This window comes from Myotis myotis, unplaced genomic scaffold (assembly GCF_014108235.1).
Source record: "Myotis myotis isolate mMyoMyo1 unplaced genomic scaffold, mMyoMyo1.p scaffold_m19_p_3, whole genome shotgun sequence".
NCBI lineage: Eukaryota > Metazoa > Chordata > Mammalia > Chiroptera > Vespertilionidae > Myotis > Myotis myotis.
Window position 1 is genome coordinate 21,115,557 of NW_023416335.1, and position 111,278 is coordinate 21,226,834.

The window sequence follows — 111,278 nt, forward strand, 5'->3', positions numbered from 1 at the left end:
TGGAAGCAATAATATTTCATCTTGCTTTTTGCTAAAGAGATTTTGAGAACTATGTTTGTGTGCCATTATGTTATAAAGTGTGGCACCTCACTGGCAATTTAGAAATGAAAACTGTAGTAAATGGGTTCTGAACCTTTAGCTCCTAATTTTCTTAAAAGGTGTGCGGGGGGTCAGGGGGTCATAGAAACTGGTCATTCCCTCAGAAGTGGAGAATGAAGCCTGAGAGACCTGTTCCTGGGACACCCAATCAAAAGTCCCCAAGAGGCCTTTGGGGAGAATAGTAGGCCATGACCGATCATGGGATCTTCCTGAGCCTGTGGTCCCATTGTACTTTCAATTCTGATGAAACACCTTTAAAAACACCAGAGAAGTGCTGTTATAAAGAATAACCTTAGGCAGAATTGTGCAGTGAGTCTATATTCATTTTCTTCTGCCGTGTAACAAATTACCACAAATTTAGCAGCTTAGGACAATAAATATTTATTATCTCACAATGTTCATGTGTTAGGGATCTGGGTGTGGGTTAGCTGGGTCTTCTGTTCAGGCTCTCACCAGGATGAAATGGAGATATCAGCCAGGGCCGCAGTCCCATTTGAGGTTCAGAGTCCTCTTTCCACTCACACGGTTGTTGGCAGAGTCCACTCCTTGCAGTTGTAGAACTCATGGTGGCTACTTCCTGAAGTGCAGCAGGATTGTCCCTGTGACTTCTTCTGTCTCAGACCTCTGACCTTCTTTTAAAGGGCGCACCTCATTAGGTCTGGTTCCCCCAGCATTATCTTCCTTTTTATTAATTTAAGTCAACTGATAGGGACCTTAATTACATCTTAGAAATTCCTTTGCCTCTGGCATATAACATAATCACAGAAGTAACATCCCATCACCTTTGCTATATCATGTGTGTTGGAATCAAATTACAGGTTCCACCCACATTCAAGGGTAGGGGATTATCTAAGGACATGGTTTACTGGGGGTCTTCTCAGAATTCTTCCTACTACACAATCCAAGAGAATAGTCCTTCCATGAGGGGTGACTGGTGTGGATGATAATCTAATGAGATAAGAACTCTTAATTAAGGAATTCATAAGTGTCTCTCACTGAAGTGGGTTGAATAATGTCCTCCCCAAAATGTGTCCACCTGGACCTTGTTTAGAATAAGGGTCTTTGAAGATATAATCTAAGATAAGGATCTTGAGATGAGATCATCTGGATTAGGATAGGCCCCAAAGTCAAAGATGCATGTCCTGTAAGAGACAGAAAAGGAAAAGACACAGAGGAGCACAGGGGGAAAGTGAAGACAGAGGTACGTGATGTATGTAAGTCAAGGAATGCCAAGAATTGCCAGTGCCACCCGAAGCTAGGAAAGAGGCAGGCAAAGGTGCTCCTTCAGAGCCGCCAGAAGGATCCAGCCTTGTTGATACCTTGATTTTAGACTCCGGCTTCCGAAACTAGGAGAGAATAAATTTCTGTTGTTTGAAGCTACTAAAGTTGTGGTAATTTTTACGGCAGTCTTGGGAAACTAACACACTTACTGATCATTGCCTCCTTACAAATCAATGTCCAAGAGATGGACTTGGTGGTCACAGGTGTAGCACAAACTCAGATACTACAGAGATACCATTCCCACAGATCAGAGGTACCTAAGAGCAGGGGTCCTCACACTACGGCCTGCGGGCCACATGCAAATACAAATATTGTATTTGTTCCCGTTTTGGTTTTTTACTTCAAAATAAGATATGTGCAGTGTGCATAGGAATTTGTTCATAGTTTTTTTTTAAACTATAGTCTGGCCCTCCAACGGTCTGAGGGACAGTGAATTGGCCCCCTGTTTAAAAAGTTTGAAGACCCCTGCCTAAGAGGAACCACAGCAAGGCAGCTTTGTAACTGCACCTAATTCATCACAGAATGTAAGCAGATGCCCATTTATTCATAACCTCTTTTATTATATCCTCACTGATGTATTTGTTTAATGCAGCTGTTGTGTTGTTATTTTTTTTTTAAGGCTAAAATAACTGTGGCTTAAACAAGGTAAAAGTTTATTTTTCTTTCATTTAAGAATCTTAAAAATAGCAGTCCAGGGTTATAATGCTACACCGTTGGACACCCAGGCTCTCTGGTTTTTCTGCCATTTGATGGCAGATGGTTCCCATCTTATGACCCAAAGTGACTACTTCCATTCTTACCATCATACCTGCATTCCAGTCATCAGGAAGGGACGTGAGGAACCGTACACTTCAACTGGCTAGAACTTAGCCACATAGTCACATCCAGCTGCAAGCAAGGCTGCAGTGTATCTATGGTGAGGCCATGTGCCTAACTAAAACTTAGGTGACCTATTACTAAAGAATGAAGGGAAGAATGGAGAACGGGTTGCAACTTCTGCCCACAGGAGACAACAAACACCGGTCTGATTTATCAGTGGTCTTTCCAATCTGGGGCCCAGGGATATGGGAGAAAAAGCCTAAAAATGGAAATTCAGGAATGGGAGCACTCCCACCACCCTTCTAGCTGAGTATAGCATGAAACAGAGCTTTGGAAATGTGGAAAACATCAGGCATAAGATGGGCATGAAAAGGCTACGTATTACAGTGTTCCTCCTTCCTCCCATCCCCTGTTGTGGGTTGAATTGTGTCCCTATAAGATATGTTGAAGTCCTAACCCCCAGAACTGGTTAATGTGACCTCATTTGGAAACTAGAGGCCCGGTGCACAATATTTGTGCATGGTGGTGGGGGGGGGTTTCCTCATCCCAGGCTGCACCCTCTCGCAATCCGGGACTCCTCAGGAGATGTGTGACTGCTGGTTTAGGCCTAATCCTTGCAGGCAGTTGGACATCCCTCTCACAATCCGGGACTGCTGGCTCCTAACCACTTGCCTGTCTGCCTGCCTCATCACCCCTAACCACTCACCTGCCTGCCTGATTGCCCCTAACCCCTCTGCTGCCTGCCTGCCTGATTGCCCCTAACCACTAGCCTACCTGCCTGATCGCCCCTAACTGCTCTCCTGCCTGCCTGATCACCTCTAACTACCTCTGCCTCTGCCTCAGCCTCCGCCACTGCAGCTTCATCCGGAAGGACATCCAGAATGACATCCAGAAGGTTGTTCGGCTATCTGGTCTAATTAGCATATTAGCCTTTTGTTATTATAGATAAGGTTTTTATAGATGTAATCATGTTAAAATTAAGTCTTACTGAGTTAAGTTGGGCCCTGATCTAATATCTGGTGTTCTTAGAAGAAGAGGTAAATTTGGACACAGACACATAGGGGAAGAAGGCCATGTGAAGATGGGGGCAGAAGTTGGAATGATGCAGCTACAAGTCAAGCAACCAAGGATAGCCACAAGAGGCAAAGAGAGATTCCTCCCCTAGAGCCTTCAGAAAGCATGATCCAACCAACACTTTGATTTTGGACTTCTAGCTTCTAGAACTGTGAGAGAATACATTTCTGTTTGTGGTAATTGTTTATGGCAGTCCTAGCAAACGAATACATTATCTTCCTTTTTCTGGTTCCTTAGGGCCCCCTTCTCATGAACCCTGACTCTGTCCCATAAAGCATCTGGAAGTGCCCTCTGTCTCAAAACCTTCTGTCCATCCTTTAAAATTTAGCTCATTGTAAGTGCTGCAAGGGCAATGATAGGGTGAGCCAAACCAGGACCAAAATGTCAGGCACAAGCCAGACCAGGGTCTGAACGTGAGAAGAGGGCCAGAGGGGGGGATGTTCAGTGACATGGATATGGAGCTAGTAGAATTGGTCTGAGGTGGGGAGAAACCTGCAGAAGAAAGATAAAGTAGGGTGTGCCCACAGTGACCAAGGACAAGTGGGTCCAAGATCCAGGCTGTCGATAGAAGCAGGACCATACAAGGATCAAAACCAGGACACCTGGAACTAGTCCCAGCTTCATACTCTAATGACACCACTTACACTGGAGAAGCCCTTTCGGTTTCCAAACCATTTTTGCATACAGTCATTTGTTCTTCAAAACCAGTCTGCATGAGCTGAGTAGAGCACTAATAAAATCTCCACTTGATTCACTGGCAAACAACATGTCAGATGCGAAGTAAATTGCTCAGCATCACATAACTGATTATAGCAGCGTGTGTAGAGAGAAGAAAATAAACTTTGGAGTCTGGTAGACTGCATTAGAATCAATACACGCAAGCTATTTGATTTCTATGAAACTCTGTGGTTTTTTTGAGACTATTTTTTATTTGTGTCACTAACATAACATTTGTAGTGACACCAAATAAAACAGTTATATTTATTTGTGCTCAATAAATTATCATCTCTTTCCTCCTCCCTTTTTCCCCCCAGGTTTTTTAAAAATAATTCTTTATTGTTTCCTCCTCCCTTTCTTACTTGTTTTCCAGCTCTGAATTCTGTGCTCTTTATACTACCAACCACAGTGTTGCATTTAAATCTTGGTTTCTCACAAGTCACCTCTCTAGAAGTCAGTCTCTTCATCCATTTTATCAAAAGATTGGTCTAAATCATTTATGTGGTCTCTTCCCGTTGGGATAGGCAGGGGCCTTATGTTTTCAACAGACCAGGATTTCAAAGACAGCATCTGTTGTCCCTCACATCGCCATCAGGGGGCGCCTAGCACTGCTTATGCCTTGGGTGGAACAGATACTGAAGGTGCTAAGTAAGCTCTGCCTAGGACTTCACAGAACTTGAGGAGAGCCAACCATCCCAGAAACGCTCATTCCCCTTCTGAAGACAAGACAGGAGAGAAAGGGTTATTCTCCATTTATTTTATAGATGAGGGAAGCATTTTGATTTTCCTTAATCGCCTAACAGGATGAGCTAATGAAAGGTCAGATGGCCTTATGGAGTTTCTGCTAATCAAACTGAGTTGTGCATTATGCTTCAACCACTCACTAATTAGCCTAAAGCTGACTACATCCAGGGCTTTATGCCTGGAGTGGGGGGAGCATTAGCAATACTCTCCATTGGAGGCACCCACTTCCCCTCTGGACACAAACACAGACATAACCCACCAGAGGCCTGAGAGGAAGCCTGGATCTTTGGTTTTCAGGAAGGAAACATAAAGAAGCACTATTTCCATGGCGTTCGCCTGTGCCCCCAGGACAAGAGGAAGAAGCTGCTCCTGCTCTATGAAGGGTTGAGGAATAACGTTGGTGTGGAATTGTAGCCTGCTGACTGCTCATGAGGACCACAGTCTGAACTTACCTTCGTTCCCCAGAAGAATTTACCATGGGGGGAGCCTGAGAAAAGTCTCTCGGCTTCTCCCATGCCCTAATTCTTCCTGCTCCTTAGCAGTTCCTCTGGAAAATCCAGTCACTCCTCACTCCCTCTCTTCCAACTCAGCCCCCTTCTCCCTGTCATTTCTGCCCCATGCCCAGCTCCTGCTAACAGACTCTGGCAAGACCAGCAATTCCATGGGCTCTTTCATTCTCAATGGTCTGTAAGTCTTCACAGCTGTAGGTTCAGAGGATGGTTGTTTGTCTTCCACAGTTCAAGTGCTCAGGCCTCATGCTAACAATTGCAGCCTGCTCCCCATCCAAGGATGTAAATCTCTCTCAGCCTGACACCTGGTCACAAGTTGCTGGAGAAACAGCCAGAGAGGTTGCCTCTCCACCTGTCAGATTCACTGGTGACAATTCCCAGATGGAGTCCACAGCTCCAGTGCAAGTCTAAACACTCCAAAGGAGTCTGACAGCTGGCACACGGGTATCTGTCAAGCAAGACTCAAGCAGTATGAGTTCCTGGATAATGTTCAAGAATAGTTCTACAAACCAGAATCCTTCTCCATTCCCTCCCTCTTCCCCCTGACAAATCACCCTTCTCCCCTGCCTAGGACTGACTGGGCAACTTTCTTCAGTGATGCTGAGAAAATATTCAGAGATAGAAGAGGCGGCCCTCTTATCCCCAGGCTAAAGCTAGACTTCCTTCTCCACTAAGGGTTCAAAAGTTGAGTCCTTGCCCAGAAACCTTCCACACCTCAGACAGCAGAGATCTCACATTGGCCTGGGTTGAAAAGGAGAAAGCCATCTTTGGTATGCAAACATCCTAAGAAATAAAACCTGGGCTCCTGGAGAAAAGAGAACAGCCGAGGCCAGGTCCAATTCACAGGGAACACCCATATGTGGACATCCACCGAGCTTATCCTCAGGGCAGATCAAAGTTTTATAACTCTGGAGCTCCTGAACCTAGCCAATGCATTGTACACTGCTGTCATTCAGCACATTAAACTTGTTTATGATTTACAGTTTATCCTGTATATCAGTCCAGACAATGGCCTCTGTTCAATGGGGTTTAAATAAGAAGTCACAAAAAGATCCAGTGATTTCCATAAAAATGTGCTTTCCATAGAAAACTGCCTGATAAGATTCATAAAAATTGGAATAAGGAAAACAATGATCAACTGGCTCAAACTTGTAACTCCAGTTTTACTTCCAGAGGATACTATAGATTTCTGCAGCCCAGGAAAGGGAGTGGGGAGGTGGAGGTTAGGAAAAGAATGGGAAATGTCAGAATATATTTATAGCCCAAGACATATGCCCAACACAAACAGTGCTCCGTACCTCCAGAAATGAACACGTACAGTGCAGATATAAATAAAACTGGTTCCTGCTGGCACCGGGATCGTAGGAAGCCACCACCGGCTTATAGCATGGGAGCTGACATATGCTCCATGTGCCCTGATCCTGAGCCCAGCAAACGCAATCCCGAAGACACTTTGCTCAAGTCCTGTGGGTAACATGGCTTTGCTACTCACTTGAACTGGATTCCAGGAGTTTTGGAAAGGGTGGGGAGGCAGGAGTATCAGCGGCTCAAGCTTGCTCCCCTTTATCCAAGCAGATGTTTTATTTTCATTTCACGAGGGTTAGGAAGAAAGGAACAAGGATTAGTCCTAATTTATTGCCGCTGTCGAAAGCCAGCGCTCAGAAGTAAGTGGATTATGGAAAGAAAACAAATGGAGAGAAGCGAAGGCAATGGATGAACTGCATTCAATAATATTTATTAAGTTGATTTAAAAATGTAAAGAAGGGATCCATTCTAATGGTTCACCTTCTATGAACCCTGGAGTCCCCCCAAACCCTGAAGAAGTCCTTCTGACACTGTTGTGAGGTAGATCGGAGCTATTCTGTGTCTAAAGTGAGGGAGGCTGGTGCTTAGAGAGCCCTGGTGAGGAAGCCAGGGACAAAAATCCCAAACCTTGACCTTTTTTAGCTTCCTGCTCTCAGCCTGGGCTGCCAAGCCTAGAGGACACTGAGTGGTTCATCAGGTGGGGACAGGGGGGGGGGGAATAGAATGAGGGGTACTCTCTCTGCCCTAAGCACATGCACACAAGTGAGCAAGGTGCCCAGCCAAAGCCAGCCCGACCGCTCCAAGGGCAACTGGGCACAGGCAGCCCGACCCTCTAGCTGCTGAGGTATTGGTGAAGTTCAGGAATGGGATTTAAAAATCTTCTCTCAGAAAGAAAGAGAGGGGGTGGCAAAACGCCCGCTTGGTAAGGCTTCTCCTCCCAGTCCGTCCCCACCTCCTCATCCGTGGCCCAGTCATCAGGTTCTGGAGGGCAGAGTTTTCCAGCTGGGAAACTCCACGGGGGCTCGTTCTAAACAGAGGCCAGAGCTTTCCAAAGGTTCTGGATCAACGATCAACGGAGCTCTTGTTTCTTGTCCTTCAAGGCCTAAGAAATTCCCCAGGAAGCCCTGGAAAAAATGAAGACAGCAAATCTTGGGGTGGGTGGGGCACAGGGTGGGGACAGGGGACCCAGGCGGTCAGCTACCCTGAAAACCCCTAATTATACAAAAGCCTCGGCCCCACGCAGCCACAAGCCTATGGGACTCAGCCCAGCCCTGTCTCTACCAGCTGGAAGAACTCACGCTGTGGCTTCCTCACTCCCCTCAGACCCTTCAGACCCTCAGTGCATTCTCACCTTCGTGGCTATCAACCCTTCAAAGAAACCAGAACTGGGGCAAAGGACTTGGGGGGAGGGCCTCCAATGGTCTCTGCAAGCCAAAGCCAGCCCGAGTGGTGACAAGAAATCCGGGCGGCTGTGGAACGGGCTAGAAACCCAAAACTTAAACTGACCTTGCGGGCCGGAGGCCTGGGGGACAGCAGCACTTCCCTGGCGCACACGTGGGGCGCTGGGGTGAAGAACAACCCCGCGGCCCCCCTTCGTTTCAATCCTACGCTCGAGTGGATCGGATGAGGGAAAAGAATGGACTTCGGTTTTCATTTTGGTTCCCTAATCTATGTCTTCCCTTCTTTCCATGCAGAGTCCCTCCCCAGCCCCACCTTCTCCTCTCGAACCCCAGACTCAAAACATGGACCAGAGGAGACACCGAGTGTTTCCCGATCCCGAGCTGTCAGCCCCTTGGCCGCGTTACCTACTCGTTGAGCGGTGGGCACGGCCGGGACTCGGAAGGGCGGGCCGGGGCCGCAGGGGTCCAGGAAGGGGCGCCGGCAGCGGGGCGCTCCTCCCGCCGGCCGCGGCGCAGCAAGCGGCGGAAGACGCAGCGAAAGTCGGGGCTGCGGCAGTAGATGAGCGGGTTGAAGGCAGAGTTGGCGTAGCCCAGCCAGTTAAGGGCCAGGAAAGCCTGGTCGGGAACCAGGGAGGGGCCCCCAAGGGCGCGCACCACGTTGGCCACAAAGAAGGGCAACCAGCAGAGAGTGAAGGTACCCATGATGAGGCCCAAGGTGCGCAGGGCCCGGTGTTCCGGGAGAGGCAGGAGGCGCGCCGGCCGCCGGCTGCCGGAGGGCCCCGCTGCGGGCGGAGCGCACGGCCCCGCCTGGGCTGGGACCCGACAGCGCGGTGCAGCCGACGGGGACTCCTCTGGCGGGAAGCGTCCCAGCTCCCGACGCAGCAAGTGCAGCTGGCGCGTCGCCACGACGAAAACTCGCGCGTAGACGAAGAGCATCACCAGCAACGGAAGGTAGAAGGAGACGGAGGAGGAGAGCAGCGTGTAGGTCATGTTGGCGGCGAAGGCGCAGCAGCGCGGGTTGGAGTGGCAACGCTGCGCCTCGGCGTCGGCCCCCACGCGCCACCATTTGCTCATGATGGGCGCAAAGGACACCGCCGCGGACACGACCCATACCAACACCACCGCGGCGCGGGCCCGGCGTTTGGTGACCAGCGCGCTGTAGCGCAGCGGGTTGGTCACGGCCAGGTATCTGTCCACCGCCAGGGCGCACAGGGTTTCGATGCTGGCGGTCACGCACAGCACGTCCACCGAGGTCCACAGCTCGCAACCGGTGGCGCCCAGGGGCCAGTGGCCGGTCAGCGCCAAGGTGGCCCCCGGCGGTACTACCAGGAGTCCCACGACCAGGTCGGCTGCGGCCAGAGAAGTCACGAACACGTTGGTCATGGTCTGGAGCCTCGGCGTCCGGGCGATGGCCACGATGACCAACAGGTTGCCTCCCACGGTGGCTAGCACCGCCAGCGCCAACAGCGCCCCCGCCAACGCCGCTGCCCACGGCACCCCTGACAGCCCACTCGTGTTGGCAGAATTGGGCGCCAGGGTGGGGGCATCTGGCCACGAGGCCAGAGAACTGTTCGCGTCAGGCCGCGGAGCCATTCCCACGTCGCGCGTGGGGCGGGAGGGAAAGAGGTAAGGGGGCTCCCGGCTCACGCGACTCAGGGGAGGGGGCAGTGGGGCGTGGGAGAGATCTCCTTGGCCTGGGCCATCTTCCCTGGTTGACGGAGAGAAAGCTCAGCCCCCCCACACACCCCCACACTGGGTGCCACCGCTGGGGGGTGGGGGGAGTGGCGGCTCTTAAAGGGGCAGCGGCCAACAGTGTCAACACTCGGTGTCGGGAGGGGACTTGGAGGGTAGGGAGGGAAACGAGGTGGAAGCCCGACTTTTCCTTTAGCCAAATCCGGAGCACGGAGGCCCTGACTTCTCTGCCACTACGTGCCCACTCCTGCCACGACCAGTTGCACACTCAGCAAGCACAGCACCGGTCAGCACTGGTTTCCTGGCCTCCCCGCTTACCGTGGCAGAGGAAAGGTAACCCTTTCCGCCCACAGTAGCCCCTCGGCTACTCGGGAGCCCTCCTCTAAGATATTGTAAGTTAAGTAATAGAGGGCAGCCAGTATCCTCGCTTCTCCCAGGAGGCCATTTCAGTGAGATTTGCCCCCTTTCCCTTCTATTTCCCTTACCCTCCCTGTCTCTCCCGTTTTCTGTTCTGGCTTCCTCACCCCCGACCCCCTCAGCTGCTGGGACGTTTGACATTTTTCAGGGGTCTTTATCATTGCCCACTCATTTGAATTTCAATTTGGCCTCCATAGCCTGGGATGTTGAGAGTTTCGATTTCTCCAACTTCCCCATTACACATTGCCCTTTCCACACACCTTTCCACCTTGAAATTTTCTAGATGGGCCCTTTTTTCTTAAAATTCTGTTGAAAAGACATGTTAAAAGTGAATGAATGGGTTTGAGGTTGAGGCTGATCCACATCACCCCCAACTATCCACAAATCTTCCATCACCACCCTCCTTCCTGATGGAAAAGTGTTCACGCCACTTCCTTGAAGATTTATTCATGAACTTTTTTAATTTTTTTATTTATTGATTTCAGAGAGGAAGAGAGAGGGAGAGACAGAAATATCAATGATGACAGAGAATCATTGACCGGCTGCCTCCTGCACGACTCCTATTGGGGATCGAGCCTACATCCTGGGCATGTGCCCTTGGCATGAATCGAACCTGGAACCCTCTAGTTCGCAGGCCGACGCTCTATCCACTGAGCTAACTGGCTAGGGCTATTCATGAACTTTTAATTAAAAACTAGAAGAGGTTGAATTGAGGAATTCACGCGTTGCGTCTCCAAGTGTGTGGAACCAGAGGCCTGGTATTGTAATGCAGCTCCAAGTCTCTTCATACCTCTTACCAGAGGTTCCCTTCACCTAAGGGAGCCCAAAGCCTAATTCCCTTCCCCTAACCTCACCCAGACTTAGAGCTGGTTCTGCCAGCCAAGCTATTCCAATCTCCAAGCCAGTTCCTCTGAAATTGGGTGTGGGGAGATGAGACTGGAAAATAAACTCCTGGATTCAGGTTCAAGGGCAGGAAGATATGATACCTTAATGAAGTCCTATCAGAACCTGATCCTTGAGCTGTCTTGCTTCCTCCCCTGAAACAATGAGACAAAAAGGGGAAAAATATCATGGAAAATGCCTCCAGGGCCATGCCCTAGCATGTCTCTTTTGAACCGCTCTATATTTCAAAAGAACACTGTATAGTCACTGGTTTAAGCAATCCCTCTGGGAGGCTGAACCAGGGGTTGGGAGGTTAAAAGACTGGAGGGGAAGTGAGGACCTAAAATTATCCTTGAGGAAAAAGAACCAGTTTCATCTCCCAGGGACCCAGCAGCTCACCCATGAGCAGGGTTTGTCAGTGGCTCCCAAGCAAAGGCCTTCCATGGCCATGCAGTACTCCAAGCAGACCTTGGGATCCATGGAAATGCCTAGCGAGTGGAGGTAAAGAGGCCCAGCCCCATCCCCTGCCCCAGGTCATGCCCCACTTGGCCTGAGTCTTGGCTGTGACGTCCTGCTGGTCATCAAGGCCAAGGCGGTCACTCCCAAGTGGGTTTTGCAACACCTCAGAGTGTTGCCAGTTATTTCAAAGGGGTGTCATGAGATTCTTAAAGAGTAATCTCTAAAACAAATACACGCCATTCAGCAATTTTTTTCCAGGACAATAGAATTGGCTGGGGAAGGGAAGGAGGGTGCCAGGAAGTCAAGCAGCTTTAAAGGATGCCTTTGCTTTAGGGGGTGACCTTGTTATTCTGAAGAAGTGTGTACAAATGTTTACATTTAAAACACACACACAAGTTTTCCCTAACCACATGAGTGTGCCTGAGTTAGGGGAATGGTTAGGCGGTTCACCATAGGAGACCATGAGAAGAGGAATTTCAGGCCTCTGTTATTGGAGGCCCTTAGGAGCCAGCAGGGCAATGCTGAAGCACCTGGCAGCCCACTTCCTCCTCTTCTGTCTGTGTGTGGAGGTGGGGGTTGTGGGGGTGGGGGGGAGCATTCCTTCTGAATTCTCAGTCTAGTCTTAACCCAGGCTATGCTGCTAACAGGGTGAAAGGTTCCTCCTTTTGCGACTTTGGTCTTTTTTCTAATTTAATCTTTTGAGTAGGTAATTGTTCTTTCTTTTCTACACTAATAATAGTAAAACACACCCACTGTTCTGCACCTTGCTTATTTTAACTTTAACACTCTATATCTGTGACCCTTTCATACCAAAACCAAAAAAAAAGCTTCTGGTGGACATCTAGTTTACTCCCGATCTTTACTAGTAGATGGTATTGCGGTGAATAACTGGTTCGTCATTTCACATGTGTGTGAACTAACTTTGTAGACTAAATTCCTAGAAACAGTATCACTATATTATAAGGCACCTACTTTTGCAAATTTAAGAAATATTGCCAAATTACCCTTCCCAGGCAAAATACCTATTTACACTCTTTTTTTTAAAAGCTATATTTTATTGATTTTTTAAAGAGAGGAAGGGAGAGGAATAGAGAGAAACATCAATGAGAGAGAGAACATTGATCAACTGCTTCCTGCATACCCCCTACTGGGGATGTTCCCGCAACCAAGGTACATGCCCTTGACTGGAATCGAACCTGGGACCCTTCAGTCTGCAGGCCAACGCTCTATCCACTGAGCCAAACCGGTCAGGGCTATTTACACTCTTGCTATCATTTTTGATGGCCAGCCTGGGTTTGGAAACAAGTGACCTGCTGCTTTGGAAAGTCGTCCTAATGACTGGCCCCAGGGATATGCTGCTGCCTGGTCTGTAGAGGTCATCCAACTCTGGACAGAAGCATGTGTTCCCCAGAGGGAGCTTTACCCTGGCCATGGGCCCCCTAATAACCTTTGTTCTGTGCCCTTGGAAGCAGACAGTGAGGGCCTCTGAATCTACTGAGTTCAGGTCTCCAGGCTGCTCTTTATGTGTTGGGGGCTCCAAAGATGCAAGTTGTGTGATGATCAGTGACTTAGAATGTGTGGTCTGCAGAACCAACAGCCACCTGATGGGCAGAAGTTCCAAGAGCAGGGAAGTTGTAGCTTGTGGTTGGTCCTATGCCCCTCACCATGGACTGCATGGATGTGTGCACATCTGTGTGTGTTATGTAACAGGGTAGGAAGAAACCCAGGGGACTGCAGCCTTGTACATGACATGTGTTGGAGGTGTTACAGTCTATAATTCGTAACCTTCCCCCTCTGGCTTTAAAGTTCTTACAAATGAGCGAAAACTAGGCGGAAGTACCTCCACACCCCTTTACCCTGTCTGTTTTCTTCATATCCCACTGTGGAGTTTTTGTTCTAGTCTCTGAATAACTATCAAAATCCTTGACTATTGGAGTAGCTGCTCCTCAGGGGCTGGGAAAGGTCTACCTGAAGACAGAGACAAGACTTTCTTGGGGTTCAGTAAGGCATCCTCTCCCTCAGAGTTAGGGGAAAGGTGAAACCAGTGGGAGAGGAAGAGAGTTGGAGAGGGTGCCCACCAACCTGCAGATCAGCTTCTCCCATTGCCTTCCCGAGTCACCCAGGAATGTTGCTGTGGCTGGTTCTTTGCAGGCTTTTTCTTTGGGAGAAGGAGGCAGCTTTGATCCATAGGCTCTCCCTCCACTCTTCTCTGGGAAGGAGAGCTCAGGCACCTGGGAGTTTGTCGGGCTCAGAAAGAGACTGGTTGTCCTAATGAACACGCTCTGGCCCCTTCTTTCCCATCAGCCCTCATCTTCTCCCTAGGAAGCAAGTGCTGAGGAAAGGGTGGCTGGCACTTGGAAGGAAAGAGAGCAGAACAATGAGGATGGTTTCTCCTCCAACAGGGAAACCAATGCCTTGCATGACTAGACCCTTACAATTAAGACAGGAATGAGGAGCTTTCATGGCCAGAAAGAGGAAGGAAGCCAAGCCCCACAAGCCCTTTTGGACGGTTAAAAATCCACCAGGAAATAAGGGGGCAGTCAAGGTCCAGATGCCAGTGGTGGGGAGAAGGGAAAATTTTCCTATTTTGAAGAAGTCATGGATGGATGGGGCAAATGCTACTTTTTTTTTTTTTTTTTTTTTTGCTTTTTTAACTTCACGAGGAGACCAAGAATTTGTTTTTAGTCAGGAGAGCACTGTCATCCCCTTTCATGATAAATGGGAAACAGGAGGAGAAGGAGACATCCTCAGGCCTGCCATTCAGCCCGAGGCACCACGCTCCCGTGGCCCTTGCTGGTGGGTTGCCAGCCTCTCAGTCACCACTGGACATACTTTCCCCTGTGCCAGTCCCCACATGAGGCATGCTGATGGAGAGGGCACTAGGACCCAGCCCCAGTCCCCAGGGTAGGGGACTGCCAGCCACATAGAGGAAACTGGGTTTCACTTTGTTCCCCCAAAGAACTCCTGCCAGTGCCAAGGCAGGCAGCTTTGGTCATAGATGCTGGGTGGGGTAGCTTTATCCAATGATGGAGATGGGAAAAGAAGCAAAGAAGGACATCTCTTGGGGACACCAAGGTGACTTTTTAAAAATTTTTATTATTGAAAGTATTACATATGTCCCCTCCCCCCTCCCTCATTGACTCCGTTTAGCCGCCCCCCCCCCCCCCCCCCCCCCCCCGGCCCCAGGCATTCACCACCCTGTTGTCTGTGTCCATGGGTCATGCATATATGCGGACAAGCTCTTTGGTTGATCTCTAAGGTGACAGCTTTGAGGAGAGTCCCCCATGACCAGACAGGAGCTTTCCCACTACTAGTAAAATAGTTGCAATTTAACCCTCTGTCTCCCCAATCCTGGGTCACCCATCCTGCCTCTCTCATGCCTGATCTTGTCCCCAGCAGTCCTGGGCTCCCGTGAAAATGTTGCTTCACAGATGCTCTGTGATATATTGGTGGCAGCAGGATGCTGGGATGATCCTGGCTCTTTCTCAGATCATGTTGTTAAGATTTAGTGATCACAAAGCAGACAGGGTGATGAAGCTGGGAAGAGACGCCAATTCCCTGGAGCCTTCAACCCAAAGATGTTCCCCTCTGGCCTTAACTGGCAGCCTGTTCTTCCTTCTCTGCTGGAGAGGGATTTGGGAGTGTAGGGTAGTGAGGTGGAGATACAGGGAGGGCTGGAGAGGGAAATCAAGTCATTAACATTAACCTCCTCTGCTTCCGGGAGGAGATGAAAGGGTTAATCCAGTAATGAAGGAGGGTGTAGAAGAAGAATGGGTGAAGGAAGGGTAGACTTTTGAGCTGTGACAAGTCAGGGTGTGGCTGGGTTCCCCCAGAGCAGGAAGGATGGCTTGATTATAAGGGCACAGTTTATCTGCAAGCCCAAAGTAAGGAGGTCCTGAAAAGGGTGGGGAGCAGGGAGGCAAGGAGGAAAAGAATGTAAACAGTGTTGGGAATATCAGCTCTCTCCTGGGAAGCAGAGGGAGTGGAATCAGCCCTGAATTTCTAAAAAGCTCTTCTTTTAATAAGAAAATAAATAAATAAAAATAACAAGGTCTTCTCTTTTGGGCATCTAGATCCCATTAAAATATTCCACAGGATGCCATGGACACTCAAGGCCAAAGGCTCCTATGGCTCCCAGGCCCTATCAGGACCACAGAGTACCAAGAAGAAATGGCATTATGAAGGCAGAGTCTTGTCTGGTGGGGGGATGGGGGACGAAGGGAAGGGGGCGGGGGGGGGGGGCAGCATAAGCCTCCTCCATGCCTTCATCCCCAGCAGGAGGCTCAGTGGATAGAGTGTCAACCCGAGGGTCAAGGGCACATACCTCTTTGCAGGCTTGATCCCCGGCTTGGGTTTGTGTGCCGGAGGCAACCAATTGATGTGTCTCACTCACATCAATGTTTCTCTCTCTCTCTCTCTCTCTCTCTCTCTCTCTCTCTCTCTCTCTCTCTCTCCCCTCCCTTCCACTCTCTAAAAATCAATGGAAGCCCTAGCTGGTTTGGCTCAGTGGCTAAGTGTTGGCCTGCAGAGTGAAGGGTCCCAAGTTCAATTCCAGTCAAGGGCACATGCCTGAGTTGTGGGCTCGATCCCCAGTTGGGGGCGTGCAGGAGGCAGCCGATCCTTGATTCTCTCTCATCATTGACATTTCTATCTCTCTCTCCCTCTCCCTTCCTCTCTGAAATCAATAAAAACTATATTTAATAAATAAATAAAAAATCAATGGAAAAATACCCTTGGGTGAGAATTAACAACAACAACAAAAAGGAGAAGGAGTTGCTAATGAACCAATTGGAATCTGTTTCATGTGGTCAAGGTTAGGGTCTTAGGCACCAGCTGAGAGCCGCTTTGGATGGCCATACTTGTACACACTCGAAGCTGAGACACACTGATGTACACACCCAGCAAGGCAGAAACTCAGATGGGAGCACTCTCACATATAGTCACACACACAGGTGGGCATAAGTGTAACAGCCACACAACACATAAATGGGCTGATAAGAACATCCCACCATCAATCACACAGACTCAGAGATGCATCCCCGCAAATCGACAAACTCCGAACTCAGATGTACCCCTCTCTCCCTAAGAGAGTCATCACATTCATATGCATAGACATGCATACCCAGCCCCAGACCACCCACTCAGAGATGCAAGCCCACACCCCCGCACCGAAGCCCAGTGAGTGCCCCATTTGGGCACGCTCCATGTGTTGAGCTGGAAATGAAACGCTAAACCGCCTGGCTGCAAAAAGCATGGAGCGGAACCAGGTCAGAGGCCGGCACTGCTGGCTGCATCTCTCACCACTCATCTCTCAGTGGTGGTGCTAATGGCACAGAACTTCAGGTCCTGAGTCCGTCGTGGGAAAGTCCTTTTAAAGCATGAAAGGCAGAGCAGCCTAAATTAAACGCAGCATCAGCCCCGTTTGCTCAGAGGGAATAAGTCACTGGCCAGTGAGTTCCCCATGTTCACTGTCATTTATCCCAGGGAAACTCCTCTAGCAAGTCCTTTTTTTGGAAGAAGACGGCTGAGAAAGAATGCCTGCCCTATTGCATCAATTACTCATTCATCAGTCAGCACTCATTGCACACAATCATGTGCACGGCACCAGGCCAGGTGCTGGGCCATAGCAAGAGTCATTGGGCATGATTGCTACCTTCAAACAGATTCCACTCTAGAAGGCAAGACTTCAACACAGTAAAATCACGGCCAGCCCTAGCCAGTTTGCCTCAATGGATAAAGCATCGGCCTGCGGACCGAAGGGTCCCGGGTTCCATTCTGGCCAAGGGCACGTACCTCCATTGCAGGCTCCTCCCTGGCCCAGGCCCTGGTCAGGGCCCATGCAGGAGGCAACCAATTGATGTGTTTCTCTCACACTGATATTTATTTTCCTCTCTCTTCCACTCTCAAAAAATCAATGGAAAAATATCCTCAGGTGAGGATTAAAGAAAAACCACTCCCAGATGACAAGGACAGAGGAGGGAAGTGAGCATCCCTGACAGCCGGGTTCTGAAGAAGAAGAAATCACTTCCAACTGAGGTCGAAGTTGAGTGTTAACCAGTGATTAGGACTTGGAAAGGCATAGAAAAGAAAAAAATGGCCTCCCAGATGGTAGGATTGGCATACACAAAAGTGTAGGGATGCCAGATTGGTGCGGCTCCTTTAAGCTGCCTGGCCTGTCTTGTTTAACATGCCAGGCACCTCGGAAAAGGGGCCACTGGCACTTACCCACCATTCGTAGCCTCAGTCCTGGATGCTTTACCTTCATTAATGCAAACTCACAGGCTTGATACTCATTATATTTGCCCCTCACTTCTCATTTGGACGTTGATAATACCTCCTCATTCCGGAGGATAGCTCTTCCACCACAGACTTCCTTGCACAACACCCTCTTTCCCCACTTGACTTGCCCCTAGTCAGGACCCTCATCCACTATCACCTCCTCCAAGGGGAGCTCTCTCACCTGGTTCAACAGCCTAACTCAGCCGTGGGCAAACTACGGCCCGCAGGCCGGATCCGGCCCGTTTGAAATGAATAAAACTAAAAAAAAAAAGACCGTACCCTTTTATGTTATGATGTTTACTTTGAATTTATATTAGTTCACACAAACACTCCATCCATGCTTTTGTTCCGGCCCTCCGGTCCAGTTTAAGAACCCATTGCGGCCCTCGAGTCAAAAAGTTTGCCCACCCCTGGCCTAACTGGACTGTGTGGAGCGTCTCTGGAGACATTGGAGGGAAGTTTTCCCTCCAACAGCTTCCAAGAGGCTGTAGAACACCAGAAAGAACAATGGATCAAGAAGTGTGGTTACAAAACAAACTCATAGCCCTGACCGGTTTGGCTCAGTGGATAGAGTGTCGGCCTGGGGAGTCGGGGGGTCCCGGGTTCGATTCCGGTCAAGGGCATGTACTACCTGGGTTGCGGGCACATGCCCAGTGGGGAGTGTGCAGGAGGCAGCTGATCGATGTTTCTCTCTCATCAATGTTTCTGACTCTCTGTCCCTCTCCCTTCCTCTCTGTAAAAAATCAATAAAATATTTAAAAAAAAAACAAAAAAAACCCAAACTCATAGACACAGACAATAGGATGATGGTTGCCAGAGGGAAGAGGGGGTAGGAGTGGGAGAGGGCAAAGGCGGTCAAATACATATAGTGAAGGAAGGAAACTGGATGGCGAGCACACAATGGAATATACAGATAATCCTATATAATAAAAGCCTAATATGCAAACGTATGACCGAACGGTGGAACAACCAGCAAAATGACTGGTCACTATGAGGCGCACTGACCACCAGGGGGCAGATGCTCAATGCAGGAGCCACCCCCCAGCCCACAGGCCCCAGGCCAGCCAAGGCGGGTGCCAGCGGGGGGGCCCCCCCAATAGCCCTGCCAGTCATCCTGCAGAGGGAGGCAACCAGCAGCGGTGGCAGGGGCAGGGGCAGGGCCAGCAAGCGGGCAGCACCAGGTCAGCCAAGGCGAGTGTCAGCGGGGCCCCTCCCCATCACCCCTCCGGTCTCCCTGCAGATTAGCCCTGATGGCCAGCCAGGCCTAGGGACCCTACCTGTGCACAAATTTTGTGCACCAGGCCTCTAGTGTATTATAAAATTGTACCTGAAACTTACCTAACGTTATTAACCAGTTACTCCAATAAATTTAATTTTCTAAAAAGAAATGCTCTTGCCCTAGCTCAGCGGTTCTCACCCTGTGGGTCGTGACCCCTTTGGTGGTCGAACGACCCTTTCACAGGGGCAGCCTAAGACCATCCTGCATATCAGATATTTACATGACGATTCATAACAGTAGCAACATTACAGTTATGAAGTAGCAACGAAAATAATTTTATGGTTGGGTCACAACATGAGGAACTGTATTTAAAGGGCCAGAAGGTTGAGATCCACTGCCCTAGCTGGTTTGGGTCAGTGGATAGAGCGTCAGCCTGCGGAATGAAGGGTCTCCCGTTCAATTCCAGTCTAGGGTACATGACCAAGTTGAGGGCTCAATCACCAGTGGGGGTCATGCAGGAGGCAGCCGACCAATGATTTTTTCTCATCATTGATGTTTCTATCTCTCTCTCCCTCTCCCTTCCTCTCTGAAATCAATAAAAAAATATATTTTAAAAAAGGATGTTTAAATCATTTTTTAAAAATGCTCTTAGGACCATTGTCAGGCATGCTGTTTTAAGGATGATGTAGCATATGATTTAAGGGAGATAGAAAGATGTTTTCCTCCAAGAAAAGAAATTATCCTTGCCCTGGCCAGTGTTTCTCAGTGGTTAGAGCACCAGTCCACACATCAAAGGGTCTGAGGTTCAATTCCTGGTCAAGGGCACATACCCGGGTTGCAGGTTCATGCCCCACCTCTGGTTGGGGTGCATATGAGAGGCAACCAATCGATGTGTCTCTCACATCTATGTTGTTTTTTTTCTCTCTCTCTCTCTCACCTCCCCCTCCTTTCCACTCTGTCTCTGAAAAGCAATGGGAAAAGTGTCCTTGGGTGAGGATTAACAAAAAAATTATCCTTAAAATTCCACAATTATACATTCGTGGCTTTTCCTGAAATTTTTATTTCGTATTCAAGTGAAAGGACCTCTGAAATGGAATGTCTCCGTCGATTACACCTTAGGATGGATGAATTCACAAGACCTTTCCTGAGAAGAGTTTGCCCAAGGCAGACAGAGTGTGAGGACACTAGACGCTTTTGGGAGAATAGGAGATATTTCTTTCTGCACAGCCGGAGTATGGGCAGTGTTTGGGGGCATGAGCCCTTCCATAAAGGAGATGGATGGTCCCTTTGAGCAGCTTGTCTGGGGTGATGTCTCATGATCAGTATCACCACTGAAGTGCAATGAATTGGACCAGAATTCTTGCATGAAACCTTAAAACAAAGGACATTTTTGGTAAAATTGGGGGGTGGGGGGACTTTAGGTGTCTTGAAAGCTAGGCTGACCGGTCAGCACTGTGCTTACATTCTGAATTAACATAATGGCCTCTGGAGAGTCGGAGCTGTGAGGAGCTGAGAGGTCATCTCGCCCAGGGCTCTACTTCTGTAGATTGAAGCTAAGAGCCGAGGGATTTGCCTGAGATCTTAGCAACGTGCCAGTCTCCGTGCTCTTGGCTACCGGATGTCTCCCTTTCTGTCAGACCGGTCTTCGGAACCAGGAAGCTGGATATTGAAAATACATCTTTCCTGTGTCTTGGCGTATCTGAGTTCATTAAAACATGTTCTTTAAAGCTTTAGCACCCCCCTATGAAATAGTAGATGTGGCAACGGTCGTCAAAAGCTACAGAAACCATTAGGCGAAAGCTAAAAGAGAGTTTTATGATGAGTGGAGCAGGCTGACAACACCCAAACCGCACTGATCAATTTTAATGTCACCAGAAGAGAGACAGCCGGACTCTACATGCCTCCCAAAGTAATGCAATGAAAGTGCTTGCACCTTGACTAAGAGAAAACAAAAGACTCAAATTACTAAAAGGAGAAGTAAAAGAAAGGACATAATTACCAACTTTACAGAGATAAAAAGGATTATACAGGGGTGGGCTATAAGGGGTCCATGGGGGAAAAAGAGGACGGACATAGGTAAAACTTTCAACAATAAAGATTTTTTTAAAGGAATGTAAAAAAATAATATAAACTATTCTACACCAACCAAATGGATAATCTACAATACCTGGGCAAATCCCTAGAAATACAAATTTCTACCTAAACTGACTCAAAAAGAAACAGAAAATTGTAATAGATCTATAACAAGTAAAGAAATTAAATCAGTAATCAAAACCTCCCAACAAAGAAAAAACCCACATGGCTCCACTGGTGAATTCTACCAAACTTTAAAGAAGAATTCAGCCTGCCCTAGCCGGTTTGGCTCAGTGGGTAGAGTGTCTTCCTGCAGACTGAAGGTTCCCGGGTTAGATTCCAGTCAAGGGCGCTTACCTCCATTGCAGGCTCATCCCCGGCCCAGGCCCTAGTCAGGGCTCATGCAGGAGGCAACCAATCAATGTGTTTCTCTCACATCAATATTTCTCTCTGTCTTTCCCTCTCTCTTCCACTCTCCCTAAAACCAATGGGAAAATATCCTCAGGTGAGGATTTTTTTTAAAAAAGAAAAAGAATAATTAATCCCCATTCTTCTCAAACTCTTCAAAAAACTCATCCTATGAGGCCAGCATTACCTTGATATTAATGCCAGATAAAAATACTACCAGGAAAGAAACTATAGATTAATGTCCCTTGTGACTATAGATGCAAAAAATCCTCAACAAAATAGTAGCAAACCGAATTCAGCAGCATATTAAAAGGATTATACAGTATGTCCAAGTGATATTTGTCCTAGGAATGCAACATATGAAATCAATGTAATGTGTGATATTAATAGAATGAAGGGGAGAAACCACATGATCATCTCAACTGATGCAGAAAACATTTAATGTTTAAAACATCCAATACCTTTTCATAATAAAAAGGCAACAAGCTAGATATAGAAGGGAACTTCCTCAACATGATAAAGGCTTTGTCTGAAAAACATCATCCTCAATGGCAAAAGACTGAAAGCTTTCCCCCTAAGATCAAGAACAAGACAAGAATGCCCACTTTTGCCACTTCTAGTCAACATATTAGAAGTTCTAGACAGAACAATTAGATTTTAAAAAGAAGAAGAAGAAATAAAAGGTATCCTAGGTGGAAAAGCAAAACTATCTCTAAAACCCTAAAGCATTCACAGAAAAATTATTAGTGCTAATAAACAAATTCAGCAAAGTTGTAGGATACAAAATAAAAAAACAGTTGTGTTTCTTTATACTGCCACCAAACAATCAGAAAAGGAAACTGAGAAAATAATTCCACTTACAATAGCCTCATACAAGAATCAACCAATGAGTGCATAAATAAGTAGACAACAAATCGATGTTTATCTCTCTCTCTCTCTCTCTCTCTCTCTCTTCCCTCCTCTCTATCTAAAATAAATAAAATAAAAAGAAATTATAGTATATATATTCAATGGATTATTATTCAGTCATAAAAATGAAATCTTGTCATTTGCTACATGAATAGACTTCAAAGGCATTATGCTAAGTGAAATGTCAGACAGAGAAAGACAAATACCTATGATCTTTCATATATATATATATATATATATATATATATATATATATAATTGAATTTTTTTAAAAAACAACAACAAAAAAAACATGTTTACAGATGCAGAGAATAGATTTGTGATTGCCAGAGGCGGGAGTGGGGGTGAAAGAAATGAGTAAAAGGGGTCAAAATCTTTTTAATTTTTTTTTAATTAAGCTAGGGTATACAGAATACCAAATACAGAATTGGTAACATCTATGAAAAAGTATTAATAAAAATAAGTGGAAGGAAGCATTAAAAAAGGAAAGAAAACAAAAGTCTCAGTTGTTATGTTGTTACAACTGAGCTAAATGGAAAAGACCTTTTTTTTACAGCTCAACAACCTTCTTGCCCAGAGGCAGGAGGTGAGGAGAACAGCCGGCTGCTCCAGGCTGGGCAGACCGAAAGCAGGGTCCCTGGGGAAACAGAGAGAGAGGAGGACCTTCCCTCACGGCTGGAAAGGCCGGCGGTCAGGCCAGCTTTCCGCTGCTGCCCCACAGAAAGCAAGCATGCCCACTGAATCCTGTCCCAGTCCCCCCACAGCAGCAGTCTGTCAGTTTTACACCTTTTCACTTCTAAAGCTGTCCTCTGTTTATGACCTATTCACCGTCTATATAAACTTAGCGCAGAGGCCAGCTCACACACTGTGGCAAGCTCAGGGTCAAGTTCAGTTCTGTAAGCCCAGCACCTTGCTATATGCTTAGGAAAATAAAAGATAGTTGAGATGTGCTTTCTGCCTCTCCAGGAAATTACAGTACAGAACATCAAAATGTTTTTTAATGTTCATACCTCGGAAAAAAAATGTTCTGTATGGATCATATGTGTGTATAAAAAAAACACCTAAATTTTTGTCTGTCCATTTAGAAGTGATTAACACTTACTGCTTATGACATACCATGCACTATTCTCAATGGTCTATATATATTAATACTTCATTACAAGACAGCTACAAACATTAAGATCTTGTAATAATGAGATACAAACATATTCTAAAATGATTTATTTATCAATAATTCGAAAGTTATTTTTGTATCTGCTAACACAATATTACAACTAACATGGTCTGGAAGTGAGAGTTTTAAATGTCATACAAATCGTAGTGGCCTCAAACTATTTGAGGCTACCTTTTTTTTCAAGCTTCAATGTCTTATTTATTTATTTATTTATTTATTTTTATATTTTATTGATTTTTTACAGAGAGGAAGGGAGAGAGATAGAGAGTTAGAAACATCGATGAGAAACATCGATCAGCTGCCTCCTGCACGCCCCGCACTGGGGATGTGCCTGCAACCCAGGTACATGCCCTTGACCGGAATCAAACCTGGGACCTCTCAGTCCGCAGGCCGACGCTCTATCCACTGAGCCAAACCGGTTTCGGCGTCTTATTTATTTATTGTTGACACTATTACAGATGTTCTCTCCCCACCGTTTCCCACCTCTACCCAGCACCCCCCATGTCTTTTTTAATTTTCAACTTTTTTGAGATAATTTTTTAAATTTAAATTCTTTATTGTTTAAAATATTACATAAATCTCCTTTTTCCTCCATTGACCTCTCCCAGGTCACCCCCAACCCCCAGCGCATGCCCTCACTCCCCCCCTCCCCCCATCTGTGTCCATTGGTTATGCTCATATGCATGCATACAAGTCCTTTGGTCGATCTCTTACCCCCTCACCCCCTGCCTTCCTTCATAAGTTGGACAGTCTGTTCCATGCTTCTATGACTCTGGTTCTATTTTTGTTCATCAGTTTATGTTGTTCATTATATTCCACAAATGAGTGAGATCATATGATATTTATCTTTCTCTGACTGGCTTATTTCACTTAGCATAATGCTCTCCAGTTCCATCCATGCTACTGCAAATGGTAAGAATTCCTTCTTTTTTACAGCAGCGTAGTATTCCATTGTGTAGCTGTACCACAGTTTTCTAGTCCACTCATCTGCAGATGGGCACTTAGGTTGTTTCCAAATCTTAGCTATTGTAAATTGTGCTGCTATGAACATAAGGGTGCATATATCCTTTTTGATTGGTGTTTCTGTTTTCTTGGAATATATTCCTAGAATTGGGATTACTGGGTCAAATGGAAGTTCCACTTTTAACTTTCTGAGGAAACGCCATACTGTTTTCCACAGAGGCTACTTTTTAAAGGCCCGCTGTACACCTTTAGGGAAGCTCATCATTAAGGCTAGAGGCTGTAAAACCGTATTGCAAGTGCTCTTCTTAATCACTGTTGACTTTTTTGTCCAGCTTTACGCCAGCTGTGATTAGCTTATGGTGGGTTTTACCTTGCAATGTGGCCGATGAAGGGCTTGTGCTAGGTATGGAAGAAGTGCAAGATCAGCTATGTAGAGGGAGCAGAGAGGAAGGGCATTTAGTTCTGCTGACAGGGGCGGGGTAAGGGAAGGCTTTCTTTGTGAAGTGATGCATTCTAGGCAGAGGGAACAGCCTGGAACAGCATGAGCTGAGATCCAGAAGCTTTAAGCAGGAGGTGGCTTCGGAGAACTATTTGCTCAGTGTTGCTGAATGTAAAGATGGTAAAGACGGTCTTAAGAACTTTTTTTAAAAGTGGGGGGGTGGCTGTTGAGTTGTTCTGGGCTTGACAAGAACAACCTTAAAGAAACAAATTAACCTGCGATATGCGGCTCCTGCCCACAAGAACACCTGTTTGTCCATGTGGAAGAGCATCTGAGGGGTGGCAGGAAGCTCAAGCCCCAGATGCTCACCGGCCCAATCCCTCCCTCCTATCAGCTAGGATTCTCTGCACAGGTACGTCATTGACGGAAATTCAAGCAGCTCAGTGGCGACCAGCCAGCCATTTCCAAAGAGACTCTTAGTAACGTGGAGCTGAACCCAGTAATGCAAATCCGCTCAAGGTGCGGCCCAGCTGAGTGGGTGTGCTTGGAGGATGCCAGCCTCTGACACCAGTGGAAGACGAGGAGCCAACAGGTCATGGTAGAAAAGGTAAAGGGAGATTTCCATTTCAAATCTGCTTTGCGAACAGCGACGGATGGCCTTACCTTCTTGAAGGAAAAGGAAAAGGAATCAAGGCGCTGAGGTCAGGAAATGTGCGCCCAAAAGGAACTCAAGGCTCACGGTGCCATGCTGGAAACCACTGGTGCCTGCAGGGAGCAGAGGAGATGGGATTGAGCACACAAGAGGATTTCTCCAGTTCTATACCTTCCTAAAGAGCAGGCAGCAAGGACCCATCTGCCTGCCTCAGTGAGCACCGTGGCACATTGGGGAACTGCATTCTGTGAAATGGTAGGACCGGACTCTGCCCTGAACAGCTCCAAGGCTGTTGGTTCCCAGCGTCTCCTTTTGGCACTGCTCTGCCTGCCACAGAATTGCTGGTACACTTCTATTGCACTCTTACACAATACAAAGTGAAACTTCATTGACTCTTTTCATGTGGAACTAAAAAAAGGGGGGGCTTCATTGACAGAGTGAGAAAGAACAGAAATGATTAGGGATTCCTCTCTAGGAGCTCTCGGGTTCACAGACACAGATTTTATTGTCCTTGCTCCTTGGCAGCTAATGCTGAAACAGAATCTTCCAAGCTGGCTGCCCTGGACCGAGTTTTCTAGACCAGAGGCTGGCAAACCACGGCCCACGGGCCAATTCTGGCCCACCATCCATTTTTGTATGGCTTGAGAACTAAGAATAGCTTTTACATTTTTTAAAGTGTTATAAAAAAAAAGAAAAGAAAAGACTTACAGTGGACAATAATGTATGGTACACTTAAAATTTGTTAAGAGGATAGATTTCATGATAATAATAATTTCATATTAATAATAATTTTTAAAAGAACAGTCAAGAAAAGGATGGTTAGTATTTCGCGACACATGAAAATCATATGAAATTCAAATGTAAGTGTTGCTACATAATGTTTGATTGGAAGACAGCCATACTCAGACTTAGGGCTGCTTTCACACCACAGCGGTAGAGGCAAAGGCAGGGCTTGCTCCCTTGTGAGGCTTGGAGGTTCCCAAGACTGACCTGAACCCATGAGACTAACCTGCTAATTTAACCAGGGTTATTTACAGAATGTTAACTCTTTTACAGCTACATTGGTGTTTGTATGCCAAAGTCATTGTAGAACAGGAGGGGACCTGTTTGGGGTTGACTATCCCTGCCATGACTATCCCTGCCAGGGAAATGTAGGTCAATTGGCGGGGCGGGGTGGGGGGGCTCTTAAAAGTCCCTGGCTTCTGTGTAACAAGTCAAATTTGTGCAGGTTTCTTAGGGCCATTGCAACCAAGACCCTCCCCAACCTCCCTCTCCACCCCAAAGGCCCAGGTCTAAATAATCTTTCTCAGTGGTTCTCAACCTTCTGGCCCTTTAAATACAGTTCCTCATGTTGTGACCCAACCATAAAATTATTTTCGTTGCTACTTCATAACTGTAATGTTGCTACTGTTATGAATCGTAATGTAAATATCTGATATGCAGGATGGTCTTAGGCGACCCCTGTGAAAGGGTTGTTCGACCGCCAAAGGGGTCGCGACCCACAGGTTGAGAACCACTGCTCTATCTGAAGTCTTTGAGGCTGCCAGCGGTGCCCCTCCTCTTTCCTTTGCTAAGGGGAGCAGACAAGAGTGAGTCCCACATTAGGAATGCAGCAAGCAGATGGACAGTTGCTACGTTTTGGATTGTTTCCAACCCCCCTTTCCTGTCTGCACCCTTCCCCCCATTTCTCCCAGTGTCCCAAGTACATTTTTTAAAAAGAGAGGGCAAAACACAGAAACTTCCCTCCTGACAGCCCCACTGCCTGTCCCCACTACTTCCCAAATTTCAGGCCAGCAGACAACCTCTGCCTCACTGGGGAGGTCTTCTCCAGGGACCATCCCTCCTCTCTGTTCTCTCAGCTCCCCTGGGGTGAAGGAGGAGGCCTGAGAGTGGAAAGGGAATGGGAAATCAAGGTATGAGCTGCCCACCCCACTTCTGGAGACCTGTGTAAGGGCTGTGAGAAGCTGATAAGTTGAAGGGTGGAAGGGAAGCCACCTTCAATACCAGCAGCTGTTCAGACGTTGGTGGGGAGTCTTCCCTAGGCGCCTCTGGCTAAGCTGCTCAACCTATGGGGGCTGTGGAGGTAGCGTGGAGGCACAGACCAGGGACCTTGTAGGGCAACAGGGAGTGAGAGCTGTGGGAGACACAGGCAGAGGGAAGACCTGTGCAGAAGTGGCCCACTCAGCCCCAGGCCATATCAAGCTGGACCATATCCACCCAGGTTCTTGCTTGAGCAATTAGGCATCACTTAGGGTTCATTTCTAACTTGTGCTTCTTTGCTTGGTTTGGCTTACCTTACTTTCCACTCACATCCACCCCCAGATTAGAAAGCAATTCCAGTGTCATGATGCCATTTAAGACCAAAGGCAGTCCCAGTAGCCAGGAAGGCATTCCAGATGGTGTGGCGGGAGTAAGGAATTCCTGGGCTTACAGGGAGCAGGGAGAGTATGCAGACACCATCTGTGATCGCTGGGGAAATATAATAGGACCCATGGAATGGGGGAACCGCATACAACACAGGGTAGGAGGTTGTCTTTTTAGCCGCTCTAGGGTCTGGGGTCCTCTCCAAAGGCTGCAGGAAGGAAGTCCCTCCAATGTCATCCTGCTATGACCTCTTCCACCTCCCAATTTGAAAATGAAGTGCTGCCTCTCTACAAATGCCTCCAGCCTGGAAACCAAAGAGTCACTGGCGCCTGCCTTTCATTCCAATAGCTGTTCCCTTTTCTCCTGGCCCCCACCCAAGCCCTCCACCCCTTAATGAGCCACTGAATACAAGAGGAAATGCCAGCAGGACTGGGGGCCTGGTCACCTCACGGGTTCCAAAGCAGAGCTTGGCTGGGGGAAGGAGGGCTAACTTATGTCATCGCTATTCAAGGGCCTGGGCTCTTCCTGCCCAGCTCTGGGTATTGGGCTCAGCAGCTGGTCCTGGGAAGAGATGAAGCTTCTGGGTTCTTGAACTGGATCCTGAGATGCTGATGCCTTCTGGAGACAAGATGGCGGTGGAAACCAGGAGGCCCTGAGAAAAGTAGGACAAAGACAGAGACTTGAGTTGGGGAGGTGAACACACAATACAGTGTGCAGGTGACGTGTTGTAGAATGGTGCACCTGAAACCTATATAATTTTGTTAACCAGTGTCACCCCAATAAATTCAATAAAAAAGAAAAAAAAGAGTAGGACAAAGGATATTCATCTGATCTGTCTGCAAAATAACCAAATACCCACTAGCTACACCTTCCTGGGCCTTGAGAGATATGCATAAAAGTAGAAGACACAATAATGCCCTCACTAAGCCCCATGTTATTGTAGATTATTGAATACATGCCTTAAAACTAGGAATACAGCCCAGCTGGTGTGGCTCAGTGGTTGAGCATAGACCTATGTATGACCCAGGATGTCATGTTTCGATTCCCCGGTCAGGGCACATGCCTGGGTTGCGGGCTTGATCCCAGTGTGGGGCATGCAAGAGGCAGCTGATCAATAATTCTCTCTCATCATTGATGTTTCTATCTCTCTCTCCCCCTCTACCTTCCTCTCTGAAATCAATAAAAATATATATTTTTTAAAAAGAATCGTGGGATGATTTTATATTTCCCCCAAGACATATTGTGAATATTCTTTAAGTTATTTTGTTAAATAAATTCCTCAGAGGACAAGAGGTTCCTACAGCATGCAGGACTGAGCTAATGGGAATGTGTCCCTTGACCCTACAAATACATAAATGTGGGTAAACCATATCACTATAGATAGATGATAGATAGATAGATAGATAGATAGATAGATAGATAGATAGATAAGACATATACATATACATATACATATACATATACATATACATATACATATACATGGTTAAAAAAAAGGGGGGAAGGGAAAGAGAAATCATCATGTTTTAGAACCAAAGAGGGAACTCACAGGCAGAGAGCTGTCACATGAGCCTGATGTGGCAGTCAGGGAGGGGGTGGGAACTGGGCTCGGGTGCCGGCTGAAACTAAGACCCTTGTGTAAAGCTGCCCAAAATGGACTCAAAAAACCCTTCCCAGCAGAACAGAGAAACAGAAAGCAAGATTTCTGTGTCTCAGAACTCAAGATGGGAGTTAGGGGGGCGGGGGGCAGCAGCGGGAAACTCTTCTATAAGAAATTACCAAATCAAGTTTATGCTGTGTGGACCTAAATTTGTACTACCTGCCCCATGATAATGAAAATTCTAGACCAAGAAATTAACATAAAAGTTTATCTAGGCTCTGTTCAACCCTAGGGCTCCAGCAAAAGCAAATACAAAGTGGCTTTACTTCTAGAACACTGTCACTGAAAATAGAAGAATCCTAGCTGGAAATGAGGACAATAAAAACTAGAAACCACAAAAAACAAAAATGAACCACCTGAAGAATGCTGAGTAGACACATGGAATTGGATAATTGGCATCCCAAATATTAGAAATGACAGAATAATCTGAAAGACACTACAAAACCAAGTATGTTAAAAGTTACTAAAGAGACAACAGAGCCTGGCCGGTTTGGCTCAGTGGATGGAGTGTCGGCCTGCAGACTGAAGGGTCCCGGGTTTGGTTCCGGTCAGGGGCACGTATCTTGGTTGTGGGCACATCCCCAGTAGGGGGTGTGCAGGAGGCAGCTGATCAATGTTTCTCTCTCATTGATGTTTCTAACTCTCTATCCCTCTCCCTTCCTCTTTGTAAAAAGTCAATAAAATATATTTTTTTAAAAAGAGAGACAACAGAATAGAGCCTGGAATGAAAAAATGGGAAATTTTCAGTCCTGCCTCTCAACTTAATCTTGAAACAGACTCTATGCCTCTTCTTTCTCCTATTAAAGTGAGAGTTCACAGAAGGCAAACCAGCAAACAGTATGTTCAGGATCAGGTCTAGCAAACAACTATTAACCAGGAACAAGAAAATACCAGTCTTCCTTCAAATTATGGATGCACCTGCAGAAAGAATTAGAACCTGTATAGAGCGTCGGCCTGCGGACTGAAAGGTCCCAGGTTCGATTCCGGTCAAGGGCATGTACCTGGGTTGCGGGCACATCCCCAGTGGGAGATGTGCAGGAGGCAGCTGATCGATGTTTCTCTCTCATCGATGTTTCTAACTCTCTCTATCTCTCTCCCTTTCTCTCTGTAAAAAAATCAATAAAATATATTTAAAAAAAAAAAAAAAAAAAAAAAAAAGAACCTGTGACTCCCCCATGAGACACCCCAAGAAACCAGCAGCATTTCAGATTCCCCCTCCCAAGCACCACATAAGCCTCTCACTAAAGTCCCTGCTATTCATGAAGGAGTTCAAAGAGGACTGGGAGTTTTCTCTGGGAAGTAGGACTTCCCGTGTCCCCTATGGCCTTCTAGTGTCCCCGTGATCATCATTGCTTCAGCTATCAGCTGAAGAGAAGCCTTCTGAGGTTCCATCTCTACTCTCTCAGGAAAGGGCCGACCAGGGTTTGATCCCCCTTTTCTTTCATTCTGGTCTCCTGTTTTATCTATATACTAGAGGCCTGATGCACGAATTCGTGCACAGGTGGGGTCCCTCGGCCTGGCCTGCGATTGGTGCTGATCAGGGCCAGTCGGCCAGGGGGAGGAACCACGGGAGGTTGGCTGTGGGAGTGCACTGACCACCAGGGGGCAGCTCCTGCATTGAGCATCTGCCCCTGGTGGTCAGTGCATCATCATAGTGACTGACCAGTCATAATGATCACTTAGGCTTCTATATATCCTATATAATAAAACCTTAATAAGCAAATCGACCAAATGGCAGAACAACCGGTTGCTATGACGCTCACTGACCACCAGGGGGCAGATGCTCAATGTAGGAGCTGCCCCCTGGTGGTCAGTGCACTCCCACAGGGGGAGCACTGCTCAGCCAGAAGCCAGGCTCACGGCTGGCGAGCGCAGCGGCGGTGACAGGAGCCCCTCCTGCCTCCACCGCAGTGCTAAGGACCCCTTGGGGGATGTCCGACTGCAGGGAGCGGGCTTAAGCCAGCAGGTGGATATCCCCTGAGGGTTCTCAGACTGTGAGAGGGCACAGGCCAGGCTGAGGGACACCCCACCTCCCCAACGTCCCCACCTCCCTGCCATAGTGCATGTCATGCACCAGGCCTCTTGTATAGATATACTAGTAAAAGCCTAAGCAACCAGCTGACCAGCCAGTAGCTATGATGTGCACTGACCACCAGGGGGCAGACATTCAACGTAGGAGCTTCTGAGCGACAGCAACTTTGCAGAGTGCCCTCTCACACTCTGGGACCCCTCAGGGGATGTCAGATTGCTGCAGGCCGAGGGACCCCACCTGCCAGAGGGACCCCACTCACTCTGCAGATGCCCTTCGAGCCCTGGTGCTGCCAGCCAGGGAGGGACCGTGGGAGGTTGGCTCCAGGGCATGTCCAGCCCATCTTGCCCAGTCCCGCCCCATTGGCCACCTTCTAATTAATTTCCTTTCAATGTGCACGAGTCTGTGCACCAGGCCACTAGTTTTAATATAAGGTCAAATAATTCTTCTGTTCCTTTTTCTTCTTTCAAGATTGTTGTAATTATTCTAGACCCTGTGCTCTTCTATCTAAATCTTAGAATAAGTGTGTCTATGTCTACAAAAATACCTTGCTGGGATTTTGATAGAAATTATATTAAATCTATAAATGAATTTGAAAAGAATTGACATTTCTGCCATGTCGAATCTTCCAATCCATGCCCATAATGTATCTCTCCATTTATTCAGGTGTGGTTTTTTCGTTTGTTTCATCAGCATTTTGTAATTTTCAGCATGCAAACCTTGTGCATGTTTTTGGGGTTTTTTTGTGTGTGGTTTTTTAAAATACATTTTTAGATTTCAGAGAGGAAGGGAGAGGGAGAAAGACAGAAATATCAATGAGAGAATCATTGATTGGCTGCCTCCTGCACTCCCCCTACTGGGGCATCGAGCCCACAACCTGGGCATGTGCCCTTGACTAGAATGGAACCCGGGACCCTTCAGTCCGTAGGCTGACGCTCTATCCCCTGAGCCAAACCAGCTAGGGCTAATTTTGAAAAATTCACTTTAGCAATACATAAGATGGGGTAAATGAAATGCTTCAGGGATCCAAATATAAGTTACTAACCAGGTATTGAATTAGTTTAAAGAAAGAACATTGCAGGAATTTTCAATACCGCTATATCCCCAGTGCCTAGAATATCCCCTGGCAAGAAACTCTCAGTAAAACTTTGAGTGACAGACTGTCAAAAGAACTTATTAAAAAGGAACAAAAGCCCTGACTGGTTTGGCTCAGTGGATAGAGCGTCGGCTTGAGGACTGAGGGTCCCAGGTTCGATTCCAGTCAAGGGCATGTACCTTAGTTGCGGGCACATCCCCGGTGGGAGGTGCACACGAGGCAGCTGATCGATGTTTCTCTCTCATCGATGTTTCTAGCTCTCTATCCCTCTCCCTTCCTCTCTGTAAAAAATCAATAAAATATATATTTAAAAAAAAAAAAAAAAGGAACAAAAATTGCCTGGCCAGTGTGGATCAGCGGTTGAGCATCGACCAATGAACCAGGAGGTCAGGACACATGCCCGGGTTTCACGTTTGATTCCCAGTACCAGGACATGCAGGAGACGGCCAATCAGTGATTCTCTCTCATCAGTGATGTTTCTATCTCTCTCCCTCTCCCTTTCTCTCTCTGAAATCAACAAAAACATTTAAAGAAGAAAAATTTACAAAGCAAAACCTACAGACTTAGTGAGAGGACCACTAGAGGGCACTCCAGCCCAGTAGCTAACAGGTTGACGAACAGCCCCACATGAAGCTCTCATCCCCATGGGAGAATCTTAGGGTTCCCCTAGCACAGTGGTTCTCAACCTTCCTAATGCCGCGACCCTTTAATACAGTTCCTCATGTTGTGGTGACCCCCAACCATGAAATTATTTTCGTTGCTACTTCATAACTGTAATTTTCCTACTGTTATGAATCGTAATGTAAATATCTGATATGCAGGATGTATTTTCATTGTTACAAATTGAACATAATTAAGGCATAGTGATTAATCACAAAAACAATATGTAATTATATATGTGTTTTCCAATGGTCTTAGGCGACCCCTGTGAAAGGGTCGTTCGACCCCCAAAGAGGTCGTGACCCACAGGTTGAGAACCACTGCCCTAGCTCTTCCCACACTCTAGGGTGGTTCAGAAGAGTAAATCCTAGGCCCACCCCCCCCACCCCCTTCACATCACACCCCCATGTCTTTCCTCTTTTGTGTGTATGTTTTCTCATGTGTACAAGTCAACCCTCTGACCCAGAGGGTAGGATTGCAGGCCCTCTATGTGCAGTTCCTACTTGCAGGAATACTTAATAAATGTCACATTTTGTGCCTCAAATAAAGGAAATAGAATGTCACATGCAGAAGTCTAGCCTGGGAATCAGGAGGTGAGTTTCTAGACAATTCTTTACATTCACTGTAAGTTCATCAGGTCCCTAACACTGTGCTATAAGTTTTATAGGTAAACTAGAGGCCCGATGCACAAAATTCATGCAAGAGTAGGCTTTCCTTCCCCCAGCTGCCAGCACCAGCTTCCCTCGGACACCCAGGACACCGGCTTCCCTTGCAGCCTTGGCTTCGTCCAGAAGGTCATCCAGAAGGACGTCTGGTCTAATTAGCATATTACACTTTTATTATTATAGATAGTGTTACTCCATTTTACAGATAACAAAAATTGAATTTCAGAGTGCTTATCAAGAGTCACATAGATCATAAGCAGATTTTGAACCGAGGACATTTTGTCTATAAAACCCATGGAATTAACACTACACCATCAGCTTTGAGTTCAAATATGTGACTATTGAGAGCATTCATGCTTTCTGTGAGATCCGGTAAGGCTAGAAGACTGAATGCTGGGGTTCAGTTGGAGTCAGGGGAGGGGAAAGAGAAGGCAGTTATATTGGAGCCCTTTCTGGGGGGTAGGAGAGGGCAATGTCATCACCCAGAAGAACAGGGTGGGCCCACCCTTGGCAAGAGTCTTCAAGGTTTCTATCTGCTATGGACTGAACCTTTGAGTCCGCCCCAAAATTCACCTGTGATGGTAACTCCCAATAGGATGGCATTTAGAAGTGGGGCCTTTGGGAGGTAATTAAGTTTAGAGGAGGTTGTGAGGGTGGGGCCCCCATGCTAGGGTTGGTGTCCTTATAAGAAAAGGAGATCAGAGCCCTCTCCTTCTGCCACGAGAGGACACAGCAAGAAGGTGGCCCTTTGCAACCCAAGAAGAGGGTCCTCACCAGGAAACAAATCTGCAAGCAACTTGATCTTGAACTTCCCCACCTCCGGAACTGAGAAATCAATGTCTGTTGTATAAGCCGCCAGTCTGTGGGCTTTTGTTATAGCAGCCCAAGCAGATTGACTGACCATCCTTGCCCCCACTGTATCCTTTTCTCTCCTTGGGACGACTCCCCCCACCCCCACTCCCTCTTCTCACATTAAAAGCTGCTCTCAGATAAAGATCCCGTCTAGTTCACAAGCTCCTCAGCTAACTTGAAGCACTCTGAAGTTTGGGAATCACTGGGGTGAGGAAGTATGGGCCTTGGACTAAGTAGGTTATAAAAATATTTAAAGTGGGATTCTGAATATGGGCAGGCTAATTCCCCCGTTCCCCTGCTTCATTTTCCTCTTATGTGAAATGCAGAGAGTAATTCTCGTCTAGATTGTGGTGCGATTTAAGTGATTTTTTTACCATTCAATCCTCTTGCTCATGGTGCAGGCACAGAGCTGGGCCTCGGGAAGTGTTCGTTTCCTTTCTTCCTTGCTTGTAGAGAATGCCAAAGACAGTTTACAGTTAGCAGAACCTTTTCGTTCAAAGAGAAAAGTTAAAATGAGAGAATATCAGGCATCAACTAGTGAGTAGAAGAGGTATTTGGGGTCTGAGGGTGGGGAAGAACATTTGGGGACTGAGGACCTTGATGAGTCACATTAACCATAAGGAGACTGTGGACACAAGTCACAATCCTCACCCAAAGCAAGAAGAAGGCCTCAACACACTACCTGCGCTGGGTGGATCTGCTCAGAACTAGGGTTTGCTTGCGAATGCTTTCACACACACCCTCCCAATTTTTCCTCTAATCCACTGTGCTGGAATCTTCTGTTGCCTCTTAAGATTCACTCTCCACCCTTTTCCAGCCTGCTCTGTGCCCCAGGAAGTTGGACTATAAGGCAGCATCAATGGGCTGCCTTGTCCTTTGTCCTCCAGCTGGATTAGGGCACCAGGGAGCTGGGCAGGAGAGCAGAGGGCGGAAGGTCAGCGGAGCATGAGTTTCTACTTCCTATTCCCTCCCTGTGCCAGCCATATGGTGGCAGCTCCATATGGTGCCTCTCCACAAATTCGTGCTCTTTCCCTCTCTCCCTCCCTCCCTCTCTCCTTTCCTCCCCCCAACCCTGAATCCCAGTAACCACACTCCCCTTGTTCCTTCCGGCCTGGTCTGCCCCAAGTACCAAGGTTTCCCTTGTGGTTTTCCTACCTCTAGCTCACACCTTCATAAATTGTCTCTTTATTAAACCTCCTCAAATTACCTAGTTTGAGTGACACTGACTGACTATCCATGAAGGCAGGTTAGGTCCAAGAAGCTGGCATCCTGCTGGTCCCTGGTGATTACAATGCTACTGTTCTTCAGTTGCCACCAAAGGATCTCTTTGTTGTTTCACTCTACTGGCCAGCACACAATACCTTCTGAGACATCTCAGATGGACACACCCAGGGCCATCTGCAGAAGGGCAACCCCAGGTAAATCACCTCATGGGCACTCCCACCACTCCAGCTCCATTGTGTTGTTCCTGCAATGGGAAGAAGATGATTAGCAAGGAATTAAGCCTAAGAACCTGCTCTTGAGGTTCAAGTAAAGAGTGCAGACCCTACTCTGAGCCAATAAAATTTTTTTATAAGCCCTTGAACCCAGGAGACATATTAAAACATTGACTCCACCATTGGGAACCTTCATGTTAGTTCATATGTCCCATCATCATGGCCCCATGATCTTTAGAGGCACCTGTGATTTTTTGTATGACAAAGGATTCATGTATTTTCTGCCCCAGATCAAGATTCAATCCTATATAATAAAAGGGTAATATGCAAATAGACCGAATGGCAGAACAACCAAACGAACAATCAAAGCGTAATATGCTGATATGCTAAGGCTGCTCAACCGCTCGCTATGACATACACTGACCACCAGGGGGCAGATGCTCCGACCAGTAGGTTAGCTTGCTGCTGGGGTCCAGCCAATCGGGACTGAGCGAGATGGGCCGGACATGCCCTGGAGCCCTCCTGTGGTTCCTCCCTGGCCCAATTGTGCACTGGTGGGGTCCCTCAGCCTGGCCTGCACCCTCTTGCAATCCAGGATCCCTCGGGGGATGTGGGAGAGCTGATTTCAGCCCAATCCCGCAGGCCACTCCCCTTGGGAGGGCACCAGACACAGGGCTCATGACTGGCGAGTGCTGCTGTGGCAGCACAAGCCTCTCCCGATTGGCAGGCACAGTGGGGCTGGGATGAGCAGGAGTGGCAGGTGGGAGCTGCAGGTGGTGTTGGACTGCAGGTTTTGGCCCGATCCCTGCAGGCCACCCAGAGGGACCCCACCTGTGCACGAATTTGTGCACCAGGCCTCTAGTCATTTATAAAAGACATGATAAGGAAAACAGGCAGATTCTCCAAGACTGGAGAGTAACAATATGGTTGAAAAGAAACAGCTCTTATAGTGAGAAACAGACTTGCCATTGAGTTTATGGGAAGCAAAGCAGAATTGAGAGTTATGGTGTCACCACTGATGAGCACCAAAGGGCTGGATGTTGGGAGGCCTAAAGGTACCGAGTGGAGGTATTCATCAGCCAACATCTTGGGTTTGCAAGCAGGGCTATCCAAAAAGACCAAAGAGCAGAGAGAAAAACAAAACAAAACAAACCAATAGCAGAGAGAGAGTACAAGAAGACAAACATGTTGATGGACAGGGACCCCAAAGCCATTCCCCAAGCACAACAGGCCTCTCCAGGCCTGCTTGGGGCACCTTCATTCCAATCATATCAATTAACCTCGCAAAGCATTTCCTGCCAGAAGACCAGGCCTGCATGCCTGTGGGTGGTGGAGAGCGAGACTGCACGCAGTGATACTGCGAGTCCATCTGGAATGGAAACCAGAGCTCCAGAAGAAAGGCTGTGTCTATCTCAGAGGCAGGCAGCAAAGAACATCCCTTATCACACAAGAAAGTACAGGAGCCTCCAAAGGCCACTGGGGCCACGGTGACAGGACTAACAGCTCATGTGAAGGACTCCCAATGTGAAGGGGAACACGGTCGGTCAACATCAATAATATTAGGGAAGGATTAAAACAAACACACACACCAAGTCACTTCTCTCCCACTACCCCCTCTTCCCCCCCCCCCCCCCCCCCGAATCCCTTCCTAGCCTGCAGGGCTTTAGAAGTCAGTCTCTACTTTGGTGTAGCTCAGTGAATCTGAAAGCAATGGCTCCTGCCACTTCCTTCCCAGGCAGCCACTCCTGGGGACCCTCTCGTGGGACTCCTTCCCCACACAGGTCCAGCTCAGCTGTATGAGACACACACCAGAGAGGGCCAGTGCCTGCTTAGGGCTATTCTTAGACTGGGCCTGTGTGCCTGGTCGGCTACCCAGATAAATTCCACTTAAAATGATAAAAATCAGCCCCTTACCCCTCCCTGCCTACAGATCAAGTAGAACAAGATGGGATGGAAACTATTCACTCTGCATCCCCCTCCTTATCTTTCTTCTGGAAAACATTCCTCCACTCATTCTGCTTTTGTTCTTTGGACCTACAGCTACAAGTGCTAAAACAGCCATAAGCTAACAGATTTAGAAGAGCCTTGAAAGAAAGACAGAAATAAGTGATTTTGGCCCTGGGCAACTAAGCACCCAAAAGTATCATCAGTGGCTTCCACACGCCATTGGTGCCACCAGTTATCTGTCTAAAAGGCAACTCTCATCATGTACCTGCCTTATAGGAGCTGATATGTGCTTACGGACTTGATATGAATGAGTCCCTGCTCTATAAAGAGGCAGAAACCACCATAGACTAAAAGGTTGGGCAGGAAACAATTCATCAGTGAGTTTGTCAAAGACATAAAATGTCACTGCTTGAAACCAGTAAGTTTTGGCCAGTGTGGCTCAGTTGGTTGAGCATCTTTCCATGCACTAAAAAGGTCGCAGTTCGATTCCAAGTCAGAGTGTTATAGGGACCTCTCACCGACATGAAAGAGGTGATATCGGACAGGACAGCCCCCTGATCCTTGTCTTCTCATATAAATGAATTTATACAAGAGACCTTGACTGAGTTGTGAAAAGCCAATTTATTAAAGCATGCATTTCTGTTGAAAAAAGCAAAAGCAAAGCAAGCAAACCTATATATCTGACTTATGAAACACAGACAGGCTCTCAGCTAATCTGAAGAGCAAGTTGGGTGGGGGTCTGAGGCGTTATATACCCTCCTGGCTATAGGCTTCAAAATTTCTCTGCTGACTATTTTGGTATAGACTAATTCTCAAGGTTCCTTTTTTTAAAAAAATAAGTTTTTATTGATTTCAGAGAGGAAAGGAGAGGGAGAGAGAGATAGAAACATCAGTGATGAGAGAGGACCATCGATCAGCTGCCTCCTGCACGCCCCCGACTGGGGATCGAGCCCGAAACTCAGGCATGTGCCCTTGACTGGAATCGAACCCGGGACCCTTCAGTCTGCAGGCCAACACTCTATCCACTGAGCCAAACCAGCCAGGGCTCAAGGTTCCTTTTTTAATTTTGTTGTGGTCATCCCAGAATTCATGAAAAGGACCTGGTAACTTTATCTTGCCAAGCCTTGAAACTGCTGGCTTCTCTGCTTAGAAGGCCCTAAAAACTACCCCTTTTTTGTTCTTTCCCCTTTCCCCCTCCCTTTCTGCATTCTCTCATTATGGAGGTTTTTTAACCATTTGTTCTATGTCCTTGGCTGGGGAAGATAATGGCTTGTTAGTTACAAGCTGGCTGCAAATTGCCCACACCGTTTGGCCTTGTTTTAACTTTCCTGTCTCAGATTTCCTATTCCTTCTGCCCGGGAATCCTGTAATAAGGGCACATGCCAAGGTTTTGGGCTCAATCCCTGGTCGGAGTGTGTCAGGGGTAAATTCAGGAGGCAGCCAATTGATTTATCTCTCTCACATCAATGTTTCTCTCTTACTCTCCTTCTCCCTCTCTCTCAAAAATCAATAAAAACATTTTTTAAATTAAAAAAATCTGCCCTAACTGGTTTGGCTCGGTGGATAGAGCATTGGCCTGCGGACTGGAGGGTCCCTGGTTCGATTCCAGTCAAGGGCATGTACCTTGGTTGTGGGCACTTCCCCAGTGGGAGGTGTGCAGGAGGCAGCTGATTGATGTTTCTAACTCTCTATCCCTCTCCCTTCCTATCTGTAAAAAAATCAATAAAATATATATATTTTTTAAAAAAATAAAATAAAAATCCCGTAACATTTTAATTATGAAGAAAAAAATAAATTGCCATTGCTGAGAGTTCTCAGAAATCTTCAGATCCACCCCTCATCTGACAGCAGATTAAATTGAGGCTCAGAAAAAGGAAGGGCCGAAACCGGTTTGGCTCAGTGGATAGAGCATCGGCCTGCGGACTGAAAGGTCCCAGGTTTGATTCCGGTCAAGGGCATGTACCTGGGTTGCGGGCACATCCCCAGTGGGAGATGTGCAGGAGGCGGCCGATCGATGTTTCTCTCCCATCGATGTTTCTAACTCTCTATCTCTCTCCCTTCCTCTCTGTAAAAAAATCAATAAAATATATTTTAAAAAAAAAAAAGAAAAGAAAAAGGAAGGGACTTGTCCAAGACTGAACAGCTACTTAGCAGCACCACACCCTCATCCCAGGCTATTGCGCCTCCTACTGAGTGTGGAGCTTCTGAAGCAGCCCCTTCCCAACCATCTCAGCCACCCAAACATGCCCAGCCAATGAGGCACCAGAGCAAACCCCCTTTCAAAACTGTTCTTCCCAGGGGAGAATGGGCTCCTGGCCTGCAAGGGAAATGAGACTGGGTTCTAGTCCTGCCTCAGGCTTTTCACAGCTGTGTATTCTTGGACAAACCCCTGCTCCTCCCTGGGCCTCAGTTTTTTGTTTTTGTTTATTTTTGAATAAGATGGACCTGGATAGAGTTAAAATTTGGCAATTCCATAGCTTTCTGGGAGGAAAGTTCTGGGAAGACCTTTGGGATTGCTTTCATATCACCTCATTCCAGAGCTGCGCTTATCCAACAGAAATATACTGCAAGCCGTGTATATATATACTAGTATATGTATATAATATTTCTTATAGTCCCACTGAAAAAAAACCACATGAAATTAATTTTAATAATATATTTCACTTAATATAGTCAAAATACTATTTCAACATGTAATCAATATAAAACAAATTATTGAGATATTTTAATTATTTTTTCATACTAAGCCTTTTAAGTCTAGTGTGTATTTTACTGTTGTGAATGTGGACTAGCCATATTTCAAGTGCTGCCCAAGCACACGTGGCCAGTGGCTACCTGACTAGATTTAGCTCAGGAGTGACCTGGGGCCTCACTCTCCTGCGGTCCATTCTAACTCTAAAGCCACCAATTTTCTTTATAAAAAACAACAACACTAAATCATGTCGCTCCCCAGCTTAAAAGATCTCTGGCCCTAGCTGGTTTGGCTCAGCGGATAGAGCATCAGCCTTCGGACTGAAGGGTCCCAGGTTCGATTCCGGTCAAGGGCATGTACCTGGGTTGCAAGGCACATCCCCAGTAGGGGGCATGCAAGAGGCAGCTGAATCGATGTTTCTAACTCTCTATCCCTCTCCCTCTCCCTTCCTCTCTGTAAAAAATCAATAAAATATATATTTTAAAAAAAAGATCTCTGATATTTCAAGCCTTCATAGGGCAAATTCTGAACACCCTGGCAAAATTGAAAAAGACCCTTCACAACCTGGCACCAAATTTCCTTTTAAACGGTTCTCTCCTTTTTCTTTCCAAATTGTGGCCACAGTGGCAGAAACTGTTCTCTCACCCAACAGGCTTTTCCATTCTCCTTGCATTTTTATCTCTCCGCTTAGGGTTCTCCTTGAAGATTCATGCCTTCATTCAAGGAGTGCCTTCTAAATGTCAGGCAGCCTGCGGGCTTTTGGACCCAACTCAAAGAGCTACAGGGAACCTTCTTTGATCAACTCTTACCCCTCCCCCTACTCCAGCCTCCCCCGATTGTCCAATCCCACCCCGCTTCACCTTGTCCTTTAGCCACAGCGCCCAGGTGGGTGATCTGTTCACGTGTCCTTCTCCCACACTCTCCCCAAAGCCTCCTTGGCCGTTTCTCCAACGCCTGCCACAACGTGACTGCTCTATACACCAAGGAGGGGGTGAATGGCCAGTCAGTCCCGACTTTCTCATCTGAGGAACTAAAGCACGAAACTCGGATGGTTGAAGGGAACAGCCGGCCCGAAACCCTCGTGCGAGTCTTCCCCGAGAGGCGCTGGTCGCCTAGGTCCCCCGGCAGAGCGAGGAGACACGCCCCCGACCCAGCGACACACGAACCCATCCCGCCTCTCACCCCCCACGCCCGTCCCCGCCAGCGTGGCCAGGACAGACCCCGGAGCGCAAGGCGCAGGATCCAGGGGTGGTCGGGGGGCACGTGCGCGCAGGGGATGGTCAGCAGGGGGCCTCCCATCTTGGGACGCGGAGGAACCGGCCTGCCAGGAGCCGCTCGGAGGCGGGAGGGGCGGCGGCACAGCCGGAACTACAAATCCCAGGGGCGGTGGAGAGAAAGAGGCGGAAGGGACGGCCCGGGGCGGGGCGGGCGAGGCTGCAGCGGCAGGAGGGCCACGTTCTGGCTGCAGGCACTACGCGCGGAAGACCATGTCCGGGGGCAGCAGCTGCAGCCAGACCCCGAGCCGGGCCATCCCCGCCACTCACCGGGTAGTCCTCAGCGACGGCGTGCAGCTCCCCCCCGGGGACTACAGCACCACCCCCGGCGGCACGCTCTTCAGCACCACCCCGGGAGGTAGGCGCCGGCTCGCGGGGTCCGGGTGCGGGCGGGAGGAGGACGGGCCGAGCGGAGCTGGGGATCGACCACCGCCCATTGGACGGGCGAGCCGACCCCGGGGCGCGGGGACTGGGAAACACGGGTGCGGGGTTTCAGGGAGGCAGCGAGGTGACCACCGGGAGCGAGCGGGTGGCCGCGTCCCGTTGCCTGCTCTCTGGGTGCGTCCTCCGGAGCCGGGACTGCAAACTGCCCCATTAGTTCCCTCCTTCTGGGAGGTGGCTGAGCGCCCCCCACCCAAGCAGATAGGCACGCTTCCAGGATTGCCACTTGCCGAGGCGTGCTGCACCTTGTGGGTGGGTGTTGGGGGCAGTTCTTAGGCGTTGGGATCAGGGTGCCCACGGATCAAGGAGAGGACTGGCCTGGGGTTGGTTTTGGGTGGGTGGGTGGGGGGTTCTCTGTTGGGATAAATGCCTCGTGTAGAGTCCTTTTTCCTTCCCGAGGCACCCCCAGTTTTGCGTCGGGCCAGCACCGTCTGACGGAGGTTCTGGGCTGAGGGTGCTCGCCTGCCCCTGCAGCCTCGCCGCCACCTGTGGCAGATTGCCCACTTACGTGTGTGGGAACCCCGCCGACGGACCCGGGGTACGGGCAGGGCTGTGCAGAAAAACACGTTCCTCCCTCCGGGGGGAGGGGGGACCCGTGTGACCTCCCTGAGAGTGGATGAGGAAGAGGAAGCTGAGTTGGCACGGGTTGGTGCCAGCTTTGGGCTGCCCTCCGGAGCCAGGCATTCCCTCCCAACTCCGGAGCCCCGCCGCGGAGGCGCTGATGAAACCTGCCCGCTTGTTTGCATAATGAAATCCTCCTCGTGGCTCACGTCCCTCCCATCCTCGTGTTGCCCTCACCCCTTTTGCCCTTCCTCCTCCTACACCCACCTCTACTGTTCCTGCCCAAACTACTAGAAAACGGCCACAGATCCTGGCGCTGCGCTGAGACAAGGGTGCGGGTGGGGCGGGGTGCAGCCGCATCTGCCAGCGTTGGGGGCCACATGCTTATTTTTTCAGGCAGCTGTCCCTCCACCAGCGAGGTCTTGGGCTGTTTAATGCAAAACATGCCAAGTTAGAATTGTTAGGGGATCTTAGATGTTCTTGTCCAGCCATGCCGCAACCTTCTGCAGACCGTGGCACCGAGGCCCAAAAGCTTAAGAACACGTGTCCATTGTCCAATGTTACACCGTTTTCCAAGCTGAGCAAGAAATAGCAGCCAGGCATAGTGGGAAAGCTGCTCTCTCTCTCCTTTTAAAAATGACCCCAGCAAAAGTTCCCAGGGACTCTTCCTGCCACTCTTGACTCAAATTCCCTACCCGGCTGGCCTTTATGTAGCCCATGCTGCTCTGCTTTTTCTGTGTCCTGATGTGTCTTTCAGGACCTTTCCCTACCGTTTGGGGGATTTCCTTTAGTGAGGGTGTGAATCTGCTGTTCTGGGTGGACCCCGAGGCAGGCCTGAAGGCTCAGGAGGCCCTTTTTTGCACCCTTCATTGCCAGATGGGGAAAGATCAGATTGGAGGCGATACCCAGCAGTACTGTTTATTGGGAACTTTTCACTTCTGCTTTGGACTGGGAAATGGGTGTTTTTTTGGCAGACCACAGCAAATCCTCCTTTCTTTGAGGGTCTTTAGTTGGGAGAGAGGGGAAGGGGCTTCTGCATCAGAGTGTAACCAGGAGAAAGCTAGCAGTGCCAGGAGCCTATAGACCAGTCTTTCTTGTCTGGGGCGTCCAGTGGGGCAGGCACAGCTCACAGTCCATAACTGGAGACTCCTGGCTTGCCTCTGCCTCAGTTAGCCACGGTGTGAAATCTTCCTCCAAAACACACTCTACCCTAACTCAGCGGTTCTCAACCTGTGGGTCGCGACCCCTTTGGGGGTCGAACCAGGGGTCGCCTAAGACCATCAGAAAACACATATATAATTACATATTGTTTTTGTGATTAATCACTATGCTTTAATTATGTTCAATTTGTAACAATGAAAAATACATCCTGCATGTCAGATATTTACATTACGATTCATAACAGTAGGAAAATTACAGTTATGAAGTAGCAATGAAAATAATTTTATGGTTGGGGGTCACCGCAACATGAGGAACTGTATTAAAGGGCCGCGGCATTAGGAAGGTTGAGAACCACTGCCCTAACCCTTTGCCAGGGCAGAGAAGCTTGAACTAATGAGAAACGGTCATTCTGTTGCATGCTGTTTTTCAGTCTTCTGGGCGCAGTTGAGTTACCTGGGGTCCTCATTTAAATGCAGATTCTGATTCTGTCGGTTCTGGAGTAGGGTCTGAAATTCTGCATTTCTAATTAGCTTCCAGTGATTGCTTTAAATACCACACTAAGCACAATGGTTCCTTATCCATGGTTTCACTCAGCTTGGTTTCAGTTATCCATGTTCCAAAAAGATTTAGTGGAAAAGTCCAGAAATGAACAGTAAGTTTTAAATTGCACCTCATTCTGATCACGATATTTTATGGCATCCATCTCTGTCCACCTGGGGAGTGAATCATCCCTTTGTCCAGCATATGCACGCTGGACATGCTACCCGCCTGTTAGTCACTTAGGGTTTGGTACTATCCGTGGTTTCAGGCATCACTAAAGGTCTTGGAATGTGTCCCCCCCTGGATAAGGGGGGGCTACTGTACTCAGAAATTAGTAGAACATGACTTCCTTCACCTTTTTACACCTTGGGGTCTGGCAAAAAAAAGTGATGCTTCTATCCAGGTGAACTTCTCTTTAAACCAGGGTCTGGAGAGAGGGTCTGCATGGGGGCCTGCACTCATTTCCAGGAGATGCCAGGAGCTATTGAAGTAAGTGTCTAGTAGTCACTCTTGCTGAATATGGTACTGCAGTGTTTGTCCCTGGAGGAAAAGGAGCAGCCGTTGATTTGAGCCATCTTCATTCCAGTGACTCCAATTTACTTTCCAGAGTCATTTATCACCACCATCAACAACACACACACACACACACACACACACACACACACACACACGCTGAGCCACTGATCTGAAGTTAAATGTCTGGAGAACTTAAGAGGAATTTGCTGAAGGGAGTGTCGTTTATGAATATTTGGAGCCCATGGAGTCTTGAAAATCTCCAGAGCACCACAAACCAGCAGAATGTTCGGAATGGGTCAGAAACCTTCCTCTGTTCCACCCCTCCCTAACTCCCCTCCATGTTCCCAGTTCCATGTTAGACATTTGACCCAAAAGCCTACAGGGGGTTGCTTGGGTAGTAGTCATACTTAAGGCCTATACCTGGATAAACTTCATCAGAGGTAAACAGGTAGGGCTACAGGTGTTAATGACATCTTGTTTGGTTAGACAAACTTGTGCCCAGGAAGCTTACCTTGGAGCAGCTCCCAAGTGTTTGGCTATGGAACAGAGTGCGGGGAAGAGGGGTTAGGTCACTGGGCACTGAAGCTAGAGCACCCGTGTCCTGAGGCCTTAGTTACATAGAGGAGACTACATCTCACTATTTTTAAAAATATATATACTTTATTGATTTTAGAGAGAAAGGGAGAGGAAGAGAGAGACAGAAACATCAACAATGAGAGAATCATTGATTGGCTGCCTCCTGCACGACCCCCACGGGGGATGGAGCCAGCAACCCAGGCATGTGCCCCTGGCTGGAATCGAACTTGGGACCCTTCAGGCTGTAGGCCGACGCTCTATCCACTGAGCCAAACCAGCTAGGACTACATCTCACTATTAAGGACAGGTTAAAAGTAGTTGGACATTAAGGCAGCGAGGGAAATACAATGAGCCTCTTTTCTTTTTTAATTTATTTTTTCCATTGATTAAAAAAAATTTTTTTTTAATTCTTTATTATTGAAAGTATTACATGCCTCCCCCCTCCCCCCATTGACCTCTCCCAGCCCGCTTCCACCCCACAGCACAGGATGGGCCTCTTTCCACACTGACCTTAGTTTCCTTTTAAAGCATTTAGAACATTCCACACTATGTCCTCATGAGAGACTTTGACGGGGTCTTAATTGTAGAGCACCCCAAACTCCCTCCGATGCCCACGAACCTCCCTGTCTTTAAGGCACTTACCACACCCAGAATTGAAATTAGTCTGACCTCAAGGGATTGGGCTTCTAGTTGAGGAAGATGAAGACATACTTAAAGTAGAATTATAAGCATCAAAATTGTATCTATAGAGTGAAGCAACTAGACAGACACCCCCAACCCCGTAACCAGTAGAACCTGTATGATACTCAAGTGAGAATTGCCCACTGAGAGTAGTCACCCTGGTAAGCCTCGCATTCTGACAGTGCAGACAGAGCTGTTGGATTTTAATTGCATTCAAAGGTTTACATATTTTTTTCAATATCCTCAAAGGTGGTGGGGCTTATTATTTGTAAGAGGAGTTTGATTTCCTTTTTCCTGGAAGAGCAAAAAGTTTTAGATTACCAAATTCAGTGAAAGGGCCAGCAGGGTGGTACCATCTTTATCAGTTGGTAGTGAGGCATTTACACGTATGGGACTTTATTCAGTGTCGTTCCAGAAGAGAAGTTAGGAAGGAGATTGTATTGAAAAAAGGTTTCCCAGGGTGAAAGTTTTTAATGAAAGTGGTTCGTTTGTACACATAGATTCTTGCATGTTCAGACAAATGAAAAACGTGTTACTTTCTGGTCTTACCTAGATCCATGCCAGTGTTTTTTCTCCATTATGATTCATAATAAATGAATCATGTGTATTTGTTTACGTGTTTGTTCCCTAGGTTGGCCAGGGAGTTCTTTCAGAGCAGTCTTACTCATCTCTGTATCTCCACAAGTGAGTGCCAGGTCTGGTGTTTAGGATGTGAAGAGTTGAGAAGAAGCCTGGAATGAAACTATTCTCAGGCCCTGGCCAGTGTTTGAGCGTTGTCACGTGCACCAAAGGGGCACCGGTTCAATTCCTGATCAGGGCACATACACAGGTTGCCACTTTGGTCCCTGGTCTGGGGACATGCCGGAGGCAACTGATCAATGTTTCTCTCTCACATCAATGTTTTTTTCTCTCTCTCCCTCTCCCTCTCTCAAATCAATAAAAAACATTTTTTAAAAAATGCATTATCAGGGTAACCTAGTTTCTTTACCACCAGGCCCGGGTCTGAGCTGGCTTAATGATAACATTTACAGGGTATAATTGTTTATCTTGGAATGTCCAAGGGGCAGAAACTCTGTGAACTTTCCCACTTATTCCAGTGTTACAGATAATAGTATTACTGATATTACTTTCCTCAGTTATTATTGAGCAAAACGTAGAAGGAAGTGACTTCTTTATACTGAACAAGTTAGTTTTGGGGCCAGGGTCTCAGACAGTGAAATTGATGCTCCTTATTTACATGTTTGCAACCAGCATCACTGACTAGGCAGGAGCTGATGACATCTGCCCATGTCATTTGGGTGCTGAAAGACATGGACAGATGTCATCTCAAAGGGGGCCTTGTAATCCAATGTCTATGCCCATGAAAGTTCATGAGAGGGCTCAGAGACCAGGCCTCGATTATCGCCAGCTGCCCAGAGATACTTGTGTTGATGAGAATGGCCGTATCACTTGGCTGTTGCTGTCTAACAAGCCATCACAAAGCTAGTAATTTCAACAACATTCCCTGAGCATTCCTTGATGATTTTGCCTGCACTCGCTCATGTGGCTGCATACAGTTGGCAGCTGGATTGCCCTTGGCTAGAAGGTCCAAGATGGCCTTACCCACGTATCTGGGGCATTGCTGGGGACACCAGGAAGGCTGGGAGCTGTGTCTCTTCAAGACTCTAACCTGACTTATTTAGTTGGCCGTTTTCAAGACCTCTTAGGGCTCAGGCTTAGAAGTCACATAATATCACTTACGCTGTATTCTGTTGGTCAAGACATAGGGCTAGCCCAGATTCAAAGAGAGGGGAGCCCTAGCCAGTTTGGCTCAGTGGATACAGCATCCGCCTGCAGACTGAGGGGTCCCAGGTTTGATTCTGGCCAAGGGCATGTGCCCAGGTTGCGGGCTTGACCCCCAGTAGGGGGTGCACAGGAGGCAGCCAATCAATGATTCTCTCTCATCGTTCATGTTTCTATCTCTCTCTCTCCCTTCCTCTCTGAAATCAATAAAGATATATTAAAAACAAAGAGAGGAGAAATAACTGCCTTGGAATGAGGGAAACCATGTGTGTGAATAAGGATGGGAGGAGTTATGGGGGCCACATTTTCAGACCATTTTCCCTAAGAGCCAAAGTTCAAAAAATGGTCTTTGAGGGAACTTAACTGGCCAGGAGAGCCAAGGCCAGGGGTAGAAGCAAACCAGAATCACAAGCCTGTGAATCCGCTCTGGGTTTAAGAACAGAGGACACCTTCCAGAAAACATTAAGTCATCGGTCCCATGCCCCATTTCCAAGGCCTTATGTCCAGCTCCACAAAGCAAACCATACAGATGGGGCCATGATGCCAGACCACTGGGCAATGCATTCCACTTTCTGTCGTGCCTGCCCTTACTCACCACTACCTTCTCTTTCCCCTTCAAGTGGCCGGGCTTTGGGGACACTCTTCAGAGGAGCCCACACTTGCTCTGTCCTCCCATTTGAACATCCTTAATTTTTGGCAATAGGAGGGAGTTGAGTTTTTGAGCCCAGCAGTCTAAAAGTGGGTGGGAGTAAGAATACCAGGAGGTACAGGCGAGCTCTGAACTCCCTTTGGTTTCCCGGTAATGCATATAGTGTGGAAGTTAAGAACGAGGTCTCTTGTCTTAAAGAGAGTATGTGTGTGTGAAAACAAATTTTTCTTCTCAGTTCTTCAGAGTAAAAGGGTAAAGCCGGCCTATATTACTTTGCCAGAGCTGCCATAACAAAATACCACAAACTGGATAGCTTAAACAGTAGAAATGTATTTCCTCACTGTTTTGTAGGCTGGACGTCAAGATCAAAGTGCAGGCAGGGTTGGTTTCTCCTGAGGCCCCTGTCCTCAGCTTGCAGACAGCCTCTCTCTTACTGCCTCTTCACATGGTCAAGGTTGTGGCCATGGTTTGTTCCTCTGCGGTGTCTCTCTCCTATTAGGACACCAGCATATTGAACTAGGGCCCCGCCCCAATGGCTTCCTTTTAACCGAATGGCCTTTTGAAAGACCTTATCTCCAAGTACATTGAGGGACTAGAGGTTGGGACTTCAATATGAATTCAGGGGGACACAATTCACACACAAAACATAACCTGTTGGTAATGAAATTCTGGGGTCCCCTCACCCTGCTCTGTGTGGCATTTTGAAGTTTTGGGAGAGTAAATAATTATTTTAGCTTTTTTGTTCTGAAAGTCTTTACAAGCCTTGTTCCTTCTGTTTAATTTTCAAACCAACTGGCCTTATTCCCTTCAAGGGATTTCCTTGGAAGAGAGGGACTAAGCAATGGGCCTTTGCCACTCCATGACCATCCCGAGTTGGTGTTCTTGGAGCTTCTTAAGATTTCGGGCACCCAAGAAACGCCTGGATCTTGGTTCTCTTTGCAGAACTGGTGGGGGCCGAGGTGAAGAAAGATCTTGGACTGGGCACGCTTTGCTTCTCTCACCAAGACTTTCTCCCTGGCAGATCAGCTCTGCTTGCTAAACAGACAGCTCAGCCAGAAACACTGCCCAGACACCTGCGGTTCCTGCCTGGTGGTCATGGTGGTGGGCGATCCCTGGTAGATCCTGGCACGTCTGTGCACTGGCCTCCAGGTTGACCCAGAGCTGGTGAGAGCTGAATTTAAAATTGTCGGGATTATTTTGTCCTCAGACTGCTGGCTTACTTCTGAGCGCAGGCATTCAAACCTCCCCTGACCCTGTTGTGAAATGCTCTCCCTTTCCCTGGAATGGGAACAGCAGTTCTAGGAATTCCTTTCTTCTACTTTTGCTGGGCCTCAAGTCCTGCTCAGGGGAAGAATGCTTCTGCCAGGGGAGGCCCAGGGGGAAGTGAGGGATGAGCTCGGCTCAACTTACAGGAGTCGCATCCAACAGCCTTTGGAACCCGTGCGGGTACTGTGGGGAGAGGGAGGAGGGATGAAGGAAGGCCTGCCTCTCAGGGAACATCCTGTTCTGACCGAACACTCAGAAGTACTGAAGACCCCTGTGATTTTTCCAGTTGCCAGTGTGACTGCCTTGCTAACTTTAAACAGAGGTTTGTGTTTAGGACTGGAGATAGGACAGGCTAGGCCTGCCTCTGGATGTCTGGGTGGCTGTGGGGGGCAGCCTTTCTAAGTCTCAGTTTCCTGTCTGTGAGTTAAGGGTAATGTATCTCCCTCTTTGGGGGACGCATGTCAGGCTGTGAGTGCAGGGTCTGGCCCACAGGCAGGCAGTGATGACTGATGGTGATAGCTGTAGTCACCTTACCTGAAAAGCTTAGCACTCATGTATGCAATACTGTACTGGCTGCAGGGGCCATCAGTAATGCTCCCTGGCCTCCAAGCAGCTTCTAGCCTGCTTGTGTGTGCTCTCCTCATTGATTTTCTTTTCATAGCAGTTGTGTGGTTTTTTCTCACAGATGATTTTTTCTCGTAAAAGGAGTCAAGACACTCATGATCTTCTTTCATCTTCATGATGCTCCTGTGAGGTGTGGATTTTGTTAGTAACCTCCTCTGAGAGCTGAGGAACGAGTCTGCCCTCCTAGTCAAGGGGCTGGTACATGGTGGGCCCAGGTCTGAGTCCAGGCCTCGTGCTGTTTGTACCACTTTAAGCACCTGCCAACAAGGAGATCCTAAAAATAAATGGCAGCGTAACGGAGCTGGAACAGACCCTAGAGATTAGTGATAAAGCCTGGCTCCGGTTCATGCTTTAAAAATAGCTCCATGAGCCTAATCCACAACCCTTGTTTACAGGTGAGGAAACAAGACCCTGGGGGGATGTCTCAATCAGTATATACCTTCAAGCAAACTGTCCTCACCACTGAGAATGTTTGGAGAACATGCCGTTCTTGTATTTGGTGCACTTCTGGAGCTTTAAGTCCCAAAAGACACTGGTTACCAAACATGCCAAAGCCAGCGGTGGTCTTCGAGGCATGTTTCTTTGAGGCATTTTTCTTTGGGCCCAAAAAGGACGGAGGAAGCCTTCCCCTCCCCACAGGTCTCTTTCCAGGGTTGTTTTCTTCTCCCTTGATTGGTCCCAGCTTTGACCGTCTACTGGTCCTCGGTGCGGATGGGACCAAGTAAATGGTGAAATATGTCACCTGAAGCCATACAGGTCATAATAGCTAGGGTTTGTGTCTACCACTGTTCTAATCCACACAGTAACCCCCGAAAGTTGGCACTATCATCATCATCATTATCATCCCCATTCTAGAAGAAGAAACTGAGACGCCAAGAGATTGAGTAATAACTTGCCCAGAGTGGTGAGAGCTAGCAAATAGGAGAGCTGGGTTTCCAACCACCAGGCTGTAGGAAGAGCAGCAAGTATTCATCCTGAGATGCTGCGCCCACCCCCTCTCTCCACAGGGCAAGGAACTCCTGCAGCCACTGAACTTCTATTTCCCCCACACAGGCTTGTACAGCGATTCATTTAAAAAGACTTTCAGTTAGAAAATAGCCTCAGTTCTTCTCTACAGGCAGTTCAAGACCAAACCTTGAACTCTGCCTCCCCCGAACCCCCACCCCCAACAGGATCCCAGCTACACCAGTTTGAAACATGCTTTGAAATGTGGGGAATCCACCTCTGTCCTCCTGCCCTGCTGGGGGGACAAGGTTCTGGGTTCCCCTGCTCTGCACCTCCAGTCTCTCCAGTCTACGTCATCCCCAATCCACCTCCCCTATTGCCCCCTCACTTTGGGGCAGTGCAGAATTGTTGGTTGTTTGGGGTGACATGGATATTTCTCTGGCTCAGGCTGCCTGGAAGTTGGAAGACAGGGCTGATGGGGGGGCTTGGTATCTCTGTCCCCACTGGCACACACAGGATAGATCTCTCCCCTCTCCCTCTGTGGTCCACACACCCACCTCTGTTTTTAGACTTCACACAGTTGACTGCATTCATTTGTTTACACAGTGGTTCTCAACCTTCGGGCCCTTTAAATACAGTTCCTCATGTTATGACCCAACCATAAAATTATTTTCATTGCTACTTCATAACTGTAATGTTGCTACTGTTATGAATTGTAATGTAAATATCTGATATGCAGGATGTCTTAGGTGACCCCTGTGAAAGGGTCTTTCGACCGCTAGAGGGGTCGCTACCCACAGGTTGAGAACCGCTGGTTTACAGGTCTTTCTCTGACTAAATTATGAGTGTCTGAGGTCAAGAAGCTCTTACTATAGCTAACTGTTGCTTGTATCCCTAGCGCCTAGCATGGTGCTGGTACAGAGGGCTTCTGTGGGTAAATAAATGCACTCCTACATTTGGGACGTAGGATTGAACAAAGGTTGGTAATGTGTAGGTGAAGGTTAACGCTTGTCCCTGGGTTGCATAGTCCTCTTCCTTGAATACAGGATGTGGGGGTCAAGTCTAGCATGGCCAGGAGCCAGTACACACCAGCACAGAGAGGTGCAAGAGGAGTGAGTTCACCATGCCACTTCTCCAGCCCGGCAGAGGCCCCCTGGGCTTTTGGGGGAAGTCTACCTATTTTAATCCTCACCAACGATATATTTTTAGTTGATTTTTTTAGAGAGTGGAGAGAGTGAGGAGGGGGAGGAGAGAGAGGAACATCAATGTGAGAGAGATACATCAATTGGTTGCCTCCTGCATGTACCCCAACCAGAAATCAAGCCTGCAACCCAGGTATGTGCCCTTGATTGGGAATCAAACCCAAAGAGTCTGAGGGCCGTCACTCTAACCACCAAGCCAAACAGGCCAGGGCTAATCAAAAAAGTTTTAACTTGACTTACTAGGAAAGGAAATTCAGACCCTATATCCTTATTTGTTTGCTTATTGTCCTTGTATCCTTATTAGAATTTTGTATTTTTAAAAAATGCTCAATGTAAAAGATGTTCGGTTGTTTGTTTTTTTGCTTTAATCCTTATCTTACCCCCCCAGAGGTAGCCAAACACAAACCATATACAGTTAGTTCTGTGACTCTTTTTCATACAATATATTGTGAACAATGTACACTTTTCTTCTTCCAAACAGCAGCTGCACAGGCAGCAATGCACTGTAGGTCTGTCCCATGATTTATTTAATCTGTTCCTTAGTTTAAAAAAAATTAAAGTTGTGTGTGTGTGTGTAATTATACTAGAGGCCCAGTGCACAAAATTCATGCATGGGTAGGGTCCCTAGTGGCTGCCAGCTCACCTCCCTTCCCAACCCCCTGCCACCATGGCCACCACCTCTGCCGCTGGCCCTGCACCCTAGTTGAACTCCTGGTCAAACTCCCTGTTGAGGGGACAATTTACATATTAGGCTTTTATTATATAGGACTAGAGGCCCGGTGCACAAAAATTTGTGCACTCCGGGGGGGGGGGGCCTCAGCCTGGCCTATGCCCTCTTGCAGCCTGGGACCCCTCGGAGGATGTCCACCTGCTGACTTAGGCCCGCTCCCTGGGGGGGTTGGGCCCAAGCTGGCAGTCAGACATCCCTCTGGCAGCTGGCAGCCCTCGGGGGATGTCCACTTACCAGCAGGGAGCAGACCTAAGCTGCAGTCGGACATCCTTAGTGCTGCTGAGGAGGCGAGAGAGGCTCCCACCACCACTGCTGTGCTGGCAGCCATCAGCCTGGCTTGTGGCTGAGCAGAGCTCCCCCTGTGGGAGCGCACTGACCACCAGGGGACAGCTCCTGCATTGAGCATCTGCCCCCTGGTGGTCAGTGTGTGTCATAGTGACCAGTCATTCCCAGTCGTTCTGCTGTTAGGGTCAATTTGCATATTACCCTTTTATTATATGGGGTAGAGGCCTGGTGCAAGGGTGGGGGCTGGCTGGTTTGCCCTGAAGGGTGTCCCGAATCAGGGTGGGGGTCCCGCTGGGGTGCCTGGCTAGCCTGGGTGAGGGGCTGATGGCTGTTTGCAGCTGGTCACACCCCCTTCAGGGTGGGGATCCCCACTGGGGTGCCTGACCAGTCTGGATGAGGGGCTGAGGGCCATTTTCAGGCTGGCCAAGCCCCTCCAGCGATGGACGCTCTCAGCCTCTCCTTTTATTCTTTTTTCTTTTTTTATTCTGGTATTTATTTACCTTCTATAATTGAAACTTTGTAGCCTTGAGAGGAGCTCAGAGCCGGCCAGGGCGGGTGGGAGGGAAGCCTCCTGCTCACTCCAGCTCCATGGCCACGGCCGGCTGAAAGCAGGTATCTGGGGTTTATTTATCTTCTATAATTGAAACTTTGTTGCTTTGAGTGGAGCTCAGAGCTGCCACAGCAGCTTGGCTTCCTCCATCATTGGGGCAAGCAAGCCTCCTGCTTGCTCCAGCTCTGTCGCTGCTGGCTGCCATCTTGGTTGGGTTAATTTGCATATAGTCACTCTGATTGGCTGGTGGGCATGCCTTAAGGCGTAGTGAAGGTATGGTCAATTTGCATGTTTGTCTTTTATTAGTGTAGATTATTCTGTCTACTTTTGTATGTGCTTGATTTTTTTCCAGAATAGAAGTATTTTAAAGTTACTATATGTAAATAGTTTATATATGTAAATAGTTAAAACTCAAAAGTATTAAAAGGCTTCTAACAAAACAGCAACCTCTTGCCTCTCCCACCCCATCTCACCCTTCAGAAACAACTAACAACATTTTTCAGCTTTCATCTATTGACTTGCTTTTTTGATAGATGATAATTTATTGGCATGCATACACCACCCTTTTTCTCCTCCTATTCTCCCAATATAATTATATCACAAAATTTTAAAAACACATATTCATTACTTTTATTGCTATGACTCTATGAGCCAACTAGAAATGGAGTTTCTATTTTTTACAGCTTAAAAACAATTGCTCTAGGGCAGTGGTTCTCAACCTTTCCACTGCCCTACAGCATTCTGGAGACTGGTGGCTCAATCTGGTGGCTAGCTGAGGTTTTTCCCCCTGGGGAACCCCCTCTCCAAATCAGTTTCTGTAGGGCTTTATCGTTACTCATTATCCTGAAGCAGGGGAGGGGATTTGAGGCTCACCATTCAGAAAGTCAGCTTTAGCTTAATTTCCCCTCCCTCCTGGGGTGAGGAGCACATGGCAGCCCTGCATGTTATCAGCCCCCATCCCCTTCCCCATCTGCTTCTAATCCCTGCACCTCCCTGGGGTTCTCTGGGGCAGCCCCAGTTGCTTCACATTATAACCTCCACACCCCACCCCTGCATTTAGGTGTCCCCTTTTCCCTCTCTGTTCGCACCATTTCTCTGCTCACCTTCTGTCTTTATATATTGTGATTTGGGAACAGTTTGAGCCTCACCTGCATCCCAGCTGAAGCCTGTGCTTCTGTTTCTTAGTGTTTTACATGACTTTTGAGAGGAGCAGCAGGAAAACTGCTGCGCTCTGCCATCTTGAAGCCTGTTAGATCCTCAAAAACTCTTGTTTGTAGAAACCTAGTGGAGTTGGGTCATTTTCCCAAATATGGAGAGAGGACGTAGGCCCTCGGCTAAAGAGAGTTGTGTGGAGACCGCCTGGTGTGATATCCACACTCCCCAGAAGACCTCACCTGACAGCGCCCTCCAGCACTGCTGCTCAGGCCTCACAGGGACCCCCTCTGGCATCCCCTCTGGTGTCCATTTCCTGTCCCTAAAGGCAGGCCAAGTCCCCAGCACCAGGAGGCCACAGCAACCTTCCAGCCAAGAGTTCCTATTTTTGACAATATGGAACTGTGTGTGTATTTTGTTTACGTTTTCCTCATCTCTGGGAGGTGTAGGGAATTTCCAGAAGATCACTGTTAACCGAAGCTGTGTAGTGGTGAATCCCATGAAGGGATGGAAGGGAAAAGGCTTTAACAAGCCCAAGCACTTCGTAGGAAACATTCCCACCACATTGATCGGTAGCTTCCGTTCCTCATCCTTCCCAACTAAATCAGAGGTGGCCTTGTGGTCTCTCTCCTTCCCCCCGCTTGGTGCCTTGTCAGCAGGCTTTCTGAACACCAGTGTCTACCCTCCGCAGCTAAAATGCCCTCGGGGTGGGTGTCTTAGATGCTACCTCTGCCATCACTTAGTTTGTAGATTTTATTAGCACAAATGAGGGTTTGGCAAAAGTAGGTTTACGGTTGTGAGTACGTGAAACACAGAGTTCATTCATGTATTATTATTGATGAATTATTGTTTTCCATACAAACAACTGTAAACCTACTTTGCCTCACCCTGTATTAAATTATATCCTGTTATGTATTAAAAGGAAATTTGATACCACCCACTATATATGGAAAACCAGATTCGCTTGCCATTAATAGAAAGTAACTATAAAAAGAAATATAATGACAACAAGACAGTTTAAAATTCTAGCTGGATTCCCCTGGCTGTGGAAGGCTTTGAACCTGAGGCCTGCTCTTGGTTGAGAAGGGAGCAATCGGCAAATGTTAGTGAGCTGTTATATTACTGGTGCTTCTGAGGGGATCAGGAATAACCTCTCACTGTTCACTGTCGTTTGATGGATCAGCTGGGTCTCCCACGAGGACCCTGAGTCCCGTACTTTAGAAAACACCCCTTTTTAAGTATCACAGGATGGGTCCAATATGTTGTTTTAGGATAGTGAATGATTCCATAAGACTTGGTCCCTACCTTAGGGTGACACCTGTGAAAAGAGAACAGAAAGAAAATGAATGGAACTCAGACCATCTACAAACCTTGAAGTGCGGTGGCGCCTCAGAGCAATGGATAAACCGGTGCCAGGGACAGAGCAGGCTGGCACAGGGAGGTGGACTTAACAGGAGACCCTTTTGTGGGCCTTTCCTCTCCACAAAGCCCAGGCAGGGACATTCTCATTTCTACTAGTCGGGGAATGCCTTGTTTTTTTTTGACCACACATTTGTAAAATGGAGTGAAAGATCCTGGATATCCCCTGAGGGTGCTAAAAGGATGGGATTGAAGAGTAAAAAAACACACCTTGTCCACCGTGGGACATGATTGTCCAAGTAATAACGCTGAGCTCCAATGAGGTCAGTGAATTGGTGGGCTTGAGGGAGCGAGCGCAGGGTGTGCCAAGCTCTGAGTGGAGAAAGGACGCAGTCTGGTGGCCAGTGGGCCCCTTCTTCCATCAGAGTGCCCCTCGCAACGGGGAATCAGGGCAGTTTGGTGGCAGCAGAGCCCTAGGCACCTGAATAAGTCTCGTTCCACCTTTTATAGGTCTGTCTTTTTTTAAAACATATTTTTAAAAATTTATTTTGAGAGAGAGGGGGAGGGAGAAGAAGAGAGAGTAAGAAACATCAATCGTCTGCCTCCTGCACACCCCCTACTGGAGCTCAGGCCCACAACACATGCATATGCCCTGGCCAGAATCAAACCAGTATCCCTTCGGTGCACAGGACGCCACACAACCTGGCGATAGGCCAGGCTTTTACAGGAGGACCTGCTGCCTGTGCTGCGGCCATGCCTCAGAGACGTGGAAAAATGAGCAGGCAGGGGGTTCAAAGTGGCTCTACCAGTGTCCCTGTTCCCTTCCAGGTACCAGGATCATCTATGACCGCAAGTTCCTGATGGAGTGTCGGAATTCACCTGTGACCAAAACACCCCCACGGGACCTGCCCACCATTCCGGGGGTCACTAGCCCTATAAGTGACGAGCCCCCCACTGAAGCCAGCCAGAACCACCTGCAGAACAGCCCTGAAGATAAGCCAGCGGGCGGTGAGTGGCCGGGCTTGGCCAGGGTCTTCTTTGGGATGGGCATGTATGTGGCTTGAGAGTCCTTGCCACTAGGGGGAGTTCCAGGGAGGGACTGAGAGTGACTGTCTCACCTGTGGAGCAGCTCAGAGTCCAGAGGGAGTCGGGTAAGGATTGGGGGAATGGTGGGGAGAACTTTCATCAGTACCAACTTTCCCCATGAAAGGGGCCCAAGAACCACAGAAAAGATGATTTGGCCTCATCAGGTAATCTAATCAGTGGCGAGCTTGATTGAGATGGAAGAGGCCCCACATAGCAAATTTCCTAAGTGTGCCCCTTTATATAATTGTTCCTAAAGCTACACCTTGCATCTGCAACACTAGAAACACATCCACGATATTCATGTATAGGAGACGACTTTTCAAAGACATGGTGTACTTGTCCCCCAAGGAAATTACATGTCTATGGGCTCAGAAAGGCATCCAGGATGCCTTCTGTCAGGGTATCATCCACTAGTGGATTCCTGATGAATAGTAGAAACGCAACCAGTTATTTGCAGGTTTGCCATGGGGTCTCTAAGCCCTTCTGATCCCTCCTTCCTTCCCGCCAAGTCATCAGAACAGCCCCCCTGGCAGAGGTGTGTGTGAATGTAATCTTTGTGGCACCGTGACTGGCTCATCAGAGTGTCTGAGCTCTCCCACTATGGGAGGATGCAGTGTAAGCACTTGCAGACAAACCGAGTCAGCCTGGGACTCGTCCGCCCTTCACCCGGAAGGCAGTACACCAGGCCCTACAGGAAGCAGCTGAGACCTCGGGCTGGGCTGGCTCTGCTGACAGCAGCAGAATCCATCTACCAGGAGCCTGCAGGACATGAATCATAATTACCTTGGGAACCCCACAGCCCAAGACAGGAGACAGTTGCCTTGCCTTTCAGGCTTGGAGAGCAGTGGGAGGGTGGGAAGAGACGCAGAGAGCGATGAGGACAGCCCTGGTTAGCGGGGTTTCCTGCAGTGTGTTAAAGGATGGAGAGAAGGAGGAACAGATTCACGTGGCTGGTGGCACGGTGCCTTCTACCCCTACTTTTTGCTTCAAATCAAAGACTGGAAGTTGAGGGTGGAGGTGCAACTCCTGAAGTTTTTCTAAAAAATATTTCTATTGATTTCAGAGAGGAAGGGAGAGGGAGAGAGAGATAGAAACATCAATGATGAGAGAGTCACTGATTGGCTGCCTCCTGCACACCCCACACTGGGGATCGACCCCACAACCTGCGCATGTGCCCTGACTGGGAATTGAACCTTGACCTCCTCCTGGTTCATAGATTAATGCTAAACCACTGAGCCATGCCGGCTGGGCACTCCTGAAATGGTTAAGTCACCACTACGTGAAGGCTGTCCCTTGTCCCCACTTGCATATTCCCTTATATCCCAGTTTCTAGAGCTGCTCTGGCCATAACAAATGCAGGGTTGGCCCAGTGGTGCCCCAGGCAGCAACCTTACCCACAATAATAACCTAGTAGTTTCTCACAGCTGTGATGGGGTGAGATGGTAAGGGAGGGACATCATTTTTCATTTTGCTGAACTGGATGTAAGAAGCCAAGGCTCCTGGTCTTGGACCCACATATTTGTGTTACTGTAACTAGAAGAAGAGGTCAGTTGTTTCTCTGTGGGGCTAGAGCAGGCATCTTACTATGTAGAACCTTGGGCCTTGCCCAGGAGATGCTGAATGAGGCAGTTCTATTAAAAAGAAAATCTGCAGCATGAATGCCTTGGAAATTTTTTTTTTTAATATATTTTTTATTGATTAAGATATTACATATGTGTCCTTGTCCCCACGTTACCCTCTACCCCCCCCCCCCCGCCCCCCCCCGCTCATGCCCTCACCCCCCCCGTTGTCCATGTCCATTGATTAGGCCTATATGCTTGCATATAAGTCCTTTGGTTGATCTTTCCCCCTTACCCCCACCCTCCCCTACCTTCCCTCCAAGTCCTGACAGTCATCAGCTTATGTTGTTCATTATATTCCACAAATGAGTGAGATCATGTGGTATTTATCCGCTCTCCAGTTCCATCCATGCTGTGGCAAATGGTCAGAGTTCCTTTTTCTTCTTCCTCTTCTTAAAGAATACCTTTCAGCATTTCATATAATGCTGGTTTGGTGGTGATGAACTCCTTTAGCTTTTTCTTATCCGTGAAGCTCTTTATCTGACCTTCTATTCTGAATGATAGCTTTGCTGGATAAAGTAATCTTGGTTGCAGGTTCTTGCTATTCATCACTTTGAATATTTCTTGCCACTCTCTTCTGGCCTGCATGGTTTCTGTTGAGAAATCAGCTGACAGTCGTATGGGTACGCCCTTGTAGGTAACTGACTGTCTTTCTCTTGCTGCTTTTAAGATTCTCTCTTTATCTTTTGCTCTTGGCATTTTAATTATGATGTGTCTTGGTGTGGTCCTCTTTGGATTCCTTTTGTTTGGGGTTCTCTGCGCTTCCTGGACTTGTAAGTTCATTTCTTTCACCAGGTAGGGGAAGTTTTCTGTCATTATTTCTTCAAAAAGGTTTTCAATATCTTGCCCTCTCTCTCCTTCTGGTACCCCTATAATTCTGATGTTGGTACGCTTGAAGTTGTCCCAGAGGTTCCTTACACTATCTTCATATTTTTGGAATCTCTTTTCTTTTTTCTTTTTCAGTTGGTTATTTTTTGTTTCTTTGTATTTCAAATCTTTGACTTGATTCTTGGGATCCTCTTTTCTGCTGCTGGATCTCTGTAAATTATTCTTTATTTCAGTCAGTGTATGCTTAATTTCTAGTTGGTCCTTTTTCATGTCCTCCATGGTCTCACTATACTTATTGAGGGATTCATTAAATTTATCGGCAGTTTCCATAAAATTCTTGAAAAACCTTATAAACGTGGCCTTGAACTCTATATCTAATCGTTTGCTTTCCTCCATTTCTGCCATTTGTGACCTGTTTCTTTGTCTCCGCATTTTGGCAGCTTCCCTGTGTTGATAGAGTGGCCCTGCGCGCCAGGTGTCCTGTAGGGCCCAGTAGCTCAGCCTCCCCAGTTACCTGGGGTGGACACTCTTGGTGCACTCTTGGTGCCTTGGTTGTTGTAGACTCACTGGGAGGAATTGACCTCCAGGCCAATTGGCTGTGAGAATCAGCTGTGTCTAAAGTGGGAGAACTTCTGTGCTGAAGACACCCTTCTGGAGCAAGACTTGCTTCAGTGGGGCTTTGGTGCTCACTGAGTCTGCTCCCTGAGTGTGTCCCTTATGGATCTGAGGAGTTGCAATCTGGATGGTCCAGTGGCTCCTGGATCTAAGGAGGTGCTAATTCAGCCTCTGCCTGAGGCCACACAGCAGGAGCCACGAAGAGGCTCAGCTGTGAAGCAATGCAAGCCGCTGCGGGGTATTGGGCCTTCTCTTGGAAGTTCCAGGTCTGCCTGGCTGGGCTGCAGTTAGGTACATTCACATGCAAAAGCCTCTGCCGCAGCCTGGGTGGGGCGGGGTCTCAGGGAATCAAAGGGCGGATCAGGGAGCTATGGCCGATTCTCCGCCCGGAGTCGCGGGTCTCAGTGTCCCGGTAACGGCTGCAAGCACCTCTGAGGGAAAGCCGCCTTCAAGTTCGCCCGCTGCCGGACAGACCAGCTTCTCCCCGTATGAGACCTGGGTCCCCAGAGACTTCCCGGAACCGGAGTTCAGAGCAGTCGGGAGTTTGTGATTCAAAAAGGCAGCCGCGTCCTCAGGCGCCACCCCCTTTCCTCGCGCGCACGAGCCGCCGTACCTCTGCACTTCACCTCCGCAGCGCCTCTGGCTCTCAGCGTGCTTCTCTTTCCTTCTAGTTGTAGAATTTACACTCAGCCAGCCTTTCTGTTGTTCTGGATGATGTTTGCTCAGTTCTTTGCGGTAATTTTCAATTGTTGTGGGAGGCGACAATTTCCCGGTGTTTACCTATGCCGCCATCTTAGTTTCTCCTCAATGCCTTGGAAATTTTAATGGAAACGGGAGTGAGGGCAGTGAGTGGCTGAATTATTGCAGGGTCAATCAGAGTGTGCTGAGTGGGTTATGGCATCATTTTCTTAACCAAAAGTTGGGACACGTGCTCCAAAAAGCTCTATGGAATAATTAAGGACTATTTTTCTATGACATTGTATTTATGTCAATTCATAAGTAATCATTCATTCTTATAAAAAATAATAAAAAGTATTCAAAATTCAGGACTATCACCTCTCCTATAGGAGACCTGGCCTCTGTGCTTTTGGGATTGGGGAAGAGAGCACAGCTAGACAGGGCACCTTCAGATCGATGTTTCCAGGAATGCCTAGTGTAGTCCTGCCTTCGCCTCCATTCTCCTTGCCAACATAAATTTGGCCTCTGCTCTTCTTGTAGGAACACCAGAATGAAAAGATAACACATCTCCCTGGCTTCTAAAATGTCAGTTCTAGTGGTTGAGCGTCAACCTAGGAACCAGGAGGTCACAGTTCGATTCCCAGTCAGGCTGCGCTTGGGTTGCAGGCTCAATCCCCAGTAGGAGGCGTGCAGGAGGCAGCCGATCAATGATTCTCTCTCATCATTGAAGTTTCTGTCTCTCTCTCCCTCTCCCTTCCTCTCTGAAACCAATAAAATATATTTTAAAAAATAAAATGTAAAAATAAAACAAATGTCAGTTCTACCAATCACCATTGCTCACCTGGCCCTCTGTCCTTTCTCTCACCAGGTGAAGAGTCACAGTTTGAGATGGACATTTAAAGGACCAGCCAGCAGATCGAGCAATGCCTCTGGGCCTCTCTGGCCCTTCTCCAGAGAAGCGTCACACCGCCAGTTATCATCCTGGGCAGGCACTGGGTGGGGGTCCACCACCCCAGTCCTCTGCTCCCTCAGTCAGGGCACCAGTCCCCCCTTCCTCTTGGTGAACACCAGCAGATACCTCTTTGTGCCTCCATTCATGCAAGAGCTGGCACCCCAAGGGAGTGACTCTCAAGAGCACACACCCTGCAGCCTGGGGCCAGGAAGTGGACTTGGAGGAGCCCTTCTGAATGACCATCGGCTCTCTTCCTCTGAGGGCACACAGCCCCTTCCTTAAGTTGGTGTGCTTGGGGAAGTCCCCCTCCCCTACTTCCTCAACAGAGGAAATAAAAGCCACTGTTGCCCTTGGGCCAGAACTTGGCCCCTGTCTGAGCTTTTTTCTACTCCATGGGGATAGCTAACACCAACTACTCTGCACAGTGCATGTAAAGCACTTTCCTGTACGTTATCTCCTTCGATTCTCATGCTGATCTGTGACGGAAGTAGAGCAAGTGTCATCCTCACTTTACAGCTCGGAAGCCAAAATCACACACTAGCAAAAGGAGAGGTGGGACTGGGTGTGAACTGCGCCACGTTCCATCTCTTGTTTTTTCAGTGGTGGGTGCCGCCTCTTTTCTGGGCTTTGTTTCCTAAGCCTGGCAAGTGACCTGTCACCTTCACTCTGTGCTTCGTTCATGCAAGAATCAAAGGGAAGAGCCTGAGCCTTGGCCAGTGTAGAGCCTCTTCGATCCATGTGCCCCTGGTATTCGTTGAGTGATCCCTTTGTGTGAGCTGCCATTAGGGATACAAACATGAGACAAGCCCTCTCTCTCGCTCTCTCTCTTTTTTCCACCAGCTTTCTGCTTTACCATTTCATTGAAGCATACGATTTACCCATTAAGAAAAGTAGCACAAAAGAGATTATATAGGATTAGTTACCAGCAAGTGGTCCATGCAAATGGAGGCTTCATAGAAGTGGCATTACAGTTGTTCCTGAGAAGGAGCAGGCTGGGCGGAGGCAGGTGCCCAGTGTTTCCGGGATCGGGTGGTCTTATGGATTCAGGGTGTGCAAGGACAGGACATCAAGTTGCCTGCTTTGGCCAGAGCAGGCAATTTATATGAGTGGGGATGGCTTTTATAAATGTCTAAAAAAGGCCAGATCTCGAAGGGCCTTCCTTGGATGCCAAGCAGATGTGGAGGAGCCCTTCTGAATGATCTGGCTCTGTAAGCACTTTCCTAGACATTATCTCATTTTTGATTCTCATGCTGATCCTGTGACAAGTAGAGCAAGTGTCATTCTCATTTTACAGCTTAGAAGACCAGCTCAGAAGTTAAAGTCACACACTAGGAAATGAGAGATGGGCCTGGGTTTGGACTGGGTGTTTGCTGAGAAACAAGGTGTTTCTCATCATAGGCTGGGGGGTGATGGCCTCCGGCCAAGTGGCAGTGGCTGACATGGACTTGACAAGCTCTGTGCTCATAGCACTGGTCAATCTGCTGTTTGGGGAGAAGCAGGCCTTAGTGGCCAAGTCCCTGGCCTGGCCTTTTCTGTAGCTGAGTTGGAGTCCCCTTCCTGCGGCTGGAATCCATGTGGCTGGTGATGGTCTGTGGAAGGGCCCAGCCACAGTGGCCTGTTGACTCTAGGCACACAGCATACCCTTTTGGTATAAAAAGAAAGTGAAACCATGGAGAGACCACCACCACCAGAGCAAAGAACAACTAAAGCTCCAACTAGGATCAAATGAGATCTGATCAGCCTTCCCAATCCCTTAGCTTTTCATTGAAAGCACCTTACTCTCTTCCCTCCTGACCAACCAGAGGTCTTGCCCACAAGTCCACATGATCCGATCCATTCCTCTTCTAGGTGCTATATTTCAGGATCCAAGAGACGTAAAAACATAAAAAAAAATAAAAAAATCAGCTTCTCTGACAATAAGAAAATTGTTCACAAGTTTCTTCACTTTCTTCAATCTTTCTCATTGATTGAAAGTATCCTCCAGAAAACCCAAGTATTTCTTGAGCATTATTCTGGCTGGATCATGTGGAATAACAAAGACCTATGACACAGTCCTTATCCTTGAGGAAGTTAAAATCTTAGATACCAGTAAGGCTCCTGTGGTCCAGTGTAAGATCCCAGTGTATGGAGTCTTAAGGCTTCTCTAGAGATACTCTAGGAAACCATCACAGTTTGGCCTGCTCACCCTCTAGCATCAGCAAAAGCACTGTTTGCAGTCAGGGAAACCCAGTTGACTGTGGGACAGAGCCACATGCGATAAACAGGAAATAGAAGTGTTTTAAGCTATGCTGTGTGTTCCCAAGGAGCTCACAACCTGATCTGGAGATGAGAGGTTCTATGAATAGTAAAAGGACACCCAGAAATGTCATAAAACAATATGTGATTGTCCGAGGGTAGGAGGCTGTGTTGATGCCACGGGTGAAGAGAATCAGATTCCAGCAGGATTTTAATTTGGGGAGCGCCTTCCTGGATCATGAATGGCCTGAGGTACAGGGGCCAGGAGAGAAGTTTAGCTGGAGGAATGTCAAAGCTGTTGGGTTTTCCATACATAAATGAAGAGGCTGAACCAGGTTGGTGGAAATGGTCATAGGCTACTTTGGAAAAGGAGGCTTAACAGCACGTGGTGAGGTAGGAGGAGAGATGCGTCGGAGATTTCTGGTCTGTGAGTCTCAGAAAAGAGATCAGAAAGAAATACCAATTTGGGAGCTGCACAGAGTAAGCAGTAAGAAAGGCAAAAACAAACTTTGGGGAATGCTCCCAGTGAGCATGAGTGGCAGATAGGGACCTGAACTTCCAGTAATTTTCCAACCTCCACACCACTGTTGGCACAGCTGTGGGCACCCCTCCAGGTCCCAGGGGGTCAGGTGAGCTAGGGAGGAGGCCATCTTTTGACTGGCACCCTTTAGTATGATATTCATCATTGTTGAAACAACTCAAGGAAAGCTCAAGGACACATAGCCAACCAAGAAATCCCAAGGCCTGAAACCAGTATTTCAGGAAGACCTGGGTTCTTTAAAAGACTCAGCAAGTGGTCTTTTCCAGATATATCCAACCTCATTCTGATTTAACAAGCCTTTGTTAACTCTCTTATCCACACCCAGCATGATGCTAGATCTTAAGGCAGTGGTTCTCAACCTTGGCTGCACATTAGAATCACCTGGGAATCTTTTTAAAATCCTGATTTCTGGGCCTCATCCTCCAGAAATTCTGTTTCTTCGTTATGAGGTGGGGCCACAACATTAGTAACAAAGAAACAGAATTTCCGAAGGATGAGGCCCAGAAATCAGGATTTTAAAAAGATTCCCAGGTGATTCTAATGTGCAGCCAAGGTTGAGAACCACTGTCTTAAGGCAATACAAGAGAATTTCAAGACAAACACCTGAGAAAAAATAATCCCAGGAGGCATGATTAAGTGCAAATAAGTGGAGTGCGAGTGTGACAGGTCAGCAGGAGAGGAGCGGTTGAAGAGTGCAAAGGATACGGAGGCTGTAGGGAACCTGCCTGAGCACAGGTGTGCTGTCTGGAATGAATATAGTGTGTGAGACCGAAGTGTGCTGGGTAGCACAAGGTAAATTCAGATACCATAGCTTTAGATTATTGAAACAAAAAGCATTGGTTGAATGAATGCCTTCTGCATTCTGGAGCTTTGCTACAATCTTATTTATGGTCCCCATCACTTAAAGTAGGTGTTTTTATTCCCGTTTTATACATGTCCATGGCTAATGTATATCAGAATTGGGATTCCAGGTTCTGTCTGTCCAGTATGAAAGCCCATCCTCATTATAACACATAGGCTGGAACTGAGATCTGGGCTGTTTGGAGTCTGAGCAGTAGGCAACTAGGATGTTGGTTGGAGGTATTAGAGCACAAGGCAGTAACAGATTGGTGTTAAGGTAAAGCAGAGTCATTCAGATGTTCATTGGGTTGCTTAGACTTAGTGGGGTGGGGGTAGGGAGACAAAGGAATGAAAGAAGATTGATAGCATTTTCTCATTTATGGAAGGGCTATTTATTTAGTGCCTACTATGTGCCTATGTGCAGGCACTGTTTTATGCACTAAAGAGAGCAATGGGCAAAACTAAGCCTTTCAGAAGCTCGTATAACACCTCTAGGAATTGAAGCCATGTGTGTGATTCCTGTGTTGTGCATGCAGCTTTCATTGCTGAAATCAGAAACCTGGCCTCCTCACAATTCAGTTCAGAATTTAGCATGGCCAACCCTCCCTGCCCCCACTGAGCAGATATGTGCTCCTTGCTGTGGGGACGATTAATCTTGCATAGAAGAGTTCTGACAGGCATCAGACACCTCTGTTTCTGGAAATAACTTGAGCAAAGCCACCTCAAATGCAGCAGATTAAATAGGCGTGAGAAGGTAAGGACATGCAGGTTAATTGGGGAAAAGTACAATCCCTAATGACTAGGATTCCTTGAATGAGTGTGACTTCAACGTATCCTGCAAGGAGAGTGGGAGAAGGCGCCCCACTGACAACGTGGAGGGGAATCTTTCCTTCCCCAACTGTTCAGAGACCATAGAACAGGGAAGCCAGTTTTAAAGGAAGCCCTTTGACCCTGGCCTGGTAGCTCAATTGATTAGAACGTCCTCCCGATACACCAAGGTTGTGAGTTTGATCCCTGGTCAGGGCATATACAAGAAGCAATGAATGCATAAATAAGTGGAACAACAAATACATGTCTCTCTCTCTCTCTCTCTCTCTCTCTCTCTCTCTCTCTCTCTCTCTCTCTCTTTCTCCCAATACTTCAGGAAGAGCTGGATTTGTTAATAGACTCAGCAAGTGGTCTTCCTCGGTCTCTAAAATCAATATATACATATATTTCATGTTTAGTAATACATTTTTTTATTGAAGCATAACATACAGGAAAGTGCACAAAGAAGTACAGTTGAAATGAATTTCAAACTGAATACACCTGTGTTGAAATCAATATATATTTTAAAATAAAATAAAGGAAGCCCTTTGAGCCGTAGCCCCTTACTCTTAAATTCTCAGGAGGAATGAAGGTTAGTTTCTAGTTACAATACTCAACATGGTGCTGCCTCCTGCTGGAAGCGTTCCTTAACACCAGGAAGGAAGCATACATCTCAGGAACAGTTATTCCATTCCATTCGTTTAGGTGAAGGAAAGTGAAGGGTGCCACATGCATTCTAGACCTGAGCACACTTCTCCACATTTTCTCAAAATTTGCAACTGGACTCTCATCACTGAGAGGAATGCTAAGGGAGCTTTGCCGACAGGGTGACCAGAGGGGTATTGCAGGCCGAACCAGGGCGGAGAACACTTGCATTGCTCCCTGGTTTGGGTCAAGCTAATTAGAACCCTGCCTCCTCCCTCCAGCCAAACAGCCATGCATAGGACCATACTGCCTCCTGACCCTCAATTCACCAGGTGGCTTTGTTCACCACAGAACTCCACCTAGCATCTGAGTTTACCCTTTTAGGACTTTTCTCAACTCAAACTCCCACCACTAGTTTGCATTTAAATCTTTCCCTAGTCACACCACCCTATCATGGGAGAAGCAGGATTGTCTTCCAAAAGGACCATGGGGGCTCTGAACTGATAAAAACGCCTCCCTTAGCCTCTAGGGCAGGTTCAGATTTGAATCCGTATCATGGCTATGAATGTAATCACTTAGGTAATCCCCCAACTCCTGGATAGTTGCAGCTTCTGAGCCCTTCAAGAACCACCAAGAAGCCCATCCACCGCTGTGTTTCCCTGGTCCCCAGCTGACAAGGGACATTTACAGTGTACTAGAAAGTTCTGACATCCTCCATAGCGGCATTGACACCCAAATACTCTGTAAGCCTGACGAACTTTGCCACTCTTACTCAATTCACTGATAAATTGTGCTAGTGGTGCTGGTCTGATTTGGGGGGAAAGTAGCATGACTTCATCTCTCCTTTCCTCTGTAGATGGCATCTAACCCAGGTCAGCTCTTTGGCACGGCCCAGAGGCAAAAGAGGTTTGTGTGTGGGCACCTTGTGATGTGTGTGTGTACTCTGGTCCACCACCTCTATCTAGTCAGCCTAGTTTGGGGAGATCACAAACCACAGAGGAACAAGTTAGCGCTACTCGTTTTTGCTGTAGTCAAGACACAATTGGAAATGCCACTCGGTCTTTAGTCCCTCTGTTGATAGGATTTAGCACCTCCAGCCAGAACCTTCAGCTATTGCCTCCCTGCTCCCCCCTGGAGACTCTGATTCTTTCTTACGTCAGACTTGACAGCTTCCTTCATGTTCCTCCAGGGTTGAGCATGGCCATGACAAACAGGACATTATCAGCCCAAGGGAGAGCTGCAGGTCCTGACCTGTCAGTCAGCTGGTTGCGGTGGGTAGCACTCACATAGGTGCTACACGAAGTGCATGTGACCAGATAGGTATTTGGAAACCAAGTAAGGTGGGTAGCAGCAGGCCCTGGCTTTTGGGCCTACATTATGAAAACTTAGATATCTGAATGAGTAACTATATTAACGTTTATGCTTCAGTCAGAACCTTCCTTTTTGTCAAGCAAGGGAAAGAAAGGTCATGACATTGCCTCTTCCCCGGGAATCCATCTATCCCTCAATGAGGCAAGCTCACTCTCAGATTTTCCCTAATTCAAGTCTCTGATAACTGCTGTCTTCTTGACCTTTCCCAGATATTTGGGTTTCTTGTACTTACATGACTTCATTTACGCTCTGAGTTCCATCACTGCACCTCATCCCCTGCAGCTCCAACAGAACCACCATCTACCACATCCTGGTCACGAACTAATATGAGTGAAGAAGGGAAAATTTTAACCTCACTCCTTCCCTAAGGAACATAGATAATACACTATTTCTCTTTCACCTGCCCTATCTCTCCTTGAGGCAATGAAACACAGTGCAGCCCAGGTGACACATTAGAATCACTGGGAAGGTTTTTTTAAAGCTGTCAGTACCCAGATCCCTTCTTTACCGAGCCTGATGGCATTGGCCAAGGGGCACTGTCTCCCCCCCCCCCCCAAAAGCTCCCCAGGTGATTCTAATGTATAGCCAGGATAGGGCACTATGTGGGAAGGGAGGGGGAGGAGTGTAGCAAGAAGACTAAAGAGAGAAAAGGAAAGAGTGGAAATCAACCCATTACTATTTGGAATTATTCTGCTACATTAGCTATTAGCTAAGTGGGGTTAGTTATTGCCTCCTATACCCAAAGCCCTGTTGAAAGGGCCTGCATTAGAGAAGCTAGTGGGGAGGTGAAAGAGAAAAACACTCTACTCCCTGTTATTCAAAGCATGATCCTTAGACTAGCATCCTAGGCACTATCTGGGAGCTGGTTAGAAATAAAAGTCTCAGGTCCCAGCCCAGACCCTGGGCATCTCCAAAGTAGTGCTCTGGCTGCTATCTCGCTAAAGCACACTCAGGGAGGAGGAAGAAGGTCTGCAACTGAGTTTTTAAGTTCTAGATTTTTCTGGAAAGCTTCATTCACCTTTGAGGGAACAGCAAACTATTCACACCAGGAATGAGTGCGGCTGTGGACAGAGAGACACAATGAACACAGCTTGGGTAAGTTTTTTGAATGAGAAGTGATCGAGCAACAATTAAAACTCAGCTCGCATATGTCTCTACTTTCCTTTTATTTTTAATTCCTTTTTAAAAAATATTTTTATTGATTTCAGAGAGGAAGGGAGAGGGAGAGAGAGAGATAAAAACATCAATGATGAGAGAGAATCGTTGATCAGCCACCTCCTGCATGCAAGCCCGAAACCCAGGCATATGGCCCGACTAGGAATCGAACCAGGACCTCCCGGTCCAAAGGTTGATGCTCAACCACTGAGCAACACCGGCCGGCCTATTTTCTTTTTAAATGAAAAGAAAATCCTCAGTTCCTTAAAGGTCTGGGGCATCTTTTTCTTGCTCAAAAGATGATAGAAGTAGATTAGTTCACTTCAACACCGGACCTGGGGAAATTACATTTTGTGGCTTAGTCCAGGTATGTGTAAAGCTTTTGAAAATGTGTTCGCTTTTTTCCTGATTATAATCTAATTCATAGAAAAATATAAAACACTCCCGAAGTATATTATGGAAAGAACAGGTAGTCTCTGTAACTACCTCCATTCCCTCAGAGATAATCAGTGATAAAAGTCCAGTGAGCAGAAGTCCAGACCTTTTTCTCCTCGTGTATACTAACAAGTGTACAAAAGTTGGATCACAACACAATGCTGGAATTTTTTACACACCTTTCTCATTCTCGAGTCCAGAAAAATTCATCAGTCAAAATAATCACTTTTTAAATTTATTAACTTCATCCAAATTAATCCAATCCTTTGGGGTGAAACAATAGTCATAATACTGTTTTGAAACTTTCTTTAAAACATTTGCATTCAAGCTAGAAGGAATAGCACAAGCAAAGAAAATGAGGCAAAAATGCACTGTGTTGAGTGGGGAGCTGATTGCTTTTGAACCTCTCAGAGAAGTATATTATGAATAAGCATCAGGATTTGTTATGAGTGAAATGATGACCTCATTCATCCTCATACAAGTGAGCCAAATAAGATTATGGCCATCTGGGTCCACAAAAAAAAAGTTCTCAGTTATAACTGAGGACGACTGAAGCATATACATTCACATAAAAACTGCGCGAAGCAAGGTTTCCTGAGGGGGTAACTTTGACGTGGGTCTTGATGTAATGGAAATGGGTACAAGGAGTGAGGCAGAATCCAGAGGGGGAAAAGCAGGGAGGCGGGCCCACACCTAGAGAGCTGAGGAGGCGGGGTGTGCTGAGAATGGGGGATGCCAACAGGACTGGGAGGTCATTTGCTGGGCACTCTTGACCACTGAGCTGAGTCTGAGTTCTCACTGAAAGGCAGTAAGGAGCTTCCCAAGGAAAGATGAGGTGAAGCAGAGGTGTTGAAAGACTGGCCAGGGGGACTGGAGTAGGAAAGCCTAAAACACGAAGATTCGGATGTGGTAATCCTGGTGAGGAGATAAAACCTCAAATAGCGAGAGGCAGTAGAACTGAGAAGGAACAAGGGAGCAGTTGAGATCTTGCTCCCTGGCATATGTCGTCCGTTTGGCTCAAATAAACTCTTCTTAAAAAAATTTTTTGTTTAAAGGAACACAAGTGAGAATAGTAGCAAAAAGTGAGGAAGAAGACAAAGAACACTTTTTACAAGACTTTATTTACTTCTCATTTGAGCAACACGTGCACACTGTTGAACACTTGGAAAATACAGAGAAAGAGTAAGAAGCGGTCTTCATAAACCCACCACTCAAGAATAACAACTGTGAGCATCTGAATGCTGTATTTGAGGATGAGAGGAGAATGGGCTCTGTATTTTCACCACCTCCAGGCAAATAATTCAGCTTGCAGCTGTCAGCTGTATCCAGTCAGCTGTCTGGCAAGCTGAGTCCTCTGCTGGGGACAGAGAGCTTCTAAGAATGTTTCTCCTGACTGTCCATCCTAAGCTTCCTGCCCAGTGCCCTGTTAGTGGTTTTAATTAACTTATCTTCAGAAGGCACCTCGTTGGGTGGATGGATACCTGGCTTTTCCATCCCAGAAATGAGGTCTGGTTCTACCTTAGCCTGGCCCACTTCTGCCCACAAGTTGGCTATGGGAAAGAGGAAGGGGATTCTACTAAAATCTTTTTTTTTTTTTTTTTTTTCAGAAAAGAAAGGAAAGGAAAAGGTTTCTTTCTGCGTTCCCGGGAGACCCACCCACGTACCCCAAGGATAGGGCACGTGGATTCACGCCAACAGGGAGGGGGGCGCTTTTTTTATACTGCGGTTGGGTGAGGGGCGGGGACATGAGCTGAGGAATTCTCTGCTGCAGGGGATGGGCGGGGGTATTCAGAAAGAAGTCAGTATCTGTGTGGGGGTATGTGGATTAAGGGAGAAGAAGCCGGTATCTGTGTCTGGCACCTTGATCTGTGAGAAATTCCAGGGGAAGTCCATTGTCTCATCACATGTCTGCATGTATCCGATCCTGGGCTCTCTCCGACCTAACATCCCGGCCTTTTGGTGATAAGGGACAGCGACTACTCGTTCTGACTGCTTCCAGCTGGCTAAGGGCGATCAGGGGGGGTGTTTTAAAGGTCAGGGTCAGGCAGAGGCAGATCGGAGGGCAGCTGAGCGTAGGGATGGAGCAGGAGCTGATTCACAGTCACCCATGACATCTCTGCGATCCGGGAGCAGATGAACTTGAGGTGGAAGGGGGCCCAAGGACAGGGCACGTGGATTCACCTCTACTAAAATCTTGAAACTCGCCGAAACCGGTTTGGCTCAGTGGATAGAGCGTCGGCCTGCGGACTGAAAGGTCCCGGGTTCGATTCCGGTCAAGGGCATGTGCCTGGGTTGTGGGCACATTCCCGGTGGGGGGTGTGCAGGAGGCAGCTGATCGATGTTTCTCTCTCATCGATGTTTCTAGCTCTCTATCTCTCTCCCTTTCTCTCTGTAGAAAATCAATAAAATATATTAAAAAAAAAAAAAAAAAAAAGAAATGACCAATGATTGGTTAGGGAATAAAATCTTGAAACTCAAATATTCTCTTCTCTTACCTCAACCTCTCTCCATCCCAGTTCCTGCCTTCTCATTGGGACTTCTGGACACTGAATTCTCCAGTTTTTCCTGTGCCCCTGCTCTCTCACATGCCATGGTTAATCATCTGAACTCTCTCTCACTATCAGCTTTGGTTGCCTTTGATCCTGGTCCTTATTTTATCTGCCTGGCAAAACTGAAAACTAAGATGAATGTTCCCATTCATCCCTGCTATTATACTTATGCAGCTTAGTGCTGCTGGAAGGAAGCATGGAAGGTATAAATTGGAGCCACAATAGATGTGCCGACTCAGAGTTCAGCCAGGCCTTCGCTGCCGGCCACCAATGTTTTCCCTTGGTCTCCTGTTTCCCCTTAATAATTATAAATGTCATCCTTATTCCTTCCTCCTGCTTTCCTCCAGTCTCAGGAGATCAATAGATTTCCCCCTCAAAAATGTATACACACTCTTTTAATAATTATAAAAGTAGTGTTCATTAAAATACATTTCATTTTCAAAATTGAGCTCTCAGCTGTTAAAGTGTGTATACATTTTTTTTGGGGGGGCACCCAGTTATAATATACTAGAGGCCCGATGCACAGATTCATGCAGGTGGGGTCCCTCAGCCTGGCCTGCAGGGATCGGGCCGAAATCGGCTGTCCGACATCCCCCAAAGGGTCCCGGATTGCGAGAGGGCACAGGACAGGCTGAGGCACCCCACTGGTGCACCCCAGAGGGCTCCAGGGCATGTCTGGCCCATCTCGCCCAGTCCTGATTGGCCAGACCCCAGCAGCAAGCTAAACTACCAGTCCAAGCGTCTACCCCCTGGTGGTCAGTGCGCATCATAGCGACTGGTCAAATGGTCGGACACTTAGCATATTAGGCTTTTATTATATAGGATATATAGGATAGGCAATAGACAGACTCAGTTAAGGTAAAGTGTCTTTCTCATAGATGCAAAAAGACAACAGACAAGCTCAGTTAAGGTAAAGATTGACCCTTGTCATGGAAGATACTGGCCAAGGACATGACTACCCTCCATGACTCACTTTTAGTTAGGAAGTTTTAATTTAGACCATCCTATGTGGTTACTTTAGGTCTCTGAGTTTGTAAGCCCTGACATGCAGGCCTCCCCTGAGCTTGTCAGGTTTAATATGTGGCTCCCCCCTCCCCTTTTTTAAATTTTTTAAAAATTGGTTTTAGAGTGAGAGGAAAAGAGAGATAGAAACACATACTAATGGGGATGGAGCTAGAAACTGGGGCATGTGCTGGGAATCGACCCGGGACCTCCTGGTACATGGGTTGACGCTCAACCACTGAGCAACACAGGCTGGGCTATGTGGCCCCTTTTTTGGTCCACACGGCTCAAGTACTTTCTGGAATATCTCTCCATTTGGATTTGGCAGATGTTTTCTTTTGATTAGACTGGAGGAATGAATTTAGGGGGTAAATTCCACATAGATGAAGTGACTTTCTCATTGCATCATATGAAGGGGTAAATGATATCAAAAGGACTTATTACTTATTACTGATGGTGTTAACCTCGACCACTTGGTTAAGGTGGTGTCTGCATTTCTCTCCTGTAAAAATTACTATTTTCCTTTTCTACATATCGTTGTTGAGAAGCCAGTCACTAAATCCAGCCCACACACTCAATGGGAGGAAGGAGTCAAGCTTCACCTCCTGGAGGAAGGTGTATCAACGATTCTGTGGCCACATTAAAACTACAACAAGTATCTGGGGGGATATCCTTGGAATCTGTGTAAGTATCCTGTTCTTTTCTAACATTTCACTTGCTACTTTTAGCATTTAGCAACAACAATCTATTTTATTGCTTTATTTTAGACAGAGAGAGAGAGGGAGGAACATTAATCTGTTGTACAATCTGTCGTGGGTGGCAGGAACTAGACGAGTGCTTGCTAGACGAGTGGGGTCATACTGGACCTGGGTTCAGCAACCTCTGTACTTGTGTCTGGCTAGGAAAGAATTCATAGACTCAAACTGTAAGAGAACATTTATTTGGAAAATCACAGAGGTAGAAGAAATGGGCTTAGGAAGTACATTATAGAGGTAAAGGGAGGTGCGTGGAGCTTGGGAGTGAGGAAGCTAATAGTTATGTGCTTGGGGGGGATGGGAAGGAGGAGGGGGGAGGGAAAGGTGCTGCTGGAGTGCTCTGGGGAGGGAGAGTGGCCTGGGTCCCCCATCCTAAGGGTTTTAGGGTGGAGATTTTAGGGGAGGGCCCAGGGGAAGAGCTCAATAGAATATTCAGTAGCTTTCCAGGTGGGTCCTTTCATGGTCTAGGTCTCCACTGATTGATTGGTTGGCTCTGCTAGGTTTGATCAAGCAATTGAATCGATACCCCTCCCCCAAGAACTGACTTTGCAGGCCATTTCACTATGAACATTCCCTTTTGCTGAGAGCCACTTTACTTGCTGAGACCACATTCCATTATCTCTCCCCTCTGGACCTGCACAGAGAATTCTCCGCTCAGAAAAAGCCCGCCAAAAGTCCTTTAAAAAACCACTGACTCCCATCACTGGATGCTGGAGGCATCTGGGGCTCAGCCACCTGGTGTAGACGATCAAATAAATTCGTAATCCCTCACCTTTCTGGCCTCCTGCATTCCTCCTTCGGGGACCTAACAGGCTCCAGTGGGTCATTATCCAATGCGGTTGGTCCTGAGGTCAACAGGGGCGTTGCTTCTCTGGCTTTGCTGCTTTCCTGGGCCTGGATCTGAAATACAACCGAGGCCTCTATCTCTAAAGAAGGTCAGGGGGTCCAAACAGCATGACCAGAGATATGCTAGGGGAGGGAAGGTCACCCTGGGGGCAAGGTCCCACCCTACATTTGTCCTTTGGCACCCAGGGCTTTTCAGCCTGGTGACCTTCTATACCTGGCCCATCATCCTTGCTCTGCTCACGTCGGTCTAACTGCCTACGACACCTATCTATGCACTCATTAGCTGACTCTTGTATGTGCCCTGACCTGCAACTGTCTTATCAGGACGAAGCTCTAACTAACTGAGCTACCCCGCCAGGGCCCAACGTTTAAAAAAAAAAAAAATCTACAACTGATAAGTAATTCAGTTAGGTCCTCCTTCAATTTTGTCAAAAACTCACTGAGAAATCAAATATCCACAAATTTTTGTTTGTGTGCCTGGCGTCCCAGAGGTCTGTACACCCTGCGACAATACATCACAGTAAGATTAGATGCAGGATTGGAGAGAAGTAGGCCTTTGTTTTGTAAAGTGGGACAAAGGCTTATCCTTGGGCAATTTTTTTAGGAATTAGGTTGTAAACGCTGATTTCCTGAAAACTGTCCTGGTCTGACTACTTATAGGGTTTGTATTGTTCGGTTTGCAGACCTTGGCTCCGAATGATTCCACTCCAACCACTCCACCTACCAACGCTGTAGCTGATTCCTCGTTCTTACCTTGAGACTATACCGGTCCCTTTCTCTAAGGACCAAGCTTCTCCAAACTCTTCAGCCTCCCAGCAGCTAGCTCCCTAACTTCCCAGCTTCATTTTCCTCCCCTTACACTAGTGCGCGGCTTGCAGCTTCTAGAACACACAGCGCGCCTCGCCTCTCCCGCCTGGATGCTCCCTTCACACCCCTCCCTGGCCCTCGCCTCCTAGCTGAGGCTCTCGGGTCAGACTGTCTAGGGCAGTGGTTCTCAACCTTCTGGCCCTTTAAGTACAGTTCCTCATGTTGTGACCCAACCATAAAATTATTTTCACTACTACTTCATAACTGTCATGTTGCTACTGTTATGAATCGCAATGTAAATATCTGATATGCAGGATGGTCTTAGGCGAGCCCTGTGAAAGGGTCGTTCGACCGCCAAAGGGGTCGCGACCCACAGGTTGAGAACCGCTGGTCTAGGGCTAGGCCCCCGTGTCTAGAGGCCGCCGAGCGGCAGATTGTTAGGGCACGTGCGCACAGCGGCAGATTGTTAGGGCAGTAAACAAACTCCTTCCAGGACGGAGCAGCCAGTGCTCGTCTTCTGGAAGACATTTCCCACATTTAAAGGTGAGAAACGTTTGCAACGCACACCACAGCGTCCCAGTCTGCAGGCAGCCAGTGCTCTCAAGGCATCTCACCTGCGCGGTTATTTCTTGTTTTAGCCACGAATGTGCGCAGCATCCGCCCCCGGAATGGAGTAGGTGCTGGAGGAATCCCACTCATCAGTCAGCCTCCTTAGCCTTCACCTAGCTTTGCGGGTGGCTCGCCAAGCCCCGAGGCCCCGCCCGCTGCTGTCGGTCCCGGGACCTTAAAGTGGGCCGGGAGCGCGCCTGACTCAGGCAGCCAGGGGACCCACCGGGGGCCTTTACTATTTGAAGATTACAGGGGCCGTCAGCAGCTCGCGCGAGACGGATCGCGTATTCTCGCGAGAAGTCTAGGAGGCGGCTGTGATGGCGGCGGCGGGAACTGGACCCGGACCCGGAGTGGGTGCAGGACCTGGCCCAGCAGCGGCCGCAAATGCAACAGCGACGGAGGAAGGGGAGACGAAGCCGGCGGTAGCGGTCGCAGCCGCTCCAGCCGGAGAGGGAACCTCTGCTGCTCCAGCCGCGGAGCCCGGCTCCGGAGAGGCCGAAAGCGGGTGAGACGTCCAGCAGTCACTGGAGGACGCGGGAGGGAGGCCAGGAGGCCCGTCCCCCCCTGGAATCCCGCGGCTCCCGGGAGTCCTCCCGCCCGCCCCTTCCGAACCTGGGCCCTGCCGCCAACGGCTCGCCCTGCCCCCTTCGGCACCGTAGTCCCACCCGCCGCTGGGCCGGCCCCTCTGAACTGGATCTCGGGCTACGCCCCTTCCCGCACCTTTTAAGGTCTGTGAGAGCCTAGTTTCTGGTCCGGTCTCTGGTCCTTGCACCCCGGCCGGTAACGCAGTCTTCTAGCAGGAACCCCTCAACTACCCCAGAGAAGAAGCCACTTTGACTTGCCAGGCTGGGCGAAGTGGCGGCTCCGCTGAAACGGAGTGGGGGAGCTGCACGTCTGCGAACCTCCCCGGGACCGGGCCCACCCCATGTGGACCGGGCTGAGCTGATTCCACCCCATGTGTCCGGGCTGGTCTGTGGGGCTGATTATTAGGCTTCCCTGTGCCCACGGGCCTGCGTCTGTCGGAGCCCCATTCTCCTAACCCAGGGCATCCAGCCTGAGAACGGGCTTAGAGAAAAAGCGGAGGGTGCAGTTCACCGGTACTTTGATCATTACCTCTGGGGTACTCGGCGTTTTGAGGTTTGTTTCTCTTGAAAAGTTTTACCGGAGTGCTTTCATTGTCTTACAGGGATGCGAACTCTGTTGATGTAAGCGGTGGTTTGGAGACAGAATCCTCTAATGGAAAAGATACACTAGTAAGTCTATGAATGTTTGCATGGCAAAATAAGGTTTTTTTTGTTTGTTTTTTGTGTGTTTTTGTTTGTTTGTTTTTTTGGTTTAGTTTTTAAGTGAGTCAAAAATACAATAGGTCAAAAAAATATATGCAATAGGTCAGCTAACTTGATTCCCTAATTGCGCTCCGGACACAGGAAGGTGCTGGGGATACTTCTGAGGCGATGGATGCTCAAGCGGGCTCCGTGGACGAAGAGAATGGCCGGCAGCTGGGAGAAGTAGAGCTGCAGTGTGGCATATGTACCAAGTGGTTCACAGCAGACACCTTTGGCATAGATACCTCGTGAGTATTTTTGTAGTTTTGTAAGAATCGCTTTGTGAAACAGATCTCAACATGTTCAACCGTTTAGTAATTTGCAGGCGAATATAAATGTATAGCTTTTTCCAGTGTCTCCTAACCATTGTGCAGTGAGTGGTAGGATTTGAATCAGGAGTTGTTTTAATACCCTGAGCAATGTTTTCTACCGACTGAGCACAGCCCTAAGAGGTACAGTGATATATATTATTATCTCTGCTTTTGCGTTTGTAATCATTTTGAGACAAAACCATGCAATGACAAAGTATGATATGAACAGAATTGGGACAGTATCCTTTAAATCTTGTACTGGGTGTTGTGGATTTGGGGGAAAGGGTTGATATACGTGGTGGACAAAGCATGGTGTCCGAAATTGGAGATGACCCTTCATGCCTGAGCCATCCTTATTTAGCGTTTGCTTCTAACTCACTCCCTTTAGATACCCTCAGTTCTCCCACCAGCAAAACCTATTTTTAATCTTTCGCCTTTTTTAGTGAATTAAAATCATTTTATGGTGGATTGAGAATGAGAGGCTTCTTTCCTTATCAACATCTAGCAAGTGACAATTACTGACTCACTGTCTATGGTAATGATTGTTTTGCTGGCTCTCTGTTCCATATGGTCCATATAATACAAGAAAATTTAGACAAGATTATCTCAAAATAAAGCTGCATAATAAATTAATTTCTTTGGGTGGGATTGTGAAGAAATACCCTCATTTGTAATTGGTTGAACGCTTGCTAGTTAAAAAGCTACAGTGGGTTTTAGAAATGCTAATGTTCCAGTTAACATGTGACTGGTGACTGGATAGATTAAATGTTTACAAAAGAAAGGAAAGCATTGAAGGGTCAGGAAGAAAGAATTGTTAGAAAGAGCATTAGGGAAAATAAATTAGCTAAGCAAATCCTCACTTAGGAAAGACCTAAAATCTGGCCACTTTGGCCAAAGAGGGTTGGTTTAGATAGACAGACAGGACCTAGGAAAGGAAATTTATCGGGAGAGAGAACTTGGAGCAATCCAGGGAAGAATCAAACCACAGTTCACAGTTTAGGTAGAGACTAGTTTGTACCTGAATTTGAGAAGTTACAACTAAAGCCCAACTAAGTGGGACAGCTTGTGTTCTACAGCTGAAAAAGGCTGCTCTAAATACCGGGTTGTGTTTGAATTAAATAACTATATACCTACCTACCTCTGGTATGAGACTTTGCTTTCTGTAAATGAGTTTATTACAACAGCTGTTTAATAGAAGGTATTCTGGAGAGGAATAAAGGTGATGGTATTTAGTCTTAACCTTCATAAGAATATTTCTCAGTTTCTTGAGTGGCGGCAATGAACACACACTTGGGAACCTTCTTTTTGAGGCTACCTTAAGCTAGTTTCAGCAGAGTCCAAGATAAACTTGCCTTTATTTTCATTTCTTCTCTTCCAACTTAAACCTATCTTTTCTTTTTCTGTTTCTTTTTTAAAAGAATGTGTTTCTTATTGTTTTTTAGAGAGAGAGGAAGGGAGAGGGAGAGAGAGACATTGATGTAAGAGCAAGATATCAGTGGCCTGCTGCAAGCCCCCTGCCAGGATTGAGCCCGAAACCTGGGCATGTGCCCTGACCGGGAATTGAACTGGTAACCTTTCAGTGCCCAAGACGATGATCCAACCAACTGAGCCACACCGGCCAGGGCAATCTTCCCTATCTCTTAAATCTGAAGTTACTACTACTTGGATCTTTTAAACTCTCATAGACTAATTATCATTTTTAGGATTCATTTAGTAAGGCAAGTAGTGTTTTGTGACTTCTGTGTTTTCTTCTTGAATAATTATTTACCTTTTTAAAAAAAATATATTTCTTTATTGATTTCAGAGAGGAAGGGAGAGGGAGAGAGAGAGATAGAAACATTAATGATGAGAGAGAATCATTGATCAGCTGCCTCCTGCACGCCCCCCACTGGGGATCAAGCCCACAACCCAGGCATGTGCCCTTGGCTGGAATTGAACCTGGGACCCTTCAGTCCACAGGCAGACGCTCTATCCACTTAGCCAAACTGGCTAAGGCCTTTTTTTCTTTTTTAATCCTCATCTGAGGATATTTTTTGTCATTGATCTTTAGAGAGAGAGTAGAAGGGAGTGGGGGTGGGAGAAAGAGAGTGATTTTAACTGGTTGCTCCTCCTCAAGACCAAGCCCCGAGTGGGGCCAGGGATCAAACCTGCAACCGAAGTACATGCCCTTGACCAGGAATTGAACCCGAGACCCTTTAGTCCTCGGATCAACACTCTAACCACTGAGAAACCGCCAAGGCTTATTTACATTTTTAATTAATCTTTAAAAAAAATTTAGTATTTTTTATTACTGACTTTAGAGAAAGAGAAAAACATTGATGTGAGAGGGTGGCATCAATTATGAGCCGGAAACCTGGGTATGTGCCCTGACCAGGAATCGAACCAGTGACCTTCTGGTACATGGGAGAATGCTCAACCAACTGAGCCACACCAACCAGGGCTTTAATTAATCTTTTTATACATTCTGTCCACCCTTTCCAACAATGTTATTTGCATTTTTAAAGAGATATTTAGAGGTCTTTAAATACTAATATTTAAGTATAAAGATATTTGAAGAGCCGAACTGGTTTGGCTCAGTGGATAGAGCGTCGGCCTGCGGACTCAAGGGTCCCGGGTTCGATTCCGGTCAAGGGCATGTACCGTGGTTGCGGGCACGTCCCCACTGGGGGGAGTGCAGGAGGCAGCTGATCGATCTCTCTCATCGATGTTTCTGACTTTCTATCCCTCTCCCTTCTTCTCTGTAGAAAATCAATAAAATATATTTGGAAAAAAAAAAAAAAAGATATTTGAAGAGACTACTTTGTCTTCTTCCACAGTTCACTTGGCATACTCTTTTCAGGTACTCAGAAACTGTAATTAACCCAGACAAAGTACCAATGAGAACCTTCCAAACGCTGAATTATCCACTATGGTGGATAATGTCTTATTAAATATTTGTGACAGAAAAATCTAGGTATTTGTAAAAAACACAAATCCTATTTTGATTTTTGGGGACCTTTTTAACTTTTAAGATTATATTAATACTAATGGCCTGGTGCATGAATTCGTGCACATTGAAAGGAAATTAATTAGAAGAAATATTTTAATATCACTATTCACCCTTTCTCTATAAGAAGTGTCAGCCAAATTCACAATTGACAATGACAAAGAGAAACACGCGTGATATTGGCACCAGTGAGAGCTTTATATGTGCGCATGCGCAAGTCAACTTAGCCTTTTATAGATATAGAATAAACTTGCTTAATTAGACCTGCTTTCTGATTTGCTAAACTTTTTCTAGCCCAGTGAAGCACCCCAACTTCTCTTTCAGGTAATTGTCAGCAACACAGCAGTAAATATCAACACAAAGCAGATTATTATTGTAGATCACGCGGGGAGAACAAGGGGTAAAATATTTAACTGCAGCAGTGTTTGACTATATTCTGCGCAGTGACAAAACCTGAAGTCATTTTGAAGGTCCACCATTTCTTGTTTTCAATCGGGTCAAGTTTCTAAGCTTTCTAAATTTCCATTTTCCTGCTAATGAAAAGAAAATAGGATTCCACCGAGTCTCCCATCTACCTACTCCAGGACTTCTGAGAGGATCAAATGAGATGAGGCACGGGAAAATGCTTCACAGACATTTGGTTAAAGTGTGAAATGTTTCTGCCTGGCTACAAAGCAAGTCGGGTTTCTGGGCTGAAGAAACTGCAAGGAGGCTAGTCGCTAGGGAGAGAAAGTCGGGCGTTGCTACATGACGTCATTACCTGGACAGTTGGACACTTAGCATATTAGCCTTATATATAGAGAGATATTAACATGACTGTATAACTTTCACTGTTGTTTTCTCATAAAGAAATGTGTGGTCAGAAGTTCACTAAGTTGTACAATTTGGCTGTTCTACAGATCCTGTCTACCTTTCATGACCAACTACAGTTTTCACTGCAATGTGTGCCATCATAGTGGGAATACCTATTTCCTCCGGAAGCAAGCAAGTAAGAACAAAGTGCTCTGGAGTACTGCAAACGAATTATCCTCTAGTTAGCTGGGAAAGAAAAAGCATTTGGGCTTAGCAGAATCAGGAAACCTTTGACTGGTAGTGGTGAAAGTTGCATTGAAGTTTAACTCTGAATAATTGCTATTGTCTGTTTTAGATCAAATGATGACTCTACTTGGTAATTGGTTATTTTGTTAATTTGTAGACCACATCATTAAATATTCTTTTGGTAATAAAATCTAGTGTCATAGATAACTTTTTCTTTTTGTTTTGATAGACTTGAAGGAAATGTGCCTTAGTGCTTTGGCCAACCTAACATGGCAGTCCCGAACACAAGATGAACATCCAAAAACCATGTTCTCCAAAGATAAGGTAAAGATGCAATTAGTGTAATTGCAATTATGCCAAAAAATAACTCTTTTTAAAAATATAAATTTTTATTGATTTCAGAGAGGAAGGGAGAGATAGAAACACCAATGATGAGATGCAGTCATTGATTGGCTGCCTCCTGCAGGCCCCCTACTGGGGACCCGGCCCACAACCCAGGCATGTGCCCTGACTGGAATCAAACAGTGACTTCCTGGTTTGTAGGTAGACACTCAACCACTGAGCCACTAAGTAAATTTTTAAATGATAGAGTTTATTTTGTAACTAGTGTACATTCATATCGACCCACTTTTATTTTATTTATTTATTTTTTTAAACATATTTTATTGATTTTTTACAGAGAAGAAGGGAGAGGGATAGAGAGTTAGAAACATCGATCAGCTGCCTTCTGCACACCCCCCGCTGGGGATGTGCCTGCAACCAAGGTACATGCCCTTGACCAGAATTGAACTTGGGACCCTTCAGTCCACAGGCCGATGCTCTATCCACTGAGCCAAACCAGTTAGGGCCATATCAACCCACTTTTATTTAAAACAAACACGGTTCATCTAACAAAGCTTACTCTCTGATCTCTTCTTTTTACATTCTGACATTTTCTACACTAGAATATAGAATAGTTCTGACCTGTAACCTACTAGTAGTTTGCAACCTACAGTTTGAAACACATTGATAAAGGATATGTAGTGAGATCAACATAATCAGGATCATAATTGGGCAAGGGCCTTAATCCTATAAACTACAGTAGTCAGCAAAGAGTCCCCTCCCACCTCCTTTCTTTCCTGTGTTAAAAATATTTTAAATAGAGCTGTGCTGTGGTAGACTTGTTTTTTCTCTTAGTTTATTTTTTCCCAAATTATTATTTCCCAAATTTTCAAAATACAGAAAAATTCAGATAGTACAATGAGCATCTGTTTATTCTTCACCTAGTATTGCCAGTTAATATTTTGCTACATTTGCTTTATCTCCCCATATCCATATTACCCTCTATACTGTATGAGACTAAATTATAGACATTATACTTTACCCAATATTATCTCAACCACAATATGGTAATCATTCTAAAAAAGTTTAACACTAATGCAATACAACTGGTTAATAATTACAACTTATATTCTTTTTGTTTATGCTTTTTTTTTTATTCTAAAAAGATTATTTTTTTATCCTCACCCAAGGATATATTTATTGATTTGAAAGAGAAAAAGAAAGAAACATGAATGTGAGAGAGAAACATTGAGAGGCAGTTGCCTCTCATATGCACCCTGACCAGGAATCGAACCCACAACCTTTTGGTGTATGGGGCATTCTAACCAACTGAGCCTCCTGGCCAGGGCTACACTTGTATTCTTTTATATACAGTATGCAGAGGTGGGCAAAAGTAGGTGCCTACCCAGCTAGATAGCTCTGCTCTGCTTTGCACCAGGATGGTTGGCTCCCTCTTCTACCCTGGTGAGGCATCTTTGGTGTTTCAGCTCAGCCTGGGAGACAGTTTTCAGTGGAAAGGGGAAGTGTGCTCTCAGAGCCCAAAGGGAGCTGGCTTATATGGACAGAAGTCCCCACCCTGGTCCCTGATTGGTCTGTCCTCTTGCAAATGAGGGCTCCAAATCCTTGCAGTTTGATTGATTCAAAAGGCACTGCCCTGATTGGTCAGAATACAGCTGCTGTGGTTGGTCGGAGCTGCACTGTTCTGATTGGATGGGGAAAGCCTCAGTCCTATTGGTTGAAATGAGATTACAGAAAACCTTTATAAGGGCTGGCTCAGCAGAAACACAGTTTCTGCAGGCTGTTCAGTGCAGGCCTCTTCCTGAAGTGCAGTTTGTGTGAGAAGATCCTGTGTAGAAATGACTGCAAGACTTTTTTTTTTTTTAAGCTCAGTTAGCCAGGAGGAGCCCTTCACATTTCTTAATAGGTATCTTCTTCCTCTGGGTTCACAGCATTTATCTGATTATTTGTTCATGATTAGGCACTGACTAATCATTTTTGGCTGGAATATTATGTAGGTAATGTGTGTTTTTCTATGAATCACATCAAGAAGCATATCAAGATACTGACTTGTTTTATTATTGGTGATCCTAAATTTGACTAATTGGGTAAAAAGGAGGTATCTACCAGATTTCTTCATTTCTTCTTTCAAAAAGAAACCTTTTTCTTTGTAATGAGTAACCTGTGGCGTGATATATGGAGATTGTGTGAATGTCTTGTTCTTCTAACCCTTTGAAGTGGTGGTTTTAGCAACCATTGATTATCCAGGCCTGCATCAGTTACCAGAATACATTTATTGGTTGCAATTCTTCTATAAAGAGTTTTCCTTTCCCCATCATTTTTTTTTCCCTTTAAGTATCACTGGATTTGTAGATTTTTATAGTTCAGTTTGGAATTCAGATTTCTGTATTTCTGATGTTCAGCTTTGATTAGTATAGTCCCATCCAGATTGACCCCTGAAACTCTGTATGTCCCTATAGTTTTTGAACAGTAAAATATTCCAGGCTTCCCTTGTAGTTTCCCTGATTCAATCCCGGTTCCTTTTAGTAAAGATACGGTTTTCATTAAAGTAAGTCTAGTGGAAGATGTTAGTGGTGGACTCTAACTCTGGTGGACTGTGGAAGAATGGCCTAGAAAGGGGAAAGTTGATGCCCGACGATCAGGCTTAGATATTGTTTTAGTCATGTGGGTTAGAACTGGCGAGGACCACAGTCAAGGCAGTGGGGATGGAAAGGAGGCCTGATTGGTGAGAAATTTCTGAAAATTTAAATTCTTTTTTCCCCCCAATATGTTTTTGTTGATTTCAGAGAGGAAGGGAGAGGGAGAGAGACAGAAATATCAATGAGAGAATCATTGATTGGCTGCCTCCTGTATGCCCCCTACTTGGTATCGAGCCCACAACCCAAGCATGTGCCCTTGACCAGAATCGAACCCAGGAACTCTCCAGTCCGCAGGCCAACACTTTATCCACTGAGCCAAACCAGCTAGGGCTAAAATTCATTTGGTAACTTATTAGATGTGAAGGTTATGCAAGAAGAATCAAGGACGATTCCATGGTGTCTTGCTTGTGATTTTGGGTGATAGGTGATTCGAGTATTAACAACAAGAAAGAAAATCTGCAGAGCAGATTTATGAGGTAAGATACAGAGTTCCGTTTTATTCACAAGAATGTTGAGATGCCTGTGGGATGTCTGGATGGAGATGTCTCAGGCAGGTAGAAACAGGAGCTTGGGAGAGAGACTTATTAACTTTGGAGTCATCTTTCAGATGGCAACCAAGATTATAATCCAGTTGAATTATAAGGTCTATGTCGCTAAGATTTGTATATACTTGTTTGAAATTTCCCACAATCTATATGCTCTTTGCATGCAATTATATATTTGTTTAATCATTAAGACTAAATATGTATTTTTCTCTTAATTTTGATGAGGTCTGAAATGTTGCAGTTTTCTTTCCTTTATTGTGAGCATAACTTTGAAACCAACTATAAATGTCTTACTATATTTTGTTTTAAAAATTAGGATATCATACCATTTATTGATAAATACTGGGAGTGCATGACAACCAGACAAAGACCTGGGAAAATGACTTGGCCAAATAACATTGTTAAAACCATGGTAAGTAGATGAAAATTGGACGCAACATTTAGGCAGTGTTCTTTGTACAAATTAAATTCTTTTTAGTTTCACTGAAATAATGTTATGACTAAGAAAATGAGAACAACTTAGTATTAAATCTTGGAGAGTGCAGTATAACTAATTGTCAATTTTAATAGTTTTTACACAAAATCAGTAAGTTACATAATCTGTCTTACTGTGCCTGCATCACTTGGTTTTTTTTTTTTGTCCATTGCACTTTGGCAAGTATAATTTTATATTGAAATTGGAGACAATTTTTTCTTTGATTTAAGAAAACAAATAACACTGTTCTAAACATCATTGTCCTTAGAATTAAAGAGCACTTTGGGAGGAATCAACAGCAAGCTGTTAACAGTGCTTATCTCTCTTAGGTGGAGGGTGAGGTAGGGGTTTTGAAGCACTTTGGCTCTCTCTCTTTTTTTTTTATCCTCACTCAAGGACATTTCCATTGATTTTATAGAGAGAGGAAGGGGGAGAGAGAGAGAAACATCGATTCATTGCCTCCCAGCCAGGGATGGAACCAGCTACCTAGCTTTGTGTTCTGACCAGGAATCGAACCTGCAACCTTTTTGGTGTATGGGACGATGCTTCAACCAGCTGAGCCACTTGGCCAGGGCTGGCTCTCATTTTTCTAGGTTTCACTGTTTGAATTTTTTGATGATCAGATACTAATTTTTTAATCAGAGAGAAAAAAACAATATTGTCTCTTTTGGAGATTATACCTAAGAATTAGAGTTTGTGGTTAAACATTCAGTACTTCTTTTAAGTATAAAATTTCAAGTAATAATAAAATTTTGTTTCCTTTTAGAGTAAAGAAAGAGATGTATTCTTGGTAAAAGAACACCCTGATCCTGGAAGTAAGGACCCAGAAGAAGATTACCCCAAATTTGGGCTTTTGGATCAGGTACATTAATATGCTTTATATTCCCCTTTTGATTTGGGGCCACCTGGAGATAGGGAATCTGCCACATTGTAACACACTGCCATTCACATGCCCATAGCATGGTGGGCTCCAAATAAATCAGTATTGGTACATGTGGAAAGACAGAACTAAACCAGGAGACTAGTGTTTTAGTTCTGGCTGTTCCCCAGAATGTTACAACGTTACACATATTATTCTTATAATTTTTAACTTTAGTTTCCTCATTTGTAACGCAAATATACCATTCTAAGTTATTTTTTAATTTTCTATCTCAAGTTTTGCTCTTAAAAACGTTCATTATTGTGAAGAAAATTTTCTTATGAAGAATTTATTTTGCATCTAACATAACATGAGGAAAAAGAAAATTTCCACTCTGTTCACATTTGGCATCTCAGGAAGTCAGATCTTCTTAAAATGTTTGATTTGCCAGCCTTGAAAATTCAAGGTTTCACATGGAAATTCAGGTTTCAGTTTTTTCTTATAAATTGAGAAGGTGTGACTACGCTGGGCCTGAATTCCTCTAGGGATTGAGGAAATGGGACTTGGCACTCCAATTTGCCATTGTCCCACCATCACTCCTACCCTCCGATACCATTCATCATCTTTTTTTTAGAATTTTCATTGCTTTTATGTACAGAAAACTGAACAGTGCATACTTGGCCCAGCTTGGTGGCCAGTTCATGAGTCTTGGTCTTTTCCAGTGTGAGCCACCAACTTTGGATCCAGGACGTTGCCTCCCCAGTGAGGGCGGATAGCTTCCACCAGCTTAGCCAGAACTCCTTTGTCTTCCAAGTTAACCTGTGTGAAGGCGACGGTGGTGCAGGTCTTCCTGTGGACTAAACACCCAGCCTGCCCTTCCCCTTGATGATGCAGTAGGGAACCCCCATCTTACGGCACGGGCACCAGGAAGACGACAGGCAGCTCGATAGGATCCACATCGTGTGCAGTCACTACCAGCTGGGCCTTGTTCTCCATCAGGGTGGTGACAGTGTTAACCCCTGCTCCAAGAACAGGTGGCCTCTTGGTGGGGACATCCCTTGGCTGGCAGCTGTTTTCTCAGCCCTGGCCAGCAATCTCTGCTGCTTCTCTGGCTTTACCTCTGGTCTGTACTCCTGGGCCAGCTTAAGCAGTTGAATAGTAGTTTGGCAGTCTAAGACCTGGGTGAACTGGTTAATGGCAGGAGGCACTTTCAGGCGCTTACAGAGAAGCCCTTTGCTGCTGTAGCCGAATGTAGCGGGGCCACTCGACAAAGTGGGTGAGGTCTCTTTGAGGCTGGATGTCTCGTCCAGTGCTAAAATTCTTGGGCCTTTCTTGAACAGGGGATTTGCCATCTTCTTGGTCTCCTGTGTCTCCATGACAGCAGGATTGGCGCCATCTTCTTCCCCTTACCTTTCTTTCCTTTCAGCATCTTGGGCAGTGGGAGGAGAAAGAAAGAAAAAAGAATTGTCTCATCATCATTCTTAAACCACTTTGATTGTTATACTTGACCTGTCTTACTTGCTGATCCTTGAAGCATCCAAGTTTGGAACTACTGCAAATTTCAGAATCTAGGATTGTCAGTTTCACTTCCCATTCTATTAGAATGTCTCCTGTGTTTTTGAGCATTGCCAGATTGGTTTGGTTAAATAGCTTCTTATCATAATTCAGTATTTTTCTCCCTAGGATCTTAGTAATATTGGTCCTGCTTATGACAACCAAAAACAAAGCAGTGCTGTGAATACCAGTGGGAATTTAAATGGTAAGTATTTAAATGTTTCATTGATGAAATTTTTGTAAACTATTGAATTCATATGTGCCTAGAATTGGGCATTCTTTTAGTTGACTATTAACTGGATATTTACTAAATTTTGCTTTAAAGTCCTAAACTCAATTTTTAGGAGCTAGCCAAGGTTGTGACAGATGGTAGTGGAGAACTCTTTGGCACTTTATAGCAGTTTGGTCTTAAGTGAAACTGATGTAGCATAAAGGTACAATTTTAAGGTTGGATTTACTGTGTTTACATTAGACTCCCCAACTATATCTTCATAACTAACAATTTAGATTCAGTTGCTCTCTATTCTTTTTCCTTAATTCAGTTGTTATTTAACAGACTTCTAATTTTCTTGCCCTGGAACTTCAGCTTATTCGCATGACAGCATTATCTGTATTGATCACCCACTATAGCATGCTTATTCTACTTGTAGCCCATCTAATAGCAGAAATACCCTTCATTACTAATGGTAATCTAATGAGAGTTGGGGTTGCTGGTGGTAGCTAGCTATTCATTGGACACATGACATCATTAACTTGTTTTTGGAGTGGTCAGCATCTTAAATATGTAATCATTTCCTCTGTTATTAGTATTCTATGATTGGAAATAGCTAAGTGTATTGTTTATCTTTTTACACCATTTCCCCCCCTCTTCATTGTTAAAGTTTGACAAATACATGGTGCCACTTCTGTTGTTACAGGTGGAGCCTCTTTTGGAGGTGAATTCCTCCTCTGTCTTCTTTCATCCTCTCAGACTTAAGTATTTTGTGGTTTGAAAAGTGCTTTTTTGCTGAGTTGTGGTAGAAGCTAAAACTAAATTAAAATTTCAAAGCATTGTGAAAATGGTGGCAGTAGCATTTACTATGAAGCAGTAGTTCCAGTTTAATGTTAGTAATTTAAAGCTTGTATGTTGTCATATTCTGCCTAACACGGCCACAATTGGTTTGTTCAAGATGGATCTAAAACTTCTCTCTTAAAATAATTAAAATGCAAATGACAATAAAAATCTAACAGTTTTGATTAGGGTTACTCAAGCTAGAGATACTGATGTTGCAACAGTTTAACATTAGACCTTTTATGAGAAATAGGAATCACACCTGATGTGTTCATAAAAAGAAGTATTGCATAAACCTGGTCCAGTATATGCAGAATATGACCTGCCTTCAACGTCTCGATCCTTTTTATTGCAGCAGAATTGCTGATAAATTCCAAGCTTGCCCCAAATTAAGATACAGTACTATATGCAGTTGTTTACATAAAGGTGTTTTCCTGCAGTTCAGGGACGTTTTCTGGAAGACAAACTGAGAGGAATGACAGCATTGGACAAAATGTTTAAAGTACCTATTTTAGAAATATACAAGGTAGTATTTCTTCTGGCCATAGTATGCAGCTAAATTTTTTAAATTAAATATATAAACTGTCTCCTAATATTTGCTTTTAATTCCACAAGTCAGGTTAGTCCAAACTGAATTTTATGCATGGCACAATTATAATTGTAAAAATTGCCTACTAAATTTAAAGCCTTCTTTCTTAAATTTGTGTCATGTGCAACCATAGTTGAGGCAGCACTGGAGAGAAACACCTTTTTAGTACTTCTGTTTTCGTTTTCCATGTCTGATGTACTTTTGTTTTGTTGGATATTCAAGTTAAGTGCTTTTGCAGATATTGTGCCTTTATTGTGTTTATGGAATATATCGTGTAGTTCAAGCAAGCCAACATCTACCTACAGTGAGGATATTCTCTCTTTATGGCTGTTTGTATTGATTTGGATGGGGGGAAAAAGCTTTATCCATGCAATTGTTTTTAGCTGTGGGTGTTTAGAATCTGAATGACTAAAAATGCATTTGTGTCACATCCTGAGAAAGTGTCCTGGTAGTTGCAGTTCACTAAGAAAGGAAAGTTGAAAATGTAACACAGGTTCATTTGAGCTTACTGCCAGAACCCAGTGTTCTTGGGCCATGAGACACTCAGCACGTTCATTCAGAACCAGGGAGAAGTCCAATCTGCTTTTGGGAAGGAAATCCTCCTGTGATGTTACACAAATGCATGTTGGGAATGTTCGTGCCCATGGAATTTGTGTCCACATGGTGCTTCTATCGCAGCTCATTGAAAATAACCTGCCTTCTCTTTAAAGGGGGAATTGCAGCAGGAAGCAGTGGAAAAGGAAGAGGAGCTAAGCGCAAACAGCAGGATGGAGGGACCACAGGGACCACCAAGAAGGCCCGGAGGTGGGCAGAAAACACTCACCTCCATTCACCATTGTTAGAGTATTGTTCAGTGCTAGCAAAGTCCATCCAAGGGAAGAGCCGTACATTTCAAGTAGTCTGAGGTTTAAAAAGCCTGTCCATTTTTTTCTCAAATCTTGAGCACCTTGAGAGGTAAAATAACCCCACGCTAGGTATCCTGGTTTACAAACTTGGTGCTACATGAACCAGCCTCAGGGCAGCACTCTGTTGAGTAAGGCATTTTGAGAAAGGCTAGATGGGGGAGCGGGAGTGACACCAATATTGAACACTGGCTCTTTTACTCAACACATTGCGGGTGGATCATGAGCATTCTCGTGTTTTCATGTTGCACAGTGTTTTACATAAATGTTAAAGGCATGCCTGAAAATTAAATACCCATTGCATTTTGAAGTTATTTATTACATGTTCTTACAAGCTAATATCTTTTTAAAGTATGATACTTTGTAAAACGTTTTTTGTACTCGTTCAGTAGAAACTTATCTGGCCACTGGGTAAAGCTAGCAATAAAACTACGAGTGCACAATGTGTTAAGCTTTTTGCCTCTTTCCTTCACTTTTTTCAATACTGAGGTGATGAAATCCAGGTCATTTCTCATTTAGATAACAGATAGTAAGTGCTCATATTGCTGAGTTTCTGTTCATTAGTTTATAATAATAAAGTAAACTAAGGGAAATTGCCTTCGTTCCTCTTCTTCCTTTCTTCCCTATGATGTACTAGCTCAGTATCAGAGATTCAGTCAACCCCTACAGATTGAAGTGGTTTAACCAAAACTGTTTTGCTAAATAAAGCGAATCCTTTTCGTTTCTCTGTTTTGCCTGCAGAGGGCAGGATGGTGTATTTGAGTAACGAAAAGCATTTGTGAAGTTGCTTGTGTTCCAGCTGAAATCTAATAAGTTAGAGGCCTTTCTTATAGAATTGAAGGCATTTGAACTAGAGGGGGCTTTAGTTTCTTGATTTTATTTTTTCCTTTCTACAGTGACCCTTTGTTTTCTGCTCAGCGCCTTCCCCCTCATGGCTACCCCTTGGAACACCCATTTAACAAAGATGGCTATCGGTATATTCTAGCAGAGCCTGATCCCCACGCCCCTGACCCTGAGAAGCTTGAACTTGACTGCTGGGCAGGAAAACCTATTCCTGGAGATCTCTACAGAGCCTGCTTGTATGAACGGGTTTTGTTAGCCTTACATGATCGAGGTATGTAAACTATTAATGTTCATGTTGGACCCAGTGTTACCCTAAACTTTTGTCATCAGCTTTGTCCAGTCTAGAATTAGATATACGTGTCAGTCTATAGCCACTCCTCCACACCCATCTCTAGACTCAGCCGAATAGTAAGAAGTAATTTCCTTTTTTGTCTCTTATAAGCTCTAGCCATTATGTAAACACATATACACACACGTACACACATATATATAGTTTATGAACACTTTATATTTTGAACTAATTTTAGACTTACAGTAAAATTGCAAAAACTATAGTTTCCATATATTCCTCATCGAGCTTCCCCTAGTGATAACATCTTACCCAACCATAGTACAATTATCAAAACCATGAAATTGACATTGGTAAAAGCTATTAATGAAACTAAAAACTTTACTTAAATTTCAATAATGCCTCTTTTCTAAGATCTCACATTGCATTGTTATTTCTCCTTAGTCTCTTGCAGTCTTCAACAGTTCCTCAGTAGTAGCCTGTTTTTCATGACCATAACACTTTTAAACGTATTCATCAGTTATGTTATCCAGTATTTCTCAGTGAGGGTTTGTCTTTTTCTCATAATTAGACTGAGGTTATGGGTGTGTGTTGTTGTTTTTGTGGGTTTGTTTTTTTTTTTAACACTACAGAAATGAGTCCTCATTGTATCACCTCATGGAGTTCATGATGTCAATATGTCTCCTGATGGCTTGTGTTGACCATGATCATTTGGCTAAGATGGTTTCTGCTGGCTTTCTCTACTGTCTTTCCCTTTTTACTTAGTAAATAACTTGGGGAATGATACTTTGAGGCTATACAAATAACTTGTTTCTCTGTAAAGTTTTATGTACTAATTATAGTATCGTAACCAGTGGATCTTGTCTGCAGCGATTATTAATGTGGTGTTTGCCTAATGATTTTTTATTTTTTTCCTTTGTCCAATTATTATTTACTTGATTATATCAGTATGGACTCATAGATACTTACTTTAGTCTGTGGAGTATACTTTCTTTTGTTGCTCAAATACCATTCATTATCATTTGGAATGTGAGAATGAGTTTGTTTATTTATTTTAAAGGTATTTTTATTGAGGGATATTCTACAAGCTAAAGTGACCAGTACTCTTCAAAATGTTACTGTCGCCCTAACCGGTTTGGCTCAGTGGATAGAGCGTCGGCCTGCAGACTTAAGGGTCCCAGGTTCGATTCCAGTCAAGGGCATGTGCCTTGGTTGTGGGCACATCCCCAGTGGGGGGTGTGCAGGAGGCAGCTGATCGGTGTTTCTCTCTCATTGATGTTTCTAGCTCTCTATTCCTCTCCTTTCCTCGCTGTAAAAAATCAATAAAATATATTTAAAAAAAAAAAAAAAGAAAATATTACTGTCATGAAAGGCTTGAGGAACTGTCCCAGATTGAAACATGACAACTAAATGAATTGTGGGATCTTGGGTTAGATCTAGGACCAGGAAAAGGATATTGTGTTGATAATTGGCTTATTTTGAAGAAGATATGTTGATTAATTAATAGTATTGTATAAATGTTAGTTTTCTGGTTTTGATAATTATGGTTATAGATGGTGTTAACATTTAGGGAAGCTGAATGAGGACTGTACTATTTTTGAAAATCTGAAATTCAAAGTTAAAAGTTAAGTCTTAAAGGATGGTTTATTCAAATCAGGATTTAAACACATTACAGTTGGTTTATTATATTTCAGGGAACAGGCACTATAATTAATTTAACTTGTGCTCTTCAACATATAATAAAACTGGATTACCTAACAACTTTCTTCCTCTCTTCTCATCTTTGTCTTGAGATTTTTAAACTCCTGAACTAATATTTCTGATTCCTGACCTGATGTTTCTGATCTTTCACTGGGGTGTAAGACTCATGTTTTGTGGCAGTTGTCTCCCAGTATCTCAGATAAGTTGCAGGCCTTTGTTTTTATCTCCATCTCTGCAGCTCCCCAGTTAAAGATCTCTGATGACCGGCTGACTGTGGTTGGAGAGAAGGGCTACTCTATGGTGCGGGCTTCTCATGGGGTCCGGAAAGGGGCCTGGTACTTCGAAATTACGGTGGATGAGATGCCACCAGACACTGCTGCTAGATTGGGCTGGTCTCAGCCGTTAGGTAAGCTGTGGTTATAGTATGGACAGTGAAGCAGGTAGAGAGGTATAAGACTATCTGGCTAATAAGTTTTACTACTTTGGTTTTTTTTTTTAAAATATATTTTGATTTTTTACAGAGAGGAGGGGAGAGGGATAGAGAGTTAGAAACATCAATGAGAAACATCGATCAGCTGCCTCTTGCACGCCCCCTACTGGGGATGTGCCTGCAACCAAGGTACATGCCCTTGACCGGAATCGAACCTGGGACCCTTGAGTCCGCAGGCCGATGCTCTATCCGCTGAGCCAAACCGGTTAGGGCAAGTTTTACTACTTTGGAGCCTATCAAATTATGGACATGAAATTCAGTTCCAAAGGGTTTAGGCCAGGGGTGGGCAAACTTTTTAACTTGAGGGCCACAATGGGTTCTTAAACTGGACCGGAGGGCCGGAACAAAAGCATGGATGGAGTGTTTGTGTGAACTAATATAAATTCAAAGTAAAGATCATTATATAAAAGGGTACGGTCTTTTTTTTTTTTTTTTTTTTTTTTTAGTTTTATTCATTTCAAACGGGCCGGATCCGGCCCGCGGGCCGTAGTTTGCCCACGGCTGGTTTAGGCAGTTGCAATTCTTGGAATATTTTTATAATTCTTTGCTTATGAGAAATAGTCTATAATAATAAAAGGGTAATATGCTAATTAGACTGGACATCCTTCTGGCGGACAGGGGCTGGGGCCCTTGCACGAATTTCATGCATCGGGCCTCTAGTAATTTTACAAAATTGATGACTCTTCCTCCCCCACACCAAAAAAAAAAAAAAATAAATTTTTTATTTTTATTTTTTATTTTTTTTAGCAAACCAGAAGTTGGGTTGCAGTCTTCTGACTTCCTGTATATCTTTTTTTGGATAGGTAACCTTCAAGCTCCCTTAGGTTATGATAAATTTAGCTATTCTTGGCGGAGCAAAAAGGGAACCAAGTTCCACCAGTCCATTGGCAAACACTACTCTTCTGGCTATGGACAGGGAGATGTCCTAGGATTCTATATCAATCTTCCTGAAGACACAGAGACAGCCAAGTCGCTGCCTGATACTTATAAAGATAAGGTAAGTTTGTCCTGAAATATTCCTGGGTTTGCCGACCAGTACCTGCAGCTGTAGTCTGTGGCCTCCTGTGATAGTGACCCACCATTCATATTTTCCCCAACATTTCATTATGAATATTTTCAGTCATAACAAAGTTGAAAGAATTTAAAAGTCAGTGTTTGAATACCCATCACCTAAATTCTATTAACATGTTATGCATTTATTCTCCACACACCCATCCATCCATCCATCCAATCCCTCTTTCTTTAATGCACTTCCAAAGAATATTGCAGACATTCACTCCCCACCAAGTGCTTCAAGATGCACATCATTAGCTAGAGTTCAACCTTTGTTTAGTTTTTTCTTTTGATATAAAATTTACATAAAATGAAATGTACAGATTTTCACTCACTGAGTTTTAAGTTTGACCCAAACCGCTGTTGAGACATAGAATCTATCGTCAGGACCGGAAGGTCCCTCATGCCCTTTCCCAGTCATTCCCCAGTCCCACCTACACCCATAAAGGCAACTACTTCTCTGAGTAATTTTAAGAATTTTTTTCCCCATCATATTCCTATTCTATAGGCTTTACTTGTTCTTGATCGTATATAAATGGAATCATGCAGTATGTTGTTTTGCATCTGGATTTTAATATTTGGCATACTGCTTTTGATATTCATTCATATTGTGTTGTTGGCTTGTTCTCATTCTATTGTATGAATATTCCACAGTGTGTTTATCATTTTCTAGTTTTTCCAACTATGTTGAAAAATAATTAACATATAACACATTTATTTTCCTGTTGATGGACACTTGCGCTCTTTTAAGTTTGGGGCTGTGCACATTCTTGAACAAATCTCTTTGTAAACATGCTTCCGTTTATTTTGGAATTACTGGGCTATAGAGTAGTTTTATATTTATTTTTATGAAAAATTGCCCAACTCTCCATTTTCACCAACTATATGTAATAATTTTAGTTGCTCCACTGTTGTCGTGGTGAGAGTATATATGTACTTAAATGTATGTGTTTCCTCAAAATTTATTAGTAAAGGTCTTTTTGAAAATGTTTAGCAAACGTGCCTTCCTGGTACTTTTTAAGAAGCACATAGTTCAAAATCTAGCAAAGCTAACTCTGCAAAGATTTTTAATTTCTGTTGCAGAGCGCATGACTCAGAGCTATTTGTGTGATGTTGCTGATGCTTCAATGAGCCTTTTTTTCCTTTCTCTCTTGGTTTTCAAGGCTTTGATAAAGTTCAAGAGTTATTTGTATTTTGAGGAAAAAGACTTTGTGGATAAAGCAGAGAAGAGCCTAAAGCAGACTCCCCATAGTGAGGTGAGTCATGGTCACAAAAACGTCAGAACTAGGAGACCTTGAAGATTGGACCAACCCCCTAATTATAAGTGAGGAAAATGAGGCCCAAAGGGGAATGAAGGGTTTTCCCGCTAACAGAGTAAGCTCACACTCTGCCTACTGTGTTTGTGCTCTTTCTGTGATACTGTGCTGCTGCTATTAGAGCGATAATCGTGGTTCTTTCAGGAACATTGTAGAAAAGAAGTAAAAACACTGGTCTAACAAGGAAATCTACAAATGGTTGAAGAAGCAAGTCAGAGATGGTTATTCTTTATCAGAAGAAGTACCAAGTACAGAGGGAGGAACACTGGAGGAGGAGAGGAAGGAGAGGACCTGGCTGTGTGAGTGGAGGCAGCCAGAGCTGGAATGGCTCATTCAGTGTCCCCTAAAACTTTCCCTACCTCCCTGTGCCAGGGTCGTTGGGGACATGTCTACCCAAGGTCATAACACAATCAAAGAAGGGCTGACAAATCTGGACCAGCCACAAGGGCCAAAAATAAAAGGGGAAGGGAAGAAAGGAAGTTCTGAGCTGGAAACATTTTTCCATAAAAATGCTGTGGATGCACCTGAATCAATATTAGAAACTAATATAGGAGAAATTAAAACAAAACTAGGGCCGAAACCGGTTTGGCTCAGTGGATAGAGCGTCGGTCTGCAGACTGGGAGGTCCCAGGTTCGATTCCGGTCAAGGGCATGTGCCTGGGTTGCGGGCACATCCCCAGTGGGAGATGTGCAGGGGGCAGCTGATCGATGTTTCTCTCTCATCGATGTTTCTAGCTTTCTATCTCTCTCCCTTCCTCTCTGTAAAAAATCAATAAAATATTTAAAAAAAAAAAAAACCAAACTAGGGTTGTAGTTGAAAAATGAGTAAAGGGAAGCAGTTAGTAGATCTAAGGATGATACAGCCAGAAAATACAGCAAGTCCTGGAATAACGTCATTTCGTTAACACTGATGAGGTGCAGTAAAAACTTAACTCAGTTATTTCAATTAACCAGTGGTAAAATTGGTTTCAAAATGTGTTTCACCACAGCTCCAAGAACTATCGATGATGTTAAGTGAGGAATTATTTACAGCCAGAGAGAAGATCGCTCTTTCTGAGCAGAAGAGACCGAAAGTTACTTCAGAAAAAGGAACCTTTTATTTATTTATTTTTAGAAGTTTGAATTTTTTAAAATAGTATATTGATTTTTAGAGAGAGACAGGGAGACCTTGATGTGAGGGTACAGCATTGATCAGCTGCCTCCTGCATATCCCCTACCAGGGATTGAGCCTGAAACCCAGGCATGTGCCCTGACTGGGAATTGAACTGGCAACCTTTCAGTGCATGTGACGATGCCCACCCAACTGAGCTACACTGGCAAGGGCAAAAAGAACCTTATCTGGGGGGAAAAATTATGTATGTATGTGTATGTGTGTGTGTGTGTGTGTGTGTATAGGCTAATATGCAAATTGTCCTATATAGTAAAAGGGTAATATGCAAATTGTCCCCTCTGCTGGGAGTTTGACCAGGGGGTGGGGCTGGCCGGCCAATGGCCCGTGACCCCTCCCCCCACCCCCTTCCCCCAGGGCTGCCCCGCCCGATCGGCCCCAGTCAGGGCCCCAATCAGGGCGCATGGCCAGACCCACCCATGAACGAATTTGTGCACCGGGCCTCTAGTATACAGATATATCCTATTAATAAAAGCCTATGTGGTCAACACGCCCTCATGCCACAACAAGTGATCACCAAGAGGCTGCATGTGCAGCAGGTGCGCGCGGGTGGGCGGGGGCTTAATGTATGCGCAGCGTGGAGGCGGGACCCCTGGCTTCAGCCTACCTCTTTGGGGCAATCCATCAAGGAGCCCTGGATGGGTGGGCAGGGCCTACCTCTTTGGGGTAATCAATCGTGGGGCTCCCGCACTGTGAGAGGGTACAGGCCAGGCTTGGCCCCCCACCCTACCCCCCCACCCCCCCCCAGTGCACGAATTATATATATATAGTGGTTCAGAGAGAATATCTTTGGGGAGATAAAGAACAAAGAAAATGAGAATTCAGAGACTGACAGAATATCCTGAGATTTTTGAAGTAGAAATGTAGAAATGAGAACCTTATGCAAGGTATAAATACAGTATAATAAATAATAGTATAACTGGTAGAAGTAGCATAGGAAGGCAGAAAGCAAATAAATGTGAACACCAACTAGAATAGTGCATATAAATAGGTGAGAAACTGATTAAGTGATGTTATTACACAAGTTATATGCTATTCTTGGAGTACATTATCACCAGTATGGTGGCACAGCACTTCTGAAGGGTGCTCCAAGTGAATTCTCTTTTAGTGTGTATGTGTTCTGTTTTTAAATTCAAAAGTAAAAGTGTGCTTTTTGTTTCAGATAATATTTTATAAAAATGGTGTCAATCAAGGTGTGGCTTACAAAGATATTTTTGAGGGGGTTTACTTTCCGGCCATCTCATTGTACAAGAGCTGCACGGTATGTACCATCTGTTCATCATGTGGACAGAACTTGGGAGAAATAGGTGAACGGCAATAGTCAAAGGGCCACTGCCTGAGTTCTAGAAAGAAATCTGAATTGCCTAAGGAAGATGGGAATGTTTTCTGACTGTCACTGTTTGTTCCAAAAATAGTTGGGTGTTTTATGAAGCATTTGCTTAGATCATGCAATTAGTGTGCCCCATATTTGTCCTTTGAATGTACTGTGTGGTAATATTATTGTTCAGTGTAATGGCTGTAAACTATTTATGTGCATAAATCAGTTTGGTGTTATATATGTCATGATAACCTACCATTGTTAGTTTGTAACTGTTGCTATATTGACTTAAAAATATATATATAATTCAGTATGAAGGGGACTATCATTAGAGCCTGTTAGTTTTTTAAAAAAATGATTTGGAAAGGTAATGCCTGGAAGTTTCCCATGTATTTTAGTCTATTTTACTTACCTAATTCTTGATGGACATTAAGGTGTTGGCCAATTTTAGCAATATTAATATATATCATTGTTCCTGTTATACCCTGAATATCACAGCTACCTTCAAAGAGAAAAATATCCCATTAACTTTTTCACTATATACTTACTTCGTTTTGCCATGTCTGCTTGAATTAAATTTATCCCAGGTTTCCATTAACTTTGGACCATGCTTCAAGTATCCTCCGAAGGATCTCACTTACCGCCCTGTGAGTAACATTAAAAATGTCCACATGCATCCTCAGCATCTTTGTAGCTTCTTGCTGTAGTTATTCTCATCACCTCCTTTCTGTTTCTCGTTCCTCCCACAGATGAGTGATATGGGCTGGGGCGCTGTCGTAGAACACACTCTGGCTGATGTCTTATATCATGTGGAAACAGAAGTGGATGGGAGGCGGAGTCCTCCGTGGGAACCCTGACCAGGTCCCTCTTTCTTTGCAGACATGGACTTTCTGGGGAATGATATTGGGGGATTTTCTTTTTGTTTTTAACGTGACCAATGTTATCCCGAAGATACTGCAGAACATAGCCTCTGCTGTTAGCAAGGTAAAAGGCTGGGTGGGACGGGGAGAGACTCCCTGCCCTTCAGTACTCTCCCTGCTTCTAGTGACTGCTTTCATTTTGTGTGCGAGATGCCAACTGCTGACCCTAGAATCCCATAAGCTCCCTGTGAAGCTGGTGCTGTACCATGTTCCCCACTACTGGGGCTTGTTATCTTACTGTATTCTCTAGGGAGTGGATAATGTTGTCTAAGTAGCTAACTTATTTAGAGACTTTTTCCCCTCTGTGGGCATTGACTCCTTCCCACCTGATTTGCAAGGATGGTGGGCCTGTCTCCGAGAACAGCTAGAATCAGTGGCTGTGCATACCAGACCGGTCTAAGAGCTCTCAATGGGTGTGCGTTTGTTTTTGTTATTAATTTTGAAGTACTCTTTTGAACACTGGGATCTCTGAAACTACCATGCCTCTAGAACTGTAATTGTGACAGGAACTCGCTTGCAGCTTTAATAGTTAGAAACTCTTTCCAAATAAAACTTGTGATCACGCATGTGTGGCATTTTGCTTCCCTCTTGGGACAGTCAGAAATGTGGGCTGTCTGCGGAAGGGTAGCCAGCAGTGGAGGAGACAGGCTTCTGACTTGTACCTCAATCCCTCTCCAATTGCTTGCTTTCTCTCCAGCAACTCAACCACCCCCTTTATCCTGTGAAAAATAAGACTCAAGAGGTGAAGAAGAGTAAAGGGTTAGTGGTCTCCCTCCAGTTCTTCTCCTTGAGCAAGTGTATTAATACGTGCAGCTTGTTTTCCTGCCTTACTTCTCTTCCTTTGTGTAGCTGATGATTAAAGGGCAGTTTTCAGAAACTAAACACTAGAAGGTAAGAATGACTGTTTTCTTAGGCTCCCTTTTTTATACATCAATGGCAATGCAGCCCTCCCAGGATGGCCCTAAACTCTCCCACATATAAATTTCTACCTATGTTAACAGGTAGAGTGGTTCACCACGAGGTAGTAATATGTTGCTAAGAATCACCATATATTAAGAAATTCCCTAAATTTCAAGTGACTGTTGATATCTTAACAGTAGTTTTGACTGATATATTTTTTCCTAACTAGAAGACAAATATATTAATTTGGGCCATTCCACATCTCAGCAGGAAACCTCACACTGAATCAGTATGATCTTAGGCTGGAGTCTCAGTCTGTCACCCTTAAACACCTGTTTACTTGTGACTGGTCTTAAAGGGCAAACATGGCTACAAAGTTTCTGGATCATCAGAGTTTGAACTTTTTTTTTTTTTTTTAAATATATTTTATTGATTTTTTTACAGAGAGGAAGGGGAGAGATAGAGAGTTAGAAACATTGATGAGAGAGAAACATCGATCGGCTTCCTCCTGCGCATCTCCCACTGGGGATGTGCCCGCAACCCAGGTACATGCCCTTGACCGGAATCGAACCTGAGACCTTTCAGTCCGCAGGCCGGCGCTCTATCCACTGAGCCAAACCGGTTTCGGCTTGAAGAACTTTTAAGATGAGGGTTGTGTTATTTAGAGGAAGCTGGAGGTAAATTCTTTATAATATAAATTACCACATATGTAATTATGTAAAATACAAATTATGAAATATAATTACAACCTACTCTTTTTAAATGATAAAATTAGTTTTTGTACATTTGGCTTTCGTAAATCAGAGGTAGCAGGAATAATGATTTTTGTCTGTTTATACTTGATGTTCAAAACGTGTGTGTTCTGACAAGGTTCATTTGAAGGGTTCAAAGAATATAGTCTTGTAAATAGATCATTACAACTTACTTTATTCAAAGTTAAACAAGTGGGAGAATATCTCCCCAGTCATTTCAAAGACACAGTTGCATAGTTTGAAGAAGGCAAATTATAATCAAGCTCAAAACCATGTTATGTGTTGAAAGCCTATTTCTTTACTATTGATATGTTCTCTTTTGAAACCAGGGTATATATTGCTCTATACATCTTCAAACAACTATTTTCTCTTACTGGGGAGTAGATGATATTTCTGTTCTAGAAAATACTTCTACAACTATCCCCTCTCACTCTGAAGCTCCTGGACAGATAAACAGTAATTATACCTATTTCAAAAATAGACCAAGAAACAATGAAACAATCAGAATAAATAATAATAAATATCTCTAATTGTAAATTTTCAATACCTTAATAAATATCAGAATTTCTGCTGTTGCTAATTGTTTAATAAATAAGATAGAACTCTATTTCCAAATGGTATAAATCATCAATGCTATTAGCACTAGAATGGGAAAGCTTCAAGTTGTATACATTTTAGCAAAGTAACCCCATCCCAGTTTATATTTTTAAAGCATAAATTTTCTGACTCTTAGAAGGGGAATTTGCTATCATCATATTACCCCTTTTTCCAGCCATCTCTCAAAATAGTAAAATACTGACCTACTAAAGCAGAGAAATTGGCATCCCTGAGCCAAGCTGAGAGCTGATACAATAGACTGAAGTAAAGATTCAGTTGCCTTGTTAGGTCTAAATAGTCACTAATGAGAAAATAATAAAATTTATTTTTAATGTTAGTAATACTTATATAGTTTCAGGTGTACAGTTCTATAATATGTCATCTGTATATTGTATTATGTGTTTACCACCCAAAGTCAGACTATCCTTCCTTTTAATTAAGTAAATAAAAATCCTCAGTCATGATTTTCACCTTTGAATACCCATTAATCAGGTACCAATTTTAGTGCTCTTAAGAATTAGGCCTGTGCTTATCCTAGAAATTAAATTTTATGAAAGGTTTTGCTAACAGATTCTAAATAATTGAATGATATAAGTCCCCGGTAGTTTTTCCTTTTAATGAGTTAGGGGATTAAAATTTAAGATTTTTATCTAGGACTCCTTTAGTATGAAGTTGACATTTACTCAAATAGATTTCTTAAGAGTAGAATTTTAAAACAGGTACAGACTGAAGTTTTTGTATTAGTTATGATTCTTTACTCTGACTGGTGCTCATGGAAGTAGTAGGGAAATCAGCCTAATAATTATTTTTGTATTTTTTTTTTTATCAAGAAAACCTGAACTAGGTCTCTGGAAGGCACCTGCTGTGGGGAGTTGCCCGCACTTTGGTGCAGCTCTCTGCTTGCTTGGTGGAGGGGCAGAGAGTTGCTGGAGCCCCTCTTGTGAGACCCTAATATTCCACACACACTGCCTGCAGGGAGTGGAACTCTTGAGCCCATAAAGCATGAGGTCCCATCCTTGTATTTAGCACCCTCTGCACCCTCTCTCAGCTAGTAGCATTTTAAGGTGTTTTTAGGTAGACATGTAAGGGCCAGAGAAAAATTTTACAGATATTTTGAGACCCTTAACCTTCATTTCCCAGCTATTCAGTGAATGAAATTAGAAGGCTTGACCTCTATATGAGACCCATCCCTATTTTCTTGGTACTAAAATTTTACCAATCTGAGTCCTAATATCGTAATGTAAATATACTACCACCCCACCCACAGTCCCCAGATGATCTCAAGCAGACTTGCAGGCTTCTGGGAGGGATTTTCCTGATGAGCACACAAGCCAATGCAGTGGGAACAGTGGGAAGCCACAGGCTGGTCTTCAACACCTGGCCTCAGGAGCAGGACTGGACTCCAGGTGCTTGCGCAGGTGGTTGGCAAAGTCCACCTGGGTCTGTGATAGGACTTTGTTGATGATAGTCTTTGGCAGCCATCCCTAGAGTAAAAGATGAAAGAATTTGACCATCTTGTGGGTGGTGGTCCACTCTAGACACCTCTGGATCCTATCACATTACGATTTGGTCTTAGTCTTCTAGCTCTGTTTATAGATGCAACCTTGTTGACTGGAATCGGGACCACGGTCCCTCCGTAGTTGCGGGAGGGACCGCATTGCTGCCCTGCTGTCATGAGAGTGTCAGAAGAACAGGATTTGTTCTCAAGACAAATTAAGATGTATCTTCCCAGCTGTGTGACCCTGAGCTAGTGAGCATACCTTTCTGGGCCTAAGTTTCCCCTTTTAAAAAAAAAATATAGAGTTGAGATTTGATATGAGAGGTAAGAAGGAGCCATTGCAGGCTTTTGAGAGATGGTTGAATATCAAGCCATTACTCAAATCTCTTCTCCCTTCAACAGTCTAATTCTCTCTAAATGGAAGGATTTTTCCTATTCCCTGTGGGAGTGGTGAACTATTTTTCTCTCACCACCTTCCCACTGTGCCACCTCCCATGCCCCTCTCACCTTGAGGTCAATGCTGAGCAGCCAAGTGAGTTTGGTCTTTGATGGACTCCCAGCCAGAGGGTGGAGCACCATGCAAGTGGGGCCATGCTCAGCTCTGTCAGTTGAAGAGAAGTTGAATCAGGAGGCCAGTTCAGTTCGCTCATGCTGACGAGTTCTACTAGCCACACTTCTACTAGCCTTGTCTTTCCAAATCTCATCAGAGAAGTGGCCTTCGCCAAGGGTGGTATTTAACAGTTGTCATGGTTACCAGCTTATCAGAACAAATGCTGATTAGAACTGGAGCTGGAACCTGGAGGCTTCCTGTGGTCCCTTATAGTTGCTGGATAAGAGGGAGGTTGGGGAAAGGGTCTAGGGTGGTGGCTGGGGCCCCTGAGAAACTCAGGGAGCAGCTGGGTTCTAAGTGGTGCAGATTATATTTTAATCACTAGTACAGCCACACCTAACCATACCAGCTAAACCTCTTGCTTTAGAAAACAATTAAGGTCTTTAAACTTTTGGGGAGAATCAGGACAAACTGGCTATATAAGTAGGGCTGATCTAGTCTTCCCTGCAATGGAAAATGAGAATCTTCCTTTGTAAAAGGAAGTTGAGAGTGGGGACCAAGGATTGGGTTTTTGGAGCCATGCTTGGCCCCCAGGCCTGTGTTAGGAAAGGGAGCTTTTGAGCCTGCTGCCAGTATTACCTGATGACACCTTTCTGCTCAGGCATCTGCCCGAACTGCGTGGCCATGCCAGCCAGCACACAGGTGGAGCCTCGGCGCTTGGCACAGCGCACACTCACGAAGTCCCGGGGCCCCACGAGGTTTCCTGCTGATTCTGCAGCCAGCTCGTGGGTGATCACTGTGTCTTTTCCAATCTTCTGCAGGACCTACCAGGCCACAGGGAACCAGAATCACTGCTTAGCCAGTGCTGGGGGTAAGGCACCACCACTCACAGCGTTGGCCACCTTTCCGACTGGGCTCTCCTGGGGCCCCGTCACTCACACCTGGGCTCTCCTCACCTTGATCTCCTTGACATTGGGGTTCCACTCTCCCATTGCCTCCATGCGTTCCACAAGCTCTTCATAAAGCCTCTCCATGGGCTGGTCCACCACCACCTCCAGCCGGAAAACCTTGCCCACGTCTGGGACCACTTTACTCAGCACTTTGTCTCCATTGGCCTGTCAGGGAGCAAGAGGAGCCCCAGGATAAAGTTAGAGGAAAATATTCCTACTCCAGAGAACATAAACAACTCTAGGCAAGGCAGGAAGGAGACAGAAGAACTCTTAAGTAGCAGGAAACCTGGAACTATTTCTGAGTAAAACTGCAGGTGATCTTTCCTGCCACAAGCCTGTCCATCTGCTGAAGACCAGAGGTGGCCCCTGCTCCCTGGGCCCTTTTTTCCTGGTGGCAAGTATTGATGGGCAGGACCTTACTTGACTTCAGAAGCTCCAAGATCGTGGGAGTGGGAAAAATCTGGTCTACAACCAACTAGTTACACACACACAGATGGTGGGTGGGATTTTAAAGATTTTTTTAGCCCAGTTCCTCATCCAAGAAAGATGTAGGGCCAGAGAAGGTCAGTGACTTGCCCAGAGACCCTTAGCCAAGGGCAGTGCTGGGCCTAAATCCCAGATTTCTTGACTCCCAATCTAGTAGTCTTAATTTGGAGAAGGAAAGCTTTTACCTAAACCAGCAGTTCTCAACCTGTGGGTCGCGACCCCTTTGGGGGATCGAACGACCCTTTCACAGGGGTTGCCTAAGACCATCGGAAAACACATATAATTACATATTGTTTTTGTGATTAATCACTATGCTTTAATTATGTTCAATTTGCAACAATGAAAATACATCCTGCATATCAGATACTTACATGACGATTCATAACAGTAGCAAAATTACAGTTATGAAGTAGCAACGAAAATAATTTTATGGTTGAGGGTCACCACAACATGAGGAACTGTATTGAAGGGTCGCGGCATAGGGAAAGTTGAGAACCACTGACCTAAACTTTGGGCAATGGGCAGCATGTAAGCTTTCAGTGAAGATAAAACCAAAGTCTCAATAGATCCACTGGCCTCTAACATGGGCCTCATTATTGGTTCCCAGTGAAGGCGCAGTGCTCAGGAGCAGAGAGCCCAGAAGGCATGGGCCACCTGTGTTCTAGTCCAGCCCACTCGCAGGTGAGTCCAGATCACCCTGCAAGCTCAGCTGTCAGCAGGCTTCCTTGGCACTGGAACTTCTAGCCCAGGGTCCCTGCTGAATAGGTGTACAGTGTATTTGGAGGGCAGGATATAGGAACAGTGTTTCTCAAATGCCCGTCTACAGGATGTCTTTGAGGGGGGAGGGAATACTTGATATGTTCCTGGGGAAGGAGAATTCTCAAAGCTACTTGTCACCCAGTGACACTGCACAAGGCAGGAATTCTGAAGAGCAGGGACCCCCAGCTGGCTTTGTTCCTCCACACACTCCCTCACCTGCTGGTTCTCCTTCTTCCAGCCCTCCTGGCTGCTGAGGATGCCCAGGGCCTTCTGCATGGCCTCCTCTCCTTGGTTGATATAGGCCAGCTCCTGGTCGCTATAGAGAGTGTCTTCCAGCCGGGAACCTGGACACACAGCCAAGGAGAGACCAAGCTTCCTACCGCTCCCCTAGCCTCCCACCAGCTTTCCTCCCTTTGATCTCTGGACCTGCTCTTTCCTCTGAAGAGCCAAGACCAAAAGCCATAGGATTCAGCCTGCAGGTCAAGTTAGACACTGCAGGTGACAGGGAGAGGACCCGGGGGTGGCGGGGACAAGGGCCACATGCACAGTGTTTGCACCTGGGAGCCTCGTGCCACTGGCAGAAGCCCGGAAGCCTCAGCACTTACCAAGCAGAGAACTCCGCCTCCGGACCTGATTAATCCATGCGCTGGGGGTCGGGCCCCCCAGGGCCCTCCGGTTCAGCTCCTGGCCAATGGCCAGCACAGCCTGGTGCCTCAACCCTGCAGGAAGGGAAGGAAACTGTTGCCTGGATATGCCCCTTCCACCTCTTCTCTTGTTGCAGATGAGGAAACTGGCTGGGAGAGGGAAGTGACTTGATCAGGAACATACAGATTCCTAGCAGGGACCTGAACTAGAGCCAGGTCAACTCCCAGTCCAGGGCTCCCTACACTGCACCAGGCTGCCTTCAGGGCCCAGAAATCTGCCTCCCATCTAGGCTGGCTTGCCTGGTCCCGCCTGGAGGCAGGAGCCGCACCAGAGTTTCCCTCTTGAAAGAGAGAAGCTTTGTTCACACCAGAAAAATCCTGCCACAGCAGAATTGAAGACACCAGTCCCTGAGGGTCTGTGTAGCTGCCAGCAGCTGGGTCTTTGCTCTTCTGCTGCCTTACTCCCCTTTCTTTTCCTTCTCCCCACCCACCTCTTCTTCCCTGCCCGTGTCTTAGGCTTGCCAGCCTGGCTCATTGGAGTCCGGGCTTAGTCCTACCTCTACCACTGTGGCTAGTCCTTCCTGCTACCCTTGGGACCAATCCTAGAGGGAGGCAGAGTCAGGAAGAGTTCAAGGGAGATTGGAGCCCTGGAGGGGAGACCAGACAGTACAGAACCCAGAAGGGTCAAAGGCATCTTGATCTCCAGCCCAGTTCTTCCAGTGGGAAAAGTGAGGTCCGCAAGGGACAAGATCGCCCAATAAGAGGCGCAGCTGGGATCGGAATCTGAGTGGGTTGCCCCCAGTCCAGTGTTTCCCCCACTAAGCCAGGTGCCTGAGAGTCCTGGTCACCACCACGAGCGCCCTCTCCCCCAGGGAGCTCACCCTTCATGTTGCGCACGTGTCGGTAGGAGCTCCCAGCACATAGCTTAAACGTTGCCTGGAGCATTGTTTCCTGGCGGCTGGTCGTGGTGGTGTAGCTGCTGCGGCTGCTGTTGCCTCTGCTCTCAAAGGCGGTTCCTTCCGTCCTTCCCGAGCCCGTCAAGGTCTGCCTCTGGGTCCCGCAGCTGTGGCTGTGACCCTGTGTTCTGTGTCTTAAATGCTCCCAGCTGAAGGCTGCGGTTAATCGCAGGAGATTAAAAAATAACCATCACTCACTGCTCACAGGAAGGGGTCAAGGAGAGAGGGATTGCTTCACACTGCTGCTTTGGCCATTTGTGGGGAGAGGAGGGGGTGGAACAGGGCAAGAAAGGAGGAAAAGGCTGGAGCCAGACTGGGTGGATGGAGGGGAGAGAGGAAGCAGTGAGGCAAAGGCCGTCTAGAAGAAAGCAGACACCATCCTATGGGGGTGGGGGAGTGGAGGGGGCGGGAGGGGCTGTTTGAAACAGGTTTTCTAGCCCTCATCCTCAGAAACTCCAGACTTAAAGGGTCTAGAATTGAGGCTTTGAAAGCTGTGTTTAAAAACATTCCCAGGTGATTGCTCTGCAGGTGCTCTGTGAACTGCACACGGGGCCTAGGAAGACGCCGCCTCAGTGCCCAGGTATCCGCTAAGAACTTAGCGGTCGAAGCTGGTAGAGGCCGTCGAGACCCTGGATGAGGAGCCCAAAGCCCCAGAGAGTGGCAGGGCTGGGACAACAACACAAATCTCACCTTTAGTCCATCTTCTCACAGCTCCCAGCAGACCCCAGACACTCGTATGTTCAGCTGCTCAATTATTTATTCAGCCATTTGTATAAACAACGTCACCAAAGCCCTAGTCAGAGATAGTTCCCCCTTCTTAGGGGTTTGTGCTGGCACAAGGATGATACGTCAGGGCTGTGTCCCCATAAGATGCAAACAGGGTATAACTGGCCAGAGACACAAGGAGAGGGACCTGGGCCTGGCGTACCCTACACCCTTACCCACACTCCATGCCCAACCCCCAGCGCATGGATTAATCAGGTCCGGAGGCGGAGTTCTCTGCTTGGTAAGTTCTCTGGTTGTAGGGAAGCAGCCAGGCAGGACAGGCTGCCCCCAAGTGCCTGGCATGAGCTGAAAGGCTGAGAAGACAGGGCCCTGGGGTGCTCACTACAGTCTGCACTCTGGGGGCCTGTGCTCTAATTGAGACTCATGAGGCAGTAGAGTCTCTCTGCTGTTCTCCATACTCCACCACGGGGTGGGGGTAGGGGTGGGGGGGCCGCATACCCGCCCAGCCTGCATGCTGCTCTCTGATGAAATCTTTTCCCTTTAAGGTTGGCCTTGAAATTGCTTTTAAGCCTGATTCACCTGGCAACAATATTGGGAGGCCAAGAGAATCACACCAATTTGCCGCTGGCCCAGGCCTTCCTCCAGTGAGAGTTCCCTGCCCTGTCACCACTGCCTGGAGGCGGAGGGAAGGCCTAAAAATCAGGGAGCAGTAGCAGGTCCCCACCACCTCCCACTGTTTCCCTCCCTCTAGAAAGGATGAAGGAGACAGGACCTGCTCAAAGCCAGGCCTGGTGCCTGGAGCCCTCACCCCCCCATTTCAATCCCTGGTGAAGCAGTGGGAAGGGGCCAGCAGTGGCTGCCCCCAGGCCCCTGGCCCCTTCCTCAGGCCCACGGTGGGCCCCGCCTCTGTGTAGCCTTCCTTCTGGAATGACTTGTTCCTTTGACTCACACCCTTCCTGTCAGCACCCCTAGAGCGTCATCTCTCCGTCCTGATTTGTGGAATGGTTTGTGTGTGCTCACTTGTTCCTTCTGTGGGACTGTTGTCCCTGAGGCAGGTGCCCCCACCCAGCTCCCTCACCCCCCAGCACTCAGCTTCAAGCAGGGCACAGAGCAGGTGCTTGCTCCTTCTCTATTGGGTGATCAATTGAGGAAGCAGCTGGGGGTG

The 111,278-nt window shown here is 46.1% G+C and overlaps 4 protein-coding genes and 2 long non-coding RNA genes across 13 annotated transcripts; 2 read left to right on the forward strand and 4 right to left on the reverse strand.

The window, feature by feature from the left end:
• Window positions 1-8,353: 8,353 nt before the first annotated feature.
• On the reverse strand, window positions 8,354-9,637 carry ADRB3 (adrenoceptor beta 3). Its single transcript, XM_036297227.1, has one exon. The coding sequence runs from the start codon at window positions 9,539-9,541 to the stop codon at window positions 8,354-8,356; it is 1,188 nt and encodes a 395-aa protein (XP_036153120.1). The 5' UTR covers window positions 9,542-9,637.
• Window positions 9,638-24,545: 14,908 nt separating this feature from the next.
• LOC118651450 lies at window positions 24,546-36,303 on the reverse strand. The gene is made up of 4 exons (XR_004966245.1): window positions 36,048-36,303; window positions 35,215-35,326; window positions 28,324-28,530; window positions 24,546-25,627 (listed from the first exon to the last, which is right to left on the reverse strand). It is a non-coding gene; the product is annotated as an uncharacterized LOC118651450 (long non-coding RNA).
• Window positions 36,304-42,320: 6,017 nt separating this feature from the next.
• EIF4EBP1 (eukaryotic translation initiation factor 4E binding protein 1) lies at window positions 42,321-63,352 on the forward strand. The gene is made up of 3 exons (XM_036300158.1): window positions 42,321-42,547; window positions 58,038-58,217; window positions 62,904-63,352. The coding sequence occupies exons 1-3, from the start codon at window positions 42,403-42,405 to the stop codon at window positions 62,933-62,935; spliced, it is 357 nt and encodes a 118-aa protein (XP_036156051.1). The 5' UTR covers window positions 42,321-42,402; the 3' UTR covers window positions 62,936-63,352.
• Window positions 63,353-75,311: 11,959 nt separating this feature from the next.
• Window positions 75,312-77,729, reverse strand: LOC118650323. Its single transcript, XR_004965995.1, has 3 exons — window positions 77,590-77,729; window positions 76,095-76,222; window positions 75,312-75,465 (listed from the first exon to the last, which is right to left on the reverse strand). It is a non-coding gene; the product is annotated as an uncharacterized LOC118650323 (long non-coding RNA).
• Window positions 77,730-77,871: 142 nt separating this feature from the next.
• ASH2L (ASH2 like, histone lysine methyltransferase complex subunit) lies at window positions 77,872-102,619 on the forward strand. Of its 8 annotated transcripts, XR_004965993.1 has the most exons (18): window positions 77,872-78,089; window positions 78,771-78,837; window positions 79,006-79,157; window positions 83,106-83,194; window positions 83,474-83,568; window positions 87,084-87,179; window positions 88,009-88,104; window positions 89,785-89,860; window positions 90,573-90,590; window positions 92,006-92,099; window positions 93,094-93,311; window positions 95,269-95,436; window positions 96,324-96,517; window positions 97,737-97,829; window positions 100,220-100,318; window positions 100,963-101,022; window positions 101,125-101,359; window positions 101,993-102,619. XR_004965993.1 is itself a non-coding variant. In XM_036298672.1 (17 exons), the coding sequence occupies exons 1-17, from the start codon at window positions 77,902-77,904 to the stop codon at window positions 101,230-101,232; spliced, it is 1,911 nt and encodes a 636-aa protein (XP_036154565.1). In that variant the 5' UTR covers window positions 77,872-77,901; the 3' UTR covers window positions 101,233-101,861. The 8 variants fall into 8 exon arrangements, 6 of the variants coding, with proteins under 6 accessions (XP_036154565.1, XP_036154566.1, XP_036154569.1 ...); XM_036298672.1 differs by lacking the exon at window positions 101,993-102,619 and having other exon boundaries at window positions 101,125-101,861; XM_036298673.1 differs by lacking the exon at window positions 101,993-102,619 and having other exon boundaries at window positions 79,012-79,157; window positions 101,125-101,861.
• Window positions 102,620-103,102: 483 nt separating this feature from the next.
• On the reverse strand, window positions 103,103-109,531 carry STAR (steroidogenic acute regulatory protein). The gene is made up of 7 exons (XM_036298679.1): window positions 109,313-109,531; window positions 108,393-108,506; window positions 108,004-108,131; window positions 106,549-106,707; window positions 106,232-106,416; window positions 105,550-105,643; window positions 103,103-105,028 (listed from the first exon to the last, which is right to left on the reverse strand). The coding sequence occupies exons 1-7, from the start codon at window positions 109,374-109,376 to the stop codon at window positions 104,915-104,917; spliced, it is 858 nt and encodes a 285-aa protein (XP_036154572.1). The 5' UTR covers window positions 109,377-109,531; the 3' UTR covers window positions 103,103-104,914.
• Window positions 109,532-111,278: the final 1,747 nt, after the last annotated feature.

Coding starts and splice junctions, on each gene's coding strand:
- EIF4EBP1 (XM_036300158.1), top strand. CDS start 42,403: ATGTCCGGGGGCAGCAGCTGCAGCCAGACCCCGAGCCGGGCCATCCCC. Junction 42,548..58,037: donor CTTCAGCACCACCCCGGGAG/GTAGGCGCCGGC, acceptor GTTCCCTTCCAG/GTACCAGGATCATCTATGAC. Junction 58,218..62,903: donor TGAAGATAAGCCAGCGGGCG/GTGAGTGGCCGG, acceptor TTCTCTCACCAG/GTGAAGAGTCACAGTTTGAG.
- STAR (XM_036298679.1), bottom strand. CDS start 109,376: ATGCTCCAGGCAACGTTTAAGCTATGTGCTGGGAGCTCCTACCGACAC. Junction 106,708..108,003: donor GGAAGAAGGAGAACCAGCAG/GTGAGGGAGTGT, acceptor GCTCCCTGACAG/GCCAATGGAGACAAAGTGCT. Junction 105,644..106,231: donor GAGCAGAAAGGTGTCATCAG/GTAATACTGGCA, acceptor TTCAACTGACAG/AGCTGAGCATGGCCCCACTT.
- ADRB3 (XM_036297227.1), bottom strand. CDS start 9,541: ATGGCTCCGCGGCCTGACGCGAACAGTTCTCTGGCCTCGTGGCCAGAT.
- ASH2L (XM_036298672.1), top strand. CDS start 77,902: ATGGCGGCGGCGGGAACTGGACCCGGACCCGGAGTGGGTGCAGGACCT. Junction 83,569..87,083: donor CCATGTTCTCCAAAGATAAG/GTAAAGATGCAA, acceptor TTTAAAAATTAG/GATATCATACCATTTATTGA. Junction 96,518..97,736: donor CTGATACTTATAAAGATAAG/GTAAGTTTGTCC, acceptor TTGGTTTTCAAG/GCTTTGATAAAGTTCAAGAG.